Source organism: Musa acuminata, chromosome BXJ3-2 (assembly GCF_036884655.1).
Source record: "Musa acuminata AAA Group cultivar baxijiao chromosome BXJ3-2, Cavendish_Baxijiao_AAA, whole genome shotgun sequence".
Lineage (NCBI taxonomy): Eukaryota > Viridiplantae > Streptophyta > Magnoliopsida > Zingiberales > Musaceae > Musa > Musa acuminata.
In genome coordinates, this window is record NC_088350.1 from 31,515,382 (window position 1) to 31,638,546 (window position 123,165).

The 123,165-nt window shown below is 40.0% G+C and overlaps 16 protein-coding genes and 1 long non-coding RNA gene across 23 annotated transcripts; 9 read left to right on the forward strand and 8 right to left on the reverse strand.

Annotated features, from left to right (window-relative positions):
• Positions 1-917: 917 nt before the first annotated feature.
• Positions 918-7,521, reverse strand: LOC103975329 (uncharacterized). 3 transcript variants are annotated; one of them, XR_001976823.2, is made up of 7 exons: positions 7,222-7,521; positions 6,598-6,768; positions 4,916-5,162; positions 2,670-2,819; positions 2,322-2,593; positions 1,861-2,255; positions 918-1,144 (listed from the first exon to the last, which is right to left on the reverse strand). XR_001976823.2 is itself a non-coding variant. In XM_065139218.1 (6 exons), the coding sequence occupies exons 1-6, from the start codon at positions 7,504-7,506 to the stop codon at positions 2,112-2,114; spliced, it is 1,269 nt and encodes a 422-aa protein (XP_064995290.1). In that variant the 5' UTR covers positions 7,507-7,521; the 3' UTR covers positions 1,384-2,111. The 3 variants fall into 3 exon arrangements, 1 of the variants encoding a protein (XP_064995290.1); XR_001976822.2 differs by having other exon boundaries at positions 1,830-2,255; XM_065139218.1 differs by lacking the exon at positions 918-1,144 and having other exon boundaries at positions 1,384-2,255.
• Positions 7,522-7,981: 460 nt separating this feature from the next.
• On the reverse strand, positions 7,982-13,164 carry LOC135631495 (plastidic ATP/ADP-transporter-like). The gene is made up of 5 exons (XM_065139217.1): positions 12,221-13,164; positions 10,916-11,182; positions 10,688-10,831; positions 10,247-10,594; positions 7,982-8,650 (listed from the first exon to the last, which is right to left on the reverse strand). Exons 1-5 carry the CDS (start codon positions 13,034-13,036, stop codon positions 8,228-8,230), a joined length of 1,998 nt encoding a protein of 665 aa, XP_064995289.1. The 5' UTR covers positions 13,037-13,164; the 3' UTR covers positions 7,982-8,227.
• Positions 13,165-14,924: 1,760 nt separating this feature from the next.
• LOC103975326 (uncharacterized) lies at positions 14,925-20,232 on the reverse strand. Its single transcript, XM_009390258.3, has 7 exons — positions 19,812-20,232; positions 17,963-18,098; positions 16,899-16,980; positions 16,043-16,218; positions 15,648-15,785; positions 15,427-15,566; positions 14,925-15,299 (listed from the first exon to the last, which is right to left on the reverse strand). Exons 1-7 carry the CDS (start codon positions 19,927-19,929, stop codon positions 15,061-15,063), a joined length of 1,029 nt encoding a protein of 342 aa, XP_009388533.2. The 5' UTR covers positions 19,930-20,232; the 3' UTR covers positions 14,925-15,060.
• Positions 20,233-20,719: 487 nt separating this feature from the next.
• Positions 20,720-22,411, reverse strand: LOC103975325 (EG45-like domain containing protein). The gene is made up of 4 exons (XM_018822645.2): positions 22,296-22,411; positions 21,294-21,450; positions 20,923-21,223; positions 20,720-20,842 (listed from the first exon to the last, which is right to left on the reverse strand). The coding sequence occupies exons 2-4, from the start codon at positions 21,403-21,405 to the stop codon at positions 20,836-20,838; spliced, it is 420 nt and encodes a 139-aa protein (XP_018678190.2). The 5' UTR covers positions 21,406-21,450; positions 22,296-22,411; the 3' UTR covers positions 20,720-20,835.
• Positions 22,412-30,809: 8,398 nt separating this feature from the next.
• Positions 30,810-32,792, forward strand: LOC103975324 (BIIDXI-like protein At5g11420). The gene is made up of 3 exons (XM_018821580.2): positions 30,810-30,984; positions 31,552-32,049; positions 32,135-32,792. The coding sequence occupies exons 1-3, from the start codon at positions 30,915-30,917 to the stop codon at positions 32,668-32,670; spliced, it is 1,104 nt and encodes a 367-aa protein (XP_018677125.2). The 5' UTR covers positions 30,810-30,914; the 3' UTR covers positions 32,671-32,792.
• A 12,121-nt stretch (positions 32,793-44,913) lies between these two features.
• Positions 44,914-48,224, forward strand: LOC103975323 (cytochrome P450 734A6). Of its 2 annotated transcripts, XM_009390256.3 has the most exons (5): positions 44,914-45,465; positions 46,239-46,462; positions 46,558-46,793; positions 46,866-47,286; positions 47,396-48,224. In XM_009390256.3, the coding sequence occupies exons 1-5, from the start codon at positions 45,168-45,170 to the stop codon at positions 47,873-47,875; spliced, it is 1,659 nt and encodes a 552-aa protein (XP_009388531.2). In that variant the 5' UTR covers positions 44,914-45,167; the 3' UTR covers positions 47,876-48,224. The 2 variants fall into 2 exon arrangements, with proteins under 2 accessions (XP_009388531.2, XP_064994721.1); XM_065138649.1 differs by having other exon boundaries at positions 45,022-45,465; positions 46,558-47,286; positions 47,396-48,018.
• A 6,553-nt stretch (positions 48,225-54,777) lies between these two features.
• Positions 54,778-61,554, reverse strand: LOC135631474 (uncharacterized). Its single transcript, XR_010494396.1, has 4 exons — positions 61,419-61,554; positions 60,538-60,610; positions 59,914-60,048; positions 54,778-55,208 (listed from the first exon to the last, which is right to left on the reverse strand). It is a non-coding gene; the product is annotated as an uncharacterized LOC135631474 (long non-coding RNA).
• A 1,300-nt stretch (positions 61,555-62,854) lies between these two features.
• Positions 62,855-64,617, forward strand: LOC135631686 (probable receptor-like protein kinase At5g20050). The gene has a single exon (XM_065139452.1). The coding sequence runs from the start codon at positions 63,064-63,066 to the stop codon at positions 64,435-64,437; it is 1,374 nt and encodes a 457-aa protein (XP_064995524.1). The 5' UTR covers positions 62,855-63,063; the 3' UTR covers positions 64,438-64,617.
• A 1,141-nt stretch (positions 64,618-65,758) lies between these two features.
• On the reverse strand, positions 65,759-75,368 carry LOC135630834 (uncharacterized). 2 transcript variants are annotated; one of them, XM_065138066.1, is made up of 11 exons: positions 75,158-75,287; positions 74,716-74,987; positions 73,806-73,966; positions 72,685-73,717; positions 69,816-70,567; positions 69,650-69,715; positions 69,394-69,577; positions 69,220-69,315; positions 69,060-69,126; positions 66,960-67,110; positions 65,759-66,834 (listed from the first exon to the last, which is right to left on the reverse strand). In XM_065138066.1, the coding sequence occupies exons 4-11, from the start codon at positions 73,636-73,638 to the stop codon at positions 66,144-66,146; spliced, it is 2,961 nt and encodes a 986-aa protein (XP_064994138.1). In that variant the 5' UTR covers positions 73,639-73,717; positions 73,806-73,966; positions 74,716-74,987; positions 75,158-75,287; the 3' UTR covers positions 65,759-66,143. The 2 variants fall into 2 exon arrangements, with proteins under 2 accessions (XP_064994138.1, XP_064994137.1); XM_065138065.1 differs by lacking the exon at positions 74,716-74,987 and having other exon boundaries at positions 75,158-75,368.
• A 1,021-nt stretch (positions 75,369-76,389) lies between these two features.
• Positions 76,390-76,713, forward strand: LOC135631602 (MAPK kinase substrate protein At1g80180-like). The gene has a single exon (XM_065139342.1). It carries the CDS (start codon positions 76,390-76,392, stop codon positions 76,711-76,713), a length of 324 nt encoding a protein of 107 aa, XP_064995414.1.
• A 2,579-nt stretch (positions 76,714-79,292) lies between these two features.
• On the reverse strand, positions 79,293-80,638 carry LOC135630835 (glyoxylase I 4-like). Its single transcript, XM_065138067.1, has 3 exons — positions 80,364-80,638; positions 80,170-80,275; positions 79,293-79,772 (listed from the first exon to the last, which is right to left on the reverse strand). The coding sequence occupies exons 1-3, from the start codon at positions 80,516-80,518 to the stop codon at positions 79,476-79,478; spliced, it is 558 nt and encodes a 185-aa protein (XP_064994139.1). The 5' UTR covers positions 80,519-80,638; the 3' UTR covers positions 79,293-79,475.
• Positions 80,639-84,602: 3,964 nt separating this feature from the next.
• On the forward strand, positions 84,603-86,687 carry LOC135631029 (F-box/kelch-repeat protein At1g55270-like). The gene is made up of 2 exons (XM_065138397.1): positions 84,603-85,056; positions 85,298-86,687. Exons 1-2 carry the CDS (start codon positions 84,997-84,999, stop codon positions 86,549-86,551), a joined length of 1,314 nt encoding a protein of 437 aa, XP_064994469.1. The 5' UTR covers positions 84,603-84,996; the 3' UTR covers positions 86,552-86,687.
• A 560-nt stretch (positions 86,688-87,247) lies between these two features.
• Positions 87,248-91,323, forward strand: LOC135631189 (uncharacterized protein At2g34160-like). The gene is made up of 5 exons (XM_065138656.1): positions 87,248-87,495; positions 87,857-87,905; positions 90,626-90,688; positions 90,812-90,876; positions 90,967-91,323. The coding sequence occupies exons 1-5, from the start codon at positions 87,373-87,375 to the stop codon at positions 91,060-91,062; spliced, it is 396 nt and encodes a 131-aa protein (XP_064994728.1). The 5' UTR covers positions 87,248-87,372; the 3' UTR covers positions 91,063-91,323.
• Positions 91,324-93,113: 1,790 nt separating this feature from the next.
• On the forward strand, positions 93,114-94,185 carry LOC135631061 (EG45-like domain containing protein). The gene is made up of 4 exons (XM_065138450.1): positions 93,114-93,312; positions 93,411-93,513; positions 93,758-93,931; positions 94,009-94,185. Exons 1-4 carry the CDS (start codon positions 93,171-93,173, stop codon positions 94,013-94,015), a joined length of 426 nt encoding a protein of 141 aa, XP_064994522.1. The 5' UTR covers positions 93,114-93,170; the 3' UTR covers positions 94,016-94,185.
• Positions 94,186-96,455: 2,270 nt separating this feature from the next.
• Positions 96,456-98,154, forward strand: LOC103976223 (transcription factor bHLH84-like). Its single transcript, XM_009391435.3, has 5 exons — positions 96,456-97,067; positions 97,138-97,389; positions 97,468-97,533; positions 97,613-97,678; positions 97,751-98,154. The coding sequence occupies exons 1-5, from the start codon at positions 96,534-96,536 to the stop codon at positions 97,841-97,843; spliced, it is 1,011 nt and encodes a 336-aa protein (XP_009389710.2). The 5' UTR covers positions 96,456-96,533; the 3' UTR covers positions 97,844-98,154.
• Positions 98,155-99,250: 1,096 nt separating this feature from the next.
• Positions 99,251-105,019, forward strand: LOC103975313 (cytoplasmic tRNA 2-thiolation protein 2). The gene is made up of 8 exons (XM_009390246.3): positions 99,251-99,635; positions 102,588-102,936; positions 103,018-103,104; positions 103,655-103,776; positions 103,845-103,923; positions 104,070-104,464; positions 104,577-104,657; positions 104,763-105,019. The coding sequence occupies exons 1-7, from the start codon at positions 99,295-99,297 to the stop codon at positions 104,641-104,643; spliced, it is 1,440 nt and encodes a 479-aa protein (XP_009388521.2). The 5' UTR covers positions 99,251-99,294; the 3' UTR covers positions 104,644-104,657; positions 104,763-105,019.
• Positions 105,020-106,635: 1,616 nt separating this feature from the next.
• On the reverse strand, positions 106,636-121,131 carry LOC135630869 (mitogen-activated protein kinase kinase kinase 5-like). 3 transcript variants are annotated; one of them, XM_065138134.1, is made up of 12 exons: positions 120,391-121,131; positions 115,793-116,440; positions 115,629-115,716; positions 115,276-115,338; positions 115,020-115,183; positions 113,460-113,535; positions 112,594-112,653; positions 110,001-110,120; positions 107,526-107,735; positions 107,359-107,435; positions 107,003-107,155; positions 106,636-106,913 (listed from the first exon to the last, which is right to left on the reverse strand). In XM_065138134.1, the coding sequence occupies exons 1-11, from the start codon at positions 120,885-120,887 to the stop codon at positions 107,044-107,046; spliced, it is 2,115 nt and encodes a 704-aa protein (XP_064994206.1). In that variant the 5' UTR covers positions 120,888-121,131; the 3' UTR covers positions 106,636-106,913; positions 107,003-107,043. The 3 variants fall into 3 exon arrangements, with proteins under 3 accessions (XP_064994206.1, XP_064994204.1, XP_064994205.1); XM_065138132.1 differs by having other exon boundaries at positions 107,003-107,277; XM_065138133.1 differs by having other exon boundaries at positions 106,717-106,913; positions 107,003-107,277; positions 115,793-116,437; positions 120,391-121,024.
• Between the last annotated feature and the right edge of the window lie 2,034 nt (positions 121,132-123,165).

Sequence of the window (123,165 nt, forward strand, 5' to 3'; positions counted from 1 at the left end):
TCATGTGCTGATCTAAATGAATGGTTTACTATGATTCCTCGAGAAAACAAGATAGATTTTGGAGCATGTGTGGCACAGAAAAGTGATCGATGCTTGATCATGCGATAAAGATAACGATAACATTAGAATCGTACACGGGAGGGAGACTAAAGCTCGGGGTTACGAATCGATACGAGGAGTCATGCTTGATGACAGGAACGGCATAGAGAGCATACGATTGGATCAAAGTGACATAAAGCTGATTTGGTAAGTATGCAACAGAAGTCATCAAGTAGTCATCACTATGAGATGCCAATGGAAACATGACAGGCGAGGCTGTTCCACATGATCCATTTCTTCTGGCATTTCTGGACAGCAGAGTGGCAGACAGGGGAGAGGCCTCAAAGAGTATTTTACGGTGGAAGACGTACAAAAGAATTTGAGGGTTTAATGGCATCACATGAAGAGAGCACTAGTGATCATATTATGAGATTTCCGGTGCATGAGAAAAGTATCAGCAACTCCAACACCATGAAGGTAGTAGGTGTTGAAGACCGTCTGAGATCCAACACCATGGCTCAAGCATGGACAGGGGGCAGTAGAGACAGGAAATTTCCAGTGGAGCTTCAATAATAAATACAGATAAAAAATAACAACAATGACAGAAGCACGGAGAGACTAAAACTCGGAAAGCAAATAGGATTAAATACCCCGGTAGTCATAGCCATATACGATGGATAATAGCCACCGAGTGTGGTGATCCATGCAGTGCTTTAGCTAAAAAAAAAAAAGTATCAATGAATTTCCATGAAATGATTTCACGGGATTCAGTCACGGTCTCGATCATGAAATATAATTGAGGAATAGAAATTAGTGTTCTCAAAAGATTTTCTATGATCATTCTAAAGGTAAGACAAGACAAATCACAAGAACAATCATACGTAAGCATCCTTTTTCATACAAATCACAAGAACAATCACAAGACAGGGAAGCTTACTTCATGAGATTAAGCTTAATTGGGAAACAAACAGATCTGTATCTCCAATTATCAGCTTCCTTCCTATAATAAAAGTCAACCAGTTACATTTCAACAAACCACTCTCCACATATAACATAGGCCATTTGGTTGTTTGCAGCCCCATTAACTTGAAAGTGCCATATGAACCTGTATTCATTGGCATAATTGACATCAACAACGACAGCTGTAACATCTAATTGAAAAACAATATTTAGAGACTTGGTAAACTGAAACAGCACTATGTATATGTATACACACACGTATACATATACATGTACATACATGCGCGTGCACGCGCACACACACATGCACAACCCATTATGATAAAATTATGATACAAACAAGCAAGCAACTGATCGAGAAAGAGGTGGCTGAGTCTTCCATCATAGAGTTTAATGATGATCAATATAAATACGGTCTTGTCCTCACAACCATACCGTCAAAACAATTGAGCCTGCTTCTTGCAGACCTCATACAACATGGCAGTTTTGTGAATAATCACAATCAGGAAACAACAATAACATTTCCCTGGCATTAGAGTCGAGAAAATTGAAACAAAAAAAGATGATGTTGATAAATTGACAAATGTTTCTCTACTTTGATAAACGGACCAGTTCATTTTCTCAGAAGGTTGACAAACTTACGTACTTACATACATATTGCTAATATCCTTTTTCTCATGGAAGACAAATAATAAGCTTTGACTAATCACAAACATTACTAAGCCAAAACTTTATTATTTGCTTATGTGCATGTCTAGCATTTTCCAGTCAAAATCTATTCAATTTGTTTTAAAGTCTATTTGCTCAAAAACTGGCTGGAGCTAACTAACCTCAAAAACATGTGGTGGTGCAAAGAAATACCTTATTGCCAACTGAAAATTTCAAGACAACCGAAAACTTCCACGTTATCACAATTAGGAAGCAGATGAGGCAGTCACGTCGTCAATTGAGATTTAAGTCACCAAGGAGATGCCGACCTCCTCATAAGATAATGATAAAAATATTCCATGGCTCTTGAGAACTGCTGATGTGTAGTAATCACAGTGGATGTGAAGAAAATTATAAGTGCAAAAACCATCTGTCCCAGCAGAGTAAAATTATAAAATGGGAGGTTAACCAAATCTTCTTTTTCCCCTGCCTCTTCCTCTTCCCCGTCCTCTGAACTCACCTCTACCTTCAGTGTTCCTCTCTTCAGCACCACCAAAGCTAAACATACTCCTCCTAATCTGCTCAGCTTCTGAATGTCCAGTGCTTGCCTGAAAATTTGGAAATTAGTACCTGCCCAGCCTTGTAGAAAAGAAAAAAGAAAATTAAGAACTCACAGTAAAATCCTCTAAATCTAATTGATTTTGTAGCTGTCGAGCAAGCTCCTCATCACAGCTAGTATCTTGCTTTTCACCTGTCACCATGGGCTTCAACTTCATCCCTTTTGTCCTTTCCCATTCATCTAAAGTGAAGACCGCGGCTTCCTCCTGTTTGGCCTTAAATTTGTGTTTGTGAACTCTAGAATGCATTTCTTTGTGAGCAGGTTGACTCATTTTCTGCAGAAGTTTCTGTGCAGCAGCTTGATTTTGAACTGGAACAGCTTCACTCACTGCAGTGACGATATAATTAGAATTTAACGTTGACATATCTCACTGTCAAATCATGACAGAGAAGCCATCATTTACCTTCTTTTGGTCTGGCTTCTGAGCTAGCAGGTTTATCCTCAGCACCATCTGTTTCCGGATTATCTGCAATTTTATTCACTTTTGCATCTCTAGGATCCCTTTTATCAATCAAACGACTTTGATCTCCTTGCGTTTTTCTATCATTAGTTCCTGCAATAGCATCAGAAGAGACTTTAGAGAGCATTAAAATGCATACACTCGGTTTCTGCAGAACTGCTTAGAAGCTGGACTACATTTTAGTCATGGCACTTAATCCAACCGTCCACACGCTAGACATAGGTGGAACATGTAACAGTTTCAGAAGATTAATTCATTCATGAGCATACTATCAGCCTTCATAAAGCAAAAGGGTAATGATGGCATGATATATACCAAATATATAGAGTTTCATTAGAAAATTGGTGGTTGACCAAGGATTTCTATAATCGAGATTGATCACAGTAACCCATGCTTTGCAACCTTCAATAGAGGAGCACAATTTGGACAAACCAAAATGAAAATGACACAATTTATGACTTGTCTGCCCTTGGTTCTTCAGAAAGAGAAATGTGCCTTAGATGTCTTTATATCCTCCTGAACTATTAGGCCAATAAAGTTTGCCAAAGAACTAGGAGAGAAGACAAAGTTACATAACACAGATAAAGATCACAAAAAGAAAATTTGAAAAAGCATGCACTGAATAATATGAGTGATTATGGAACAGTTACCCAAAAAACTGTGTAGTGTAGTAATGTGCAAAAAGAGCTTAGTCAAATATTAGTAGTAATCTGGAATAAATAAATAATAACAATGTAGGAGGACAATAAAAACAAAGGTAGCCCAATGTACAAGGCTCCCACTGGTTTAGGGTCTGCAGAGTATGAAGCTTGTAGATTATTTTTTCCATACACTTATCCATACTTCCTAATTCCACATACGGATGATGATCTCTCAAAGTTAAGAGAATCTGAAACTGTATTACCAAGCCTTCATTTCACTGATAAAGGATTATAGTGATTCATAAAAACCTTAACTAAAGTAATATATTCATGAAAATTTATTGGTGATTTTATTCAATGACATTCTTTCTTGAAGTGGATTATGTTTATCTCCTCCTCTCTTCCCCTTTTATTTTATCTACTACATTATCAATCTCGTGTATCTTATTAGGTCTCAAACATCGGGCTAGATCAATCTTGGGTATCTTTGGACTTTTAAATTCACTAGAAGTTTAAAGGACCATCTGCAATGGTACAAATTGCACGACGACTCTTGGAGACAATTCTCCAAGTAAAAAGAACCTCAAAATTATGCATAATTATTGGGTTTGGGATCTATTTCTAACAAATCTATCTCACCTGATTAGTCAAGGTGTAATTGCAAATTCAACTAACTGGGTGAAAGAAGAGCCTTATTACGATCAAGTTGTCACTGTGAAGAAATTGCAATCAGCCTGAGCTCTTGTAATTTAAATCTAGGTTATTCGAGTATGCAACAAGTTTGTATTTAAATCAAACTCGAATAGGGACCAAAGGAAGAGGGATAGGTTTTGTGTTACGAAGTCTCTCACATTCACGTCCACCTACAGTCTGCAGCAATTGCAACTATCTCCATCCATATGCTTGTTACGTCTCTTGGGCCCCATACTCCAGCTACCTACACACTTGAACCAACCACATCACACATGCCTCCTATCCATGCAACCTATGCAATATCCACGGACTGTGCACCAGAAACTCAAGACAAGTAGTTGTACCACAGAGGGAGTCACTAACACCAGGAGCATACAAAGAAGGGGTCAGTGCCTCGTGTACTTAGCTGGATGGAAGGAAAAGAGGAAGTTATTGCTATAGCACCATTTACTGTAGCATAATGGGACAATAGGAGTCCCTTAGCTGAACAGATATTTGAAAATTACGCCTATGTTGTTGACTTAATGGTATATTAATAGGTTATGACACTAATAGCCTATAGATACAAGGGACTGGAAGCACTAGAAGATATGTTGAATTGTTGCCCTTCTTTATTGCAACAGAATTATCATTAGTAGTTATTTCTTCTCTTTCTCTCTCCCTATCATCTTTAGAAGGCAAATTCTCCTTGGATTATAAAATATTCTGATAGTAGGGTCATATATAGGCATGAACAAATAATCTACAACCACGCAAGACTAATAAGCTGATCACCAAGGAGGTAAACAAAATGTTTTTGCTCAAATGAACACTTGATTTGCTTACAAAAAAGTAAATTCTGAGGGAGAAGATCACCATGAAGTCTGTGTAGTTGTGTACCCTTGTTTGGATATTCCTCAATCTGTAACTTCTCAAAAGGGGGAGGACCAGTGCCATCATCATTTTTGGATAACTTGAGAGATGCTCTGGAAAAGCCTGAAAATTTCTGACTAATTTGCCATTCTTCGTGAAGAGATTGGACTAAACCTCCCAATACAGTTATAACTTTGGGGTTCAAACATAATATACCACTGTGTGCTGGGATTCTGTTCTCCAGACAAACCTAGAGGCAGATTTAATCACGACAAGGTGAGATGGCTGAAGCAAACAAGAGCATCATTTTAGGTGATGGATAAATACTAGTATCATAACTTAGTTTGCTGTCATTTGGTAGGCCACTTAAATATATGCAGTTTGACTTCATAACGCTAAAATCATATCATAAAAACAAAAGGGTAGTCTACATGTTCATATGGTTCATAGACTGCAAAATTTAACATGCATCTCTAAAACAAATACTTGCACACATTTAAACATGTATATTCCATATCTAAACTTTATTTTGGGTAGAAGTTGCATTGTATGCACATGGACATATACATGAAGATAATTTTACAATTCAGTATTAGCTAAAAATAACAAAGCACACTTGACATGAGCATCATATTTAATAATTTGTGGTTATTAGTTGTCCACAATTGGTTATGAGAGCTACTCCATAATAAGACATTGTTTTAAATATCTTGGTCTACTAAACATGTCAATGGCTATTTATGCAAAGAATAACCTTACAATTTGGCTAAATTCTACTTATCCCTCGCCATAATTCCAGAAGTGTAATTTAACCTGTCTGTCATGTGGTTCAACAAACACATAGCCAACCATTACCCACAGACCCCACGATGTTTAAACTTTAAACTATCATGAAGAGGACAGATGCCTTGAGTTTAAATCCTAACTCCAGCATCAAACCCACAATCGAAACAAAGCCCAGATTCTATGAGTTCCTATTCTTATTCCGAAACTCATAATTTTATTCTGGTAGGAACACATTTTCAACTGGCAAATATATCTACAAGTTGCATAATCTAGCATTGAATGCAGCACCACATCAACCAATAACATACTTAAACCAATTAGAGGGATTCAGCAACCATGCCAGAAGGAAACTCAAAGCCTGTAGAGGGAGGAGAGAAAGGAGCGTAGGATCCAGTAAATTAGAGCATAGAAGCCCTACTTCGATAATTAGTTGTTGGCTTCTAATGATAACAAAAAATGTTTGAAGAGCCTTTTTATTGTGCCATCAAATCATTATACAAAGAACAATGATCTTGTACTGTGGAAAATGACAAGATTGTGCACTTGACATACTGAATAATAAGTGGGTTGTCACAGTTTTAACCACAAGCGGACAAAGAATTGGTTTAAACTTCAGGTATGCAAACTATCTCTAAGAGAATAATGGTCAAAGACATGTTGCTCCTTTGCAATATGGGTGTCATGGGATCGAATAACTGTAACAGCACAAAGATTGAAACAGCACCTCCACAAGCAAGGGAAAGATGCGGATCATTCACTAACAAGAAGCCCATGCACTGGATCACCTTTTTGTTAATAAATTAGCTTGTACATACACATAAAGACTGCATCATAATTTGTATACACATAATTCAACTTAGAGCTTTATTAAAAGCCAAAACTACAGTGGTCAGATATACCTTAGTGCCAGGAGATATCTCTTCGGAGATAGTTGAAATTGGAGAATACTCAATTGCAATTACTTCATTGTGCCCATCCGTTAGAGCAAATCTTAGGAGTCGTCGATTACGCTGTGATGTCTTAAATGAACCATCGATGCTGCTTTGATATATATCCCTAACAGAAACCACCTGTAGGGAATTCAATTTAATGTAACAGCATAAGTCTCAACAAAGGATGAAATCACAAAAGGAAAGAACTTCAATAGCCAACAAGAAACAATACGTTTGTTTATGATGATTACCACAGCCAAGAAAAAAGCAATCACAAAATTCAATACAGAATCGCCAAAAAAGAATAGTGAAAGTTAATAAAACAGATACGTGCTACAGAAGCTACAGCTAAACAGGATAGAATCAAATGCAAGAGATAAGCAATCCAGACGTTTCCCCTCCTGTCTGTAGTTACAACATCTAAGAAACTTAAATGCTTCAAATCGGTGATTTTACATGTAAACTAGCAAAAGAAATTCTAGAAACCCTAAAATTCACAGTAAGCAGATCACTAAAACCAACACATGAAAAGAATCGAAGCTAAAGGCAAGGTGAATGCATGAAAGAAGGCATTTTGAGACTTAACTATACCTGCAAGATCTTGGGGCCTTGGAGATGGGCTAATTTCTTGAGGGAGGTGGGATCGGGGAGCGACTTCCCGCCGAAGGACCTCAAATCCATATTCAGTAGCTCCGATGCCACGGCTTCTGCGGTCTCGCGGCTACGAATCAGATCTCGGATCTCCTCGTCGTCCTCCTTGATTCGCCATCCCCTCAAGGTCAGGGCGGCGAGAACCGCCGCCTCCGACGACTCGCCGCTTGCGCTCGGTTGCATCTCCCTGCTCACGCTCGTGTTCGACACGATCGGCGAACCCATTCATTCATTTCCCTTATGTTTTTGGACCCCACCAAGGGAAGACGGGGCCACATAAATGAACGGCTCTGATGAGGGAGTCGGGCGGCTTCGCGTGAGGCCGAATGGGTGATGATATCCGTACCAATCTCGCTATTTAATTGGTTTTATTAGTTCCAATGTTGTATTCCGACAACTTAATTAGGTATTAATTGCATTGTATGTGTCATTTAAAGACAAATATATATTGGCCAATTTATATATCCAATATTAAAGCACACACACCATGGATGGATCATCCCCTGTTCCTGCAGTTTTGCTACTTTTCAATCACAAAGTAAAACCTTGTAATTATATATACGATTGTGCATGTGTGTGGTGCGTTTGAGGCATTAGGAAAATAGAACATGCAAAACTTGGTCTTCCTTGATATAAATGTATGTATGTAAAGAAGTTATGCAAGAGTAAGAACCAAACAAGTACCAGTTCCACACCATGGTACAGCAAAAGAGAGAACAATGCATTTTATCAGAAGACACTACAAAATGACACACAGTTCCTCTTGAGATGACAAGTGCCAACAAATACTCAAATAACAGGAGAACATATTAAAAATTGATCATTGTGTTCTCTACCAAAGCAGATAAACAGTGTTGCCTTCTCACCTGTTCTTCTCATGTTATTCCTAACTGACACAAGGATAAATTACCAACTGTTTTCGCCGTCCGGATTTCCTTTCTGGGAACTACCTGACAGGGGAGCCTTGCTCGCTGCTGCTGGTTTCTGATGAACCCTCAGATTCGGGAGCTAATTCTTGTTTCGAAGGTGATCCATTCGATGAGTAGTCACTTGATACCGATTCATGAACTGACCCATTCCCTTTAGATCCATCAGTGTCCTCCTTTGTTGCTTCCATCAAAGGCTCTTTCACCTTTTCTTTCAGCATTTTCTCCTTCTCAAGCTCCTGCTTAGCCAAAGGAGAGAATTGTGAATCCAAAGATCTTGCAGCACCTAACCATGCAAGAACGATCACCAGGAGTATTCCTCCGAGGTAGGGAGTCGAGTTCGCTAGAGACCCAAATGTCAAAATCATGAACTGCTGGATCAGGGCACCTCCTGATTTTCCCAGGGGGTTGCAGACAACATCGATGGCTGCCTTCCCTTTAACCTATTTGATTAGAGGAACAAAATAAGCACTAAAATAATTGCATTAGTAATCGCGATACAGAAACTTTCCAAATAGGAACAAGAGCTGTTATTTATAGTTGATGGAAGACATAAACAACCCAAGTAACTTACCACAACTAAAGGTTAGGATGGTAAACAAACATTAAAATAAATCATTACAGCATTCTTGAATAGTTTTGTTATCTTCTTCTTAACAATGTCATCTTATTTAATCAATTATCTGTGCAGAAAAGGAAAAGTGGCTTTTTTAGTCTTTTTACAACATAGTAATACAGCAGCAACATGCTCTAAGGACTTGACAAGGAGCTTTTTTATTTTAATTGTGCAGTAGCATCATTAGTATAATAAGTTGCTTAGGTAACAAAAGCATTTAGGTGAAATCTTCACCAATAAATAATAGGTATTATTAAGACACTGCTGTTTTACTTCATAATGGATGTAGGGATTCATATATGGGAGTATTCATGACAAGGAATGAGACAGAGTTGGGGAATAAAATCAAATTCACAAACAAATTACGGAGTCTGAATAAGGCATGTAAATCATGGGCATGGGCACATGTGATGCATGTTCTAAGGTGCTTAAATACATAAGTGAATTAAAATAAGAGCTTAATCGGCTTCAATTTTTAACCTAAGATGATTATTATCAGGGATCACCATTTCACTCGGATTGGTGCGAAACGGGAGGCACGTACCGGTCCAAGCGTAGATTGGTATGCGGACCCATCCCAGTCCGATCCGTCACGTAAGAGAAGTGGGAAACGCAAATTCCCACTTCTCATGCGAGTGCAAGGCTCGGGAGCATCGCCTCCGCCTACGTAGGGCTCATGAGCGTTGCTTCCGATACTACGATCCATGCTTCTCACGCAGGTAGCTACTAGACCAGGGTATGATTGCAGCCTCACTACACACCACCACATCTCAGGTAAGTCTTTTTCCTTTTCCTCTTCCTCCTCCTCCGTCACTTCCTCTTCTTCCCTCTTCCTTTCTCCTTATCTACGGTCCCTTCCTCTTCTCCCTCTTTGAAACACCAGTACTTACCGGTGTACCATGTATCAACACACCAATACAGACCAGCATGTACCAACTCGACAAATCTCTAAGTCAGGTCTAGTACCCAATTTGGCAAACCCTGATTATTATTATGTTACTAGCTTGTTTTTGCAATATGTACACTGTAACTCACATGAAGGACATAGATATCATTGGTAGCTCCACCTTTAACCACCTTTGTTTTCCACAAAAGAGATTCAAACACCAAAAAAATTAAAATCTTTCCACGACAACGAAAAAGAGACTTAGCTATTCAAAATAAGTTGAATGGAGCAAGTCATTTAGATTACAAGACATGTAAGAAAACAGTAGTGAATCTACATATATTAAGTGCAACTCATGCAAACTTTGTTCACAAACGAACATGTGATGACAATGAAGTACGAACATTGATGATTGAACCAACCTTCGCCTACAATTATTGAATGAGAAACCTTGCACTCATTTTAAAGTCCATAAATAGATGTCATGGCATATGCTGAATTATTAATACAGAGATATAATGGAGATAGGAGACTGACCTTCATCTCTTCATCCAAAGGAATATAAGCCATTTCTTTGCAGGGATCAAACAGGCTGTATTTTGCACTCTTGCTGAAAATGTTCTGTAATGCCCCCACGTAGACAGCTGCAAGCAAAGGAGTCATACCGAGACTTCCCAGCAGAGGAGTCAATGGCTCACCAAACAAAATTAGTGAGAAGAATCCAACTCCTGTGAGAAGCAAAACTGTCGGTGTAATCATAGCAGCCACCCCCCAACCAAATTTTCGGAGTATCAATCTGCCTAGCAACATCATTGTGAATGTAGCAACACCAGTAGCAGTGGAGAAATCACCCATAAAAGATGAATATTCGTTTGGACTGGGAAACTGCCAAATAAGTACGCACAAAAATGAATCTCAAGAAATTACATGATCCTATTGTAACAAGGGTGATATGCAACCACTGAGCAAAAAAGTTACCTGTGCCTTGAGCTTTGATTTCCACGTGACTTCTACCAGGTTGATACTTATACCATAAGCAACCACCAAGGTGGCAAGATCCCTCACATATCTAGAGGACAGCAGAACCTTCAGGCTCTCATTCATACCTAGTTTTGGCTTCTCCTGCAAAATGAATACTCTTTATTAGTTTGGACCAAAACAAAATAGACTAAATTAACAAACTAGGTAATTAGTCATGAGGCAAACCTTCTTTTTGCGATCTGATCTCGGAAGAGATGGGTCGTTCACAACAAATTTATTCACCCCCCAATAGATTGCACATATTATCAGGCCAAGAAGCACAACAATACTCATCATTCCTTTCAGTGAAATTGCCCAACCATCAACACCTGGTCCCAAATTCTTCCGCAGGTTAGAGAAGTACTTTACTGTGCGTCCCGAGAAGATGAGGGCAATATTAGCTCCAAGTCCAAACAATGGGTAGAATTCTTTGGCTTCCTCAACTGTAGTAATCTGAAAATGGCATGGACTTAAATTATGTCTAACCATAACTTACGAAGCTAAAATCATCATTTACATCATGAAGAGAGATTAAACATGTATTGATTTGGCATATGTCTATTGACAGTATCAGAATGCCATTGTTAGGAAAGAACTGAACATACGACCATGATGTCAACAATCTAGTACATTCTTAAAGGAAAGTCTAAAGAGTTGAGACAAAAAACCAGTTTAAGACCAGATAACTAAGTCCAGATGTAATCAGCAGAAGAAACATAACAGACAGTCTTGCCGCTTAAAAATTTTAATTAGGTCATACTTATACAGGCAAGCAATGATTGCCATTCTGACTTATGCCAAACATATTGCTTGGTCCATACTGGCCAGCAGCACAAGATCTGTATAGTATCAGCTTTTTTTTTTCTTTCCTACCACCCAAAATATGTGTTTCAGCCGTTCCAATGCACAAAATAACAAGTTCAAATGTTTTATTCCAGTGTCTCAGAGAAAGCTTGATCGAAGTAATCATCATCGAAAAGGAAGTACACATGCTCATGAAACATACATAACTGAAATATCAAACGTAGGCATAAAGCGTAAGAAGTTGCTTTCTTATTTTCAAGATTGTTAACAAATGTGGATGCCAAAATGATCAAAATTACACCTGAAAGCAAAAACAGCATGTTCAAAATATGCAGTGGCCAGCTTTGCTCAAAACACCAAAAAACAAGAATTTGCACCTATAACATGTTGTTCAACACCAGCAACTTTTAGCATCGAGCTTAACTTTGGAGTGAAATAGGTGGAAGAAACAAAATCAACAACAGCATGATTATAGCAGTTTCTAATAGGCGGAAGACTCATGCACTCAAATGTGTGACAAACCACTTTCAGATAGCATATAAAGAAGACATTAATAAGTATTAGCAGATGAAGCAGATTAATTAGCTACTCCTGACAACAGAAGTGTGAGAAGATTGTAAGATCCCTGTAAAGTAGCATGCTCGGTGGTAGTAATAAAACTGGGGAGGAAAAAAAAACATGTATCACCTGATTGGCGAACCCCCAGAACAGGACCGAGATCACCACACTCCCCCACAGCTCCGCCATAACATAGAAGAGACAGAAGCTCCAAATCCTCAAAATCGCGACAGGGCCAAGGAAGCTTGGACCAAGCGCTGCCAAGAGCTTGTCTGCGAGGGCAGTGGGATGGATGGCGTCGCGCAGCGGATACAACACGAACGAAAAGGCCCCGAAGAAGGCTATGAAAGGCAGGATCACGGTGTAGAAAAGAGCCTCCTTTGACAGCACATTGGAAAGTTTGGTGTACAAAAGCATGAATCCCACGGCCATCGGCAGGTTCACCCACGTCTTCAAGAAGGGTATAATCTCGGCGCTGCTCCCCTTGGCCGTCACCACCAGCACATCCTTGGTGTCCCTGAGGATCGTATAATTGAAGAGAATGCAGAAGAACATAACCCCGAGCGGAATTATCTTCTTAAGCGTGGATATCTCGACGCCCAGGAACTTGGGCTTATCCTCCTCCTCCACAAAGCTGGCTCCATCAGCAGGAATCGCCGCGCCAGCCCTGAAAGTGGGAACTTTCCTACGTTCTGCCCAAAGCCCGGGGCAAAGGTGCGACTTTTCGGGCTTCGCAGCAGCAGTAGGCCCGGGAATCGAAGATCTCTCCTTGGAACTGAAGTCATGGAGCGCAGAGGTCGGAACATGAGCGCGAAGGGCCGGCGAGGGAAAACAAGCGGCGGCCGAGGGGAAACGACGGCGGAGGGTGTGGAGGGGGTGAAAGGGGCGAGTTTGAGGCTTGGGAGGGAGGGAAAGGAGGCCCTTTGTTGAGATAACTCTCTCCATATCTCCAAGGCTGTTTCTCCGGAGATAGCTTTCTATCAGAGAGCAGAGGGAAGAAGATACGGAGACGGTCAATCTGAGGGGGTGGGAAAAGAGCAAGACGACTATTTATAGGGGGGCGTTGAGATAGAGGTGGTGCTTCTTTCTACGAATCATCTTCGGTCACCATCCAAGGTGCAGAGAGCTTTTACGGGGGGGTAGGGAATGAGGAGGAGTTGCATGGGCAATGCCCTCTGCAAAATAAGGTCAACAAAGGAGGCTGTGTGTGAGGGTTTAATGGTGGATTTTGAGAGGCCAATAAAAAGAAATATGATCTAGTTTGACATCTCCAAAAGCTAATCACAAGCTCCACGGGAGCTACATCATGAAGGAAGCACATACCAGCTAAGGTTTCCCAATGGATTAACAGCTGGTTTTTTTTCCAGGTTGCTTTCACCCTTTTTGTGGACACTTTTCTTTCTGACCGAAGTCTCGATCTCTGTTCGAGTCCAATTCAACCATTAAATCTATTTCTCTTCTCCTGAATCGAACGAACAAGCGACAGGAATCGACCCATCATTTCCCAGAAGTGGAATTTGGATCTTTTTAGAAATGCTCCGTGGTAAAAAGTAATAAATAAAAATTTTATGTATATATTATGGATTAAATTGATAAAAAAATATATTATATAGGGATATGTGTATCGTTATTCTTAGAATGTTGTGTGTCTCATATAGTTTGTCCCGAAAACCTTCTCCTGTGACGTGGCTCTCTCTCACACAAACCTGGCTTGTGGAGCTCACAGTCCCGTGACGAGGTGGACAGACTCACGTGGCCTAATGTTTTTTCTCCTTTAAAAAACAGTCCCCAACAGTTTCACGCAGTAGTTGGTGGGCCCACCAGGTTGCGGTGGCATGACGTTTCCTTGCCTGTGTGCCTCTCACGTTGTGAGAGAGAGCCAGGTAAAGAAGAGAAGGTTTGGTACGTGGTCCAGGACTCCCCGAGCGTTTATTTTCCAAACACCATGGGCCCCAACGGATCCAAATTAACGGTTGCCAAGTCTACCCGCTTGGACGATCCAAGTCAAGCCACGTGGACGGACCGTGGAACGACGGTCGACTTTAGGACACGTAATGCTATCTTGTCGGCATCTTCCGTCTTCCCCCACGAGACGACAAGATTAGCGGGAGCAGGTGCATCTCCAAAAGATCACCGCCTACGTCATCATCTCCCTGTCCACGCACTCTTCTATCGCAGCTGAGGTGGAACCTCCTATTGGACCGCTTCGTCAAGATTCACGTTCGCATCTGATCCGAACGAAGATCCCTGCACAGCACGAATTACTCCTGCAAGATGCTACAGTAATTGAAATTTGTGTGCCTAAATTCCTGAAACAATTGTTCATTTTCGACCAACTAGCCTATGCATTAAGCATTATGCTTTATAGAATCATCTTGAAGGCACTAAATGGCAGTTCACAAGCTATCCTCATTACCTGAGACTGCGGCGAATCAGTTCTCCAATGGTTAAAGAATATTACAAAAAAGATAATACAATTAATATGAAAATATTGGTGTTAATGTGTGAAATTACTGGGACGAATAGAATAGTAAACAATTACGAACGGCATCGGTACGAAATAACAGAATGTATTATCTAAAATGATATGTCATATGCTTCCTCCACAACACGAGTCATCAGTTTTAGTGGTACAAAAACAAATAAAAAATTGAAAAATACGGTACTAAATACTGAAAGGAATAATTTAAATTCTTAGATGTAACAATGGCGGGAGGTGGTGCTAAAAGCCTGTTGATTATATAAAGAGAAGAACCACCACAGAAAACAGCAAAATCGGAATCAGATGATAATGATTAAAACGGAAAGATTGCAGTTCTTCAACAGGATCATCTGAGACAGCTTAACTGGATATATTTGCTGGATTAAGGTGTCACAGAAGCAACCATCTGCTTACAACCACTGCCACTAAGAATGAGAACCAAATAACAAACCTTTTCTTGTAGATTTATCCATCAGATAACTTCATCCTATTCGCTCGGCCCATCGTCGGTGATGTGGAAACCGTCGATCTTATGAACAACCTCATTGACCCCAACTTTTACCTTCCCGGATGGCCCGCTTGAACCATGAGATTCATGGTCTTCTGACACAGCCGGATTCATTTGCCAGATTCTGATAGTCCCATCCTCAGACCCGGAGGCATACGACTCACCACCGGGGGAGAAGCGAACACAGTGAACTGGCCCATGGTGACCTTTGTTACAAGCTGCATACCAAAAACAAACAGTCCTCTAAATAACATGTATGTATGATCAGGACCACTAACCGAACATATTGATTTTCAAACAGAATGAATTTTGATTGGAATCATTCAGTGACAAAGATGAACTGACCGATTTCTTCACCCGTGTGGAAATCAAAGACGTGAATCCACATGTCTTCTCCTCCAGCAACGAATTTGTTCCCATCCTTGGGTTCGAGTGAAGCTGACTCCACAGTGCAGGACATGTTGTAGCTTTTTATGAGTCCAAAACTGAACAAGTAACAAGATATGGCTTCCATCATAAAATGATTTCTTGAGCATTGCAGATAAGATAGCATGGGATAAGCTTACTGATTTGCATCCCAGAATTTGACAGTTGAGCCATCAGCTGTAGTAATGTAACGACCATCTTGACTAACTTCTGCACTGGTAACAGGTGACTTGGTTTCAAGTGTTTGCACAATTTTTCCACTTTTTACATCCCATAACCTGTGTGATATTTTTGACCAAAAGACACGATCAACAAATTCAAAAGAAATATTATCTACATAAGGTCATAAATGGAAACAACAGTGTGAAATATCTTCATGGAAGTCCAGGATTATAGGTCACGTGAGGAGAAGCAACAAGAAAAAAATGGGGAAAGCATGTTGCAGTGACATGGGCTAAATGTAGGAACCAACAGAAATCAAAATTGACAGGTAAAATGAATATCTAAAATATACAAGGAATAAACAAAAACAAACCTCACACCTCCCATATCAGTGCACGAACTTAATATTGTCTGGTCACTGTGAAGCCAAGCAACAGTTCTAATTGAGCCAGGTGATTTATCAATTTCTCTTGGAGGTGCATCTGGACAGTTCAAATCAAATATACGTAATATTTTCTCAACCCCTCCAGTCAGCAAAAGATGCGTATCCTGCAAGGAACAACAGACAATCCCATAAGACTAAGTAACAGGAACATGTCTTGGTAATATCTAAATGAACCTACTGCCAAATTTGCCAAGAAGCACTATGCACATGCCAAAAATAGAATGACCACCAAGAGAACCTAAAGAAGCACTTGATTCAGTTCAATTCCATTTTATGAACTCAAGCTTGCAATGGCCAATGAGTTTGCATATAAATGCCAAAAAGGGCCAAAGCTTTGCAAATTGAACCCATAAATGGTGGTCACTAAAATAAGATTTGTCTATTAACTGTAAGTTTGCATTATGACAAACAGATGTCTTGTTTTGGTTTAACAATATCCTGATCCACATAATCAGCTACAACAATTACAAGTGACCAAATGTGCTGCATCTTGCAAGTTGCAACATAGATTTATACGCATAAATGTCTTATGATATGGCAAGTGGCAACAATGGAGTTATCGTATCAACACAGGATTGTAGCTGGTGAAAAGAAACATACTGTAACAAACACAGAGAGGGTGACTTTGCTGTCAGAATACTATAACAGTGAAGAAATGACAAGGCAGTTGGCAGATTAAGTGCAGTAAAATGTATGATCAACAACAAACAAAACTAAATGTGAAAAGCAAAAAAGGCATAGGACTTAAAAAGACTTGAGGACAACACGAAAGATCCTCATCTACCTCAGAGAAAGCACATGATCGGACTATGTGCTTATGCTCAAATGAGTGCAATTCATTCCCAGTTATTGCATCCCATACTTTTCTGAAAAAAGATGAAGTATAATCACATATCAACAGATCTAATAAGAATGACAGGAAAATAGACTTACTTGCACATGAAATGACAAAAGTATTTAAAAACCATACTGAAACCATATTCTTAGAGCAAGGAAGAAACTCCCTAATGCTAGTACAATAGAATATTTTTGTTGCTATGTGTTCATATAACTAAAGCAAACAGAACGTGACATAGTCTGGGCTCACCAAGAAGACAATCAGATACCCAAGACTTGCCATGATACAGAGTAGCATTAATTATATTTCTCTAGATGCTGTTTGATGATTCAAATGAATGGTTGGTTGATTCGGAGATGGATGCTAACATGTCCATTGCAAAAGATGATTTAGTTTTTTCTGATCAAAATTTGACATGAGGTGATGTAACAAGAGCAGCTATTGTTGGAGAAACAAGGATATCCACAAGAGGCAAAACTAAAGATAAGCACAAAAGCTTCAAATCATGTGTATATGTCAATGAGTTTTAACATATTACTTTGAAAAACGCTGATGGAAAATTTGGTCAGTAAGTAAGAAGAGCTGCATCAGACGATATGATATCATTTCATATTCCTTAAAAAAGTTATGTTTGTTAATTAGATAATCAATTCTCAGATACATAGGCTTTTTGACATATGAGGTACTTCAAATTAATCAAAGCTAGCATGATTACCATTCAAGAAAGTAAATCATGTCTAAATAACTCGTAACAAATGGAGGTGAAATTGTACGAAGAAAACGTAACACGGGCATATGATACATCAAAAACAAAAACTACTATGACATGCTCTACTAGAAGCATGATATGAAAAAACTTTCTAAAGCAGCAAGCACATGCAAAGTTACAAACACAAGATTATAGGATTCAATAGCTTCAATGTGCACAATTAAAAAATGTTCATTCTAAATTGAAGCTCTCTTTAGTTTTCTCATGAACTGACAGTTTCTAGAGCACAAGGGTGACATACGCTGAAAAATCAGCTGATCCAGTAGCAGCACGTAAAGCATTGGTATCAAGGCAACAGCTCCAAACTGCACCCTTGTGCCCTTCAAAAGTTCCGATCCAGTCTCCTGTCTCACCATTTCTGAGCATTGGATTTGCATCTAAATATTTAAAGGTTAATTAGAAATCTATCTTGCTAAAAAATTTTGGAATTAACAATTAGTATGTAGTTTCTTTCGGAAATTACAAAACAGCTTATATTGCAAAGGAGAGCCAAAAAAAAGGCTTCATTTCAAAATATCTCATGAATAGAAAGGTACGTAAATTGAACAGGCAACAAATATTACAATCTTTTCATCCAAATATATGAATAGCAACTCCATATACACTACTAATAAAAACAATTCATATACCTATGACAAGATCAATACATGTCAAATGCATTTCAAGTCAAACCTATCTAACATGTGCAATCTGCATGTTGTAGAAAGCAATAGAGAGGACTTAAACTGTGAATAAGTCAAAATACAGGCTTATATGTAAATAAACCATCACACACAATCTATAGAGGGAATGAAGAATGCAAATGAGCATAAAAGGCAATTTCTATGAATTACCATCAAGGACTAGTGTTTATGATACTAAAGATGTGATGGCACTAAGGTCCACAACGGACTTCAAACTGAAAATTAGGATCAACTGATAGCACAGCTTTGTTCCAAATAAGAAATTTGTTAGGCTTCATTACAAATTGCAGAAGAGTTAAGTAAGCGAAACATGACCAAGGAACTGTCAGTTTGAGCTTCCAAGTGTTGAGTGTTCAAAATATAACATGGAGTAGTTCCATAGAAAGTCCTTACTGAAACCTTCAAAAGATGAGTCTTTATTTTCAATACTTCAGTAGCACAAAGTCTAAGAACATTAAGGTTATTGTACCAAGAGACATTGTACCTAGGGCATTTCATACTTAAAAAGCAAGAGGTGGATAGTAGATGAAAGAGAATCAACGTTTCAGAATCCAATTGTTGTAATCAAGTTTGAGCCTAATCTAATTTGTATTGCTCTCATATTAGGCTTATTTGTACTTGTTAAAGTCAATTAATTCATGTCATGTAACAGTCTTGCATCATAAAAGAATTCATTAGCTCAAAATCTTTGTTCTCTTATCTTCTCTTAGTTCCTTATTTCGTCTCAGGTTTCATCATTAAACCACCACTCCCTGTCATTTTCTCCATATAGTCCTTGACATTCCTGTCTTATTATTAACACCAAGGTTAAAATGTTTGGATTATTCAAACTGCAGATCATTTAACCCATTTTAATATGACGAGTCACCGTACTGAATGTCAAAGACAAACCAGGGCCTTAGAACACCCATAGGCAACATCAAAAAGGTAGCCACTGGCACTGCAGCAATGAACATATTAAGTATTCAACTTATTATCATGGTATCTTTTCTCTAGATATTGGCAAAGAAAAAAAAACAAATCAAGTTTCTACTACCATCATTTTAGATCTGAAAGATATAATGTTCAAATGTAAGGAGCTGCAAACAATTTATGAAAGATGTCAAGTGAAAGGATTGATGTATTTGTCCAATTTATTCTCCAGAAAAAACAATATGCCTATCGATCCTATAACAATCTTTCTAATGGCAGATCAATATTCCAAAGAAATCATATAATCAACGTTTAGCGCGATCTACAATAAATCATATGATCAACATCTACCGATTAATCACTCCTCATGAATAAGGTTTTTCTCAATGGAAAGCGAAATGCCAGTTAAGTGCAGATCAAAAGATCCAGTATGAAAGATCAATTATCCTCTTATTCCTCATTTCGAGAACGGAGCAAATCAGAAGAATCGCTCACCCTTGCTCGCGCTGATGAGGAAGAACCCATCCGGCGTAACGGGGCTGTAGAACAAGTCCACGACCGGCCGCGAGTGCCCATGGCACACAAGAGGAACCGCCACCTTCTTCTTGTCCATCGATTCGACAACGCCCTCAAGAATTACAACCCGATACTAAACCCTAATCCTAGCCCAAGAAACCCTAATCAGAAATCCACCTCCAAAATTCCAAAAAACAGAAACGAAGATGGAAACGGACAGCGATCCTCTCTGGAGATCGCGAACAACAAAACTTTATCTACAATATAGTTGTCGAAGATTAATCTGAAAAAAGAAGAGAAGCGGAAAACTCTATAAGAACGAGGGCTAGGCAGGCGGACGGCGACCCGAGGGGCTGTGTTCTTATACGAGAAAGGAGGAACAGAACGAAATATCGATCGTCCGATGTCGTTTCAACGGTGATGAAGACTTCATAAGTTTCTCCCTCGACGCCAACCCGATCGAGACATACTGAACTGGAAAATGCTACGGTTCGTTGGCTGAATCACTCCAGTACTGTTCCAGAGCGATGTGGATTGTTACAGGCTTATGTGGTGGTACGGGCTTCACACGTCGACCCTGAAAGACACATCACCTCGAAATTGCCGGAGTGATTCAGACATGCTAAATAGCAGTGTCTTAAAAGAACCATGTGGGTTATATCAATTACTTTTGGGTTGAGTAAACCCATAAGAAGTAGAAAATGGTAATGCGATTATATTTGCAATATCTCAATATGATTAGTTCCACATCAAAATGGCACTGTGATAACCCATGTAATTATTGGATTTTGTCATGAAATTATCTTCTTTGCTGTTTGGAAAAATGGTGAACAATGAAATCATCTTGAACACAAATCTTAAGAACAAATGTCACTTGCAATGATTGATAGATGTGAAGATCGTTCTTGAGATATAGCATGAGAAAGCAATCAGATTGAAAGACACCAACAGGAAGCTCGTAAGACGAACACAAGTTCGCAACCCCTTTCATTCGACACGCAGATCAAACCCTGCACAACAAGTAGCAGCAGCTGAATCTGATGAAAACCAAGGAACAAGGAAAGCTTAGTAATGAATGCGTAGCGCATACTGCGCGAACTCGATGTTGATGATGGAAGCCATCGAGCTCGCAATCATCTGAAACGCTGCGTTTGACAGGACCAACGTCGTGCCGTTGGTGGACGGCATCGAGTTCAGCATGCTGCCCTGATCGACGACCTTGACCTGGACTGTGCTGCCGTTGACGCAGGCCTTCGGAGTGGGCGAGCTGAGGCATCGGACCGTGTACGCCCTCCCGCAAGCTGCGCCGTTGTCCCATACCCCCTCGCCCGCCGCCGCGAAGAGGTTGTTTGGAGGAAACCGGCTCGTGTCTCCGCCAAAGCAGACCGTGGCTGGGAGGAGCGGGCGGCGGTGTCAGATGGAGAAGATTAACACGCTGCGGTCATGAACGAGGACACTCACGAGTGTAAGGCGGGCCGTAGTAGGCGGCAGTGCCCACATCCGCGACGCAGAGGCGGAGGAAGAGGGAGAAGAAGAGAGCGCAACGTGGGAGGATTTTCCAGGGCGTGGACATGGTCGAGGGCTTTGGAAAGAAGAGCCTGGAGGAGCAGTCAATGGCCTGAAGAGGGAGAGCTTGCTGTCATCATCAGATGAGCTATCAGATAAAAGAAAAAATGTCCTCATGACTAGAGATCCAATCTGATTCGCCAGTTTTACACATCTATCGTCATCATTCTCTGCTAATCTTGATGGTTTATGCTTGGAAACGAATGCAAAGGGTTTCTTAATGGTTTGGTTGAGAAGTCAAGAAGAGACGGCGAGGGAAAGGGATCAGGGTTTGACTGGTAGCAGATCTGAAGCTACAAGCAGGTCCATGTGAAGTTAACGCACCAACAAATGGTCGCTCTGAAGTGCACATCAGTCTATCAAAACAAAGAAAGATGATAGGTGGACAGCGTCCTTCTAGCTATGTTACTGAATCCTACTGAAACCTGACGTGAAATGTTTCAGTGATGCTTGTGCTTGTGAGCTTCTGAAACTGATGATATATGATTGAAATGTTAGATTTTGCTGCATCTTAGTTCATTTAGTACAAGGATTTTTATTTTGGCTTCAGTCACTGGAGAGAACATAGGGTGATTGATGTCCTGAACCAAGCAATAACATAGGAAATCAACTGTTTGGAAGATTTCTAAGGTAATACTGCATTCAAAGATGACCTTTTTCTGCATGACCAATGTATATATCATGTGAAGAACCAAGTAAATCACAGTAAAATGATCTCCAGGACATTGCCACTGCTTCTAAAGGATGTGTTTCTCCTTGACTTGGGTTGCAGAGTTCTGACTAGTTTCATACCAGCAGGAGATGGACACAAGGTTAAGAAAAAACAAATGTGCAGAAGCAGCAACATAAACATAGAAATAGAAGACAACACCAAATGAAAAGATCAAGGAGCTTTACCTCTCAGGCTTGGAACCAGGATCATAGGCTCTGGGAATAAACTCCAGGTTTCCTTCGAGGGATTGAACAAAGGATGAAGAAGTAAACTGCTGTTCCCAGGAAACTTCCTACTGACAACTTTGGCAGTACCCCAGGACTGTGATGATGTCACATCAAAATGGTTTAAACATGGTCTGGTCCTGCAGAGCAACTGCAGCCATAGATGTCCAATGGACACTCATTTGTCTGCCATATTATTTATTCTAAGCAATGCTTCAGAACCTACAGAAATAAATGGCTATCAACACTGTGGGTGATGTATCTTTTTAGGCTTGTTCTGAGAAGGGTGTGAATCATCAATCTATTTAAATCCCTCATCTGTATTCCCTCCTCAGTTTCCAAAGCTCACATAGTTTCCAATCTTACATTGTAATGAGTATTATCAGAAGCATTTTGGACATGGCAACAACAATGTTGTCCTAAAAAAAACAGTCTTTGTTTACCATTAATTGATATTTGTCTATCTATCTATACAAATAAAAATTTGATGAAGAAGAAATTGGTATGGAGGTCAACATGTAAAAAAATTTGATACTAATCCAACTCCTAGAAAAAGAAAAAAAGAATGATCAACATTTAGTTAGTATATTATTTTTTATAATAATATAAGATTGGCTGGGTTAGAAATATTAATATGTGAAAGACTAAGAGAGATAAACCAACTCCTAGAAAAAGAAAAAATACTGGTCAACATTTAGTTAGTATTTTTTAATAATAATATGAGATTGTGGATTAATGTGTGTGACACTAAAAGAGATAAACTAAAAGAGAATAGTTTTGAGAATCAAAAGAATCAAAATATATATTAGGTTTTATTTATAATCCAATAAAATTATGCTTTGTTTTTGTTATATATTAGACTTTATATGCTCATCCTATTGCGATATAATTTTTTCAGGATAGCTTGTCGTTTGCTTAAATATTAAAATTGGGTTGAGGCAGTTAAAAACTAGAAGATTTTGGATATATCTTTATTAGTAGATATATTTTTATTATATAAGTATAATTTGTATCTAATAAAATATTGATAGAAAATCTAGACTTATAGGTTTTGTAAAAGTTTAAAAGACCTTTCATGTTTAGGATTTTGTAAAAGTTTAAAGAATCTCTCATATTTACGATTCTTATGGTAAACGTTAATTTTTTTATTACATAAATTCCCACACTTATGAATTTATATTATGATTATTATTTTTAAATCAAAGGAACATATTGCAATAGACTTGGAGGTATTTAGAAAATTTTGCTAGGTAACTATACAAAAATACATTTAAAGTTCATTTCAATGATGATTTACTTGACTTCTATTTTATACATTTATAATTTTTAAATATATTTATTAAATTTTCTTCACATTATTTGTACATCATTAATATATAGCATTTCTAATTAGTAAAAAACAAGATTCACAAGGAAATTATGGTAAAGCAGATAACACTAGGATATAATCATTAATCAATGACCACCAAATTCGTTGTATAAGAACAAAAAAAAAACACACACACACACATTTACAAACAAATAAAAGATAATTGTAATTTTGTTTTATATTATTAGAGAATATAAATGCAAGCAAGAGTTCAAAAAGGCCATTTCCAAAAATACGTAGGGATTGCACATAACATCTCCCGGTAGTGCAGACTCTTCTTGATTCTTGAAGGAGGGAGCTCTCCTTGTACCGCCATCTTCTTGGTTCTGAGAGAGAGAGAGAGAGAGAGAGAGAGAGAGAGAGAGAGATCATGGCGGCAAACATGACGGAGGACGAGGCGTGGTTGAATTTCATGGAACAGACGATCAGGGCGGACGTGGAGTTTCTGGAGGAGGTCAGGGCGGAGGTGAGGGAGCTGAGGCGGGCGTACGCGAGGCGGTGGCCGCGCATGAGCAGAGAGCTCACCATCGACACCGTGACCCGGTACTACGTCCGCGCGATCTCGATATTGGAGAACGACCTGATCCAGGACAGAAGGTTGGTCGCGGAATTCCTGCAGCAGCAGCGGCGGCAGCGGCAGGTGGTGGAGGGAGCGCGCCGGAATCTGATGACGCCCATCTTTGGATTTCTTGCCTCCCCACTCGGCAGGTCCCTCCTCTTCTACGTCCTCAGAACGTGTATTAGTTTCTATTTCTCTTGAGCAAACACCTTCCAAAGTTGTGGTTTCCCTGTTGAGTTCTGTGGACTCGTTTTGAAGGAAGAGATGAAGAAGAACTCGAGATTGGGGTTTACTGGTTGCTCGTCTTGGTTGCCTTCTTGTTAATGGGAAAAGCAGTAAGCTCATGTCCAAGATATAGAAGCTTGTGTTCCTTCTTCTTCTTCTTCTTCTTCTTCTTCTTCTTCTTCTTCAAATCTATTATCTTTTATTGATTTTATCTTGCAAGAAGCACAATGGATATCACAAAGGATCATGAATTTTTCTCATCCGGTTTCTTCTTTCCTTTCCCGAGTCTTTCTCGATGGATCCTACACATACATGCAGTCAAATTTGGTTCTGTCCAAAATGTTGAATCTCATTCGACTTGACGTATATCTCTTTTTTTTTCAAGCGAGATGAATCAAAGTTGGGCACGAAATAGTTAAGAAGCCTAATAAAGATGGCTCGACCCGAGGTGGTAATTTGTTCGGAGGTGGCTTGACGTAAGCTGATCTCATCAGAGCTTCGGATGTCATGCAGAACTAATGCCGGGATACGATGAGTTAACAAATCATGCACGAGCCACATTTCTTATGCATGTCGAAAGCGAAGAAGGCGATTTTTTATTCTTGACGTTGAAATGATTGGATAGTTTTTATTGGTCAATGTTAGTGCTAAAATATTTTAGAGAAAATTTCAAACCCTAATTCTTTATTAGTAGGTATGATACATCGTATCAACATTTCAAATATATAAATATGTCAAATAAAATATAATTGAATTTGATACGTCAAATATGTTAGATAAAATTTTAAATCATCTGACTCTTCGGTGTCAAAGTAAAAGGGAGCTTGGAAGCACATGTACCTTATCTCGACAAAGTATTTGATGGAGGAACTAAGATGATTTAACTTATGGAGGCGAAGTTGGTGTCAAAAGGTTTGAACATAGGATAAAAAGATACAAAAGCAAATACTCTTGAAGAATATGTTATAATGCTATCATTCGAGTTGTTGCGAAGGAAGCGATACACAATAGAGATTATGTTGAGAGGTAGAGACACATGATCCAAACAATGGCATACTAATTTCAGTGAAACCAGTGGACTTCGGGAGCTACTAAGCATTAGACTATCCTAGAGCTGTGTTTCGTCCGAGTGTGACCCAAGACCAGGTGGACGAAGGTCAATTGCCAAAGAAGCAAACATAAACATAGATGACAAAGGTCCTACAATGTGTTGACATAGGTCATCATAGAGGTGACATGGTGTAAGGATCATGATAGAATAATTCAAGATAATACGTCATATATAGAAGAGGTCCCGTGAAAGACTTGATCATATGGATGTACGATCATAAGTTATTGAAAGCCCCACTTATGTGAATAATACGATAATAAAAATAATTATGGATTTAAAGAGTGAATATTATGATACCACAAAGATATGTTTTCTATGTATCGAATTTTACATCAAATGAAAGTCTTGATCATTAGCATATGAGTACTACATATCACGATAAGAAAATTTTGAGTGCAAATACTAGTAAGTCTCATGAGATAAGCTTGATCATATAGAGGTATGATTTAAATGACTGGAGTGTTGGATCATTAAAGTCTTGGAAGGATATAGCTAAGGATATATGATATAAATGATCGTAGAAGTTTGACATATGGAATAAGAAAATTAATAAGGTTAATGTTTGTTAATTATATATCAGTTGGTTAATATCTCATATTCAAAATATGTTATGATGGCAAATTTTATTATTGCTTTTTCTCAACTTCTTTTTTCTTGAATTTCAAAACATATCTACAAGAGAGAAAAAGATTGTCAAACCACGATGGAGGAGATTAAGAGTGAGGAAAGCCGTGGGCAGTGCCTTTTCTCTCTCTCTCTCTCTCTCTCTCTCTCTCTCTCTCTCTATGTTTCAGTTTGAGGAGGGAATATTTGAAGGCAAGTCTCCGTCAACATTGGTACGTCGTCAATCTTAATCTCTAAACTATATTCCGTGGTGATTTCTCATCAGGACGTGTGCTTATATAAGTTGACATCTGATTGGAATCCTAAATGAAAGTTTAAGAGACAGTGATGTAAGGAAATGCATTAAAAAATATTTATCTCCAACTTCAAATACTTTTAGCAATATAATATGTTTCATAATAAAGCTAAGGATGCCATAGTACATAACGAGCATCGTTGATCACGATCGAGAGTCGATCCTTGGGACAAAAATTTTGTTGAAAAGATGGATGGGGAATTTAACGATTAAGATATTATAGAAAGATTATGTCGAGAAACACTTTTGGTTTTCCCAATTGATAGGGTGGGTTTAATCGGGTTCAACATGAAGAAACTTGAATATGTCAATGTTATCTATGTAAGCCCAATTTGATTTAGTCTCGTATGATAAAAAAAATATAATATGATCGACAAAAAAGCTCAAATATTTGCTCGGGATCAAGGTGGATTCGAGTACATACTCTATGATTGACCTGCACGAAGATTAAGATAGGGATCTTTAAATCAAATAGGAAAAACAAATCAAACCCACTATGAACCTAAACAGAATCAGTTCCGAATTAATTTGGTCTGAATCATTTCATCAATAATTCAGTTTTGAAGACTATAAATGGTTAGAGGATACTCTTTTTCGATTATGTTAATCGATTCGGATCGAATTGAACTAATTTTAATTTAAAAAATACTAACTCAATCCAAAGGTCTTAGAAACCCTAAAATCCTTCCTAAACTCGATGAGTTCATCGCTCTTCTTTCGTCTCCGTGACTTTTCCTCCTCGTTTCCTTCTTGGCTTTACTCACTCGTTTCAGGTATAAATCTTTTTTTTTTTTGTCATCTTTATTTATTACCAATCTTTTTGTTGATTTGAATGCATTACTGTATATTCTCATCATAAAAAAAGAAGAAGACATATATGAAGTTATTATTCCTGTAAGGCATCTTTCAATAAAAAAAAATCACTTATGCATACATCCAATTGTTTAGAATGTTTAGAATAATATTTATAATATAAATTTTTTTAGAATGTAAGTCCAATTAGATCAAAATTCTAGTTTGATTCAATTAAACTAAATCGATTCACTAACCTGGATTGGTTCATTTGATTTATATATATATATATATATATACTTAGAATTAAAAATTAATTAACTAGTTAACTAAACTGGATTATTTTTTATTTGAGGATGTATTGGACACCTTAAATGCTATCCATATCAAGTGCTTGGATGACTTGCCCACATCAAGCAAGTGGGCTCGATGTTAGAGAGCATGTGAACATGTTGGCGTCAAATTATTTTTTATTTGAGGATGTATTGGACACCTTAAATGCTCTCGTCCACAAAGAATTCACGCATTAGACATTTATGTTTGTGAAAGGCGTGTCACTTATCATGATACTTTTTGTTTGTGAATGATGAATTGACTGTTAATGATGCTTATGTCCATGAATCCATCAACCATTGGAATAATTTTTGTCCATAGGTACGTGTCAAATACTTCATATACTTTTGTCAATGAAAGCACATCACACATTGGAGACTCTTATATTCAAGAAGGACAAGTCAGATAATGAGATGCTTTGAGCTATTTCAACCATGTTATCCTCAAATGAAATATTTCGAATCATTTTAGTTGTATTATGATTGAAAGGAATGATTTGAATTGTATCATATGAACTAACACTCTAGAGAGCATTTAAGGTTATATCAACTATAATGTCATTGTAGAGAGTGCTTTGGTCTATATTATCGATTGCATTGTTTTCTCATAGAGCACTTTGAGTCGTTAGTCGCATTGTAATCGTAGAAATCACCTCGACCATGTTGTTATCTTAGGGTGCACTTCGAGTCATGATCGATCATGCTTTAAGTTACGTTGACTACGCTATAGATTATGCGTGAAGAACTTATTTCTAAAATATCAGTTGTCAGTTGTATTGTTGATCGAAGGCACAGCACCCTTGCTAGAGCGCCCATTGAGCGAGTTAGTTGAATAATATTTTTAGGATATAGGTAGCGCCAAAATGATAGTATAGATGTTTGTGATATCTGGATCAGTCAAATTCGATTTGAGTCGACGTGTGTAAGAAGTTTGATGCAGCCGAAAGGAAGCTCGAATGCTTATTCAGGGATTGAGAGAGATTTGGTGGTCGACGTATATGAAAATCAAGATAAGATGCGGTTTCTAACATGGTTTCTCTGACCCTCAAATTAGTATATGATAAATATAAAATAATTTTAATGAATAATCATTAAACATGATCATCGTCCCCTAGGTAACTTTTTTATAATGAGTTAACCATGGAAAATATTTCCATAGCATTTATCCATTATCGTTCTCATGTTCATTGGCCTATAATCCGTCAAATATTTTGAATGTTAATATTGTCAACATTCAAAATTTATCAATTGAAAAATACAATTTAAGCTAATTATGCAAATCCATATAAAAAATGAAAAATCAATCCACTGTCATCCTACTTGGAGCAGGCTTGACTAATTTCTATTCAGGTGGACATACTGTTACCTACCAAATCATAAATGGTTAAAATAACAATAATAAACAACCACCTAGTGAACATATCTTTTTATTTGATACATATGTCTGTGGTTGCCTAACAAAATATGAATCCATACTTAGTTTATACCAATTGGCTCAGATTCTGTCTCATATCTAAAGTTTTCCTGCAAAGGCCAAGAGAAGGAACTGCTTCCCTTCTCTTTTCCATGTATCAGTGGAGCTGTGCCCTCTGATCTACCAAGTTCAATTGGATGTATCTATCAAAAGCTGCAAACTCTTCCTGGTTTCCAAAGATAACCTCTCACGCCCTTTACCTAACCATTTATTATTTTGGAGGAGGTGGTTAGCTTGCCTCTTGACGAATGCAACAAATCTTGCATTAGATGATGTGTAGGGAATCTACATGTGATTTCGCATCATAGTTTGTAAATATAATGACATGGTAGATCTGGTCAGCTTGTTTTATTATTATTTTGATAGATTGATGTTTGTGTGTCTAAGTCTCAATAGGGTAATGAATATTATCCATGTAAATAGATTGAGGTTATTGCACATGAAGTGACCTACCGAAAGGAACTACGGAGCGAAAGAAAAGCAATGTGGGCATATGCAATGTAGCAATGGCCCCAAAATATCGGACTATGGAGCCAAAACCTTTCACGAGAGCTCATGTGGAGCCATGTTTACCTTCTTTAGAGGAAGATAAGATGGAAGAAAGGACCGGAAATGGGGGATCAGATGTTGTCACCTGAGACATGGATGGAGAAAGAGAAGTCGACAAGCAGGAAGTTAAGGCCTCCTGAGAGGAGCATTCGCCTTGTTTTACTCCTCAAAAATGGGAGGAAAATATAAGAGACATTAAAAGATTAAACTTCATACTCTTTAGATCTTGATTAGCAGATTAAACATGCATTCAATCTTCTTCTAAGAAAATAAATTCAGAAACAACCTTCTGAAGATGAAAGGGATGAACAGCAGCCTGATGCAGCACACTGCCATTTTAGTATGGTTCGAAGAAAATTAGATGTAGAAATCCTTCACCAAGAGAATTAACTGCTCCAACAATTTGATCTTACAGTCTCTTTAAGATGAAGAACAAGAAAAGACAATGAAGTGAGGCACTGCACTTTTCTTCCCTTCTTCTTCTTCTTCAGTCCACCCACCACAAGTTGTACAGTGAGCACATGCCCAGCTCAGGATTCCCTGATACATTAGCACATGATGTCTCAGTGAACTGCACATGAACCCCCATACATCTTTTGGGACCTCAGCCGACCTTGCAATATGTAAACCGGAGAATTAAGCTTTTACCGGTGTCTGCTTGATGCCATGTTGAAGCCATATGTTCAGTACGGTGTTCCACACGTCCACCAACATTTCCTACTCATCTTGACAGTGGGTAGATCTTGGAATGTCAAGATGAACACAGCTTTGTTTTAGGTCTAACATAACACGACTTGGCTTTTGATACCCCGTGCTAAAGTGCAGGAATCTTCAGTCCTTTGAGCATGAAGAAATTATCTGGAAAAGAAGAGCACCCAAAAACAAGCTCAAAGATGACTTCTTGGAGCAGTCATACATGATGAGCTCTGTTGCTGCTTCTTTTAACTGTGTCACTAGACAGCAATTAACATTAGTATTCTATGATTGCAATGGACGAACATCTTGTGTTGCGATCATGGTTGGCTGTGTCCCGAGTCATGTGGGCGAATTATTGATCACAGATCATTGTTCTTCATCTTTTCATTTTTCTTTTGTGTTTATTTGGGGGATAATGGCATTTGGGATATTGCGATCAAGTTGAAGTCTCTTGTGTTTGATGAACGACCATTTAAGCCGTGCTCCGGTGGCCTGTCGATTTGCTTCACCCCGTCAGCTCTCTTTCCTTCCTTCTCCTTCCTGAGATTGCCAAAATGCTGCGTTTGCTTGCTTCTTCCTTGTTTCTGTGCGTTGCATCTCAACTGGCCGCAGCTTTCACAGATGGTGAGCTACTCTCACACTGTGTCTTGTGTAGCATAATAGTCATCTCCTTCTGCTTTTCTTCTTTGCTTCCCATGTCATGATCAGTTCAGAAAAGCACCGTTTCACCTATTGCCAGATCTACTGCCGGTGATTGGTGAGAATCCAAGTGAGTTCAGTTTAGGGTAGAAGAATGGTGTGGATGGTTGGGATGAACTCACAGTCCTTGCACTTACAGGCATTTACATCCCAAGAACTGCAGAGGGACACTAACGGATGCAGGGCAGGCTTCTTCCATCTGTATCGCCGTCACTTGGTTGGTGAGGATAGACACAGCAGGGGCAGAACAATAATTCCTTGTCCTCTTGCAGCTCAGAGGTGTCAGAAGCTGTGTTAATTAGATCTGAGCCAATTTGGTAGCTCAGAAAATCTACGTGATCGGGATTAGATGAATCATGCGGGGACTAATCCTTCGTCTTCTTCTAGCTTGATGACACACATGAACATTTACCCTGTTGCATTCCATGGAGTACAGTGCCTCGATGGACATGGCATTCACTGAACCTTGTGTGTGATGTGAAACCGGTGCAGGCTTGCTTCCCAATGGCAACTTCGAGCTGGGGCCGAAGCCGAAGGAGATGAAGGGCACGCAGGTGATCGGCCGCAACGCCATTCCCCAATGGCAGATCACGGGCTTCGTGGAGTACATCCAATGGGGGCAGAAGCAAGGGGACATGCTGCTGGTGGTGCCCGAGGGCTCCTACGCCGTCCGCCTGGGCAACGACGCCTCCATCAAGCAGAAGGTGAAGCTCTCCAAGGGGATGCGCCACTCGCTCACATTCAGCGCCGCCCGGACGTGCGCGCAGGAGGAGCGGCTCAACGTGTCGGCCTCCCCCGAGTCCGGTGTCCTCCCTATGCAGACCATGTACAGCAGCAACGGCTGGGACTCCTACGCCTGGGCGTGGCTGGCCAAGTCCGACGAGGTGGAGGTGGTGATCCACAACCCCAGCGTCTCCGAGGACCCCGCCTGCGGCCCCCTCATCGACTCCGTCGCCATCAAGCAGCTCATCCCGCCCCGGAGGACGAACAGTAATCTCCCTCGCGCTCTCATGGCACATCATGCATGCATGTGCTCTGCCTTGGATCTGATCTCATGCTTGATTCACTGCCACAGCGAACGTTCTGAAGAATGGGGGCTTCGAGGAAGGGCCGTACATCCTTCCCAACACCACATGGGGCGTCGTCATCCCTCCCCACATCGAGGACGACCACTCCCCGCTCCCGGGGTGGATGGTGGAGTCGCTCAAGGCGGTCAGGTACCTGGACGCCGACGACTTCTCCGTCCCGCGCGGCCGCCGTGCATTGGAGCTCCTGGCGGGCAAGGAGTCGGCCATCGCGCAGGTCGTCCGCACCGTCCCCGGCCGCCGCTACGCCCTCGCCTTCGCCGTGGGCGACGCCGGCAACGCCTGCGAGGGGTCGCTGCAGGTGGAGGCCTTCGCGGGGGAGCACACCATGAAGGTGCCGTACGAGTCCAAGGGCAAGGGCGGGTGGAAGCGCGCGGTGCTCCGGTTCACGGCCACCGCGGCCCGCACACGCGTCGTCTTCTGGAGCTCCAACTACAACACCAGGAGCGACGACCTCAGCTCCCTCTGCGGGCCCGTCCTCGACGACGTGTCGCTGGTCAGCGTCCGCTACAGGAAGCTCGCGTGAGGGCGTCGCATGGATGCCGAAGCCGCCGCCGCCACCACGAGCATGCAATTTGCCATCAATTCATTATTTTGTGTGCTTTGCTCATCGCATAAACATATATATTGATTGCATGTGCTTTATGATGTTATATTATTTGGGATGAGCCACATAAATTAAAGCACCATTTAAGGAGACTAACCAATATCTATCTTATCATGTCTTGCCTCCTTGAGGACAATAGAATTATATTCATTACCCAAAAAAAAAGCTTCTTAATTCTCTTTCAATATTCATTTCATCCATAAATATTTTACTGCGTTGTCTCATGCATAGAAAAAAGGGGTTCTTTCCAATTCTTGCTACTTGCTTCATATGGGCTGGCTTAATTTGTCCGTAGAAACATGACATGAATTGGGCTTTGGATGAGTCTACATCATCAGAGCTTTTACACTATGTTTCGACAAAAATGATTTGTAAGATTAATGATTGATATAGGAAACATATACCAAAACTTCAATTAATAGATACATCACGTCGATAGAATGTTCTTGAATAATTTTCTAATTACGAGTGGAATGATCAACTAAAAAAGTTAAACATACGCATTTCGTAATCTGATGTTTTATGTATTTCATAAATATATTTTGAAAGTCTAACTTAAGCTTCGAAGAGATTGAGTTCGAAGTTCCCTCTCAAAATTGATAGCCATCGAGAGACGATGACTTAGACTCTCTATCATATTTAGTGTTTGAGGCACCTCAAGCGAAATCGAAGTCCTCAACTTTATCGGGCTGTCAACCCATCATACGAAGGGAATCATCGACTTCAAGCAACAACATCGATACATGATTGCAAGGGCTCATATGGATATGGCTATGGCCTCTCCCTTGCTTTGTTCTTCTTCTCATCGTGTCTCCCAAACCATCTTCCTCCTCTGCTGCTACAGTGATTTTGAAGGTGTTAGCAATTCCTCTTCGGCTAGCTAAGCCCATCTTCCACAAAAAAAAAAAATCATGTTTTGTTGTTGTCGCAGCACATCCACAGGGTATCTTTAATGTTGTCTGCTAAACAAAACCTGTGCATGCTTGAGCCCATCAGTTCTGACCCACTGTTTCAAACATTGAAGGCTTCAAGGCCCAATACATACATAAGCTTCTTGATGGAAGATACATTAACCATTTCCAAGGCCTACCTCATTAAAACCTACCATGGCCTTCTTTTTTGCCACTATAACAAGAACACAAATTAGGGCCACAAAGGTAGCCATCAAGTTGTGTAGGTAGAGCATTTCTGCCTGTTGAAAGCAGATGGGACAGCATCATTGTTGGAATTCCTAGAATGAAACAGGTCACATGCCCTACAAGCCATACTTGGAACACAATAGGAACTATAAGCAGCAAAATTCTCTGTAGGATATGGTAGAGATGAAGTCTCCGAGTCTCAGCAGATCTGTGTGTGTGTGTGTGTGTGTGTCTTTGTCTTGACCGGTTTGAGGTGCTTCAGGACCATGGCAGGACCATTCTGAAACCAACTGAACCTATCTGAACATATCAGGACAAAGACCCACACAAACAGCACAGTCGACTGACCCCATCCCAACCTCCCTCTTGAGCTCAGCTGGGCGTGCCCTCATGCCCTCATGATGACGAGGAGTGGTCAGGTCGGGTGAACTGACACGACGGAGCTCATGGTGGGGGTCAGCAACAGCAGCCCGTCGACGTCGACACTCCCTCCGCCACTCCGCGTTCGGCAGCCGCGCGTTCGGTGTACCCCTTCTTGCCGCCACGCTACAAGAGGCAACAGCAGCACATGCCCCGCCCCTCCTCGTCGCGACCTTTCATCGAACAATTGGCGATGCTCGTCCGTCATGAGAAGGTGTGCAGATTGTCGTCGTAACTCCACGGCATCAACTGTACTTGACCAGCTATGGCTCTACAAGGTGCGAATTTATGTTGATTCCACGTCGCCGCAGATGGGAACAGTGGATTCAAATGTGGGATATATGTTGGCTTTTGCCGCCAACAATGACGCGGACATGCGGAGGAAGGGCTTCCCCACTGGGTGTTGGTGCAGGCGGCAGCATTTAAGGGAGGCGACAGCGAAGACTTCAAGGATGGGGACTGAAGATAGTGGTGGGGGATATCGGAGGTGTTGGATGTGGGCGTGGCCTGGCTGGAGGCTGTCGGCGAGTGGTCGGAGGCGATCCCGACCGCGACCGCTCCTCCTCCTCCGGTCGCCACTGCAGAGTGTTCCATCGCTAAAGCTCCGGAAATGGCATTCCTTGTGCACATCTCCATCACAGTAAAAAACAAGCTAACATGACTCGGTGAATCTGCGTGATGGAGCCATGCAGTCTTGTTTCTCTCCCATCACATGTGATCTAGGAACAGATCTGCTGTGACGATCTCTTACCATGTCCGAATCATGCAAAGGCTTGATCCCATAGATCATTCTTTTGTTTACTGGTCTGACAGTGAGAAGGTAGATAGACATGGCATCCACCAGCATAATTATCGTCCTCTCTTCGTTGCTTGCATCAACTCCTTTGGAGGTTCTAACACAAACGCAGAGACAGTCCAAGAATCAGCAGTGGCTTCAACTTCATGTTTTGTCCTGGCTCGAGGACTTGAAGTGACTGCCATTTGCGTGTCTGGAGGAAGCGTTCGGCATTCATGGCCCAGCAGCTTGCATGTTAGTTGATGTCATTGCAAGCATATGATTGTAACAAGATCTTCCGCATCGGCAAAGCTGGAAGAACCGATAGGTGCAAGATGACATGGCATCATCACGTCGCAACACGAGGTGATCGTCGAAAGCCAATCATACATAATCGAGAAATGGCTTTCAGATCGAAAAACACGTAAGCACCATGTGGCAATACATGGATGACTAATCGATCGTTTGAACCTCATGATTGGTGTGACTTAGACTAATCCAATCGATGTGATCAACAGTGTGACGGAAGCCATGCCACGGTTCGGCTCAAGACATTGCATATTTCCCTCTAATCGTCAGTGATCCCTGATGTAATTGTCTTCCAAGTGACTTACAAAAAAATGACTCAGTTTTTGTATATTTAAAACTTTACGAATCATAATTTGAACTGAGATTGACTTGCAATAGATCTCGATCATATCTGAATCATCATACCAACTCGAACAATCAAAATTTGTACTAACAAAAACCATTATAGAGCTTATGAGAGCTGATCAAGATGTTTGAACTTGTAGTTCTTAACACGAGCGACAGATTTACTTATCCAGCACAATACTTGCCGCAATGGCATTCAATTGAGCACTTCAACTCTCTCTCTCTCTCTCTCTCTCTCTATGGGGGAAGGACCAAACAACGAGAACTGAGTCCGTTGATCATGATCTACTAAATTCTTGAAATTAAACGATAGATTAAGCATAGTCACACACACACACACACGCAGACACACTCTCTCTATCTCCCTTGTCATCGCATTGATCAATGATTCTACGGATAGCTCGAGAATGAATGGAGATGAATCTTCCTTGATGATGATTTCAGCACTTATGATTTCCTCGCGGGTGAGCACGCCAAAATCCATAGTCTACCCCGGCATCAAGTACCACCGAGAAAGCAATCTAACAGCATCATGGACCTTAGGGTTTCACGGATATGCTACGAATGAATAAGGATTAATCATAGTGGTCAACCCTGCATTGCTCCAAGATTATCTACCAAAAACACAAATCAGAATCAATGCCTGCTTTGACTCGAGTTCTCGTGGTGGTGACCAAATCTTTGATACGGTAAAGCATAATCTGGTCACCCAATTCTTTAAATACGAAAGAGACCGATGTAGATCTCCAAGATCTTGGCCGATGAGGGACGTGCATTTTAGTGGTGAAACTCGTTGGAGATGCTGCGAAAGCGGATGTGAAGGCAGACTTTTTATCTTTCACTTTAGTTAGTACATCCTACACCACAAAGGTAATTAGGTGAGGGGAATTGCGATCCTGGTGAGCCAAGTAAGTTCTTACAGCAAAGCACAGAAAATGACAGCAAGCATGCAGTGATTGTCCAATGATCTCTTCCAGGATTGTGTGATGACCACAACCAACCGAGGCCCAGAGATCACTAGAGTTGGTCGGCATGCACCGGAGTTGCCAACCGGCTACTCCCTCGAAGGTTTAGGGTAGGCAATGGGCAGATAGAGTGCATGCTACGTTGGAATTGGATGACATGGATATCTATCTCGCTCACCTTGTCGAGAACAAATGACATGACGGCACCAACCAAAGCTCGCCGTCGGTGATGAATAGTGTGCCGAGCCGACAATGACAGCACGAATCCTAAAGCTCGATCGATCACGGTCTTGCACCGTACGGAACCACAGCACGCGCGTCTCACGAGGAGGCCCTGCTGCGAAAAGACGGAGCACATGCGAGGCGCGAGGAAGACAGCGGCAGTAGCACAGAGACGACAGGCGGACACGGCTGGGGCAGCCTGCTCCGACGACGACAGCATCGCCATGAGATGTGTTCCCCCCCACCCGTCACCTCCATCTTCTCACCAATTATTGCCGCCATTATTATTCCTCCCACCTCTCTCTCTCTCTTGTTGCTGTCATCATGCTCGTAGCTGTTTCTAATCCGTCCACCAAGATGTTGTCTCTCCGACGCTCTACTTGAAGAACAAACACATGCGAATATTTGGATTTCCCCCAGCATTGTTATCAAGAGCGATATCTCCCCCCGCTCTCCTCTGTTCTATACCAATTTCTAAGGAAAGAACAAGGAAACCTTACAGTGAGAATTATTACTAAACTTGTATGTCTATTTAACATTTACAAATCATAACATCTCAGTTACTTGGAATCCCATTGCAAGAATCTTTTGTCAACTTTATATAAAAGTAATAATATATTATAATTAAATTAAATGAATTTAAATCTTCAAGTAAAATCTTCCTAGTTATCCATCTACCTCCTTTAGATCACTAATGATAATTATCTCATATCTTCTAACACTACTATTCTTAAGTCTTCTGAAGATATATTTATTCAATATCCTGAAAGATTCTCTTTCATTTTTATTATTATACCTAATTATTTATATATATAATTTTATTTCTTCATCTTTTATAGTAACTTTGTGTATCTACCACACTATTCTCATCTGAACAATATAAATATTTTTTTTATTTTAAATTTAAAAAAAATCAAATTTGAATTTAGCACATGCTTTCATATAAAACTCGTTAACTTACATACATATCATTGTAATTCATCTTCATTGGTTGTTATTATTTTATTTTTTTATTTTAATATTTTTTTTTATTTTAAATTTGAATTTAGCACATGCTTTCATATAAAACTCGTAAACTTACATACATATCATTGTAATTCATCTTTATTGGTTGTTATTATAATAACGTTGAAACTCTAATTGACATCAAGACACTTCAAAATATCACTTGCTTTATACATTTTTATTTTTCATAATTTTACCCTTTTTTAATTTTCATAAAAAAAATTTAAGTGATTTTAATTACCAAAATTTAAAATATTAAAGTCTTTATTGAGACATTCATGTTGATTAGTGCATTTGTTACACAAGTAATGTGTATTACGTTTGAGTCACATATGTACATCCTTTAATACAATAAAAATATTTTTTAATTTTTTTAAAAAATACTATTAATAGTAGTTAAGTTTGTAGTTATTGGGTAAATATTAACAGAAGTGACATATATAAAAGATTTTAATTTTAAAAGATAATATAATACATTCACATATTTATCATTTTTAAAATTTAGAAATAACGTATTAGTTGTTAGAAATTTGATATTGATATCCCTCTAAATATTAGAATTCTTCGTATGTGTCCCTTTCGTTAATATTCATCCAAAATACAAAGATCATGATCAACACTGGTTAGCTAATTTGAGTTGAAAAATCGATATAAAAAATAAAAAAAACCTGAAATATCCTTAATATTTCGGCTAATCACAGCTACCCAGAGTCAGCTAGTTTACATTAAAAAGATTTATAAAACATTAAAATATTAAAACACTTCTAATCTTTATATCGACTATCTGTGATTAATTAGTTTAAGTTAAAAGATCCATAAATATATAAACTATCTAAAATATATCTTGAATACTCTTATAATCAAAATGAGTTTAAAGAATAATTTGTAGTTTCAACTATGAGTTCAATTTAAATTTAACACATTTAGAGAAAGATGAAGTTAAAAGGGGAGAGTACCCGAGACAACTGTGTGATGGTACAACTATAGCTTTTTGGAACAGTTTGCTTGTCATCTTTGTACCCATTTGAATTCCAGAGAATGCCCCCTGCTTGCCTGCCTGCCTACCTACCTACCTACCTACCATCCATTCACTAGCTTTGTTTCTCCTGTTGGATCTGCAGTGCTCCCAGATCAAAACCTACAAGTTTTGGTACTCGAGGAAAATGAATGGGAGCATGAATTCAATACTTAAACTTATCCCCTGTTTCTGATCGTCGAGGGCGCAAGATCAAAATGCATGTGGAAATGCGTGCGCGTTCAAGCAGCTGCGGTGTTAGTGGCAATATATCAAACAGGTGTCATGCAACAAAAGATAGTGGGGGGGGGTAGAATAGAATACGCCGGTGGGATGGACAAGGAATGCGTGGTTCGAAGCGGTGGTGGTGGTTCCTTTGGCGTGTCTCTCAATCAATCTTTTTGTCCTCGGCGCGCCGTGACGATGAGAGCAGTCCAAAGCGGGATGGCAGCTTACGAGGGCCGGCGTCGCTCCTCGATGCGATAGCAACGCTCTCTCCTCCTGTCGGCAGATATCCGTCCCCTGGCGCTTCGCGGCAGCTCTACACGCTTCCAGAGGACATAAATGCCAAAGCAGGCGAAGGCGATGGTCTCTCGTAGACGCCAACCGGCACAAGTGGTTACATAACGAACACCAGGCAGCGTTGGTGGAGCGGGGTAGTTTGGGTAGTTGGGATGCAATCGCTCGATTCGTAGGGGCGGAGGCTAGAAAAGGCTCAGGGAGTGACGTGACGGGACAAGCTAAGCGGGTGGGGGGAAGATATAAAAGCGTAAAGGGCTAATGATTGGGAGCCACGTGGTCGGCAGGGATTGGAGACAGTCCCGGATCACCATGCCGCGGATTGCGTGGACGCATGCCCGCAGGCGCACCGTATCTTAATTATTAATGTAAATAATTAATTAAGATCGAGTTTCGATTCGTACTTATTTGATGATAGAAAGCTAAATTTATTTTTCTAAAAGTCATGTACTTAAAATTTTCTACCTAGCGAGCGTGGTCGGCAAATGGGGACCGTCGGATGGGAGGGTGAAGGTAGGGGCTCACGCGGCTACGGTGGCCCGCGTTCGCTTTCGACTGGAGAATCTTTGGAGTGTGAGGAGGAGGGCGGAAGATAGCGAGGATTCAGAGAATATTCTGTTCTCGGGGTGGCGTTACTGGATGATGCCTCTAAAACCGATACCCGAGTAGAAAACGGAAAAGAAATCACCGTTAGATGTGGCAGAAGAAAAGTGGGAGTAGCAATACTAGCAAGAGTGATTTGTAATGTTGTGTTCTTTTCATTTTTCTGCAATTGTCATTGAAAACATCAATCACGTCGAGGCATCGCATCGACGACAAGATACTCAAAACTGTTCATACTCCTCCATCAATCAAAATGGACTCCAATTTCTGTCTATCTCTGCTTGCACATCATATTATATGTATAGACGCTTGCCATATGATTGATTAATTACATTTGTGAGATGGCAAAAGGCTTAATTTTTTAGATGGATAAAATATGAGAAAATTTGTCTCATATTTGTCTGCCCTAAATCGAAGTGATTTAGGTTGCTAATTCACAAAAATACATGGCCTGCCAAATCAATCCCAAAACCTAAAAGTATCATCATCAAGCATGCATAAAACAGGCAATTGAATCACTTGCATCGTCTCCAATTTGTCTTCTCTTACAGCGCAGGATGATTCCCCAATTAATTATGGGCAGAGAGGTAGGTGGAAGCCACCCAAGAAGGGGCTACCTGCCATTAGTCTGGCCTTAATAGCAGGGCCCTGCCTAAAAATAGAGAACAAGGTAGGCTTAAATCAATCACTTGCATGTTTGGCTTTGGTGGTCAAGTGCAGGACAGGGAGGTCACTCACTCTATCGTGGGTGGCTCTGCAACATCTGACCTAATTCTTGCTAATGGACACTGTGTTCAGGACACTCATGAGAATTCTGATTACGGTTTGACCCCCATGGGATTTGCTTGCCATCTTGATGATACAAAAGGAATTTTGCAGAGCATTTACTTTTTTCTAACCTAAGAACATCAAGTTGGCAAGTGCTCATTCTTCTTAGAGATTTGTGTTTCTTTTAAGAAAGAAGAAATGATGTTTGGAAGAGGCAAAAGAGAAGAAGCAGAGGCCAACATGATGTCAAGTCAAGTACAAACAAAAGGAGAGTGAATGGGACTCATCCAACCAAGATAAGAGGAGTGCAACTGGTAATGGTTCCCCAGACTTCATTAGAAGAAATCCAGGTAAGGGAAAGGAAAAAAGGATTGTGTGTCTTCTACTTGTTAGCAGCAGACACTTTTAGCACAGAGCAGAGACACAAAATGGTCCATCTTCCTGAGGCCCCTTTTGAATTAAATTTACATAGCTGAGACACAGACCATTAAGTATGAATGATCACAATGATGTGGTGGTGGGGGGGGGGACTCGGTCTAATACTCACTGCCATTTACAAATGCTGTAGCTCCAAAAAAGTGGTACAAACATACATATCACAAAAGAAAAGCTCAAGCCTTGAGGAGAAAAAGAAGTCAACATTTGAGGGGTTTCAGGGAGACAATTTCTTTTGATAATGGAGGGGTTTGTCTCCAAGAGTTCTTAAGTGGTCAAATGAGGCAGCCATTGCTACATAGAATAATTGGGCAGTTAATAGTGCTCTGGTGACTTAAAATTATAGTACATCAAGTTGAAGAATGTTAGATGGGGGGGGGCTGCCCTACTCTGTATTGGATGTATATCGACCAAAAATATTTATGGACCACCTAATAGTAGGTGGGTGTGCCAAATACTGTCCTGCATTATCTATGACAAAACATTTTGCACATTGATGTATATGATACCCAACTCTCTCTCTCTCTCTCTCTCTCTCTCTTTCTCTCTCTCTCTCCTTAATGCACTGTGGTGATGGACAGAGACATGTTCATCAATGATTTGCCATCACAGGGTTGCTGGATCATCATGGATGTGAGATGAGTGCTGGTCTACAGATAATACCTACTCTGGATGTGTCTCTTACAAGCTTGTGTGACCTCTCCACAGCAGATTACTTGTTTTAGCTCAATAAAACAAGCAAAAAAAAAAAAAAGGAGAATTCTCCTCCTTATCAGAGGCCCTAAAACCAGTACTGGGGAGTGATCCATATGGCTATATATTTTTTTGAGTTGGCTGTCTTAGCTTGTTGGAATAGGAAACAGATGATGCCAACCCTGTTTGATCAACATCATGCTTGTGCTCAGGGGTTGGAGTACTTTTTCTGTATTATATTTCTCAGTTTCTTGTTGTTGAGTAAGCTTGCTTGCTTGCTTGCTTGACAAAGATATAGATGGCTCATACTTCAGCCTGAAATGATAAAAGAATCTGTCTCTCATTTATGGCAGTAGGTCCCCAGATTAGGACATTAGACCTGATCATTGTCTTACACAGAGAAAAGGTGTTGGTTGGACTTAAAATAACTGGGGACAAAGAAAAATCTGCTGAAAGAAGCTCCATTTACAATCTGATTAATGACTTGCGGCTCATCAAACTCTACTGCAGGAAGCATGCTTTGGAGGACTTTAGACTCGAAAGTTTCTTGCGTGAGCGGCTTTTGCACTCTCAAAGATTCAGCTTGAATACCTTTTCATGAGTTTGAACTATGTATATAGCCGCTTTGCTCTTCCACACCAAAAAGATTTCATGCTTGATGGCCGCCGACCACCACAAGGTGTTGTTCACAAGAAAAAGTAATCAAGACAGAGTTGAATGATTCAAGTTTGGCTAGAAATTGGCCATGGTTAGGTGATTCAAGATGGTGCCAAAAAGCTTCAGGTTCTTGAAGGGTGCATGATTGATTGGCTAATGAGTGTGGGTTTAGCTTTCTCTGTCTTCCAGCCTTGGGTTGGATGCTGCTGCAAATCAATGACCTGAGAGAGAGAGAGAGAGAGAGAGAAATGGAGAACGAACAACTCCTGGGTCTTCCTTGAAGGAAGGGAAGCTGCTTCTTGTCTTGCTCACCGGCCGCCGAGCCCAAGGTGGGCGCATGAGTCCGAACCCCGAGCCCGAGCACTGGGGTTGTGCCCGCCCGACGGAGTGGGGAACAGGAGAGGCCCCATGCTGTCTTGGTTCCATTAGGACACCAGGTCGAAGGGAGAAAGAAGGCAGGGAGTGCAGAGTGGGCAGTCCCCATCTCGCCCCACGCAAGTCGGGGTGGGGGCATGTCCTTGTGGGCGGCACATCGGCCCGGCCGTAGCGGAGGAAGCCCCTCCGAGATGGACATCGTTGCCTCGTCGTCATGTGCTCCAATTTAAGTGCGTCCTTCCAAAACATCACCCTCTTCTGCTCCCTCTCCTTGGCACACTTGGCCAACACTCTTCCAAACACCCAAGTAATGCTCTCAGATCGCATCCGTCTCCTTTGCCTGTCAACCAACCCATATGCTTAGTTAACCTGCTGCACGAGATTAGTTTAAGGTTGCTTCCGAAATCTAATCTCCACTCGATTAAAGAATGATGGCAGTACTACTGCATCAGTACTCGATGACAACTCAAGGATCCCGGGCGTCTCTGTTATTCCAATAATCTTTCTTGTTTCTGGGAAGCTCTGAGGGCACCAGTCATGGAGATGCGTGGAGTGTTCTGAGAAGCTTCCCGTGAAACGCAAGCTTCCATTTATCACCCCCGCCCATGAGAGACTGCAGTGGCATTACTAATCATGTCAGATTTGGATGCGTAAATTATCATCATTTATGTGGATCCAGGTCCTGTTATTGCACACACCCAACTGCAGAGAAGCTCTACAAAGCTGGATAGAATGGCAGCTTTGCGCAGGTCCATTATCCACTTGCAGTCTCGACTCTCCAAAAGCCAACACGGCGTTCCAGGCCTGGATTTTAGATTAATATTGCATAGTGCTTTCTGCATTTGTACTTGCAGAATCACAGTCTCTTCTCGAGATCTTAGCTGCTCCACCAACCAAGATCAAAATCTTCACTGTTGTTGCAACAAGTTCTATGGCACATCACGGGGATTTACTCTGTCTCTATGACAAACGCAATGTGTATGATCCGCATTAATCCCCCATGGCAAAGCAGCTTCTTCCTGTGAGCACACACCACCAACTTAGCGCTCTCTCTCTCTCTCTCTCTCTCTCTTTCTGCATGGATCAAGAAAAGTACAGTTTCGCAGAGTTGAAAGGCAGCAGAGCTGCGGGGGGCCCTTGGGCACATCTGGCTGCTCCCGAGAACAACTACTTGAGAGAAAAGTAGCAGCAAATGCAGCTTCCAGCATTGGCTGGAGCTGAAACTTTGGCCCTTCTTTTCTGCCGGTTTCTAACTTGTATAAAGCCCCTTTAATGCTGCTGCCGCTGCTGCTGCTGCTGCCCTCCATTTTCAGAGCCTCTCTAAGCTTCTCTTTTTTTGCCTTTCTCTGGAGGAGGAGAAATAAATGCCACCATTCTTGCCAGAGAGCGACGCTTCTCATAATGGACCTGCGCGTTCTGAAGGCAATCATCACAAGCGGCAGTCTTCTTCTTCTTCTTCTTCTTCTTCATCTGTTACACTACTACTTATTTCCCCTTTTAAATGCTTTGTCCCTTCTGCTAGTCTCCTCCTCCTCCCTGATGCAAATTCTTCAAAGAAAAAGTTGTCGAAAATATGATCTTTGAATCTCAATCTTTCATCGAATCATCATTCCAAAATAATGTGAATATATATATGCAATTATATGCATGTATATTATATCTTCACGTACCCCATGCTGCTGTTCTTGTAGCTGCTGATTAATATGGGAAACCAACAAAGGGAGCACACCGAGACAACACATAGGTCTGTAGCCATTTCTCAAAGGTCACTTTAGTAATTAGACCAACTCAATTTGCTCCCTCGTTGACCCTTATAACCCCGACGGCGGCCCCAACGGCGCCGGCCCTGCTACGCCTATATAACCCCACACACCTATCCCTCCTTACCCCTCCCCCCCCCTCTCTCTCTCTCTCTCTCTCTCTCTCTCTCTTTCCAAATCAAAACCTATTCCTCTCCTCATCCTCAACTCTTTTTGTACTCAACCCACCCATCTGTGTTGCTATAAAAGAGGACCAGACCGCAGTTGAGAGGCGCGGCTTCTGTTTCTGTTGTTGTCGTTGTTGTTGTCGTGTCAGCTAGCACTGCTGCTGCTGCTGCTGCCAGCCACTGGAGCGCTTCTAGGAAACCGAGGTGGGAGGAGGAGGAGGAGGAACAGGGAAGATAAGAGAGCATGAGCTATACGGTGGTGGGGTGGTCATGGAGGTGGTGCTTGTCCCTGGGCATCATAGGGGCTTGCATGTTCGTGGCGCTCAAGGTGTTGGACTTCCTGTGGTGGCGGCCGAAGAGGCTGGAGGAGCACTTCGCAAGGCAGGGCATAAGAGGCCCCCCCTACCGCTTCTTCGTCGGCTGCGTCAAGGAGATGGTCGGCCTGATGCTGGACGCTTCCTCCAAGCCAATGATGCCTCAGACCTCTCACAACATCCTCCCAAGAGTCCTCTCCTTCTATCACCATTGGAAGAAGATCTACGGTACTTGCTCCATCCTTCCCGCTCCTCCTCCTCCTCCTGCCTCGGGGGTCTCTGTTCTTACTCTACTTTGGTGGCGCTTGTGGTTGGTGGTGATCATTGTTCGTTTGCTTCTTGGGTTTGCTTTCCACGCTTCTTCTCTAGTCTATATTTCCCTTCCATGCATTGAGCCCTACGGGACGATTGTGCTTGTTAATTTTGGGCTCCGGCGAGCCTCCTTATTTCTGTGCTCGAGGACGGTGAGCAATTTCCTGTTCTCATCATCCATGTTTAATGTGTCCTCTCCTCCTCCCTCTCGATTGCTGTCAGGATCTTTTGCTCTTGTGGTGGTGGGGCAATTCAAGGCTTGCTAGTTTCTTTGTTCCATCCCATATTGAATCATATGGTTTTGGAGCTTTCTGAGCTTGAATATTGAATTATGGGATCTAGTTTTCTTCCTCTTCCTTTTTTTGTGATGCATAATTTATCTATTAACTGACCATACGAGCTTTACTGCTGTACCAGCTTGAGGTTTTTGCCTTTATCCACTTAGAGAGACTCAATGATGCCCTTTCAGCTCTCAAGTTCTGTAGTTGTTGTTCTCGCTCTTTTTCTCTGTCCCACTTCTGAAATCTTGCTTGGCTGCTCTGCTCTGCTCTTCTCTGCTCTGCTGCCCCCATAACATAATCTTTCACCTTCTCTTTTCCTCCCCTCTCATGTATTTATCTACCTCAATTGACTGTCCTTCTTGGTTCAATCAATCCTTTTCTTGTTGCTGAATCAGACTCCTTTTGCAGGCTCCACATTCCTGCTGTGGTTCGGCCCTACCCCGCGCCTCACTGTCGCAGACCCCGACCTCATCAGGGAGATCTTCTTGTCGCGGTCCGACGTCTTCGAGCGCTACGAGTCCCACCCGCTGGTCCGGCAGCTCGAAGGCGAGGGGCTGGTGAGCCTCCGAGGCGAGAAATGGGCTCATCACAGGAAGGTCCTCACCCCCACCTTCCACATGGGGAACCTCAAGGTAAGCACCTCATTCCTTACCTGTTCGATTGCTAGTGCGACCCTTTCTCCAGCAGCGGTAGACTGGCAACTAATCTCACCGTGGCCCTGGATCAGCTCCTGATACCTTTCATCGGGAAGACGGTTCTGGATATGGTGGAGAAGCTGCCGACCTCCGGCGACGAGGTGGAGATCGACGTGTCGGAGTGGTTCCAGACGGTGACCGAGGACGCCATCACCCGGACAGCATTCGGCCGGAGCTACGACGACGGCAAGGCCGTCTTCCAGCTGCAGGCCCAGCAGATGGTCTTCGCGGCCGAGGCCTTCCGCAAGGTGTTCATCCCCGGCTACAGGTATCAGTCTCTGCTCGTGTCATGCTCTGCTACTGCCCTCCGTGGACGTTTGACTAACGTTGGATCTCATAGGTTCCTGCCGACGAAGAAGAACACGAACTCGTGGAAGTTGGAGAAAGAGATCAAGAGGAGCCTGATCAGGCTCATCGGCCGGCGGAAGGAGCGGCTGGGGGAGGAGGGGAAGCCCGACGGCAGCGTGAAGGACCTGCTGGGCCTGATGATCGACGCGAGCGCGTCGAAGCAGGGCGCGGTGCAGGCGGCGTCGCCGAAGCCTGTTTCGTCACCGCCGTCGACGATCACCGTCCGGGACATCGTGGAGGAGTGCAAGACCTTCTTCTTCGCGGGAAAGCAGACCACCTCCAACCTGTTGACGTGGACGACGGTGCTCCTGGCCATGCACCCGGAGTGGCAGGAGCGCGCGCGGGCGGAGGTCCTCCGCGTGTGCGGTGCACGTGATCTCCCTACCCGCGATCACCTCGCCAAGCTCAAGACGGTACCGCCCCCCCATCTCTCTCCCTCTCTCTCTACCCCGTCAGTAGGGGTAATTCGGTCAATTACTAAATTTACGTGTCGTCTTCGTTTCTTCGGCTTATTTTGGGCAGCTGGCGATGATACTGAACGAGACGCTGCGGCTGTACCCGCCGGCGGTGGCGACGATCCGACGGGCGAAGGCGGAGGTGGAGCTGGGCGGGTACCACATCCCCCGGGGGACGGAGCTGCTGATCCCCATCATGGCCGTCCATCACGACGCACGGCTGTGGGGCCCGGACGTGACCCAGTTCAACCCGGCCCGGTTCGCCGAAGGCGCCAGCCGCGCCGCCCGCCACCCCACCGCATTCATCCCCTTCGGCCTGGGCCCTCGGATGTGCATCGGCCAGAACCTGGCCCTCCTCGAGGCCAAGCTCACCGTCGCCGTCCTCCTCCAGCGCTTCGCCTTCCGCCTCTCCCCTTCCTACGTCCACGCCCCAACCGTCCTCATGCTCCTCTACCCCCAGTACGGCGCCCCCATCCTCTTCCGCCCCCTGCCTCTGCCGTCCGATCCCTCAACGACGGCCACGACTCACACCCAAAGCTTCTCGTGACAGACTGCTTCCTCCCTCCATCATCTTCTTCTATTACTGTCATGACTTTGACCCTCTTGGTATCATCATACACGTTGACCAAACCACCCTGTAAGCTTGTGCCTCGACTATGTGACCAGTGACCACCACCACTACTAACTTGGCCGTCCTCTGCAATGTAAAAGCTCGGGATACCCTTAACACTGCACCTCTTTAGGTGTCAATGAAGCGAAACCAGTCTTCCTCTCTCCTTTTTCTCCTCTTCTTTTTTTTTTTTGGTCTACATCTCCACCATGGCTTTGGTGCATGTACTACTACTGTATTATACCCCTCTTTCCAGCTTTTGCAATACACGATTTGTTTATCCTTGTCTTCTCGCTCTCTTGCACTCTGCTCTAAGGAATAGTGTTTCTTCATCAAGCTTTGTCACTGCAGAAGAATCAACTGTTGTGGATGACCCAGATAAAGGGAAGTGTGGTGGTGGAGTGCAGCTACGACAACAGTGGAAGCACCACCAAAAGGGTGCGCAGAGAAAGAAGATGATTGGGCGCGTTCCGGCCGCGACAATGAATCAACGGGGGATTGAGATGCCGAGAGAGGGGGGGGGGGGGAGGGAGGGAGTGAGGGCGGAGTCGGAAGCTTGTCTGCTTGCTGTGTCTGTGTGTGTGTGTGTGTGTGTGATCAGAGAACAGAGTGTGGGAGTGTTGGAGCAGAACAGGGTGTCCTGTTGGCTAGCTGTCACTCCGTGGTACAGACAAAAACGCAGACAGAGTGCCGGCACTGTTGCAGCGCACATAATCTCTGGCGCGGTGGACCCGACGGAGCAGGAGCAGGAGCAGGAGCAGTAGCAGTAGCAGGAGCAAGAGCAGGTCGGGGCTCGCGGACAGGGTGGTGAGGTGCTTTCGGCACTTTCCCGGTCGTTGCGGACAGAGTCGTTGAATCACTGTTGGATTGCAGCATTGATTGCTTAACCAGTTGCATGAATTGTCCACGTCCCGACTCCAAAGCACCGGCTTCCCTTCTTAGATGCCCTGTTGCCACCCCCCATTTACTCAAAACTCATCGTCCGCCTACCACATGTTCGTCAAAATGCCAGACGCCATGCACTCGGTTTTCGAAACCTTGCATCAAATGCCACCGTCTGTCGTGCTCCAGCGATCACCCCCTTGCTAATCTTGATTAGGTTTGCAGACAAGCATGAGAGGTGATGCCACATTGACCTGCAGCAGAGAGGGGGACACCTTCATTGTGATAAAAAGCAATACAGTAGTACTTCATTCATGACTGGTGGAGTGGCTCACCATTCTCTCTCTCTCTCTCTCTCTCTGCTTTCCTGCCACCACACTTGACAATGCCAGTGGCACAACATACCACTGCATGTGTTGCTGCACACCTCTCTCTCTCTCTCTCTCTTCTTTATGGATGTTTGGGCACTCAAACCTTATTGAGCAGTGAAAGGTAGATTCATATGATGGTAAGCAGCCTTTCGCAAGTATTGAACCCCAAGATATGTGTTTCTCATGTGTCTCTGGTCCCCAGGACAGCATGTGGAAGAGGAGTCATACCTCAATCCTCCTCTTCGCTTCTCCTCCTCCCTTCCTATAAAATATGGGAAGCATCTCAATGTGCATGTGATCCTTCTACATGCCATAATTACCTTTCAGATTTAAATACCACACAATCTAACCCCAGGCACAGACACACTAGTTTTATCTTCTCAGTCTCCTCCTAAACCACCTCTGTATCCCTCTGCCAGGGGATTCATCCATCCACACCAACATGCAGCATGAGCTTTACTTCCACCATTGCCTCACCTTTATCCTTGGATGCTGATCTAAAAAGGAGTGAGAAATCATGGGAAATCTCATCCTGATGTGCTTGTAAACCCTTGGGAAGAAGAAGAAGCCATTCCTCTCCATGCTTTATGGAACAAGGGGTGGATAATGCCTGTCATGCAGTAAACTAATAGCAGCACCCCCCAAGGCTTCCTAATCATAGCAACACTACTTTTGTGTATGCATGCAACCATGCATGTGTCTGTGTTGATGCGAATAACCGGAAGCTTTCATTCCCAATGCAGGGCACTGAGGATTCAAAGTAACCTGATGGCCATGAAGGGCAAGTAGGAAGCAGGAGATGAGTTTGGAGTCCTTCAAGAGGGTACCATGTCCTTTCTCTTTCTTCAAAGAGGCCCTTAGTTTATGACCCAACTTGATTCTCCTGCTTGCGGCAAATCCCTATCTCACTATTACTTAAATGCAACTGTACCCATTTGAGCTTATCTCAAAAGAACACACGAAAGACAGATTCCAATGTTAAGCACACAGGATCTCTGTGCATGTGAAAGAAATGATATAACCCAAGTAATCCATATAAAATTGCCTCAGTAGTCCATGTTTAGCTGGACCAAAACTACTTCTTCTTAGCATCAGCACAATCTGTTTGTATCTTCCTCTAAAACTAATCCCCCCTCCCCCTCCCTTGTGCAGGAATAGTAAGGAAAGAAGGAGAGCCCAGAGAATCCAGTAGCATTTTGGAATCTTTTTACATGCAAGAAGGTGGTCAACTTACATTTTGTTGGCACCTCATGCAATCATGCGAAGACCATGATAACTTAATCCTTCTTCACCTTAATAATGCAGCTAATGATACGGCAAACTATTTAATAGAAGGTGGTAATGTGATGTCAAAGAAGAGGCAAAACCAGGTTACTACAGCAGACTTGCAGCATCAGATAACTATAGAAAGATTGATGTGGAATGGCATTAATTAGAATCTACATCCTGGACTACAGTGCATCATCAGCCTTATAATAACAAGTGGTGTTGGACATCATCGATATGAGTTTATGTGACTTTTAGAGGCTCTGAAATCACAACTGCTGCTCTTCTTTCAGCCTTCAGGAAGCCAGTCGAGCAAACATGCGAGATTTGACGAAGGGAAATCTCATAGGAAGGGAAATATATATATATAGGAATATTTAAATATTTATTTAAATATTTTAGATCACACTCTATCTTTTAGATAATTTTTTTCTTATTTAATTTTATTAAAGTTATCATAATTGCTATAAATAATTTGTTTTTCTATCTTTCTTACAAATCGCATACATTCATCTCAATTAAGTATCCAATTTTCAGAAATTGATTTAGTTGAAGGCTGTTTTGGGGTATACCAATTAACTTCGACTGATGAGGAATGACAACCTCTCAGAAAGTAATACTTTCATGTCCAAAAAGAAAACCCCCTCCTATTCTGCCTGCAGTGTTCAATGCATCAGGCGATTATGAACTCATGAAACATGAGCTAAGATCGATCAAGAATTCCACACATTTAACACATTCCTGCGATCAATCATTCATGCCCGCAAACTGTTTGCACAAATGTTGTCAGTTTCTGCTGGCACATGAATGATCGAATCCAGTAGCAGCCTCCACAACACGCCGTTAGATCAAACTGCGATCTCCCCTTCCATCTCCGGTTGCAGCGGCGCCCCCCAAGGGGCTCTGAGAACAAGAAAGGCTACAAGACCCTCCCCCGCGACAAGAATCAAACCAAAACACATGTCCAACATGGAAGCTGTTGGTCGTTAGGCGTGCCGACAGCCGTCCGACCGAAGCCTCGCAACAGCTGCAGCCCAGGTGCTGCGCTCTTTTCTTTAACCACAGGGCGGGGGTTCTCGCAGTGGCATTCCGTCGAACACATGGCGCGCAGCCTGAGAGACGCTGGCTCGGGTGCTGCGCTGCCATGGATTCCATCTCACATGAGGCCGCAGGGGGCTCACAAAACCAGACCCGGGGGAGGCATGAACAGACGCCTCTCGTATTCTAATGGCCTGCACTCCCCCTAGTAAATTGTTTGAGATCTCGTCTCATCACAGCTCACTTTGTTTGGTGCCCCTCGGCCACTGCTGCCCCCAGCTAAATGCCAAAGGCCGGTCCTTCATCTGCGCCAATCTGTCGGGGGTATGGAAGACAAGGGGAGCATCGCCATCTCCTTCTCCATGATTGGCAAGTCTCCCACTCCTCCAAGGAATACTCTATTTTATGTGTCCTGCACTGCTGCTTCTCCCTGTCTTCTCTCCTCCACAGAGTGGTTGGGTTACAGCTGCGAGTGAGCTAATTGTTGCAGCTCAAATCACGCTTAGCTGTAACAGTGATCCACTCTGTTAATTTATATTTCCTCTTATATTTCTATAGACTTTGATCGCCCAAACAATAATCTCAATCGTTTGGGCGTTCATCGGAGAAGATAGAAGGTGGGTTTGGGGAAGAAGTCTCCAATAGGAGATCTAAAAGCCCATCTCCAATAGTTTGACTTTGATTTGGCATTTAGTGCTTAATTGCATGGTTTATACATCTCTTCATAGACGTCAACACCTTTTTCCTCAGGCAGTCACTGAGGCATATAACTATTGGAGCTTACAAAGTCAACCGTCTTTGCATCTCCACACAAATCATAATTATCTTCTGCCTAAGAAGATAATCTTCAGACATTCAATTTTGCTTATGCATACCGATCATATTAATAATCTTTTGTGGTTTCAGTTTTTCTTAATCTACAAAAAAAAAAATTCAGGTTTACATTCTTAAGTTAGTAATTACTCACTAAGGGGCATGAAATCTTATTTTGCTTAAATTCCAGAATTTGACTTATCATGGTGTTTGGGTCCCAAGTTTTTCGTTCAAGGCTTAATCTATAGTTTGTCCTTCTTGATTGCTTAAATTTGTGGGTTGACTTTTTTGTAGCACCTAATTTATGGTTTGACTGTTTATGGTTGACTAATTGCTTAACTAATACAAAGTCTTTAGTGGCTTAATTATTTTCATCCTAGAGAAATTTCAAAATCCTTTAGGGTAAAAAAATATGCTTTTTGTTACCTCCTATAAAATAAGAAATGCATTTGCCCTTCTCATTTCCTATGGTAAGATCAAGGGATTGCTCAGATGTTCTATGAACAACAAAAAGCTTCTAACTTTGTCATAATAATTATCACCACTTCCAAATCATCTGTAAAGTCAAATTAGTAAATGTGATAGATTGACCAAGTTTAACAACAGGGAATTTAAATTAAATGGAGATGATAACTAGATATAATTTCCTGCTCCAACAACATGTTAACACAAATCAACTTTCACCAAAAAAAATCTGAAGTAAATGTGACAGGATTCAATTATCTTGAAAAATTCTAACAAATATTGTTTCATTTAATGCAAAGATTCATGAGCAGTATCAAGTCAACTCAGACAACTATATAACCTTAAAGCAATATTGCAAACTACAAAGAGTCAACTTCTAGACTCTCTTATCAGCCAACATAAAGAGACAACCCAACATGAACATATGGAGATATCAACATCACAAGCACTGTTTGGTCGGGTAATTAGAGCATAATTAACTGAGAAATGAAACTTACCTTCTTAACTTGTGATACATCAGGTCACATGAGACATATCCACACTCTTCTTCATCTCTCAGTGAATCTCCACCAATCCAACATGAACAGTTGCATGTCCTACTTCAAATAATTAATGCAATGCTGTTGCTTTCCTTCAATGAATAGATGAGCCAAACAGCTAACATCATCAACAGGCAATAATGCACACAAGAAAAGAGAGAGGGAGGTTGGGAACCTACACCATGAGCATATCCACATTAGCCTGGAATCATGTGGGGTTTTCCTTCCTGCACAATGACTTCAGAACGGCAACAGCCAGGCAGAGAAAGAAACCATATGGCCACTGAAACAAATGCCAAAAGGATATTAGTTCGGACCACTGCTTTTTGGTCCACCATTACAGCCTACATAATAACTCAAACTGGACATCAGAAAACAGCAACCTCACTTGGTGACAGTACTGGTATTCGAACTCAGTGATGCCATCTCTGAGGCTTCTTTTGGGGTCTCTGACAAATATGTCCTGCATCATCCTGAGATGCCTCACATCAGGACACTGAAAGCTGCAGGAGAAAAACTTCAGGAACTTGACATGGTTAAAAATTTTACAGTAATTGCTTATGATGATTTTGTCTACCCCTAGCAACTAGTCTAATATGAAAACTTACCCACATTTTGAGTTACTTTCCAAGCAATGCCTCATACATCAGTAAGATAAATCTTATATCCATGAAGGCATGAAAAGTACACCATGGACTCAAGCTAACCACAGAATTCAAGTAGTAAAAAGAGATGGAAAGGTGCACATCTATCTAAACTCTACAGATTTATCTATAGGACATCAATACTATCTTGTTCACACCTAGCCTTTTACAATTAGATCAAGTCAACTTGAACAAAAATCATGGTTGTCTCAAATTAGCAAGTAGAAGAGACTATTAATTGCTGCATCATCACCTAAACCTACTTGCTCCAGCAAACAGTGAAGTTTTCTCAATCTCCCTATTACAACTCTTTCAGGATGACAACACCAGTTGACCTTGTGCTCTCCCCTCATATCTGCAAAATTAGCCAATCAAATTTTAGGTTAGTTCATTATGCTAAAAGAAACTGCAGCTTTATAATCATGCACAAAGTCAATCGAAAATAAAAAACAAGAAGGAAGCATACCAAAATTTATGTGAAATTGCTTCATGATTCATGCATCGAAACAAAGTCTCAGCGTTCTCTGAGAACCTGCAGAGAACCTGCAGAAGATCTTGACTATTAAAAGCGACAAGATGTTAACAGAATAACCATATTGGATCTGCAGACCAGCTATTAACAGAATTCAACGCCAGCACAATTATATCAGGATAAACAGCATTACTGAGTACTATATATAATTTATAATGACAATTGCAGGCCTCAATACAAAAAAGGATTTTCACACCCCAAAGCAGAGGAAATTAGGTAAAAATATCATTATCTGCAACACTCAACACTCAACTGTAATCATAAGCACCTGCAGATGAACTCTTCACTGTTATCAAGGTTTAATTGTATAACCATATCCCGTTTGCAAATTATGTTTACATCAGTGTCTGTAACATTGGAACTGGTTATACCACTCACGTTAAAATAAGATGACCACCTTCCCTTATACAGATGAATCATCTGCATTTCGGCACATCCTATGATACAAGGTTTACAAAGATATTCATAAACCTGGTTCCTAACCTACATGTTTACAATCCATATCTTCAAAAGTTGATCAACGCAGCAGCAAAGGTATCTTTGATGAACTTGGTCCCAAAAGATTGCTGGTCCTTTTCAGACACATATAGAATATGATGATTCCAACAGTTGGATAGAGTTCAGGTACCCCATGATTCCAACAGTTACAACCAAGCTCGAGTTTGTAGATAACCTGCTTGATGGCTTTTTTCCCAACTGAAACATCAAAGACTATGATACCTAGTCAAGAAAATAATTGCGAATATCAGTTATTAGAGATAGGCTAACACAATTATTTTCCAGAACTAAAAATAATATAGCACTTTGACCGCATATCAACCGCTGAAAATAATAATTGCCAGATTCCGTAAATGTCATCTATCACAAAAATTCAAGGGAATTATGTGTCATGTTAACAAATTTTGATAACTTAGAGCTATAGCCACTGCAACTACATCATGTTTCCCAAACCAGAAAATATCAGTTGCCCATAAAAAGTACAATCAAATTTGTAACAGCAGATTTATGCAAATTTATAATAATTCATTATATATAAAAATGAAAAATACACTAATTGTGCTTGGATCCTGGATACACAGACATAAATGAATAAATTTTATTTTTCCATAATGGAGTTCTAGTGTTTTGCAAAGTAGTTTAAGAAACATGACCATTTCATTTACTGTAAACACTACTTAGTCCACTCATCATTACAGAAGCAGCTAATTTGTACAATCACGTATTAGATAATTAAGCGCCAAATGCATTTGAATTTGGCATCTTCTACTGATGTCACCAAATGCAAGAAAGCAACTAAGTTTACATATGTGGTTTCCAATATCGGATTGCTAGCTAGATGAACTGTGTAGCATCAAACTTCGTGAAATTATATAGATTAGTTTCTAAATATGTACAATGCATATAGACTATATATTCAATAAACTGCCTTGATGTGGTGCACCTTATTATCTATCCCCGTTTATAGCAAGCAATAGCCAAGGGCCCCAAACAGATATGGCATAAGCAGTTCTTTCACAAAGCATCAGAGCTTGCAAAGCCCATGTAATACCATGGTAGAGTTAGATTCTGAAAACACCAAAAGATGTGATACTAGGAAGAATCAGCCAAATTAAAGGGAATGGCACATCATCTGCTATCTATCACATCCTCCAACTTCCTTGTTCTGATCAGTTGTCTCATTAATCCAGCAAGCTGAGTGGGTCTCAACCTATACTGTGTTAAATTTAGTAGAGAATTTTTTAGCATAAAATATTTTTTGTTTTCTCAAATATTATTTTTATGTTTTTAGAGTTTTGCTTTTTTACATCATTGTGAATAGTGTTTTGTTTTTTTTTATATAGTTTTACATTTTTCATTCTTGAAATATTTTCTCGACTAAGTCAAGTCTTGCTGATCCCAATTTTCCATTTCCAATGGTATTGTCACTAGCAGATACTAATTCAAATATTGACTTGCAAAATATAACTCAAACTATGCTTGTATTACAGTTAGCCTTCACATGTTTTGCATCATAGCCACTATGTAAATGTGGCAATAGTTTTGTAGCATAGATATATAAATTTTGTTTAAAACACATATATATTTTAAATTTCCTAAAATCCATCTAGCAACAACAAAATGCCCTGATTATTTAGGATTGATCACCTGGATCTCTCCTACAATTAAGCTTTATTTAGGAAATATTACTAGTTAGACCTAAACCTGTATTAAATTGATATTAATACATGCTCATAAAATATGACAAAGTTTTATAATGGTTGTGAGCTACCTAATGTAACTGTTTTTTTGGGTCTCAAAGCAGTGAGAAAGATTTAACAATAAGCATGGACAAGCCAAGTTAATTACCCAAAATATGACCAGAAACAACTTATATTTAATTATATCACACATCAAATTACAACTATAGCCATATGAACAATATGACCGATCATCCTGTTTATATATATATATATATATATATATATATATACACACACACACACACACACACATATATATATATAAGTATATGTGTATATATATATATATGTATATATATATACATATATATATATACATATATATATATGTGTGTGTGTGTGAGTATGTATGTATGTATGTATGTATATATGACCTTTCTATTCCATAGATACTACTAAAATGCATATATTTAGTTAAAAAATTTAGTTAAATAATTCATATACTTAGTATGACCAAATGCATATACACTCTCAAACAATACACACTACACAGAATAATATTTAGTTAAAGAATTTTGATTTTCGATAACTTAGTATTACCCTTAATAACAATTTAGTTAGTTATCTTCTACAGTGTTGTGCCTTTTTTCATGGAATTCTTATGTATATTCAATAATGTCATTCAATATCACTAGTATACCTTCTAATGAAGTATAATATCAATATACACTTGGGATTAGAATGGATTAATATATATTATCTTTGTGTTTGTTATTGACTACAAATTAAATTCTATGAATTTAAGCATGATAAAATGCTAATCTTGTAAAGATAATGTTGAATATGAGAACATGCCAACAATAGCTGATTTAAAGATCATATGAGCATTTATTTTAACTTTGCTGTCTGGATTATCACCTAGAACCCCAACTTTGCTTAGGCTTTCAAGTTATATCCATGGTTGTCATCATAGATTGTCTGAAAATTACAAGCTCTGGCACTTTATACAAGCTTACCTGGCCCGTTATTTTGGGTTCAATTTACTACCAAAAAAGCCTATCTTCGCACTTGACAGCCAAACATAAAACCAGATATGCATAGTGGATTATGCAAAGCGATTTAGATTTTCCAAATGCATATGCAATGTAGCTGCTCAAGTCAATTGATATGTACATCTCTAGAACTTGTGATAAGTTCATTTTTTAACATTGTGTTGCTTTTGATAGACATGTGATTAACATAAGAATTCTTGATAAGTAATGTATATGTATTATGATTATATTAGTTGAATTTTTTATCTTTTAATTTACCCCATGTACCTACCTAATAACCTACCTCAACATGCTAGATAGACTGACAACCTCATTCCGCAATGCTCGAGTCATAAAATTTATTAGGTTCCTCTCCAGTCAATGTAAAAGGAGAGGATTCTGAAAATGTGACACAAAGGTTTGTAATTATAGAAAGAGGACAACAGAGGGAAGGAGCATGAGTTAATAGAAAAAAGAGTTGCTCGAGAAATATTTAAGTAATTAACTCTAGAAGACCAATGAAGGGTGAAGAGAACAGGATACACTGAGGCAACAAACTAAAAAACATACATATTTAGAAGGTTCATCGAGAAAAACAGGACAATGACCAAGATTTTGGAAAGAGGTATGTTGATCGCAAAGAAAAATGCTAGGCCTAACATTAGAAAAAATTCATACATGTACTATATATATGAGTAAAGAAGAATACATAGGATAGATAATTCTGGCACTAGTATTATACTGAAAGATAAGTATAAAATATAGAAGAAAATAACCTACTTACATCGTACGATCCAAACAACTTCTTACACTATCCTTGCTCATTATTGTTAATCATTTGAACTTTGAAAAGCAATAATGCAACTAAACCTTTGCACATAACTAGTCTAGTTCAAGGTCAATCCATTAAAGAATATTGTCGGAAAACAACCTGATACATATACTGGTTTGATAAATTAGATAAACCAAGTTTGGCCCATAACTCCAAATTGTCTTATCCAAAGTACTTAGTAGCAGACTCATCTAGTTTGACAAGTTAATCCAATTCATTATCATCTTTCAATGTTGCATCACTATTGTCACAGTCTCCTCCAATCAAAGCCTTGATGTCCTCGACAGGCCAAATAGAGAACACAAAGCCTAAAATCATTTCCTAATAGGTGATATGTGGAATGCATAGAACCCTAATAGCAGTTTCACGCCACAAGATGCACCTTGCACCACCAGTTTGTAGGAGATTTATATTGGAATAGGGAATCTGTCTAGTGCAAGGATTTAAGATCCCTCCAAACCCTGTTTTTGCAACCTACCAGACCGATACTGACTGATACCACCCAATAAAATAATTAAAAATTAAAAATAATTGATATGTACAGGTATCGAGCTATACATTTTTAACCAGTACATCATTAAGACCTCGCAGCAGTGGTCCTAACTTTGCTATATTAACAATAATCACAATTTGACTCAATCAACCTACTAACCCTGTAATTTAGATAGGGTCACAAAACACTAAAAACCAAACTATGAATACTAGGCACATCTAGTATTATATAAGCCAATCCAATTCATCATCAACTTTCAGTGTGAAACTATTTAAATTAAGTTAAAACAAACATTGCTAGGTGACGCACAAGGACAACAACTGGAACTAAAAGTTAGCCAATGTGCATTTCAATAGAACTCATGCCAAGGGATGTTCATCTCTTAATTGATAATCTAAATATGGAGAAATGACAGCTAGGTGATTTTTAATTATTATATCAATCATTCTGCCTAAGATCTCACCACTCTGGAAACAAACAGCTGAAAGTGACGCATGGGTATGTTAAACAGAATTGTTAACTCATATCAAAATTTGAAATTTCCATGCAAATAAGTTCAGCATGAGAAAAGGTTGTTAGCTTAAATGCACAAATCCTCCAGCATGCTGTACACAGAAAGAGATGTTTCAAAGCTAGATTTGTTTGTGATGCAGCATCAGTAAATATATCACAATTATAAACACATGGTTATGATGCATAAGTACTGAGTCCTAACAACAATTGTACTGCATGTATATCGACAAATACATTAGAGATCAAATATTAAATAGCAAAAAAACAACTGAAAGAAAAAGCTTTCTTAGAATACTTTTGGTGAAGTTTCTTCCATCATGCATGTATCACATGCAGAAAGTAAGCCTGAAATAGAAGGTAAAAGAAATAGAAGTACCAAATGATCAAATATACTGTTGTAGCCATAAGAATAAGATGGAAGTATTGTCACACTGTTTGAAGTGCAAAAGGCATGACAACTCCATCATCACAGACCTGTGGAAGCAGTGTTTAGAAGCCTCCAACTTTGGCCCTGGAAGAGACATATTAAGCATCAAATATGTCCCAAATGGAACAATTCATTGAAGTCAATCTAATGGATCTGTTGCATCAGTAGTGTTCATGCTCATGAGATCTGGAATCAATACAAAACTATGTATAGATGATCGTCATCAATTACGAGGATATTCACATCACTGTGGTGAAGGTCAAAATTGATTATCCACTATATCATACATGACAACAACAAATAAATTAATATTGTTCATGCAAAAACACTTCCATCATATGAATTCAGGAGAACCAAAATTGAAGCAAGTATACGTATATGTTCACCAAGGATCTACAGATAGAAGTCCCCAAGCATAAAACTAATTATTAGAGTATCAGAATCATCCTTTCACAAATTAAACTTGTCAAACATACTGTAATGGCATTTTGGTTTCAACAAAAATCACAAGATACAAGTAAGAAGTTAAGTTCGGTATAAATTTGGTTATGAGAGCAACAAGTGATTGCCCACCTTAACAACACCGATGGGTGGAAGGCATGCAAACACCAACTTGATGCTGGATGACACCCATAACAATTGATATCTGATGTACAAAACAGTTTTCTATTAACAGGGCAATCTCCACCAAAACATATTCATATATCTGTTCCAACATGTATATATACACAGATATGTTGAATAAAGTTGTTATTTCAGGGCAAAAAGAAAGTCAAATAATTAACATCAAGTTCAGAAATGTAAAGAACTTCCCACAGAGAATACATCATATAGCTAAATGTTTATAATACAAAAAGATTTTGTCACAGAAAGTGACTACCCTGACATTTAGAAATGTAATTTCGAATATTAAATACACAGCTACAGCTTCAACTGCCATCTTACATATGAACCTAAGCATCCTGAGGTTATGGTAATTTTGCAAGACCACAAACAGATTATTACAACAATCCTGAGGCCTGTTGGCAACTTTGCAAGACCTAAGCATGTCTTCTAGAAACTGAGGTTTCTGTGATTATTTCAGAATGTATTAAGTTCCTTAGCTCCACTAAGTGTTGATCATTTGATATGTTCAACGCTAGATGGAGGTTTGTCATCAATGCTTCCTGTTCCCAACTGATTGGACCAGAAGCATGTAATGCTATCAAAGTGGATCGATAGGGATTCAACTCTGAAAAATCAAAGCAAAAAAGTTTCTTCTCAACAACATAAAATTCGAGCGAAAAGGGAACAAAATATGTAAAACCGAAAAAGAAATCACCAAGAGAACTGATAATGTTCGATAGGGTCTGGCGAATGCAGGATTTGGAAACGAAAAAGAAGGATAAAAGCAATTGATTCACCGATTACAAACGACAAATCGACGAGTTACGGATGACCGATACATTACCAACCTTCGACGGAAACAACGACGACGAGGACAGATGAGAGAGCCGATCGATCGACACCGCTTGTTCTTCAAAATTACTCTTTTTTGGTTTAATTATCTTTAATTATTGGCGGCCATTTCCTGCCTCCGAAACAGCCCAAAGGAGAAAATTAATGGAATTTATACCCCATACGGTGGGAGAAATATAAAATGGAACCGATAGGACGTATCCAATCCGGTTTTCTGCGTGCCTCACAAGTCCGTGAGCGTGAGGCCTTTGCGATTTGTGAACACTCGGATCTACGGTCCGGATCATCAGAAGGGGTACAACGGACGGCGAATGATCATTTTCCAAGCTTAATTGCAAGTAAGGACAAATAATTACCTTTGGAGTGCGGTGTTCGGTATCTATCAACTGTCATTATTGGCAATTCAAATAGTATATTTTGTTATTTGTGATATTTTATCTTCAGTTACGTAAATTATATGAATTACATTTTTTGGTGTATTACAATGAATATATATATATATATATATATATATATATGAATTACATTTTCTCTTTGTTCCTAATTAAAATTGAATCGAAATCAAAATCAATCAATAACTTTATAATTCTAAATCGAAATGAACTTGCTATCAAAAATAATAATTATGAATCGATCGGAGTTATGGAGGTCTCCAGAATTAAGGTTAGGAGTATCTGTCTCTAGAATGCATGACTTGAAACACTTAATGGAACCAGTAAAAGACACTGCACTGCATGCATATGCATCCACATTCTCGTGAGGCGACTGACCTCCTGTCTTCTCCCTCTCTTCATTTTTGTTGGAACGTTGATCGATTTTGAACCATGAATTTTTCTTAGCTAAACGTACGAAAGCTCATCTTTGTTGACCAAATCCCAGAAGCAATGAGTCACGACGCAGTTTCCCTTCGGTCTTCACCTACCGTCGTTCTATCTATCTATCTATCTATCTATCTATCTTGTTTAACAAGACAAGCGAGATGTGGACATTCTTAGTCTTAGTCTTCTGATCGCAACGAACGTTAGGGGAAGTCCTTCCAACAGCAACATCTAGAAAGAAGAAAGCTTTACTTGCGCAAAATAAGAATCATTTAGCAGGGAAGTCGATGAATGCACATGAATGCACATTGTGAGCTAATTATATATTTTTCTTATAATTAATTATTTTTAATATATCGATCTTTACATTTTGAAAAGTTATATTGAGAAAATGAAATGGTGTGGTCAAACCCAAACCCAGTTGTTGACTTGTGCACCAAACGCTTGAAAGTCCACGCAAGGCAACAGCTTTTTGTTATCATCCATTTAGCTCTTTAGATCCCATTCCGTTGACCTGCAGAATAATATGCTATGCTCAAAACCTGAAAACAGTTGATTAGTACACCAAATATGTGAAGCCCGTGCCAGGGAATAGCTATTTTTTTCATTGTCATGCTTCTTTCCAATGTGGTTTGGGATCATTGAATATTACCGTGTTGAAAGAAAAAGCAAGAGAAGTTGCTGAAAAGAACAACAAGAACTCCAATAGTTTCTCTCTAAGACCTCTTCGCCCCTCCCTCACTTTGGCTTTTGGTATTTACAAGTCAATGCTTGAACAATGGGAAGAAGATGAAGAGGGTTAATACCTTGTGATGAGCCTCCGATGGAGCCCAAGAAGGCGAAACTTGTAGCCTGCGTAGGGATCGGTTGCCTCCTCGTCCTGCTTGTGATTGTCTTCTCGCGCGTGGAGCCGTCCAAGGACTTCCTCACCGTAGCAGCCATAGGCTTAGCAGTCGTCCTGGTTATCACCCTGTGGCTGTTGGTGCACTACATCATCCTGAACCGGAGGCGGACGTCGGCTCTGCATCGACTGTCCAACGAAGGCCAAGAGCTTCGGTTCCAATACAGCTTCTTCCGCAAGGTCGCCGGGCTACCGACCAAGTTCTCGCTCAAGGAACTCGATGCCGCCACCGACAACTTCCAGGCGTTGATCGGACGCGGAGGATCCGGGGCGGTCTTCAAGGGGATCCTCGACAACGGCACGCCAGTCGCCGTGAAGCGGATCGAGGGGGCGGAGTACGGCGAGAAGGAGTTCCGGGCGGAGATCTCGGCCATCGCCAGCGTCCAGCACGTCAACCTGGTGCGCCTCCTCGGCTACTGCCTCGTCCCCGGCGGCGGTCCGTGCTTCCTCGTCTACGAGTTCATCGAGAACGGATCCCTGGACGGCTGGATATTCTCGTCGGCAAGGGAACACCGCGCGCGGAGGGGGCAGTGCCTGCCGTGGCCGTTGCGGTACCAGGTGGCGATCGACGTCGCCCGGGCGCTGGCCTACCTGCACCACGACTGCCGGGCGCGCGTCCTGCACCTCGACATCAAGCCGGAGAACATACTGCTCGACACGGGCTTCCGGGGGGTCGTCGCCGACTTCGGCTTGTCGAAGCTGATGAGCCGGGACCAGAGCCGGATAGTGGCGAGCGTGAGAGGGACCAGGGGCTACCTGGCACCGGAGTGGCTCCTGGGCTCCGGCATCTCCGAGAGGTCCGACATCTACAGCTACGGGATGGTGCTGCTGGAGCTGGTGGGCGGCCGCCGGAACGTCCGCGTGGTCGACCCCACGGCCGACGCGGAACAGCGGAAGTGGTCCTACTTCCCGAAAATCGTGATGGAGAAGGCGAGGGAGGGGAGGGTGATGGAGGTGGTGGACGAGAGGCTAGAGAGGGTGGACGAGAGGCAGGTAACGACGATGGTGAACGTAGCGCTGTGGTGCATCCAGGAACAGCCGGAGCTCCGGCCGAGCATGGCGCGGGTGTTCGACATGCTCGAGGGGAGGTTGGCCGTCGGGGCGCCGCCGGAGACGGAGATGATAGTGGTGGACCTGCTATCCATAATGGACGAGGATCAAACAAGCGCCGCCGCCACCAGCAGCAGCTGCGGCACATTTGGGCCTAGGAATGAGGCGTCGGCTGGAGGCCAGTCAGAAGGACCGCACGCGACGTACTCTAGTTACTCTGCTATGTCGCAGCTGTCGGGACGATGACACTGATACAAATTGGCGTTCTTCTTTCTCGTTTCTTTTGGATGCTGAATGTTGTTTCCCTTGAATCATATTGTCTGGAGATTAAATTGTGATGACTTTTCTTCTTCCTTTGGCCCACAGTTCTGATGTAACAACATATCCTGCCATCGAAAAGAAAAGAAAGAACAAGGATTAGTTCTAGAGTTGCAATTTTGACTCCTCGGTTGTTCTGGAGTTGGTGAGAATGAATGACATATCTTAAGCAGGTGATGAAGCCTCACAAGGAAAGGGTTCCATGTTTGTGCCCTGCGTCATGAACAGATTTCTCGTATGATTCTCTAGGAGTCAAGAATTATACTTGTTTGCGGAGGATTCTGGCAATAAAGATTAAAGAGGAGATGGCTGCTTGAGAACCACCTGGTAAAAAAATTATTCGGAAGGCACTTATTCTAGTCAAGGAAATATTGTGGGGGCCATTGTTATGGCTAAAGATTATACAGCAAACTATCACAATCTTTTTGGGCTGCTGTAGTAACTCGAAGGCTGTCGTTGATAAAGATCTGCCACCCTCTGTTGAGCTGCATTTGTGGCATTTACAATGACATTTTCTTAGTTGATAAGAACTGAACTGAATTTATAAGCACATCAACAACGCTGGGAGCATGCAAATTCAGCACACAACGTTTTCCTTCTTTTGTTGACCAACTTAAAATTTTAGTTCCCGATGAATTAATCCATTCGTAGTTTAGCCTTAGTCTATCATTCAATGTAATGTTATCATAAGAACCCTGGGGTTGTCTTCCAGTATGATAATTAAGTCCATAAACTTGATTTAGCTAAGCCCCTCAGAACTGTTCAATAAAGAAATTCCACAAAAAATATTCGCTACGGATTTATTAAATCAATTTGTCCGGGGATGCCAGATGTAATATCTCGAAAAATATCATTAAAAACAAACATTTACCTTGTGGAATAGATTATATGGGTGTGACATGCAGTCATCAAATACCTCAAGAAGCTGAATTTTCATAATCCCGCTCTGCTGCAAGATCAAACTCAAAATAGAGTGTTTTCAAAGATCAGCTGGTTTTGTACCTATTTCACATAACATACTAGCAGCATGTAAGATAATAAAGAGAGTAATAATCCCTCAACTAATCAAAATAGAAATGCATACCAGTAAATGAAAATTTAATAAACTCATCCATGTATTTTATATCAAAATTATTCTCAAGTCCAGATCAGAAAATTTACTAAAAAGAGACTGGTGACTATTTAAAATATGTATGACAATTTTTTTCTCAAGTCCAGATCATTTTAAATACAAAGAACTCAACCTATATATGTATGGCAATTTTTTCATCACTGGTGACTAAGAGAAAGGATAAGTAAACATCCTAACATCAAAAATAGCCCCAGGGGGGGGTGTGTGGTCAAAGAAACGACAGTATAGTTGATTGCATGGTGTACATGCCAATTATTGTGTACTTCCTGAACATCTATTGTCCAATGAAGCCGCATGTGAAAAACTTCAGATATAACAATATGAGAGAGCAGGCAGCAGAACATATACCACGAATAGCCAAATTGAAAATACACATTGGCAAAGATACCTTTGACTTAAAGACTCTAAGGTGCGTTACTATCATATCCACAACTGAGAAGTGTAGATCAATGATAATTACCATTAAAGCACCTAAGTGTTATTTATCTCACTGAGTTGAATTTCATGTACCACTTCCTCGACTGTTCTTACTGTATGGAGTAAGAGGAGGAAATGAAGGCACAGACTGCAATATGAATTTGCGACCACTCCTGAGACCGGATGAAGAGCTCGACCTAGTCTCCTGAAAGAGCCTTTTAGGTGGAGAAACTCGTTTCTGTTTGGGTGAACTTGCCGTAACAGCCTTAATTGGTGAGCAGGGATCCTCCAAAACCTCGGGAGCATCATCCCCTACACTTTTATTTGGTCCATTGTCAGAGTCTGGCTCCAATAGTATCTTGCTTTTACCAAACTGAGGAAGAGGAGTGACTGGTGAACTACGCCAGCGAAGAGGAGTGCCTACTAAGGAACTTCCCTGAAATAATCTTGTCTGTAAAATCTTTGGTTCTTTGGTCTTAAATGAAACAGAGGCACCATCATTACTTGGTGGGGGATTTGGTATGGGACTAAAATTGCATATGTCTGGAAAACCATCCCAACCAGGAGAAAATGTGTCCACTTTGATATCAAAATCTATTTCCTGGTCATCTGGGACCAGCAACATATTATCTTCTCTTGCCATTTCAAATGTACTTTTGCTGATCATATTCATGGGAGAACCTGGTGATCCTTCATAACATTGTATAGCAGAAGCACTTGTTTCTGGTGAAGCATAATAGGTAATAGGAAGCAATGACTTCGGCACATCGACTCCACTGCCACAGATGATGACAAAGAGGGCAAACGAGAAAATAAAGCAGCTGGTCAGGAACACGCAAGAAGCAAATCAACAATCAAAAGATATCATTATTAATTACAAAGGCAAAATGATGAAAATTACTTTGAGCTTTGTATTGATGGTGTCAGCGGGGATAGGTGTGAGTTCACTTCCCTTGTAACCAATTTCTCCTTTGAGTTTTCAGCAGATGGATCTCTCACTAACTTTTGTTCCTTAGATTTCATATGTTCGATTTCGATGATGTCAGCACATCCTGCACAAGGAGGCATACTTGTTGGTAGTCAGGAAAATAAGATATTAAATGAAAATATCAACATAATATCTGGAGAAATTTATATGTTATCATGCCATGTACTATTCATAACAGCTTATGACTGTTACAGCAGATAGCTTTCTAGCAAATTTATATGTTTTAACATTCTCCAACTTATACATATTCTCCACAAACCAATGCCCAGAACTTGCCAAATTATCAGGATTAAAGATATTGCCTAAACTTCCCACAAACACAAACTAGCTCATTTAATAGCATGCACAAATGGATGTGATTTTTTCAATCAATTTTGAAGGGCAACAAAGAAGAATTTTCATCCAGCTAACAGTGTCACTGCCAATCTAGCATGATATTAGACTAGGATAAAGCCTATTTCCAAAAAAATGATGAATATAATGTAATAAAAATTAATAATTTAATACAACATATCAGTTAAAAGTTTATTAGAAAACAAAGGTAAGAAGTTTCTTCTCTTGTTTTTATCAAAAATAAATAAGAACAGCATTTAAGGTGGTTTTATGTTGGCAACAAAACATAAAACATGAAGGACAAATAATTATTTGATGGCTCTTATTTTGACTAGTGATTTTGTGATCATAAAAGAGGGCAGGCCTCGATGTCCCAGTAATGTTAACCATTTACGGTTAAAGTGACTAGGTACACTTAATAATAGGTGGTTCTTCATATGACTGTAAGGTCGTTTCATTATGATTTAAATGACTAGGGTTTGATTCACTTGCAAGGCTAATGTTTTGATCAGTGACACTTCCCAGACTCCAAATTAGTTGGAGCCTTATGCGAGGCCATCCTTTACATTTTAACCTTAATAAAGTTCAATGGTGAATGAAAAATCCATGTAGCCGACCGTAAGAAATGGTATATATATGTTTTCATTATATTAGCAAAAGTTTTCCTTGGATGAGCATCACACTATACAAAATAAGTACAGAATCAAAGAAAGAATAAAACCCAAGCAATTGGATAATAAATATCCAAATCATTTCTCGTTTGGGGTGTTTAGACTGGATATGAACTACAATCAAGCAATGAACTACAATTCTCGTCTGGTTGTCAATTCAAGCATCCTCAACCTCCTCTCTCCCCAGCCTAAACACTCCCAGCAAAACCTCCAAAAAGAAAAAAGGGAGAACTTAAAACCAGGTAAAGAAAACTGGCCCATGACCACTCCTAGTGGATCTCAAAAATACACCAGCTTGAAAAGTTTCATGCAGTGTGTTTAAAACTTTCCAAGACTTGCATTAGATGCATACAATTTGCTGTACATAATTGCTATGGCATAAACGGTTATATGAGGTGTATATATATGGAACAAAGGTTTGTAAGGACACTGTAAATGTCAAAATCCTGTCCATGTTAAATAATTAAAAAACAAATGCGTGAGATAGCTTCTGACTATTTTGACTATTAATGGACAAGAACCTAGAGATCAGATAAAAATGCTCAGGAGCAAATATACAATTGGATATGATGAAAAGGTCCAATCCAGCCTTCGCAAAGGGAACTTTTAATGAACAGCAGTGAAACTCCTAATGCTGCATGGATAAGTATGTCATGTTAAAAGGACAAAATAGATAACATGTGCCCAACAAAGATAAGAAACTAAAATTGGTGCTACTCAAAACCATAATTACATGGGAAATCATTCAGTCAAAGGAAACATAAAATTTAAGCACCATGCCAATTGAGAATGAAATGCTAAAGAACAGTTACAAGGATGAAACATAGACATTCAAATTTGAGGAACACAGCTTATAATGACAAGTTTAGCTCCATAGGCATGTTGAAGTAAGATGAATAAACTGGTCTATTTTTTCATTTAGTTATGGAAATGTAGGTTTGTTCAATGACCACAATTTTTTGTAGTCCAAAGTAATTACAGCACAGCAAATTTCATTTCATACTCTTACCATCTTTTCTGCCAAAAGTATTTTTACAACCTTCACATCGGCATCCAAAAGAACATCCAACACCAGCCTTGGCAAAAAAAAGATGGCAAAGAAAAACCATTAAATCAAGATAGAGTTAAGAAGCAAAAAGTGTAGCAAAATCATATTACTGTTAAGCAACCTGATAACATTCACAGTATTTCTTGAGGCAAAGTGACTTTTTGCAATTGCACCCTCTTTTGTGTCTGGCAGAGGATGGGGTTGTCCCTGTACTCTCCTGCAGAATGTAAAACTCAATCAGTACCCAGGAAAGAATTTATTAATGAGACGAACTAATATGTTATAAAATTCTTACTTCACTGTCTTTTGGAGGATTACTGACATAAAGAACAACCTTAGGAGCAAATGCAAGTGGATTTCGAGACTCTATCTGCTGCCTGGCTTCATGGATAGTATCCTCATTTTCTGGTCTGTTAACGCACTGTTGGCATCCACAAACTTCAGAACAAAATGTTCCAGCAGCAAAGCAGTCACAGTAGCTGTAAGGATAGAAAGGAGAAACATGAATGTGTTACCATGAAGAATAGCCTTAACATTAAATCATCACTTACAGTTTCAAACATTTCGACCTCTTGCAACTGCATCGTTTCTGACCCTCATTGTCAGATGCCTTCTTCCTGACAAATTCAGATTCCAAATGACAAAAAAGTCAGCGAAAAAAGAATAAAAGACAGAAAATAGAAATCTGAACTGATGTGCACCAAGATGCAAACTTACCTCTTCTTTCTAGGACTAGATTGACTTGACAGATTTAATTTACTGTCATCTACTGAAAGTGGCCTTTTCAAACTACATGGTGTCACATACTGATCGGTAAGCCTGGGCTGCATGGAGCACTCAATAGGTTTTGTACTCAGTGGGGTTTGATGACTAATAGAAGATATTGTAAGTTCCATCATATCATTTTGGAGATGTTTGTCTCCAGTATCGTCACAGGTATTATCAGGCATGGGTTTCTCAGAATTTGCAGTTAATGTAAATGAAAATTTTCCTGTTAATCCTGGTGAAACCAACTCACTGTTTGAACCTTGTGATATCTGCTCACTGTTCCCAAGAAATGACTCCTCCTCCATGCATGAATCTTTTCCTAGTGCTTGCACCATCATACTACAGTTATTATGTCCAACACTTCCAACGGTGTTCAAGTGCAAGCCAATGCCTGATGGCCTGGGATCTGTAACAGAGGAATCTCCTTTCTTTTGGCCAGACACATCGACCCTGTCAACAGATTTGCACAAATGACCTTGAGAGATTAGTTGAGACCCTTGCTTCATCCCAGAGGCCTCAATTGGTTTCACATGAGAAGGATCTGAAGTATTCATGTGCAAGGAAATTTCTAGTGGTTCTTCACTGGTGATATCACAGATGAAATTCTTAATGAGTTTTTTGCATTCACCATCTGTCTTATGATTCTCAATAGCCTCAAATTGAAGACGTTTTCGCATCCCACGCTGAAGCTGAGCAGTATCCTACATTAACTACTATAATCATCATACTGAATAATACCTATAAAACGTGGCGACAGGAAAAGACCCAACTGAACTTTACAGATATTATTATAGAAGTTTGGAGACTAAATATTTCAATGGAAATCATGAAAGAAAACTTCCCAGGAATTGATTCTCTAAATGAAGAAGCCAGTCACTATAAACTTTAAACAGATAAAAAAACAACATGAGTGACATGCAAGGAATTAATAAAACAGCCTGTTGATTAAACCAGGTGCACACACAAAGACAAAGAAAATAAAAGAACAAGAAAAGAGAAACAAACAGTAAGAATGAAGCAAGTAAAGGACAATAGGACAACCAATTCCTTATAATGTTTATTGCCACAATCTTGCTGACTATAAGCAATCAGAAGTTAAATTCTTCAAAAATATAGCCAGAGTAGATGATTATGAACCAAGACACCAAGTCAAAATCTACCTAGTCAGAAACCCATTATCCTCATCAGTGCACAACATGAATGTTCCCTTGTGGACTAATGAGGCACGCCAACTTTCAGCATACATTGGCTCATGCCTCATAGACGGCACTCAAAATCACTCTGAGACCATTAATCACAACTCAATGTACTTACTATAACTAAGAAAGAATAGACCTTGTAAAATAACCAAAATGCTTAACCCTAAGTTAGTACAAGTAGGCATAAAAAAATAGAAATATTATATATGTATATAGATAACACATGTAAACGTATACATCCTTTCATTATTTCATGTAAGTATATAGATTATACATGTAAACATTTAAGTATATAGATTACACATGTAGACACACATAATTTGGATGAAATAGAGAATATCTTACAATCCACCTTCGTAAGTTTTATTTACTAGTTGACAACATTTTCAGGAAAATTTTATTAAAGGAACATAAAAACAACCGCCTTCAAAAACCTTGAATAGAATTAAAAAGTAAAAAAGATAGAAGAAAAAACAGGCCTTAGTTGACTGAATTATAGTGAACTGCAAGTGTTCCTACATATATCAAGTTTTCTATGTATATAAAAGGAAAGGAAAATCTAACAAGGAATATGAAAGGGATTATGTTACACTAGATTTGCTACAAAAGTTTACTTCTTCGTAGTTCATGCTAATCTAAACCAAGATTCTAAATACCAGTCCAATATCAATTTCAACAACCTATCAAACTGATATGGCACTTACATATTCATTGGCATACAAACAAAGACCCGCTCAGTATAACTTGGAAAAAATTTTAAAAAGTGGTATGCCAAGCAATAACGGAGATATATGATATATTTTTAGTGCTAGGTCAAACTGTAACTATATTTTAAAACCATGGTCCAAACTTAAATTATTTTTATATTGGGTCTAAAGTGATTATGGCCCAATAATGGACAGGTGTAGTCACACTTGATTAACCCCCCACGGCCCCCCCCCCCCCCTCCCCCCACCCCAAGAAAAGGAGTCACAAATAATATCTAATATAAGTACATAAAATAGGTAACTCAAATTGTTATTCTGTATATGATGCACACATATGAGATGCATTTTAACATATTCAGGTCAGGCATCAATTGCTAATGCAAGTTTCCTAGGCACATCAATTGCAAGTTCACTGATGCTTAGCTATGGGTTGGGTTAGATCAGGCTGAAATGGTGGGTAAGGCAACATAAGTCTACTACAAATGTGACTTGCCACTGGATCAATATTTCTTGACCCAGACTTGACCTGAACAGTAACTGATGAATCAAGATCATATCAACTTGGGTTAAAAGTCAAAATGGCTGAAGTCAAATCAGTTTAGAAGGACTATATATGCTCTGTAACATTTTCTAATGAAGGTTTACTTGGATCAGGTTGAGCAGTATCATCAAGGAAGTGTATTCTCAACCTGAACCGAAACCTGAAACAGTTACTGACGAATCAAGATATCTTGACCTGAACCTGACTCGTGAACCTGTTTCCAACAGCTTTGGTCAAGATTCCCATCCCTACATTTGCCCAAGCAAAAAGGCATTGATGTGAATGAATCTCAGTAAGCAAAGTCATTTTACAACTTTATTACCCTGATCCTGACCTGAAGTTACGTAAGGAATGCCAAAGTTAATTAGTACCTCATCATATGGAGTCTGGTTATCAGCTGACAGAATGAACTCTCCTGATACATCAGGATCATGGCTAACTACCTGAACGTCCTGAAGTAATTCTGGTAGAGATTGAGGGGAAGAGTGCAATACACCCTGTTCTCCAGCAGCACAAATTTGCAATATGCCTTGTGAGTTGCAACAAAAATCTGATGTGTTGTTTGGCTTCTCATCAGATACATTTTTACCCTTATCATCCAACTTCAAAGAAACATCATCTGTTTTATTTTGATTTACTTGTGGTGCCATCAACAAGTCAGTATCCATACAGTTATCAGTGGTGATTGGTACTAGTGGCTCATCAAGTGCTATCTTATGAGATTCTTTGCCTTCATCAGCCATTTTTGGCTTGTCATCTTGCAGAGAAAGATTCACAAGAAATGATGCTTCATCTCTCTTTAGATCCTTCTCAGCATTTGATGATGAGTTTAACCATTCAGTAGCTTCAGAAGCAAAACTGTTCTTCATAGGGGATACATGAATCTCAGAATTCATTTCTTCAGTACTGATACAGACACTACATAAACGTTGAGGAAGAACCACAGCTTGTTGTGATTGCAGATCAGGTGAATCAGAATGCTCACTTGGATCAGCTATAAATCGATCTACAAAAGCTGAAGCCAAAGGAGAAACAGACTGCAAGTGATCAGAACGATTCTTATTAGATTCTATAATATTCTCGTTGGTGCTAGTACAGCTTCCATGTACATTTTGAGGCAACTCTGCAGATTGCTTCGAGCATTCTGGTGAAACGGAATCATCATCACAAATTTCCAACGTATCAGCCAGAAAAGCATCAACACAAGTTGAAGAGCCACCACAAGTTTCATGTTCAGGAGAAGGATTGCCTTCACCTTCAGATTCATGACCGCTAGGAGTCAACTTTACTGTTGATACTGAACCATGAGATTTACACCTAAGCATGTCCCCTGAGAGTGTTGTGGCATCAGCAGACTGCCAAAGAGAAAACTTAGCTACAGCATCCAAGGCTAGAGATTGGGAACTGGAGAAAAACAACATGAATCATAAATAAAATCAACCCATCAGAAATTATCTTTTTATGGTATCTAAGTATGCCAAAGCAGCAGTACCTTTTTAAAATGTCTGATTTCCTGGGCTGAACAAAATGTGGCGATTTAAAGACAGGTTCAGGGGACGGGAAATTAAGATCTCCATATGTTGGTAAACCATGACTGGCATTAGCTTGATGAATAGGCGACAAATTGCTAACATAGCTAGAAAAAGGAGAATCCTACAAAGGAAGACAGACCACAATCCCAATGTCAAATGCTGTAGAACGGGAGAGAAAAGAGACTGCATAAACTACAGAATACACCAACAACAATTGAGAACATATTTTCAGGTAGGCCATGAAGATGAGATGAATCCACATTGTCATCGATGACTAAAACTATGATTGAGACAATTTCAACTGCATTATTTCCATGAACAGGAAGTCAAAATTTATGCAAGTAGAAGCATCCTAACAAATTCTTGTTGTAATGCACTGAACTCAAAAGAGCTACTTTGACAAAAAAAAACAGTGAATACAGACACTGAAATGATCAAGAGAGAAGCAAGATAAGAAGATAAGTGGCAGATAGAAAGGTGGAATCTTATGGAAATCCACTATCACTGTCCAGTGCATGCCGTTTGACAGAATACCAAGACCGAAAAACAAGCCAAGATCTACGATGCTAAGCCCTAAGAAAGCACAGAGTCAAAAAGAAAGCAAATGAGAGCTTTCTTAAAGCGACACATATTGGTTTTTACAAAGTAGGGGAAACGGTCAATGATGTGAAATGATCAAACGAACAAAATTCTCTCCAACAAAATCATCATGGCAATTCCAAATATTCTAAATCGTCCAACTCCAAGAATCATTTGATATAAGAAATATGTATCTGTTACAACAGCAAAGCGTCAACAGCAAATTCTTACTACATGCCTGAAAGAAAATGTTTTGCTTCAAAAATTGTAAGCAGATAGATTACCGACAACCTGAAGTGGTCATGCCCATGTTCCTTTTACATGTTGAGAATCCAAGTAAAACATTTTAGCGCTCAACAAATCTACGTGGGAGGTTTGAGCAGGTCTGGCGAAAAAAGGTCCCTACAAAACCCTACCGCCCACCTCAAAAACAAACGAAATGCCCAACCCTTCTTGAAGCGAGTTCACAAAGGGGCCTAATCCAGTGTATTACTGGGGTTACTGAGCACAGACAGTCAACGGCCAACACTCCCGTCCAACAAACGAAGGATGGGTAGATAAATCTGGAAAGAAATACTCAAAACGAGAAATACATCAGCGGTTACAGTCAGATGATTCCAGGAACACTATGAACCAGATCGAGCCAAGTACAAACAAAAAGGAAGAAGGAATCGATGCAACGGGGCACGAGGAAGATGGAGATGGAGATGGATAGGAAGGAAAGAGGGAGAACCTTGATCGGTGGAGAGGAGGCGGTGGCGGAGGCGGTGGAGGCGGAATTCTTGCTGGCATCTGGGGAATCCATGGCGGCCCCAAACCCTAATTGCTCCCAACCTCGGGCTAAAATGATCGAACCTCGTGAGGCTATGAGCGCGCGAGTTTCTTTTCTTTTCTTTTTCCTTTTTTCCTTCTCTTTTGTTTAGGTTATTAAATTGGATTTTTGGTTCGCTGCGCTGCGGTCGTGAGTGGGGAAATGGTGGGAGGAGGGGGGATTAAATGAGCGAGGGCGGGAACGTTGAAATTACCGAAAAGGACACGGAGGCTGTCGAATTGACGGATCAACACGTGGTCGTCCATGGGATGAGGGTTTCGTCACCCTCTCGAACGAGACAGCCTACATGTGTTTTTGTTTTTTGTTTTTTGTTTTTTGTTTTTTGTGTGTAATTTTTTTGGCCATATTGCATATATATGGCCAAAAAAATCTTAAATTTTAAATCTTGATCCACCTATGAAGTCCTAACTTCCATGTCCTTGGTTCAAGTATTCGATAAAAACTATTTAATGATCATGTTTAGTCTCATCGATTGTTTTGAATAAATAATAATTGACTTTTGTGATAAGAGATTGAAGAAAGTAATTTTTGAACATTCAACTTAAATTTATATTATTATTAATTTGTTATTCTTTGACCGGTACGACAGGTCAAACCACATAGATTGTTAGATGATCTGTTGCATTTCCAACTTGTATACTGCATTTACTATGATTCCCATCTTAACTTGACATTTCCAAGCATTCGTTGTTGTGAAGGAACCGATAAATTAGTCGACTACTGAAACTTCAATTTCATGTACGAATACTCTGAATCGATTGGCCTTTTTCTTCCTTCAAGAATGCTGTCGATGAGTCAGTCGACCTCCTGCAACAAGGTGTTTGTTTCGATGTCCAATGGCGAAGAACAGTAGCAGCGAGGAAGGTTTATGCGAACACTTGATTCGTCACTCGAATCCTACTCGACCAGTTGGAAAGGGAGGTCCTTCTTTTACGTTTCTACCTGGTCTAAACGTTTGACCGTTCTATCTTGGCATGCTGATGTTGCTTGCGGCTTGGCGGCTCCCATGGCGGTCAGCACAAGGAACCTCGCACCGACACGTCAAGAGATGGAAGAAGATTACTTCCCCTTCGTCATTTACTCCCTCCTATTATTTATTGGCAGAAGGGTGTAGAACACCTCGGCCTAGAGCTATGGCTGGGCTGCAAAGGTCGGTGACGACGTTCCGGAGATCAGGATCGTCGGGGGTGGTGTGGGACGAGAGGTTCTTCTCGGGGGACCTGAGTCGGATGAGGAAGGAGGAAGCCGCCGCGGAGTTCAGCGAGCTGAGGCACTCGAAAAGCATGGCATCATCGATCAGAAGGACGACGGCGCGCAGCGGCAGCACCGGTGGCCGGCACGCCTTCCATGCAAGCTTCGTCTCGCCGGGCATCGACCCGCCATCGCCTCGCTTCATTTGCTGCGGGTTCCTCGGGACGAGCAGGTCGGCCCAGCCGCCGAAGCCGAGAAGGCGCTGAGCCCGGAGGCCGCACGATGGATCTTCCTCCCCTCCTGCATGCTTTCATGCAGCGTGTCGAATCTGCAACTTAGTTAAGATCGATGTCTCTCGTTTTGTTTTGGTCGATGCAGCTTGTTGGTACACAGTTTCGATTGATGGAGTGCCGAGGCCGATGATTCCTGAAACCGAGTGTTGGAGATCATCTGAAGCCATAGAAAACAATTGTCTGGTGCTTGTTTTGGACTTCTTTCTGTACATGTATATATATTATAAATTTTCTTCTGTTATATAAATATCTCCTATGCATCTCTAAGATTTAGGAATGAACAAAACATGTTCAGAATTCTCTTTGTGCACAAACAAAATGTGGAGGCTAACTTCATCTCCAAAAAGAAATAGAAAGGCTACCAACAAAACCTTTAACCTTTTCTATCCCCATCACTGTAGGGAATAACTTTGTTCCATCAATCTTGGCCTACTCCAAGAGATCTGCAGAATAATATTACATTTATCAGGAACAAAAGCTTCACAAGAAGACTAATCTTTCTAACTGGTAATGAATTCAACAGATCAGTAGCAGTAAACAGTGTTGCAAGGAAGTTTCCCATTGTCTTAGTATGTGGTATTTTCAGTGGCTATTAACTTTGTTTGACCATTAATTTGGACTACATTAGAAGATTCAAGGAAGCTGCTGCATGCACTGTCAACCACATATTATATGCAGGTATATTTATTGATTGCATCGACGTCATTGAATAGTTTTGACGTTATAAGGTTACGTTATAAGGTTATTTAGTTTCACATTGATTGAGGAGTATGGGAATTAAGGGTTCATAAGTCAGTTGGATCTTTTTTAGAGCTCACAAGTAAAATTGTGTGGGTATGCCCATAATTCAAAATTTATAATTTCTTATAAGTCTACATGTCACACTAATAGTTGATCGACCAAATGATCCCTCTCTTATCAGAACGGATAAACATAATAAAATTTTGAAAGTTCTAAATCTTCAAAAAAAAAAAAAATTCATCTTCCATTTGACAATGAATATAAACACATGAGTTCTTGGAAAAAACTAACGAGTAGTTTTGATTGCATATAATTTTCTTGTTCAATGAATGAAAAGTTTTCTTGAGCTTCCGTCTTTTTTTTTTGGTTTATTTTAGACAGAAAAAGTTGCAAATCCCACCTTGTTGTCATTTATGAAAATTGAAAAAAGGAAAACGTGACAGAAAAGTCACAAAAAAATTGCATTATTATAAATGATAAAAACCCAAAATTCAAGAATTATCAGAAAGAACCTAAATCTACAAGTCTCTAAATTATTTCTCCTTATAAGAACAGTGTGGGAATTTACCAGTAAAAAATAAAATAGTGAACTTTAAATTATGTGAAGTCTCTTCATGCTCTGTTTTTTAACATCTCTATTGGTTATCTATCATTGAGATTCATCTAAGTAGTTATGCTGAGAGAAGAATTATTCCTGAAACTAAATACTGGCATTCCATCCTTTAATGTAGTTGGCAAAGAATATTGTGGACATGATATGTATTAAGAATAATTTGTGTTTCATGGATGCTTCTTGTGCATCTTTACAGGGAATTCCAGAGGACTGTGCTTGATATTGTTATGCTTCTTACATTTGGTTCCGTCACTTGTAATTTAGCGATTCACACATCTTCTTTCCATTTAACTAAACTCTCGTTGTTAGATTGCATAACCACAGATTGATTTATCACTTCAACATTCTGCAGAAATCACTGTGTGTTGGTGCTCTGTTATTAGTGTCAAACAGGCAACCATTCCATATTGATCCCTGCAACTCTTCTCCACGGAAAGTTGCAGTATTTTTTGTCGAACACGACATGTGATTGGATGTTTCCGCATTTATTCTTGGCATCATTGTTGTGTTGCTGAAGCTTTGGGCAGAAACTTTGGATCCATCTCCCCCCCTGTTCTTCTTTACCAATGACAAGCTCGCTGACAAGGACTTTGATGTAAGTTGATCGGAAACATGTGTTTCTGGCGATAATTGTCCTGAGATGACAGCAAGCAACAATGGCAGCATTATGAACTGGTAGAAACTGGCTCACGGATCTTGGTGAGTGCCATAAATTGATGGCTTAAGGAAGAACCGGGTGAGTGCCATCAGTATCAGGATGGTAGAAGTATACGAACATCCACTGGGAAAGTTGGAGCAGTAATGCTCGTGCAGAGGTGGAAACAAACACTTGCAATCGACAGACGTGTCTCTTCTCGGCACAACATCGATTGAGACTGGGAAGTGTGACTGTAGGGTTTCGTTCTCGACAAGGAGTTCTTGGCAGAAGAATAAAGTGAAGTGAGCAACTTGACGTTCAGAACAATCTCTCTTCTCTTGCATGCACTATGAGATCTGACTCATAGTTCCTTAAATTATACGCAATAAACTTAGAGATTTATAGGTTTGGAAGATTCAGATGCCAACAAGTGATCAAAGTGGAGAGATATTTCATATACCACTGTTGTTGTAGACAAGATCGAGAACTAATATAGAGACTGGTTTCATAGTTTGATAACACGATCGCTGCGGAAAGGACGAGAAGTGGGGAGAGTACAGATACTACAACATCATACTACATACGCGATTCTCAATGACAGAGGGAAGCGTTTGTATCAGACTTGCATATGCTGCATATTACTACATAGACAACAGCAAGGACATGGGAAGCCTAGCGATCGCTGCACAACACTAAACTAAATCGATCGAACCGAAGGAGATGGAGGAGATCTGTCATCCATCTTCATGCACACGACTCCTCCTTGACGTGAATGGCTTGTGGGAGATACTGCGCCATCTGCTGCTGCTGCTGCTGCTGCTGTTGCTGGTGAATGGGGCTCACTCTTTTGCAGGCCATGATGAGCTCGCCGGAGAGGGAGATCACCGGGAGGTTCTCGCAGTTGCAGATCTCGATCATGAAGCCGTCGGGATCATGGAAAAACATCTGGTCCACGTAGATCCCGCCTTCCTCCACTCGACTCTGGATGTAAGGTATGCCCATCTCCCTCAGCTTCTTCTCCACCAAGGCCAAGCTCTCGCACTGCATCAACAAGTGTAGCTTCGGTCATCTCACGATTTTACAGCTCTCTCTGAGTTCTTGGTAATCGGGTACGAGCCATGGAGGATGAATCATGCGTTAGGTAATGTAAGACAAAAGAAGCGTCATCGTCATGAGCTGTGTGTGTCACGGCAGCCTGCACGCTGGAGTCATGTTCACAAACATGAAAAGTATGCTGCTTGTGATGCAATCTGAGCTCAAACTTCCTGAAATTGGCACTCGTTGTTGACTTGAGAAACTTTGATACAATGTTCAAAAGATTATTAGCTGGGTGTAGAATATGAGCTGAGGATTCTTTCTCTTGTGGTTAGGAAACAGAGCATGCCTGATCTCCTAAAACATGCAAGTAAAAGAAACACAGAGAAGGTGAATGGATTACCTGGAAGGAGATATGGTTGTCCTTGGGGTTAATTTCCCTCTTCGTAGGCATGTTCTCCGGGTCTTCAGATTGCAGCAGGTGGATGCCAATTCCGTAGTTAAACAACCTAGACGTCACAAGAAGAAGATATGGTTGCTGCACATTCTTGTGGCTGTGTTCTTTCAGTGCTCATCAGATCAAGAAGAGTAACTTACCAAGCACCGTCAAAGTCGAAGGATACGGGCCTCCGGACGGGGAGGAAGCCGAGCACGTTGTGGTAGAAATCCAGCGACCGCTCCACCGATCTGCAGACGATGGAGATGTGGTTCAAGGAAGCCAGCGGCAGCGCTCCACCGCTTCGCCCCAACATCTTCTGCAGTCTCCTCCTCCTCCTCCTCCTCCTTGCTTGCTTGCTTCCGAGAGGGGGGAAGAGTGAGGAGTGGGCAGAAGCTGCAGGGATGTGATATGGACGCGACGAGAGGGTGGGCTTCCTGGGTGAGCGCGGCGGTGTACATATATGCACGGCTTCGGGTGGGGTCCACACCACCCTCCAATACAAGACAAAACAGGTGGCCCACCTGACGTGGAAGATTTACAAGATTCCGACACGTGGATCCGACCCGGTGCGTTCGCCTACCCTCTGACCTGGTGATATATATATATATATATATATATTCTAAATCTTTAGGTTCTCATCAAAAGAAATATCATTATGGATATAATACAGGCGAGTGTCAAACTATATAAATATTTTATTGGTTTTTTATTTTTTTAATTACTGGTGTCTAGAATTTTTCTATCAGTGTTGATGTCCTCTCTCCCCTAATAACCATATTTTCCTTATATTTCTTGGAACAACTTATTTGATCAGAAAGAAATATATAATTATAATGCATAAAAGTCGCTTTAAGTGTAAACAGCTATTACATATATTGAAGATTATTTCTTAGGTATTCATGCAAAGTTTGTGTCCTAAATGTTGCCCACACATATGTAAACATTCTTAAAAGGCGAAAAATTTCAAGATTGGTGTGAATTTTTGTTGTAACTATTATGCTACTTCAGATTGTTAGTGACCAAATACAAAGTAATACTTTATTATCATATACTTCCTGGAAGCTAATCTGAACCTGAGATTGGATTCCAATACACACAGTATGCTATGTTGTTAACCAGTCTTCTGTGAACTCAATAGTGGAGGCATTGAGCAAGAAGAAGATGTGAGATTAGCTTCTAGTAGTTGTACACACATCACTTGTGATTTGTAGCCAAGAAGTCCTTCCTGGTTGGCATACCTCATTTCTAATAATGCAGCTACAAGAAGAGTGACACAAAAGACCTGACAGTCTCTTTGGCCTCTTGTGTGCTGGAACTGCAAAGTTTCAGAACCAAGCTGGATGATCAAATTGTTGGAAGGACTTGCAGCATCAAACAACTTGAGATTTGGATGCCAAGGAGGCCCTCCCTGCAGATGGCATCTCCCATGTGTAAACCATTGATCAGCAGCTATAAAAGTGAAAGCAGAGTCCTCCTCATCTCTGTCGTCCTGTGTGCGCTTGAACTGCTTAGTCCTCAGTATGCACTCCCAGTACCAAAAACAAGGAGTTGAATGAGCTGGATAGCATCAACCAGAGGACAGCAGAAGGTTTAATTTGGAGTGTCATCAGAAGCTTGGATCTTCTGCACTTAATACCTCAATGATCTGTAGTTTTCGAGTTGTCAACTTGGATCACTATGACATGTGAAAGAATCTATCATTGCAGTTTCATTAGGTTTATCACAAAATGGTGCAAGTGGATTGGCTTGAGACATTGTCAACAAGTGTAGATGGTCTGGAAACCTCAATAACTTGACCTGTAATAGCCAATGAATCTTTGAGCAGTTGAATTGTACCTGAGGGGAGGTTGACCATTTAAATGTGTATTCTTTTAGGTCATGATGCATCATGGCCATTGTGGAAGTCTAAAGCTTAGTTCACATTTGTTCTTTTAAGAGGAAAAGTCTTGAGTGAGAATAGTAGTGCAATGCCACATCAAGCAAAAGAGAAGAGATAGCCTTGTCATGAAATCTATAAATCCAATTGATATCAATAAAAGAGGTAGCCTACTTCACCTTCTCATAGCTTATCATGCGAGGATATGAACTGACAACTGTAGAAACATGTCTTGCCAACAAGAATGATTATGTGACATCTACAGTGAACATTCATGTCATGAGCAGAAGCACTCAAATGCAACCCCTCAACCTTAGGAAGTTGCAATAAGTGAAGACACTGACACAGACTCCTAAACCACTCCTTTCACTTCTACATCTTAGAAAAGTTGTGGATCAGAGAGAGAAGCTTCTGGTAAGGCACATCAAGAGAAAGAAGACAAGCTTATAAAAGAAGAAAAGATCGGCTTCCACAGATGCTTCAACATCAACTTAGTTGGAACAGGTTTCGAAAACTATTGTCAACTGGCTGAGAGATGGAGATGGAGTTGTTTATTCATTCTTTTTCTTACAAATGAAGTCATTGCTTCGATTGCATGTATGTAGGACACTAACCACTGACTAAGAAATTTCTGCAAAACAAAGCATTCTGTCGATTCAAATAGAAAAAGAACTGTTTGATGATGCCAATGTAGAGTACAAAATGGAAAAAAATGCTGCTTGTTCTAATTGTAGACTCTACCTAATTCTCTGTTTTATTTAGAACAAGATAGTTGTAATGTTTTCAAATTACAATGATTTTATGGAGTATAAGATGCATGTTTTTTTTTATATATATAATGGAATAGACCTTCTTTTCTTAATCTGTGCATTAGAAATAATTTTTTTTAAATAAAGACTGGTTCTACTTGTGGAGATGAAATAGTCTCTTTTTGAATTATTATTGATGAAACTTGGGATTTAAGGTCATGAATGATGACTTGCAATGCCATTGACAGTGATCTTTCCATAAAACAAGACTCTCCTGTATGTGAATTCTAAACAATTGCTTAGCAATCTACATGCTGATTCTTTCAAATCTATGTCTGACTTGAGCCATTATAATTATTTACAATGAAACAAAATATAGCTAATCTAATAGGTATAAAGAATTATCTGGTTTTGTTGTCTTCTCTGCTCAAAGATTTGCTTTGAGTAAGCAGCAGCAACACAGTTGAATGAAACCCAGAGTTCTTTTCTTGTAATTTGTGGGAACCCCACACCTGCAATTCTTAGATCAACCATCCAGTGTTATCTCCTGGTTGAGGAAAGCTTCTTCCTGAATGCTTCCAAGCTAATTAACATCATCATGTCTTTCCCCTACTTCATTCATGGCTTCATCTTTTGAAACTTGCACTCTATGGGAGACTAATTGAAACTTGCAACTGTGTTTACATCTGTGAGAGATTCCTGTATCTTGATGAATGGATATATAGGCTTCTGAGTCTGCAGGAAGCCTTGTTCAGACCAACACTGGGACAGCAACACTCTCTCGAAGGTCCACCTTGCACGAATATGGCCACAGGATCCCTCTGCATGACAGCAAAGTGAAAGGTACATTCTCTTGTTTGATTGCCTTCATTCTTCCTGGTGACCAATGCCACAATGAGTGACATGTTGGAACAGTTCAAAGCAGAGGAAGAAGAGGAAGAAGAAGAAGAAGAAAAAGAAGAAAAAGAAATCTCCTTCATGTATCTGACTGGTTCCCCACTCACACTGTCCCAATCCTCCACCTGCTTCTCTCTAATATCTTGTTATCCAATTGTTCTCCATTCTCACTATGAGACAACCACGTAAACCTGTCATTGGCCAACTAATTCCAGCAATTCAGCTACCCACAATAATGGCTTGCTAGTTTCGACTTGATGTTGGTGGTGGTGTCAGGTTAAGGGGAACCCTTCAGATTATAACCTAAGAAAGAAAGCTGATCTACCAAATGAATGCTTCATGGCAACCTCCCCTGAGGTGGGACACCGACACAGTTTGGAGCGAGCAAAAGACCGCCACTTTTCCTCCTGTCTGCAACTCTCGATCCAAAGGAAGAAGTCAGGCGACCGAGGGGAAGCAGGAGTGCCCACCCCATCACGACTCATCAGTGGAGTCCTCGGAAGAACTCATGTCTCCTTCTCAAGTCGCCTCCCTTTTGCATCCAGCAACAGCAGCGACAATGAATAGGAACAATATATTTGCATGGATTTTTAGAATCATACTGACGTAGCATCCTTTTATGAGATCAATTTATGGTGACCGACGAGATAGGTCGAGTCTGCCTGAAGTATATCTCGGAAGGCAAATAGGCAGCAGCATTTAATGGTGATCGGACGTTGCTGCAAAGTGTATCATGTAGAGATTTTGGATTCTAGATCGAATTTTTCTGATCATAGAACAGTAGTTCGAATATTATTATGGATTTGTTGATGAGGAAGGATGATGGAGCAATCATATCTGAGATAGTGTACGTGAGGAGAGATTGGAATGCGTTGGAGATGAACGGTGACATAGGAATTCACGTACGGACGATGATGAGGAAGCGGTAGTTCGTATTTGCGTTTTACCCACGGCGGCAGGAATTGAAGCAGGAGAAGACTCGGAGAACGCGTGGTCGATTGCGGGGCCACCGCAGATGGAGATGGGCCATGACGACTTCAATGCTCGGTTTGAAGCAGCAGCTGCAGACCCTCCTCTTCTCGCCTCTCTCCTCCCTTTTGTTATATGCCACCTTCCATGACACTGTCAACGCATCAACGCAGACTCAGAGAGAGGAAGAAAGAGAACACACAACCATACAGAGAGAGAGAGAGAGAGAGAGCGTAAGATATGAGATTTGAGGTGTGAAACGCTTTGGAGATCCTTCGGCTAGCTCACCTCTTCGTGAAGATGGATTCTGATAGAGAAGTTTGGCGAAGGGATGTAGCGAGAAGGAACCACCCTCCTTTGGTCACTTCTCCCTCTTAATCTTCGTTTCTGTTCTTCTATTGCTTTCTCCTTGGGTTCTCAGAAAGTTTTCGCTTATCATGTTCTTTTGGCTGCGATTTTTTGTTGGTGACTCCTGAAATGTTGATCTGATCGCCTGTTCCTCTTCCATGTTAAACTCCTTTCCAATCTATGATTCTATTTGATGCAATTTGGAAATCTGAGGCAGAATTCCTGCTCTGTTTCTTCGTTTTCTTGTACACAGGTTGATAGCAGAGCATGCCTCTGTAGAGTCGATGCTGGCTTGAAGACGGTAACGGGAGCTAAGAAGTACGTCCCGAGCACAAAGCTGTGTGTTCAACCCAGAATTCGAACGTCGATCCATCCCGTTCGACCCAACCCAGCGTTCGATAGGAACCGCATCCAGTCTCCTCTGCTACCTGGCCTCCCCGACGACCTCGCCATTGCCTGCCTGATCCGTGTCCCCCGACCTGAGCACCGGAAGTTAAGGCTCGTCTGCAAGCGGTGGCAACGCCTCTTGGCCGGGAACTACTTCTACTCCCTCCGCAAGAGCCTCGGCGTCGCCGAAGAGTGGATCTACATCATCAGAAGGGACCGCGAGGGTCGGATTTCGTGGGACGCCTTCGATCCCAGATTCCAGCTGTGGCACCCTCTCCCTCCCGTCCCCAAGGAGTACTCCAAAGCCATTGGGTTCGGCTGCGCCGTCCTCCACGGCTGCCATCTCTACCTCTTCGGCGGCAAGGACCCGTGCAAGGGGTCCATGCGGCGGGTCATCTACTACAACGCCCGGACGAACAAGTGGCACCGAGCTCCCGACATGCTGCGGCGGCGGCACTTCTTTGGCGCTTGCGTCATCAACAACTGCTTGTACGTGGCCGGAGGGGAGAGCGAAGGCGTCCACCGCTTCCTGCGGTCGGCGGAGTTCTACGACCCCAGCAAGAACAGGTGGTCGTTCGTATCGGAGATGAGCGCCTCCATGGTCCCCTTCATCGGCGTCGTCTACGAGGGGAAGTGGTTCTTGAAAGGCCTCGGGCCGCAGCAGCAACTCCTCACCGACGTCTACTTCCCGGAAACCGACACCTGGTGCCCTGCGTCGTCGGGTGGCATGGTGGCCGGATGGAGGAACCCATCTGTTTGCTTGAACGGCCGGCTCTTTGCTTTGGATTGCAGGGACGGTTGCAAGCTGAGGGTGTACGATGCAGGCGCGGGTTCATGGAGCAGGCACATCGACAGCAACCTGCACCTCGGGAGTTCCCGAGCTCTGGAAGCAGCCGCTCTCGTTCCTCTCAACGGGAAGCTCTGCATCGTCAGGAACAACATGAGCATCACTCTGGTGGACGTCGAGGCCAGAGATAGCGCAGGGAGCGGGGATCAGAGATGGGAAACCATCGCCGGGAAGGGGCAGCTGAAGACTTTTGTGACGAACCTTCTGTCGAACATAGCAGGCCGTAGAAGCAACAGAAGCTACATCGTCCACTGTCAAGTTCTTCAGGCTTAGAACACAAAGATTACAGAGACTTGCGAGACACACACGAGGCAAGGAGGAGTCTACCTCTCTGTTTTCTTCTTCTTTTTGTCTCTGTAATAGCCGACGACATGGTTTACTGGTACAGCGAAAAATGTTATGCATCATACGAACAGGTTCTTCCAGGCACTGTCATGCTTTGTCACAAAAAATCTATTCTTTTCCTAGTGATTTAAATTGATTTTAGCATGAAATAGAGTCTTCTATAATCGAGTTAAATAACTAATTTAATTATCTGTGATCTTTGGTCATTTGAAAAAAATACTACATGTTATGCAAGGAAAAGTTTGATTTACAATGAAATCAAATGTTCTTATACTTTTCTTTTTATTTTTCTTACTTTAAAAAGACTTAGAACAACTTAATCTCATCTCAGATTTGATACAGTTCATTACAACTCACCAAAACTAAACTGGTAGGTGAAAGTTGTTTCCTACCCCGGTTCAAGGTACCCAACGATCTACCTTTTTGCAATTGTGGAAAGTTGATCATCTTACTTATGTGGGGCCTCTCTGGGCCCCGGTAGTTGTCCAATCACAAGGCAGTATGCGGCGCAAATAAATTAAAGACGGGTAGTGTATTTTTGTACTCGTGGCTTGCGCCTGAAACTGAGTTCGGAAGATGAGTTCGGACGCGACTCGTTTTCCTCTCCCCATATAAGTCTCACTCTTCTGGAGGCGGACCGGTGTTTCCATCTCTCCTTTGGGCGGGGCGAAAGCGGAGGCTTATCCAGGACTAGGGTTAGGGTTTCGTCTCTCTTTTCGGTTCTCGCGCAGAACAAAGACGAGACTCAGATGGAGGAGATCACGGAGGGCGTGAACAACGTCCACATCACCGCCGCTGATGCCCACAAGAGCAACCGCATACAGGTGTCGAACACTAAGAAGCCCCTCTTCTTCTACGTCAACCTCGCCAAGGTACGAAAACCCCATGATCTCGTGGTCCTCTAATATTCCGTGGAACAACCTCTATTTCTTTGTTTGTACTTTATCTGTAGGTTCCATGTTTTTCTCTTTCATCCTTGTTTTCATGTTTTTCACCTTAGCCGCTCTAGTTAGTATGTAGTGTTTCCGGAGGTTTTTTGTGATGTGACGGTGCCCTTTAAAGTTGATTCCTTTTCGCTTTTTGGTTTTGCGATGGAGAGGTTAACCTACAGGAATAGGCCACTCTTGAGATCAGGATGGTCTTTTTTTTGCCCCTGTTTTCTTATCCGTATCTCTTCGTTGCTTTGATTTCAATATATCGACGGTGCTTCAACAATAACACTTTTATGTGCAGAGGTATATGCAGCAACACGATGAAGTTGAACTATCAGCTCTTGGAATGGGTACTTGTTGATCTCCCTTATCCTGTGTATTTAGTTATCTGGCATATAAATACCTTCTATTTGAAGCATAATCAATGCTTATGCTTGTAATTTTGTATTATTGTCTGTCTCTCTTCTGTAAGCGCTAGCATTGGCTAGTTCATTGTTTACACCAACCCGGCAGTTGCACACATCTCAGAAAATTGAAATCCGTTGGAATTTAAAGTTTTGTTTGCAATTGGCAATCATACTGTTAATCGTTCTTGAGACTTTGATTTGGTAGCTTGGCTTATTGGTTCAATTTGAGGGGATTATCATATATGTGAAAACCTTCGGATAACTAGATTTATGTGAATCTAATGCTTTAGTTTCTCATAATTTTGTTTTATTTTGGGAACTATGTTTATTTCATTGCAATCAAATTTTATATGTTAGTTTTTTTCATGTTAGTTATTCACATCCTAGTTATAAGTGGCTTGCTGCAATTTTTTATTTCATGATTATCTGAGGGATGCACATGGATCCTCATGGCTTTTTTATGTGTTGGTTTATATAATTGGAGTCAAAACTTTGTGCAGAATGTGAAAGAGTTTTGTTTATCCTTTGACATGTTATGAGCTAGTGTAATCATAATTATCAAGCGTGCCCTTGAATATCTGTAATATCCTTGTGCTAACAACATATAAAAAGATGAAAATGTAAAAGGGCTTTGAGACCTTGGAATCAGGCCAATGTTTCTACCTTATCCTTGTTGAAGCTAGAACGTTTCATGCATGAATCTCTTCTATGATATTTTGGGATTTTATATATTATATTTTTATTAAACATATGGTCTGATTGATTGGTCCAATGATCTGACCAGTGACCTTGAGGCTTGTCTGGGTTTTTACCAGTCCAATTTTGATAACTATTGTTGTTTGGGGAAGCAGTAAAAAACGTTAATCGTCATCCTTGCCTTTAAGGGTCTTACTGTCTTGGCAGTTTTATCTTAGCCCCTAAATTCGCTTGCTATTCTCACACTTGTATGCATATGAGGCCAACCTGCTCTTGGAACTTTGAACTGATGTGTTCCCATCATAGACTTCTGCCGAGTAACTCTTTATATAATTAAGAAACTGTATACCAGTTTCTTTTCTTGAGTATCCCCAGAACTTGTAGTAAGCAATATAGTGTCTAGAAACTGGACTGCTGGTAATGCAATGCCACTCTGCCTACATTGAAGGAAATGCCACTTTGCCCTCTGCTCATGCGAAGGAACACTGCTCTAGGGTTGAAGATCCAGATTTATACAGTACTGAAGATACTTCGATTATAAGTGATATATGTTTCCTTGCGACGGTCGCCAGGGTTCATTCCTTGTGATGTCGACGATTCATCTTCACATAGAATCCAAAGCAGATGACCCTCACGTGAGGACCGTGTAAGCACAGCGTCGCATGCGAGGGCAACATGATGAAGCACATGGGAGTTGTGCTGTGTCCCACAAATATAAATGAATATAAATAAAAAAGATATGGCTGGACACATGTCTGATAGTGTTGACGAAATATGGTACATGTCGGACACAGATACGCCCACCAAACGCGGTTGTCAATGCTTCAAAGGTGGCACAAGAAATTTTATGTGAAATAGTCGTGAGCTTTAGCATGCGCTCATGGTTACAATTTGACTCACAACACACGCTCATGGTTACTATTTGCATTTTTGGTGCACCAAGTTTGTTAGATCAATAAATGCCATCTAGTGTGATTCTTCCCTCTAAATTTTAGGTTTTTTTCATCAATTTTTCGTATTACTTCTTTGCTGTGTCATTGTATCACCAACACTTTGGTTTGGTTTCTGAATTCTCATTGCTATATTAATCCTCGACTAACATAATTAACAATAACCAAGATGGAAGGAAAAAGGGCAATAAGGATGGGAAGTAAAGTAGATAGAGGAGAGAGTAGTTCGTAAGGTATTCTTTGTATTTTCAATGATTTCATCAAGACATTTCTAAGCTTTATGGATGAAAACTTTTGAGGTTGTTCATACTACAACATTGTTTTATACCATTATTTACGTTATGAACAACTTTGAAACATAATGTTGTTATGTTATCAGAAGCTAGAGTAGCTGATCCTGTTTTTGTTATTCATGTTTCTGCATACAGGGCAATTTTGGATTAGCATAGAGCATGTGATATGTTAAACCAATAAATACCATCTTCATTATCCATAAACCAGAACGAAATGTAGTCCAAAGGTTCCTTCTTCATATTAGATTTGGAAGCAGTAGAATTAGATAGTCTTCAACAAAATATACCATTTTTTCTTCAGTTAAAACGAAGTGCCTGCATAATGTACCTAGAAAGATGCATCTATATTCTATTCTGATGAAAATGATTCATGAACTCGAATTTCCAGCCTCGCAACTATAGAGGGAATCAATGGCAAGCCAATAAATGAAAGATTACAATAACTGGCAATTCTATGAACTTTGACAATTGGCACTTAGCGTGCCTTGCCTTCACTAGGATCTATGGTGACATGGACCTTCTATATTTTTTTGCTGCTTTCAGTTTCTCAGGTGTGGCTTCAGTGTTACTTGCATAATTAAATAATATCTTCCATATAGTAATAGTAATTTCTCAAGCCTAATTTTCACCTTGCTACATTACATGTTCATTAAGACACGTGTGATTTATTGCCATAGTATTAATTATATCTCCTTATGTTTCTTTTGTTCATTATATTTTTCAGCAATTGCAACTGTCGTCACCATTGCGGAAATTCTGAAAAACAATGGTCTTGCCATCGAGAAAAGTAAGATTCTAGATTCTTGTATGTTTTCTGTTCTTCCTGGGTTGATGCTGTTTTTCATATGTTCTTTTCCTGTTTCAAGTTCAGAATTGGACATTAATCTTTTTGTTGAAAAATTTTATGCAGAGATTACCACATCAACTGTTGACGTGAAGGATGAGTCTAGGGGTCGACCCATCCAAAAAGCAAAGGTAAGAGTCGTAAGACATGATTACATTTTTTATATTCATGCAAGTATGGGTCTACGGCTTCCTGTTTATTGTTTTGAGCCTGATTTCCAGATTGAGATATTGTTGGGGAAGACAGAAAAGTTTGAGGAATTGATGGCTGCTGCAGCCGAGGAAAGGGACGTTGGAAATGGCGAGGAGCAAAACTGAAAAGCATAGCGGTGTTGTCGGTTATCAGTCCTTTTTATATTATTAGAATTTGAATCATCAGAAGCCATGCTTTCTCTTCGGTTTGTGATTTTGGTGATTGAAATTTAAGTCGAGTTCTTTTGTTTCTTGAGGTTGACATCATAAATCTTTAAGTTGCTGGATTAACCTAGGAGGCTTCATTGCACACATATTTGTGCTTCATGTTAGAATTCATTTATTTTAATATTGCATGTGATGAAGCTAATGGGGTTAAAGGTTTCATCTCTTGCAGAGCTCTCGTGCCTCCATATGTGACGGTAAAAATAATAATAATATGACAGCTCAATTTTCGTGGAGAGAAAACGAAGCATTCCGGACGCCATTCTTCAGGCCTGTTTGTATAAGTGGGTTATGTGCTCAGGTATTCGTCACCAAGCGGTACTCCGAGCCTTCTACCAGCAATGGAGCTTTTTAGTATTTGGATCTTTATATTTTAAAAAAGTATATAAATTTATATTGATATTATTATAGGTATAAAAGTAAAATATCTATATTTATTTATCATAATATTATTGATTTTATCAATAAAAATAAAAAAAATAAAAAAAAATAATTAAACGTTTGAGTTGGTGGTGGATGATAGTGTAGTTGAGGGTTATTGTGGATGAAGAGAGCATTGAGGGTTGTTCTGTATTTACGTCGATATTAATGTGGTTGTCGAGTGATTTTTTTGTCGTTCTGCATCTACATTAGCGTTGATATAGTTGTTGAGGCGTAAAAGCATCATATAGTATTTGTGTCGTTAGTTCTTTTGTCACTCAACAATTGTGTCGGTGGTTCTTTCATCGTTTGATAATTACGTCGACGTAAATGTAGAGCAGCTTATACCTCTCGCCAACTCTTTCTTCATCTAAAACAATCATTCGTGACATCTAGTAGTGTTGTCGTTCGTCACCATGGACGTCATCCATTATCATAATTTTAATATTAAAATTATTTTTTTTTTTTATAAAATCAATGACATTAGGATAAATAGATTCAGATATTTTATTTTCATAATTATAGGAATATAAATATAATTTTATAAAAAATAAAAAAAAATCAGAATATTAAAAATGACTAACTAGCCCTCTCTTACACCAACGGGCAACAGAAGGCACCTTAGACGGCAGGCAACAACGGCCATAAATGGCCATCGAAGCGGCAATATTTATTTTAGACTTTTAACAGCTGTTTTTAACAACGTAGTTATAGACATATCAATGGTCAGAAATCATAGGGAAATATATATATATACGCGGGAACTTTTTGCCTTAGATGCGTCATATCCTCCTTTCTTTCGTTTTACAATCCCGAAGCTTCTCCGCTGTGTGGAGGAGGGCTCGTTGGTCGACTCGACAGCTTCTTCTTTGTCTTTCTTGTGTGAGGTTCGTAATAGATTTGGTTATTTCAATAAACTATCGTATACTTTTCTTATAATTCTTATTTATCTGATTTGCATAATTAAGTTGATAGATTTAGTTTGTTGAGGACGTGTGCTGATATGTTTTTAGGTAATCTAACGTCTCTGAATCTTTGATTTTTTATGACTTTGTGCCACACAATTGTCATTCAGTATGCACTTATGAGCACTACACATTTAATTTGATAAAAAAATAATATTTAATCAGAAAAAAAAATATATATATCAGTCGATTGTTAATGACTGTTGATTGGTTACGGTTAATTAGGGATTATTATGATAAGGTCAAGTTTCCTCTTTTATTAAATACATGAATGTGCCGATCAGGGATGCATTAATAATAATAATAATAATAAATAAATAAATAAATAAATAAAAATAGATGGACTTCGCTTGTGCCGTTTTCCACGCACTCGCTCGTGTTATACTCATCGTTTGCGTAGCGATGAGGCAAAAGCCGGCTTCTCGGTGGCAAGGCTTTCACGCGTTCGCTGAAGCATCCGTTCGAATCATCCGTTCCGTGTAAGAATGATCTTAATCTGCTGCCGTTGCTTGATGGCTGAAGCCACACCAAATCCAGTTTACTTCTCTCTCTTCTTCCCATCTGACACATAATAACAAGCGCTGCACCATTGCAGGCCACTCCAACCCGAGGGGATCACTTCGGATGCTTCTCTTGCTCTTCTTAAACATGAGGCCTTCTGTTACGTTGTTCCTGTTGCTGAGCATGGTCATGCTCATGCTCGGAGAACTGACTCCGGTCCGCGGCGACGTCGGCACCGCCGCGTCCTACGGACCCCCTTACCTCCGTGAGTGCTCCAAATACTCTGAGAGATGATGTATCATTCAAAAAGGATTTTATATTGCTGTGTCTCAGTGTGCTGCTCTCTCTCTCTCTCTCTTCCAGCTACCAAGTGCAATGGCTACGACCAGGACCAGTTCCCGCCGAGCAACATGTTCGCGGCGGTCTCCGACGCCCTCTGGGACAACGGCGCCGCCTGTGGCAGGAGGTACTGAAACTATTCATTACCACACAAACTCGACCAAAAAATAGTTACTCTCCTAAACTAACAATTCAATTCGATTCAATTAAAACGAGTCTTATCTAACAATTTGATTCGACATGCCACGATGTTGATCTCAAGTCGGGATAAAAAGGATAAAAGATTTATATTAAATCATTGATAATCAACCTAAAATTATGTTTGATCTCATAAGTAACTTTAATATTATCTAAGATATAATTTCCAACAGGTACATGCTGAGGTGCCTAAGCGGACCCAACAGGCCATGTAAAGACAGCATCATCAGGGTGGAGGTCGTCGACCAGTGCACCGATCCTTGCCCTGCCAACTTCCTCTTGTCCACCGCAGCGTTCACCGCCGTTTCACGCTTGAATGACGCAAAGATCAACGTCGAGTTCGCGCAGTACGTCGTCGCGGACTCATCTTTCCTTATCTTCCTCGTCTCTCCCATTCATTAATCTCCGGGCCATTTCTATGCAGGATCTGAACACGTCTTGCTTCGCGCTTAAGGAGGAGAGCCAAAGAAGTCATAATGATGAAAAAGGAGAGGGAAAAGCAATAAAATAAAATGATGAATCTTATTATACTGTCATGTAATATGGTTTAATGAAAAGGTTGTGCATAGATATCAATAAAGCATATGTTTTTGCTGGATAAGCACAAGAATTCTTGTGAAAGGAATTCTACATTAATATATTATATTTCTATTTATATACTTGCAAAATATTAGTATTTATCATGTAATTTGCTTATTTTTATTAAAAATATTTTCAACCATTATATATATATATATATATATATATATATATATATATATCCAATAATTAAGAAAGAATACATATGCATTCCACTTCACCCACCCATTAATATATTCTTGACATTTATTTTAGTGTCATTCAAGCATGAATCAACACGCTCCATGTAAAATATTTAGATTGTGAGCCCAACGTGGGTATGCCTTTATTTTCAAGTTAAGCTTTCGATCTATTTATACATCATTGCCAGCGTTATTTCCCTAAGTTGTAATATATTTTGTCCTTGAGAAAAATATAGACCGTATGAGGACATTGGTATTAATTATAAAGATGTAATCTACTATGGTAGATTTGTGTTAATAGTTTGTACTCATTTCATCCGCATGAAATGAAAGGGTGTAATGCAAGTAAGAATCACATAATGTCTCAGTTCATGGTCCATATTGGAGCTAATTCACAACCAACAGGCTTAATTCCCTCATTCTTGTTATCATTTCAGGTTCTTGATGCATCCTAGATGATTGTGGATGAACTAATAATTAATATGTCAAGCCAAAATATAGAATAATTGAAACTCATGTTGTTAATTTGATGCCTTTGTGTTATGTTACAATAAGCAAATCTCTGTATCTGTGAGGCATCTAAATGTTGTCTGAGCCATTGATTAGAGAAGTCTCTGCAGTTGTGCAGGCCAAACAAGAGAATAGAACAAAGGAATTATTGGCTCTAATCAAAGTAGTTTATTGATATGTTCCCTGTGTTTCCAGTGCTGTTGTTATTCTAATCTTTCAAGAAAGCATAGGTAATAAAATGATTATTTTTCTTATGCCAACACTGCACCAGAAAAAGAAAGAAAAAAAAAACTGAGGAAAAATTACTTCTGATCTTATCAGATCCATTCTACAAACTTCTATCTCTTTTTGTTTCCTGTAATTTAATCCTGTGCCACAAGGACCAGTAGGAGATGACAAGGATTTGAAGTCTCAACAGATGATATGCTTTATATATGATGATCAAATTCAATAAAGAAGGAAGATTTCTCTTCATTAATTTGGGAACTTGAAGTAAGAATTCAACTGCCACAAGACCTAAAATATTGACCTGCTCTTCCACCATCCTGAAAGAATAAAACTACAGTAGGATTTGTATCAATGAGCCACTCCCTTCAACCTTATGCATTTTGTGTTCTTAAGTGAACAGTAACATGCCAACCACCCAGGAATGAACTTATTTTTAGGGGAAGGATGATAATATATAACCTTGTGCCATTAATTTTCTGTCAAGAGAATCTGATCTGTGGTTGTGTTCAACTTACTGATCTTTAGATGAAGTTAACATTGATGGATTAAATGGCTTACAGCTTTAGCCAGTTGTGATCTCAAGGAGCATACTGTCACCAGATGTTCAGTGTTGAGGAAGAATTGGTTGTAATTATAGCAACAAGTTTTAGCTTTATAAAATGTGGATCTGTCATTTTGCTCATTCAGGAGAATTCCTATTTCATGCTAAGTTTCCTTGTGTCCTTCAGCAGTAATCATCACATTAGTGGTGCTGCATGCATGAAGTCTTAGTTCTTTGCTCAAAATAATTCTTCCAATCTTAGTTTCAGTGTTTCACAATGAATACAATCTAAGAATTGGAAGAGCCAGAGCAGTCACTGAATCCATCATCATAAGCTTTAAGGTCCCAAAGTCTCCAGTTCTGAACCCTGGGAAGAACGGTGTGGAAGCAAATGGAAGAGTGTATGGGCCATCAGCACCACTGGAGACGTATATGATGCGTGTGCAAATAGCTTTAGACTACTATCCAATGGCAGAACTCTTCTGCACGATCATGGCGTCCTCACTCTGTTCTTTCTTTTCTCCTCACCCATAAATGCTCTTCATTGAACACCACGTTCTCTGGTTGCCAGATCATGCACTTCCTCTCTCCATATTCCTCCTCCCATAGTTTTTGTTGGGTCAAGCTGATCACGACGAGTCTTTTATCTTCCAATCATTTGAACACATTGATGTCCTGATGAACTGGGATCTTCCAATTTTTCTATGTCCCCTTCTGAGCTGTATCAGCTATGATCTGCTCCACCATTGACGCACAAGTTGTCAGCAATCCTTCATTAAGAATCTGCCGGTTTCGTTGAGAGAAACGTAGCCATTCCCGACGCCACAACATTCTTCAGGCCTGTTTGTATAAGTAGTTTCTGAGCTCTGGCATTCATCGCCAAGCAGTACTCCGAAACTGCTACAAGGAATGGAGCCCGGAGTAGCAGCTCAGGAGGCGCGATGGAGCTCGTTTGGCGCCGAGGACTCTGAGATCATGGCGCAGTTGCTTGGCCCCTTCTCTTGCACCAACGAGCAAGCAGAGAAGGATCTCAGCTTTGGCCTGTCTTCAATGTCTTGGTCTTCAGACCACGCTACTGATTCCTATGATTCCTCGTCCGAGAACGTTACCAGCTTTTTCGGTCACTGTTCGGGCTACGAGAGCTACTACCTGAGTGAACCAAATGCTGCTCCTGCAATCAACACGAGCTCTGCCTCCGCCTTCACCGCCTATTGCACGGTGGGAGACCAACTCATCACCCCTTCCCTCCGGCTCATCCCCAACCCTTCGTTCGGTGATCCGGCCAACGCGAACGAGGAGACGAGCAGCGACGACGCCGGTGACTCGAGCTTCATCCTCTCGGAACCTGTTCCTCGGATGACACTGCCCAAAAGGAAGCTCAATACCTCCGAGGATGACAGTCCTGATGATGTCTCCAAGAAGAAGGCCAAGGCTGGAGCAAATGTGAGTGTTGCCCTCTTCAAATCGGTTCAACCTCTTGTTCACCTGTTTCTGATCACCACGAATCATTCAGGCCCCCAAGAATGGAAAGAAGGCACAGTCCAAGAGACCACAGAAGACAACCAAGAGCAGCGATGATGAAGACAAGACGGACAACACTGCCGCAAATGGCCGGAGTTCATGCAGCTGCTTGTCGGAGGATGACTCACTCGCTGATCTCAACGGAGGAGGCACTACGACCTCCGGCTCTCCTGCTCTCATTCTGGCTGGAAAAGCAAGAGCAGGTCGGGGTTCAGCCACCGATCCACAAAGCCTATACGCAAGGGTAATATACTTCGGTCTGAAACTTGGAACAAGCTTCATAGTTGGAGCAGAAGCTAATGCTGATGTCTCTTTAGCGCAGAAAAGGAGAGAGAGGATCAATGAGAAGCTGAAGATATTACAGAATCTGGTGCCTAATGGAACCAAAGTAAGCGTAATCAAAGATGATGTTTCTGCCTTCTATGGTACATCTAGAGCTCAGTAATGTTGTTCATGATATCTTGCAGGTTGACATCAGCACAATGCTGGAAGAAGCTGTTCAATATGTGAAGTTCTTGCAGCTCCAAATTAAGGTAAGAAAGAAGACAATGATGATAAGAAAGATCAATGTCAAATACTGACGCTTAACTATTAAATCTATGCAGCTGTTGAGCTCAGATGAGTTGTGGATGTATGCTCCTATTGCTTACAATGGGATGAACATTGGACTCGATCTAAAGATCTCTCCACCACAGTAATCAGTGAGTGTGACAAAGATCAGATCTGCTGACACCATGAAGAGTTCATATTATATTTTCTTGTAATACAGGAATCATCATTACAATCATGTGATGACCTTATTATCCTAATATTCTTAAGAGCTATCGAGAAGTAATCATGTTCTTCCAAACTCTTGTCCATCTTTTCTGGACGATGAAGGAATTGGCCAAATTCCAGATCACTGTATACGACATGGGATGAACTCATTAAGGTCCTCTCAGAAAGTTGCTTTGGAATTCCCGTCAGAATAGATCAAATATACTGTTCTTCTCATAGTGTCATTTCATATATGGTGGTATTTGACAAATGATGTTATGATTGGTTCTGATTAAGCAATTAGGTGACAAATAAAATTTGTGGCCACAAAAGAAAGATATCACTGCATTTTAGATTGACCGATAGGGCCATTTACTACAGTTCAAGATGTTTGCTAACTGAGTTAATCAATAAATTTTGAGAAAAGTAATGGAAAATTTTTTCAAAAAATCTCATGTTTTTAATTTTTTATCATAGTATTTTTTTTATTTTATTCGCACGTAATATATCTTATTTTCTAAAAGATGAGAATATTCCTTATCTTTATCTCGTCGATCACTCGATATTATCTAAATGATAGACGAGGTTGAGAGCAAGGAGACGAAGGGGAAGGAGGTAGTGAGTTTTCCCTTTGTCCTCTCTTGCATGGCCCATTGTGTCTCTTTCTCGAGTTGCTTTGTTTCTTTGATTAAACGATTAAAATGTGCAGAATCCAAGAGACGAAAGAAAGGACTAAAGACACTTTTTTTTAAGATGACACAATCTGAGATGGAGAAAAGGAGGGAAACGATAATACGGATGTTAGTTGTAATAGAGACGAAAGGTAAGGGCCTTGTAATAAGGTTTTAGCAATGTCTTAATAATGGTGAACTAGGTAAAATGCAAGGGTGAAGATATCAAATGAGTCGCTAAGGTGATGACTAACGAAGCGAAAGCCAGGGATAATTAATAAATAATAATTAAAGATTTTTCATCCAAAGTAAGTACAACTTGATAATTATTATTATATATGTGGGAATGTAATTTTTATTATTAATTTATAAGCTTATTTATGTTGGAACGACACGATCCGATCCGATCCGATCCTTAAAACATCGAACCGAAGAAATCTTAATTAGCACCAAAACGACCCGACCCGATCTGCTCATCTAGAACCTTAAAAGCTCGATCCGTAGAATTCTCATACCAAAACAACTCGAGTCGACCCGACTCGAACCGAACCAGGGCACACATCTCGACCCTTGGAACATCGAACCGCAGAATTCTCAAAACGAAACGACACGGCCCGACCCAATCCACTCATGTCGGCCCTTAAAACATTGAACGGTTTTCTACCACCGCAAGCCAACCGAGGCGGCGGGGTAAAAGCAATTGGAGAGAGACGAATCAGGCGATGGCGTCGTGCGGCGGCGGAGGCGGCGAGTGCCACCAGTCCCACTGCCAGCGCTCGGAAGAAGACGGCGGCGCGGAGGAGGAGACGCGGGAGAGAGTCGCAAGCCTCTCCGTCGCTGGCGACTCGCCCACGTCTTCGGCGACCGGAGACGGGGCTCTGGAGCGGTGCACCAAGTGCGGAGAGACAGTGGCGGCGGCTGCGCCAAGGGCGGTCAACGGACTGTGCGCGGCCTGCTTCCGTGCCTACCTTTTCGGCAAGTTCAAACTCGCCGTCACCACCAACGCCATGATCTCGCCCACCGATAATGTCCTAGTTGCCTTCTCCGGTGGCCCCGCCTCCAGGTCCTCTTCGCCTCTTCCCCTTCCCTAAATTAAGATAATTTTCCTGCCGAGGGTTTTTGTGCGATAGAAGAAATGGCGGAGGATGAAATTGAATTCAAAGGTTTTTGATGATTTGTAGAAATTAGGCATGAAAGAATATAATGAGAAATCCTAGAAATATTCGCTTATACTATTTGTTATTGGAACTACTACTAAAACATATGAGAGGATCTTCTTGGGATTATTCATAGAACAAATAGACAAATAGAAAATGGCTTTCACGTGAAGAAACGAACTATACTTGATATCCTTTCTAAGGAAAACAGTTACAGTTATGTAAAACCTTTGATACACTTTTTGAACATAAACCTGCTAGAGCTTGAAAATCCATTTCCTGAGTTTTCCTTTCACATTGACGGAAAGGGAGAGGGGACATGAAGACAGAAAGAGTTCACAAGAAAAGAGGAACAAGGGAAAGAGAAGTGTATGGTCGAAATGTGAATCATCCTTATCTCCAAAAGCAACTTACCAAAGTATTTTCTTTCAAAACTGAAAGTGAACAGGTTTTTAGATTAGAGAGATTTGTCTTTAATTATATCTATTTTGATGGTAACCAGTTCATTCTTATATGCCCGATAGCTCAGACATCTCCCACAATTGGTCTCTATAGGCAAAACAAGTGTGTTCCAGTCCATCATGGAACACAATCTAAACTATTTGATGAGCACATTATATTATTGTTCCATTTATACCTTTTCGTTGCACTTAAGAATCATCAACCAGCAGATTACAATTTAGCCATGCTCACTATGTATAAAATTATACATGCATACATGCATACATACATATTGTTAGGAGAAATCGTCATCGACGTTTGAGTCAACCCGACGTAGTTCAAACCCGAGATGGTAGGAGTGTCCGAGGTGGTGGCTGAGGTAGCTTCGAGGTGTAGGTGTCAAGCTCTTGAGGCGTCATATGCATTAAGACCGATGTCGGGGGGAATTTTCTATCCCGATCCCTTCGACGCTCAAGTTAGTGATTGAGGTCTCTTAGTGGGTGTGAGTTTTTCCTTGGAAAAAGAGCCCCCTGGTGTAGCTTCGGGGATTAGCTTTTATACTCGGCCTTGGAGGAGACAACCTGTAATTGCCCCGTCTCCCTCTTAGCCACAGGTTATAGGTTGTCTCCTTCAAGGCTAGGTATAAAAGCTAATCTCCAACGCTATGGTAGGGGGCTCTTTTTCCATGGAAAAATCCACACCCATTAAGAGATCTCGGTCACTAACTTAATCATCAAAGGGATCGGGTTGAGAAATTTACCCCGACATTGATCTTAGTGCAAGTGAGCTTCGAGAGCTCCACACCTACACCTCGGAGCTACCTCAGCCACCACCTCGGGTTGACTTATAGATGTCATCAACGATTTCCCCTAATATATATATATATATATATATATATATATATACATGTATACATATATATATACATGTATACATATATATATACATGGATTAGAGGGTTTTATTCTTAGTTTGTTTCTGTTTAGAACCTTTTTTGTTGTAGTCCCAAACAAAACATGCAAATTAGAGTCCAAAAGGATATGGACTAGAATTACAGACTTCCATCAATAATGCCTACAATCATTTGCTGATGTATACTTATGGCATGCCAACTATTTATATTAAAGCAAATGTATCTACTGAATCAGTTGGACAAGACACCTAATATGTACTATATATAAGCACAGATTATGTACTTCATCAGACGATAGTTGGGGAATTTTGTGTATTCTTAATAAATCAGTCCATTTGCTTTATGTTCTGTAAACAGTTTTCCCAAATATAACGATAATGTCCAGGACTCATCACATATCTTGAAACATATTACTTGAGTAAGCAGCATATGGAATGTGATGCCCAGTCGTAATTGCATAAATTAATATACCAAAACCCTATACCGATGACCCACTAGCTAGATTTTTTTAGCCGAACAATATTTTGACTTCATTGTCACACCAAATGATGCTAAGGTCTTGAAGATGCTGCATCAAGTGCTACAAGCGGTACTGTATGCATGTAGGCAAGCCTTCTCAAAAGAAGTTCAAATTGGCATTGATGACACAACTTGGAACATCTTAAATGATTGATTACAACAATGAGATTCATTAATTATTTCAGGCAGGAACAATTTTGCAGAACTGCAGAAAATAAATAACATATTACTGGTGCTCTCTGAAAGAAAATAAACAAAAAAATTTATTTGTGACCTAAAAGAGAGCATCCCAACAGAAGTTTTAGCCTCAGAATCCATTGTATTGTTTGAGACTTTTGATGAAGCCTGAGTAGCCAGATGAACATCTAGCTCATTGGGTACCTATATTTTACCATAATACAAGGTAATTTTTTCAAAATGGCCAATTAGTTCATTTATTTCTACTGCATCACAAGCAAAGCTAATGAAAAATTCTGATGGATGTCGAGTTAGTTGAGCCTTGAAGGAAATACCTCTTTTCCATTGTAATGAAAAGTGGACAATTGGCATAGGTGCAAGATAATCAATGTCATGATCTTTGTTGAATAAGAAGATAAGGAACATGAGATATTTGAGTTGACAACAACACCACCATGAAATTAAAATGTCTTTTTTCATGCTTTGACAAGGCAAGGGCATTTCTATGTGTGTGTGCAGTCTATTTATTGTTTCATGTTGGCTTAATTGATCCTCTATGAGATTGGCTTATTAAGATTGTGTATGCCTCTGATTTTGAAGCAAGGGTCTGCATGTTTCAATATTTTATTTGAAGATAGTAATTTGCTAGATTGTGACTATGGATGTTATTGGATTTCTGACTGCAAGTTGGTAGTCTGGAGTGTTTTGGAGACATTTCTTCTGCTTCTCCTTTGTTCATGTACTGTTTATTTTACTAGTTATCGTGTTGTGTTTAATTTATTTAGCTCACTATACTTGTTTGTGGCAGAATAGCTCTACAATTTGTTCATGAGATGCAATGCATATCACTGAAGAACTGGGATGCGAGTAAATCTCAAGCTTTACCAGTTTTTGGTGTTGGGGTTGCTTTTATTGATGAAAGCGCCATCTCTATTGGCCCATTACATGAGATGAATAAGGTCATTGCACAGATCAGATCGATTGTATCAACATTATCTCCTGCTCATAAGGAGTTGCATATTGCACCCATTGAGAACATCTGTTCTACGAGTTCTAATGATGGAAGAATTAGACTGAATGAGTTACTGGATTCAGTTACTGATGCCACTGGAAAAGAAGATTTTATGAAGTATTTGCGCATGCTTACTTTACAAAAGGTTTATTTCCATTGATGATTGTCTGCATCAATTTTGTGGATACAAAAGAAAACCAATGACATGATAAATATTCTTTTGCAGATTGCTCTGGATAATGGATATAGCAAGCTTTTGTTGGGATCATGCACATCAATGATAGCATGCCATGTAATATCTGCAACTGTGAAGGTCTGTAAATTCTTTCAGCTCCATGCTTTCATGTACACATAAGATAATGAACTATGAATGCTTCTGGTGTTCATGTGTTAATGTTGGTCTTGACACTTGTTGGGTAATTCTTGACATATACTGGGTACTTCAACATATATTAGGATTGACATACAATTTACACTTTATCATCCACATAGAACTTTTACACGTGACATCCTTAGAATGTATATGTGATATTTTGATTTACTCCTTAATGTAAATGTTTCATATTAGTGTTTGTTAATTTTTTTTAAAGTGCGCTACTTTCTCGAATGGTTGGTATCCTTATATATGTTGTTCATGATCGAAGGTTTCTACATAGTAAAAGTATAAAATTGTGATAAATAAAAAAATAATATACAAGTATGAATTGCCATGTCCATTCTGGGACATGGTCACTCCACAAGATTTGCGGTGTCAGGATATTTAACTCTTGTCATGTCTATTCTGTATCGATGCATGCTTTGTCGCTACATGTTATATGAAATAAGATATGGTACATGAAGTTCTGACAAGATTTTATTTGCAGGGTCAAGGTTATTCATTACCTGGAGATGTGCAATATGTTGATGCAAGGTGGGAAGTGCCAGTAGTCCTTCCTCTTCGTGACTGTACAGCAGAGGAGCTAAACAAGCTCTGTCATCTTGATGGGTAAAACATGTTTATTGACAGTTTGTTAATATTTCCTTTTGGTTGGATCGTTCTAACTGTGTGGATAGTTTGGAGTTGTTGCAGCTGATCAAGAGGCCTTCTAATAGCATCAACAGTTTGGTCTCATCATTTGTTGCACGCTTGAGGGTAAAATGTTTCTGCTAGAATTCATTTCATATGTTAATACCCAGGCTTCTTGATTTGACTTGTAAATGAAAGCATAGATGGTAGCTTGAACTAGTTTTTCACTCTTCCATCTTATAAACATCAACAAAAGGTTGTTGCATTTGCAGGATGAAAACCCTTCTCGAGAGCGCACTATTGTAAGAACAGCAGAAAAGCTTAGGCCATTTTGTTTCAATAAGTTTGTTGAAAATACTTACCACGAATTCGTGCCTTCCCGATTGCGTTGCAAGTTCCAGAATATAAATAATAGTGAAACTGCTCTCTCCGAGGTTCTTTGCCCATTATGTGGGAGTCCACTCAGCGAGCCAGAAGTCCAGAGTCTGAGAAACATTCAGGAAAAAACCCAAACACCGGTTGAAAATTTTGCTGCACATTGTTGCCAGAGTTGTTCATTTCAGATCTTACCAAAGGGAGCAGAATCTCTTCAACAGTTCTATACTGTCCTTCCCCAATCAGTGACAGTAAGAGTGACTGGTGGCACATCAGATCATAGTCAATTAGGGTAAGGGCTGCATGGATTATTGGTCTATTCTACTATTATCTGTTTGTTTGAACCCTTAAAGATACACCATGGAACGAAAATATTTTCTCAAGCTATTCATTTTTCGTTTTAGGGAACTGATTGATGATTACCTGCTTGTTGTTGATGATGATGATGATGATGATGATGATGGAACCTGAACTTCATTTGCATGGTAAGCAGAGTAAATGATAAATGACTAAGTTTCTTCAATGCTTGCACTGGATCAGGATTATGAGTGTAGCAGTGGTGATTACTCCTGTTTTTTTCTGTTTTGTAGCTGAATCAAGCTTTGGTGATGGCTGAATTCAACCCATACGACTTTTCTGCCTATATGGATAATTAGCTCCTAATAGTGAGCTCTGGAGCATGATTGCATTAATGTAACCTCAACTGCAGGTTTCTGTTGTTTCTAATTTTATTATTTAATTGAAAATCCTCTGTATCCAACCTCTCTTCCCAAATATGATTGTTGACGTGCTTTCTTATCTTATTGTCAGTTCCTATGTCTAGTCATGTGAGTTGAATTTACTTTAATTTGGCATTCATGATGGATGTCGTTGCATAAACATGCTATTATACATATGACCAGGTCGGATTAGGGCATCCACTAATTGGGTTTTGTTTGGAGTACTCCATGTTCTGTTTGGGAGTCTGACAATTCTGGTTTTGAGATATTTGGAATCGGAACTGAATAGATATAGGCAGTTTTTGTTTTGGTTTTGGATTTTGTTTCGTTTCTTGAAGTAGCAGTTTTGTATCCCAAATTGGTGTTGTTTTTTAATTATTGAGAATTCAAATTATTTTTAATTTTAAATTTTACTAAAATACATCTTTAATGATGTGATTATTGAGGGATACTTAGTTAGTTATCTTTAGCATTCTGATTTTTATATTTTAAAAGATTATATTATGATTCATATACTTATGAAAATAAAATATTTAATCTTGTTTCGTATGTCATCGATTTACTATAAAAAATAATAGTAAAAAAGAGATAAAAAATAATTTTATAATCGTTATTTTCATCGTTCGTTTTTTTCGGTTTCGTTTTCTTTCTCTTTTCTCTCGTTCGTTTTCTCGGCCTTCTCTAATGTCGAGACTACCTCCTTTTCAATTTTGTTATCTTGCTTTATTTCTCTATTCTTTCGTCTTTTTTCTTGGACTTCTCTAATGTTGAGACTATCTTCATTGCACACCGTCAGTTCCAGGCCCTTTTGGAGAAGGGAGACCTCTTTAACGACTTTGAGTTCGATGTTGAGATCGACATTATTATTTAACGACTTTGAGTTCGATGTTGAGATCGACATTATTATTATCAATCCTTGCCTTCGTCACGAAACAAGGTCAGCCTAAACGTGTGTCGCTATCATGACATCTTTTTCACTATGATGCCTGATGACCCCTCGGTCAATATCGTCAACCTTAACAGCATTGATATCACTAAGTACTTTCTTGACCAATGCTCTCCTCCTCTACATCAACTCCAATCGCTTTTGCGACATCATCCCCTAGAATTTTGTTATTTAAATTGTTAGCTATGTTTAAAATATAACTATATATTTTAAACATAGCTAAAGATAGCTATCTATAATTAGTCTGATTATTAAAATATAGCAAGGGGTAATTTTGTTATTTAAAGGGACATTTGAGTGTTTGGATTTTTTTTTTCTTTTATCGATTTGGAACCAAATCGTAATTGAATCAGCAAAAAGCCTGCAAATCATTGACTCGGTTGGATCAAGTCTAGCTCAGAAGACAAATGTCAAAGGAAATAGAGTTGGTGTCCGTCGTCGTCGTTTCAAATCTCTCTCAAAGATGATCATACCTTTCCTAAAAGCCAAACCCCATCGTCGTCGTTTCAAAAACCTTTACTATGAAATTGTTTTCAAGAAAATTGAAGGAAATGCTGAACTGCAAAAATGACCGCAAACAAAACGGGTAAATAATAAATACATAAAAACCATCGTGATGCTAAAAATAACTAACTACAACAATATATAATTAGCCTTGAAAAGACACACGAGTTGAAATGCGTTATTTCGAGCTTATAGACTGAGGACAATGCAAATGCTTATCCTGAGATGTATAACCAGGCAAAACAAAGAAGAAAGGAGAGGATTGTCATTTGCTGTTACATTGGAGATCAGGTGTAACTATAACCCTTCAATCTCTTACTTTCAATTGCTGTATAGAGAGGTACAGACTAGCTATCAAACAATCACATTGGGAACTTTGTCCACCTGAATTTTGCTTCACTATTGAACACAACACAAGTAGCATACAACAGGCAGCTCTCCATCCAGACTGCAAAAGATGCATACATCGACCAAGCTAATTTGGAGGATCCACAGGCCACCATTTACAAAGCCCCCGCACCATCGTGGTTAAAAGCAAATACCTTCTCAGTCTCAGATTGAAAAAACAGGAGCTACATGAAGGAGTATTGATGGTAAGTTGTAAACAACCAATTTATCTCGAATGATCTCATCTTTCTATGCAGGTTGTCATATTCATTACCTGTGATTTCAGAACAAGTTGGGCCTGACCCTGCACAGCAGTCATATCAAGAGAGATCCACAGCTTCTTTCGCGTGAGGCCTGGGTAACACGTAGGGCTGGAGAATTCCAGCAGCCGAATGCACGCCATTCAGAACATTCACAGAAGAGCCAGCTGAACTCAGTATAGTATAATTTGTGTAAGCAGATGAACTAGAAGCAATTTCAGGTGCAGAACGAAGTGAAGTGCGACAGGTTGCTGCCTCAGAAGTTTCAGGATGAGAGCGACCATATTCCCTAAAGAGAAATCAACATTTTGTAGCTCTAATGAAACATAAGTTAAACAAGTTACTGTAACTTCACAGGCAACAAGCTTACCCATTAGTTGGGTGTTTTCCTTTCACACAAGATTCGCTTCTTGATTTACTTTTGTCTCGTGGACTGATACTATTATCCTATTATGACCAAAACAGTTATTCCAGTCCATTTAATACATAATAAGGTTAAGATTTACTTGCAGAAGTAATGGAAGGACTTAGACTTACTATAATTTTAATCCCTGCAAATGCCTGTAGAGAACCATGAACATTGTAGTGGTGGGAGTGCTTTACGAATTGATGTTCAAGCAACATGTTGGCTGTTGGCCTGTCTGCAGGATTCCTCCGAAAGCAACACCGCAGAAAGTCCTTGCCCTCATTGGACAATGAATCAGGTATTGGTGGGTCTCTATGCAAGACTTTGAACATAGCTGCAGCCTGTGATCAACATAAACAGATAGCAATAAAATGCAGACCCCGATGAAGTGAAGAAAAAGAAAAAGTGCATCATAAATCAGTCATCTAAAATTGCATGGTTTAATATGTATTATTATATTAAAAACCCTTTATAACAAGAAATTAGGCTTCTTTATAGTTAATAATATATGCAAAATTATTCTAGTCCACTTAAAAACAATCAATGCTTCTTGTTGATGTTGACGGCAGAAATAAGGTTTTTTTGGCTACCTGAGTCTACCTGGTCCGCTTAAACCAGTCTTGAATCTCGAATACCCATGAATCACATATGGGAGTAGGCATTTGAGTCAGGTTCAAGTCCTGATACCTAGATGGTAGGGTTCGGGATATGGTAGGATGAGATTCTCAAATATCCTATCCACTGTCATTCCTGATATTAACTAGAGAAGGAAGGATACCCAGATCTACCAACTCACTTCAACTGATTTGGGTAATAAGCAGGACCCTAGATACATTTTAAATTCAAGTACCTTTTTAGTTGGTCGGATTTTATACCTGATCCACTGTACTCATTTTTTGTTAGCACCACTTCAACCAAGAGACAAATGATTGTTTGAAGGTGGAATTTCTAGGCAATTAATTGAATAGACAGGTGTCCCTTATAACATTTTCTATTCATCCTGCCATATTTTATCATCAAATGCCAATGACTGCAACCCAAATTGACTCATCGCTATCCATAGCAACCATAAAGAAACTCAAAATATCTATGATTTCAATTGCTGAACAACACGATCTCAAGAAATTTGTTTGTGGCAGTTATTTGCAATCTGATATCAACTTGCAAGACAGTCTCAAAAGACTACAGCAAATAACAGTCTGTGTAAAATAATCCTGGGTCATTGCTATAATAATACATACTAAATCAAAAGTATGAGGGTCTTGCCAAGGCTCTTGCCAGTGAGAGTCTAGGGAGAATCAATCTATAGAGCTTTACCCTGCACACACACAGACTGTTTCCATGACTCAAATCCTAGCTGCCCAAGTTGTAAACAAACAACAGTTACCATAACACCAAGGCCCTCTATAAAATAATAATTTGAAAAGAATTTCAGAGCACCTATGTTGGAAGCAAACTGAGTCTAAAAATTTCATTGTGCAATCATATGACCAGGTGATAATATCTTATTTTGAGTGCTGGAGGAACATCAATGCATTTTTCATGTAATACTATTGAGTAAAATTTATGGATGGAAGGCTTAGGGACACTAAATTCATGGTCAGAAACAGAAAAAAAGTGTGAGTTCTGATTTCCAAGTCTAGTGAGATAAGCCCTACCATATGAGAAGTTATTTACAGAACATCAGATAGGGGCATCAGGGATATTGTCATTTAGCAAAACTCCATGAGCATCTAAAACGTCGCTTTAATTTTGGAGAAGCTTGATATTAATAAGTCAACAGGCTTAGCTCAAGTATTTTGGACCGCTTGACAAACATCCCCATCAGGAATTACTAATTTAGCAGACAACCTAAAATTGAATATTGACCTCATTTTTGAATAAAAGTGTGCACATCTTATGTCAGGGATCTCTAAAAAAGGATACAACAACTTTCTTTTGTCAAGTAACCTGGATATTTTTCCCATTAACTGTTTATCTAATTGTACTGATTAAAATATTTGGCAAAATATTATGATACTTATGATTTCTTATTTTCTATCTTTATATATGATAATTACTAATCTCTGTGCACCAAAGAAAGTCTGGAATAAGACACGCTCAAGCCAGCAATAATCCATTTGCAAACACAAATAACACTCAAAGCCCAGATTTGCTAAAAGCCAATCAACCCCAGTTAAGAAAACAAGTCAGCATCACCAATATGATTTCCTATGGTAAGATTAAACTGTTGTATACATTGGCCCTCTTAGACCCCATGTTGACTATCCTTTTTTTGTGTTTTAATGTATGATCAGTAAAACTTCATGGGTCTTTTTATACAGTAGGTTTCTACTCATCCATCGTCCGAACTTAGCTAAACAAGAAAATGACAGCAATTCATTCTTTAACCAGTATTATCTGTTGTAAACCATTAAAAAACATGTTTCTGTACATATAGGCTGTATATTCTAATTAGTCTGAATAAGTTAGTGAAGCTATTAAATCTATAGAAATAAGTCAATAACAAGCTTAAATTGGAGCATCTGTTACTTGCAAATGACAGCACAAGACATCCTAACTACATATAGCAATTCATAAACAACTTCACTAAAAAAAACACTAACGCCTTCTAAACCACTCCAAGGATGTTTTCCTGTGAGCATCTCAATGATGGTACAACCCAAGCTCCAAATGTCAACAGCAAAATCATAACCAATATCCTTGTTCATTGTAGCCTGCACTACCTGTAAGAGGATGTTCAAAAATTGCAAAGTTAAAATTGATTAAGCATGCAACAGTAGGGTCAGAACTCCAAAATTAAATGCATCGATTATGCTCCAGTTGAAAGATGTGTCTAAAGACTTGATTTTGTCTCTAATGAAGCTTTATGCATAATGCATGCATCAATTTTTTTGAAGAAGAGATTCATGATGCTTCTGAACTACACTCTTTGGAAGAAAGAGTTAGTATATCCTCTTGATTAAATACTTTTACCTACTCAGAAGAGGAAGAAGTATTTATAAAAAAAGATGTTTCAAGTACAAGAGACTGCAATCTCACATGCCAATGCAACATGGTAAAGCAGGTTCCTGAAATGGGACTAGAAGGAAATAGAAAAGGGAATTGGTGCACTTTCTTGCGGGAGGTGGTCTCATGGGAAAATAAGGCATTGGAGAAAACAACAAACGGCTGCAATAATTAGCACACATGCGAGTACATCAGGAAACCATTCTTCCAGGAAAATTTCATGAACTATTAAGAAATTGAGAGAATATTGTGAATACCAGTCAAAAATACATATAAAATGGTCACTTCCACCAGGATTTCTTCACTGATGGAATACTAACTATAAAAACACATGACAACATAGGCACTACAGACATCAAGCCATGTAATTAGTTACAAAAGGGTGCATAAGAAAAACAGGGCAACCACTAACAAGAAACCTATGAAGTGGTAAGCTTGACCATAGAAGAAATATCAAGGTCACATAAAACTGCAAGTGAGAGGTGATAACCATGGTTAACTTAATCAAATAATATACTCTTTAAAACCAGTAAACCCATAATATGGCCGTATCCATATAGTAAACATAGGCAAGGCAAGGCTTTGCAGGCTTTCATGTTAGTTCTGTATTGCATGTTTCCATAGAAAACCTTCTCATCTAACATGTAGTTTCTTTAAAAACTCAATTTCATAGAAACATTCCAACTAGAAGATAATCAGATGAGATCCCATATACATAGTCACAGAAATTTCTTCATGGGCTTGACTTCCTATATCCTCTACAGGAAGTGCAAACATGAACTCAATCATCCATATTTCCAACTGAATTTTCTTAGACACATCAATACTCCTCATTGATCCACATATCTAATGCCAATACAACATAAATACTCCCACTTGTTTTATTCATAGCTATAACTGTCATCAGTTTAATTCAGAAAAGGATTTAACCATAAGAACCCAACCATACTCATATTTCCTCCTGATTTTTTTTATACACATCTATATTCTTCATTGATCCACATTTTACATACCAGCATCACATATATACTCATATTTGTTTAGTTCATGATTATAACTATTATCATCCAATTTTCCTCCTTTTGTTTCTTTCTGAACATATTTGATCTCTGCATTGGAACATCCAGTAGGGGAGTGTGATTCAGATCTCTGAGGATTGTGATCAAGACTGGTGCTTGATGGAGACTTCATGACCAATATACCCACATTTGTTTAATTCATGATGATAACTATTATCATCCAATTTTCCTCCTTTTGTTCTTTCTAAATATATCTGATCTCTGCATTGGGACATCACCAATAGTTCAATTAAAAATTTTTGACATTTTAGCTACAAACTTTTCAATTGGAAGTAGCCGCAAACTTATGCTAGAAGAAAACAAAGTAGGAAAATTTTAATCAAATTGGCTGTAATGAGCCAATAGTTATATGTCTTGGTTAACTCCATGAAAAGAAAGCTTGATGTGAATAAAAGGTACCGAGGCTATAGCAACGGCAAACCTCTAGAAAGATTTTTTTTTTTATAACTTCATAATTTTCTATTGGACTCCATTGTGATTAGACATAACAAATGGAACTATGATCCCAGAGCATTATTCACTATAGTAATTCAAGACAAACCTAGCAAAAATTAAATTTGGCTAATTTCAAGTGAAATGGACTTGTACATCACTTATTTTTATTAGTCAGCACATAGGCTTTCTAACAAAATTCCATGTCTTCCTTGTCTTGACTATGAAAACTGCACTACAATGGTTAGAGTTAAGACCACTAGATTACTTTAGGATGTGCTTCCTTGAAGTATACCAGATGGTAATTGTGCAAAATCCCTTCTCCCGTTATTTTGCCTGGCTTTGGTCAAGTCACATAACTCACAAACTCAAATGTCCAGCTCAGCTAAATCATGATTACTATTACTACATGTTTGCATCGATTTAACAAAAAAAAAACATTGCATAGTGAGGCAAAGTTGAAAACCTGTGTTGCATAGCTAAAGCAAATTTGTGAAATTCAAGGATCTTTTATAAACCATTGTTTAGAACTTTAGATAATGGTGAAACCGAACTCATATAAACTGCACTTCCATATCAGTGTGTTCTTATCAGAAAAAGATAAAAGACAAGAAACAAGATATTTAACCAAATACAGTAATCACTACAGCAAGAAATAAGCAATGCATAAACGAATTACCTCTGGAGCCATCCAATATGGTGATCCCTTTAATGAAAGAGCCCCAGCTGCCCCATTTAACTGATCCATTTTTTAAAAAGTGAAATAAGCTAATAGTCACATTTATAGAGAAGGTTCAAAACACTTGCAGATACAGATATATTTGTGAACTCAGGGATGGCATGTATGAATGTCTGCATGAATTTATATACAAATAACATGTATGTATGTACATGTGCATCCATGCTAAAATATCAGCAAATGATCAAAGTACAAATGTAGCATCAAGGGATTTGTTCAAAACAAGGCTTACAGCCCAATAAGCCCTACAAACCAAGCTTACCACCCAGTAAGTTCAGTTTAAGATTTGTATTAGCATTTTCTTCTAGGGCTACCCCTCACCATCTCCCACCGCACTACACCCTTCTCTTTCCCCATGTCACACTGGCCTCCCTACTCCTCCTCACACTGGCCTCCCTAATCCTCCTCTCTTCTGGTACCATGGTGCATACCATGCCAGTGTGTGCCGAACCCATACGAGTCCGGTCAGCAATCAGTGACTAGCACGGATCCAATTTCCAAAATTGCAATCTTTGCAATCATGCATCATCAAGAATTATGAGAACAGCCACCTGTTCTATCATCGCAATTGTGACAAACAACTCAATGACAAACCATAGTTAAATAGTATATAGTAAACCATAGTTAAATAGTATACAATGAAAAATCAAGAATATGATCAGTAATTGGATTTTAATTCATAATCTATGGAGCAAGACACATCCAAGAAGATGCCCACAGTAGAGAAGCAACAAAGATAAGGAAAATATTATATCATGACATGTAGGTAAATTTGGAGCCAGTTTCAACCAAAAGGCCACACTTACATGTTTTGCCATACCAAAGTCAGCAAGCTTGACAACGCCATGCACGTCAACAAGCAAATTTGCTCCCTTTATATCCCTGGATGAACCATTATTTAAGATGCCAACATAAATTCTTATATTAAATTATGAGTCATCACTTGCTGGAAAACACCAATGTATGCTAAGAAAGGTAACTACAGCTTGAGTTTATAGCAGTTATAGGACTATACAGACACAAGATGATAACCAATAAATATAGACATTAAATATTTAATAATTCATTTATAAATAATTAAGGAAAAAATCAACAATAATTATTTCAATAAGATTAATTCGTCATTTTTGAATTCCTACTGATGCCAGGATATTATAAATGGAAAGTAGAACCTCCAAGAATAAACTTGCAAATCTAGGACTCAGCATCCAAACAAAAAACCCAGGCAGGGGCATGCTTAAGCATCCCAGTTGTCACAATGAAACATGGCACTACTTGGTGTCACATGCATTAGTGCATTTGTATGTCATGAGAACATAAAAATTTCAGCATTTGCATTAAGAATAAAATGCAATCACCAAGGAGAAGTCAAACTAAGAATAAAGAATCTTAACAGTTTGTATGACCTTAAAATTCAGTCAAAACCCAAAAGTTTCTAACTACTATCACACTTGAAAGGTACATGTACTGATTTACAAATCATGCAGCTGCAAGTTCTATCTAGTTCTAGTATGCTGTACTACTCAAAGTTTCTAGACCAATTTAAAACCAAATCATGTACTACTTTAGGCATCTTGAAGACAATGCCATTCATAAACAAGCTTCTCCAATCTTGCATCCATGTATTCACCAACTAGATATAAAATCTTACAATTAAAAGAAGAGGAATATACAAATCAAAAAAATCATTCTAAGCAAGAAAAGCAACCTTATAGAGGCACTTCAACAGAAAGTACAACTAAGGCCACACAATAACAATAACTAAATCTAAAAAGTGCCTAAGTTTCAAATGTTCATTTAAACATAACAAGACTCACCAAAATGAGGGAGAAAATTCTTCAAAAAAAAAGATAAAAAAACACATAAAAAAATAGGTACCTAAATACTGCAAAAGGATGCACAACATCTAATACAAATTTATAAGTTGAACAAAGAATAATCAACTCCAACTAGTTTCTATGAACAAATTAACAAGAAACTAGTTAGAATTTTTGCTGAATCAAAAAGGAGAAAAGGAGGGAAAAAAAAAGTAATCACTTGTATCTGAGGCTTAATTCACAAGCAACAACTTCATCAAACAAGACCCGCCTTTGTTCAGCTGAAATATTTTACCAATTCAGATCTAAGTGATAATTATCACAAAAATAGTTCACCGTTATCCTAGTAACACTTGTCTTTTGGATGTAGCAACAGAACACATTCTTGAACAAAAAAAGTTCAAGTCATCTTACACAGTAACCTTGTAGTCTGAGAAAGAAAAAAAATGAAACTTTTAGGAGTAAAGGGATAAGTAGAGATCTAATTACATGCAAACCCACAAAAGTTCAACAATTTGACTACATATTTGCAGCAAAAGAAACACAAACCTGTGCATTATTTTTTTTCCATGCAAGTAGGCCAGCCCTTTAAGAATATGACGAGTGAAATTGCGGACAACTGATTCTGTCATAGCTCCACAATGCTGGCGTACATATTTATTAATTGAACCAGGATGAACATATTCGAGATATATGTAGAGCCGATCATCAATCTGCATGTTAAAATAACAAATAAGAAAAAATCCAGAAAGTTGTAAAAAAATGTGACACAAAAATTCCCAGTATAGACATAAGAAAAGCTCACTGTTTCACTCCCATAATATTGCACGATATTTGGATGCTTAAATTGGCTAAGAAACTTTATTTCCTGCAAAATTAGGGGACAATGGATAATAATTCGGCATATAACCAACTTTAGACATATGAAATTACTTAAACAAAAAAAAAATCCACGGATGATAGCAGCAATACTCTATAAGCATCACAAAATAGCACCCTGTCACTTAGAATCTGCTCAATAGTTTAGTAGTAAAAGTTTTGTGCGTTAGTCATATCAGATATATCTGACAAAGTAATCAATTCTAGATCAGCAAGGAAAGGCTTATGCATGCTTATATTAATTGATAAGAATGATATATGTTGAAATGAACAATTAACCTGTTCCAACTGCTTTATGCATTCAGCTGACTTGGCATCATCAGGAATTATATTAACTTCTTTCATTGCACATAAAGCTCCAGTTTGTCTATCAAAAATTAAACCATATTAGAGCAATAGAAAGAAGTTTAACACCCATCAACAAAACAGGATAACATATTGACCTATTGGTGGCTTCATAAACATTCCCAAATGTGCCACTTCCAATAAGCTTTCCCTTCTGCCACTGATTTGTCATTGGCATTGCATCAGCTTTTGCTGCATTCTGATGAGAAAAACCTGATTGCGAAGGAGATGAAGCTCCTGGAGGCAAAGGAAGTGGATGAACACTAATGTTTCCACTGTTCTCATGCCATGTACCAGAGTTCTCTGGAAACAGCTTTGTGTGCAATGGGGACGATGGTCCACTTGGATTTCTGGATCTTAAGACAGGACTTTTAGTATTTGGACTGTAGAGTGGTGATAGATCAGGACTGCCAACCATTTTTTCAGGTGAGGTCTGTGGAGAAAAAACTGACACCATTTCTGTGGATGGGATCTCTGGAGCTGACCAGACTTGAAGCCCTGGAGTTGCAATAGTAAAAGTGGAAAAGTCTACATTACTCAATCTCCGAGGGCTACATAAAGGACTACGTACAGGACTTGAGAACCCGCTAGTTGGAGCACTTTTGGCAGGTATATTCAGCCTGAAGTTAACAGCTCCAACAGAATTTGGACCTTGAAACATCCTTCTGTTACGTCTAAATGTAGATCCATTCAATGATATATCACTAAGCTCTGGACTTCTGTGTGAATTCTGATAAGGCGACCTACTGCAAGAAATAAGCACAAATAAATACCATAATGTACCATGAAACAAAAGCCAACCTGTTAGATTATCAAAGTAGCTATCAAGCTTTGGAAGAATGCTGAGGATAATGAACCAATCATCTACCTTTGCAGTAAATAAACAAAAAAGATATAATGAAAACATCAATAGCCAATAATATTTGGAAGAATGCTGAGAATAATGAACCAGTCAATACCATGCACAGTTTTTAAAATTTTCAATCCAAGCAAACAACTCTATCCACAAAGTTAATGTTCCAAATGCATCAGGCCATGAAAATATGAAGTAATCCAATCATTGCAAATTCACAATATAACCCATGTTAATGTACTGAAGAAAAGTGTTATGCATGTGAGGTTCGCAAGAAATTTTGCCTCTACTATAAGCCTCTAACTTGTCAGTTCCACAACTTCTCCCATCACATATCTTCTACAATTTTGCAGCCTTCAGCCTCATCCTCAGCCTATCTATCAGCCTCACTTGAACAATCCAGGCAATGTCGGACATCCTGTCAGGCCAAACTGTGGAGTAACTATTATCCTGTCCACAGTGGAGCAACTATACCAAGTAGGGACAACATTATTTACAGATGCTGAGGGGCACAGTAACAGTGACATGAAATATCATGGAAGAATAGTGAAAATGAAAAAATTGGGAGGATAGGAAAGCTATACAGGAACTGAAGTTTTAATATGATAAGGATTATGGTGTTTTTAGTCTATAAAAACCTTGTGAGCATCTTCAAATATCTCTAGTATTACTTTGTCATTTTAGTTACCTGCCCAACAATAAGACTTTTATTTTCAAATATCCTAGAGTTCTGAAGAGGTCTTTCTCATTGTCAAATTGATGAGAGCCCTACTTAGAAAGCTTGATTCTAACAGTTCAGTATCAAAGTTAGGCGTAATTTATATTCTTGCAGAATTCTACAATGGTAGGCATGGCTGCTATTGAGGTAGAGCTTGTGGGATTTACAACCTAAAGAGATGATTAGGAGCTCGACTGTGATAATAAACATCATCATCCAATGATTAGATATGCTAGAAGACCAAGAGATCTGATCTTGACAAATCTCCATAATTCAATTCTATAAAATGAAAGCTTGCAAGGATCCACATGAATTACACAGGATGCACAGATTGAAGAGCTAAAAAGCATCATCATCAACAAAATTGGAGCAGCTAAAGTCACAAACTGTGGATGTGCCTCTCGTTGCAGTTTCTCTTATTGTATGATCACCTCAAGGTGCGACGATGTTACCTGAGCAAGCAATGATCAGATGTATACACATGAAATCCACCAGTGGTATTCTCACCGATAGGTGGAATTGCCAATGACAGCTACTCTAGGACAACACCACAGCCACAGTTCGCACCTAGTGCCTAGTGCCTGGTTACTAAACCAGTAGTGCTGTCTGATAATGCACTACCAGACAACTATACCCTACAACCCACAGCTACAAGGGCATGCTAGGGGATACGCCTATAACCCCTAAGTAGTTACCATAATCAGATATGGTTATTTGGTCTTTGAGTATGCAGTTCTCCGTCTCCACCATTACTGAATAAATTAGAAAATGATAACGCAGACTCAGACTTCATTAGTTCAAAATCATTTTAACTTCCAAAATAAAAGTTTATCATCCCAATTGTTATCTATATTCTGAATTTTGAAGCCAATGAAAATTATACTTAAATCTCAAGATTTAAACACAATATTCTATTTGTTACACCAAAACTCCAAAGCCACAAACAAGGCTGAAAACACACTTTAGCTGTAAACTTCTTTACATGAAACTTTCTGTCACACACAATAATCGTTCAGTAGCCAAACAAAAGAATTCATATAAAAATGAAATATTAAAAAAAATAAAACAGCAAAGAAGAAAAGATGAAACATCAAATTGAAAAAAAAGAAAAGAAAAAGAAAGTACATATAAATTAAAGAAGAGAAGGAGAAGAAACAAGAAAGGGAATGAAAAAGTGAAAAATAATAAAGTACTAATGCCCTCTTGCTTGACTGTGGTCCCTATTACTTGGTTCACCTTGTGCTCTTTTATTTCCTTTTCTCTCTTTTTGACCCTGTCCAATAGCTGAGAGTAATGGCAGAACAGAGATGGAAAGAAGGAATGCCAAAATTGAGCTTCTCCTAGTGTTGTTTCTTTGTGTTTTCCCCCTCCCATCTTCTGTAGTTCTTGTCCCTAGCAACTATATGCTAGTGTGGCTAACATGTTGCTCGATTTTCTGGTTTTGACCAGGCAACTTAAAGAAAATCACAAATATACCAGTACTATTGCATCAGCGACTTCCAATGAATTCAGATGGACATTGCCAGGTCAATAAGCCACAAAAAATGTTTTCCAGGACAGGTATTAGACCCGAAGTCTAAAGCCTTCTGTTCTAAGACTTGGCTGGCACTTGAAACTTATGACTTGGCCGTGTCATGAGTCAACTTCACCATTATTTACTTATTTTTAAAATCAATTTAAATCTTCTGGGGTGAATTATAATTCATACAATACAGTCTAGTCTATCTTCCATTTTCTGGAAATATAAGCACAAATGCAGATGCACTCTTAGAAACTTTGAGGAGTTACTAAATTGTTTCACTTACAAGCTATCTCTAGGTTGTTAAAATGTATGTGGCTAATATCCAGAAAACAAACGTAGGTGAAAAGTCAAACACCTTTAAAGTCATATTTATCGTTATGTAAGTTGGTTTTGAAAGTGCATCTGGGGAGCTTGAATAAAATTGCTAAAACATGTAAGTGCTGAATATGGTGCTTATTAAACTTCAATTTCACAATACAGAAACGTTAGTGGTCATTTCTGCTCAACTAGCTCTCCAGGAACTGGCAAGATCCTTCCTGACAACCATAATCAAGAAATAGACTGTTTCACAAGGAGATCATGGATGACAAACATTATCAGCAAGCTTATGAAATTAGATTAAACTTTAACTAATGAAATCCACACATCAAAATGCACATGATGTGTAACCTAAAAGGCAAAGTCGTCAACTCACAAGTACTAGAACAGTTGAGGAACTTGTATAATATCCAAATGATTTTTTCTATCAACAATTATTTGAAACATCAGCTACTCAGGGATAATGATAGAAATATAGTTTCAAAAGCTATTATGGACAGCCATGGAACTATTTGCCAAAGCTAACATCTTGACTTTGCTTGTCATTCTAACAGGTTCTCTGGCAGGCCTTTGCCCAAATATTTTCACTCATTTAATCTAAAATAGAATGCTCTATTAGTTTCTTAAACAATTGTTGATAAACCATCATACACTTCTTCCTAGGCAATGTAATTTGTCATCCCTATTTTTCATTGTACTTTCTTTGTTTAGATTCTAAACAATAAAAAAACACACATGGATTCAAGTACTAGTGCCAATAGGAACTGTAGAGAACACAAACTTAGCCCATAAAGATGAAAGATGACAAACTCAATAATGTAAATACCAAACAAGCAAACAGAAAGAATATCAAATAAAGCTGGACCATATTGTTGAAACATGGGTAATTGGGTATAAGTGATGCAATACTGAAATATTAGCAACAACATGACAATCCAAAACCCTTGGAAGCTTTAATTTTACTCAACTTGTTAAACAGTGAATATGCTTCTGAGGTTGTGGAACATGAAGGAAAACGAACAATAACTTATAGCAAAAGCCACAAAACTAAAACAAAATGTGGCTCCAGTTACCACTTGGTTATATCCTACCCGTTCGAACACTAAAAAACAAAACAATATACACCTTTTGCAGTGTTGCAAACATTCACATTAGGCAAAGTCACTTGTTATCATGTAAACAAACACTCGAGTATCCAACTTTTCACTCAATTACTAAAATATATAAGGACCGAAGTATGCCAGGAAAAATACGCCCTTCGAAAGGGAATTAAAAAGTCTCTGACCTTCCTGCTACACCAGCTGAAGCAACCCTGTCATTGATCGGCTCCACGACGGAGGAAGACTCCGTAGCTGAATGATTAGCTTCGTCCTCCCATCTACTTGAAGCATCTCTGGGAGAAGGCAGCGGGCAGCACACAGAGTTGGTGGGCGAGAGCGCCGTACCCAACGACGGTGCCGACGTGGACTCCGGACGAGGGGATGTGGCTGCCGCCGCTGCGGCCACCAACTCCGGCAAGGGAAGAGGTTGCGGCAGAAGCACCGGCGACGACGACGATCGGATCGGATTGCAGTCAAGATTGCTGGGCGAGCGCGACACCGGCGTCGAGCCCGCGGAGACGGGGCCGGCGGCAGAAACGGCAACGCGGCGGCTCCACGGGAGGTAGAGGTCCCTCGCACGGCTACGGCCAATTGCGCCGCCGCCGGGGGAGGAGGCGGCGGACGAGGGGGACGAAGAGGAAGAGGAGGGCGAGACGGCGCTCTTCCGGTTCCACCAAGGCATCGCGAGGGCAAGGGTCGAACATGGTATGGTGGGGGAGACGCCCTCAGCGCAGGGATCGGAGCCCAACCCCAAATCCTACGCCTCGATCCACGAGGCCGTCGTCGCCCATGGAGAACCCTAGAATTGGGTGGAAAGGGGGCGACATTCCTCGCTCTCTCACCCGATAATTCTTTTGGCGTCGCCCCCACGCGGCTTTGGAACGTACGGAAAACCGGACGCATTTACCAAAAGGTCAACCGTTTCCCCCTCTCCCCTCTTCTTTTTTGCCCTTTTTCTTTTTCCCCCTCCTCTTTTAATTTCTGTACTAATGTCATGCAGGTGATGGTTGACAATATCTAATTTTGACTTTAAAGAAATATCAACTCTCTCTTATATATATATATATGTAAATATATATAAGAACAGTAAGATGAATCAATGTCAATGTGTTTAGTCTTGATATAATATATCAATGTCTTTTACTATTTCTTAAATAATGAGTTGTTTTCCCATCCATGAGAATTTATAGATGAGTCCAAGAAAGGACATCACCTATAATTGCTGGTGCAGTCTTAAAATAGGAGCAGCAGGTCAGGTTTGACTCTCATGCACTAATCCACACTATGCAACGCAAAAGCTATCATATTTTTGCCTTTCAAGTTTGACTTTGGTAGAAGCAGAGGTTATATAAATCATGCATGATAGTCGCAATTCTTCATGGCCAGTCGACGTGGTTCTATTTATATTGTGAAATTTGGCGCATTCTCATACAAGTCAATCACGTAGACGATGAATCAGGTCTCACAATTCTGTATGTATCACGTAGACGACCAATCTCACTCTCTTTTTAATTCTAGAAAGATAAAAAAGACCTGTTAAACCAACATAATTTTAGCTCTTGATGACATTTTTTATGTTATATTTGGATTTCTTAGTATTCTGTTCTTCCTGAGTTCTTGGTTTATTCACATTGATGGTTATCTTTATCCTAAAAAGAAAAAAATTCTTTCATGTTTCTTTCAAAAAAAAATGTGGAACATTAACAACTGCATGATAATTCATTCGCCTTCAATTCTCCATAAAAAAGGGTCTCTTCTTTCTCACATATCTACATGGCAAATCGTCATAACTCATAGAGAGTATGGTTAGATTTGATCCAAATTTACATTAATATTCACCAGCTACTAACCCTCAGCTGTTTTGAGTCGATCTTCCCAAAGTCTTTGGGCAAAACCCATTTGCTAGATTGACCTCTCTTTATTACTTGTGCACTCCTTCCAACCTCCTCCCAAAGCAGCATTCTGCAACCCTCCCCCCACTTCACATGCACCGTAGCCTCGGTTACCTTTGCATGGATTAAAAAGTGGGCGATCCACATGAGCTGAACCCTTTTATTAGCTTAAACAAACAAAGAAAAGCTCACCATGTTGAGTCGCCAGCAGATCGGCATTAAAAGCTCCCTTCCAAGTTCACATGCAAGTGCAGTGCATACGTTGGGAGCATGTCCACGATCAGTAACTTTCAGTATCGAGGCTACGTAGCTAACTCAGTTCAGTCGATGGCTTAGCATAGATTTCCATGGCGAAAAAGTCAATGCAATAGGAGGAGAGAGCTTTCGGGGGAGGTACTGCCGCCTGTCACTGTTTTGTAGTATCTTTGTTTGCTGCAAGTGAGAGGACGGTTGCAAGTTTTTACCTAAATCCATGGGGAGGAAAAGGAAGGATTAGGTTTGGCTTTTATGAGGAACGCAAACCACAAGCCAAACGTGATCCCAAATTATTACATGATTCCAACTTCCAAAGCCCTTCACTTTCATGCATTAAGCATCATTATAAGGGTAAATTTTTGGTCAGAAGACCGATGAATTATAGACACTTATTAACCTTTCTCTACGTACAGTACTGATTACTCCCACAGGCACTCAGAACGCAAGCCAAGAAAAGGAAATCAAAAAGGGTAAAAAACCAAGGTGGGGGTGAAGGAAGATGAGGGCAGGAAGGTGGTCAGAAGGTTGCAGCGAAAGATGAGGTGATTTGATGGTCAGAAAAATAGATAATAGATGATAGAGGGTTGGTTCTGAATTTATATCTGCTACACCTACCGCTGCTTATGACTGCTACATCTGCACAACAATCTCTGCATCATTCCTTTTGCTTCTTCTCTTTTCTTGGTAGACTTTGCATGCTATATCTGAGGCTATGTCTCTCTCCTATTCTTGAGCACCCCGTAGAGGTCAGCAAACCAGATCGACCTGTGAGAGAATTGAAGTGTCATCTCATGTAATGCTATGTCTCTCTCC

Bases quoted from the DNA above. Each gene is read 5' to 3' on its own strand.
- LOC103975329 (XM_065139218.1), bottom strand. From the start codon at position 7,506: ATGGGTTCGCCGATCGTGTCGAACACGAGCGTGAGCAGGGAGATGCAA. The intron at 6,769-7,221 runs GTATAGTTAAGT...AATTCCCTACAG, and splicing joins AAGGCCCCAAGATCTTGCAG to GTGGTTTCTGTTAGGGATAT. The intron at 2,594-2,669 runs GTAAATGATGGC...TCGTCACTGCAG, and splicing joins AGAAGCCAGACCAAAAGAAG to TGAGTGAAGCTGTTCCAGTT.
- LOC135631495 (XM_065139217.1), bottom strand. From the start codon at position 13,036: ATGGAGAGAGTTATCTCAACAAAGGGCCTCCTTTCCCTCCCTCCCAAG. The intron at 11,183-12,220 runs GTGATACATGTT...TGCCATTTTCAG, and splicing joins TCTGGGGGTTCGCCAATCAG to ATTACTACAGTTGAGGAAGC. The intron at 10,832-10,915 runs GTTTGCCTCATG...TTCATTTTGCAG, and splicing joins GATCAGATCGCAAAAAGAAG to GAGAAGCCAAAACTAGGTAT.
- LOC103975326 (XM_009390258.3), bottom strand. From the start codon at position 19,929: ATGGACAAGAAGAAGGTGGCGGTTCCTCTTGTGTGCCATGGGCACTCG. The intron at 16,219-16,898 runs GTAGATGAGGAT...TGTTCCTTGCAG, and splicing joins GATCATGTGCTTTCTCTGAG to GATACGCATCTTTTGCTGAC. The intron at 15,786-16,042 runs GTTTGTTTTTGT...AATATCACACAG, and splicing joins ACTGATATGGGAGGTGTGAG to GTTATGGGATGTAAAAAGTG.
- LOC103975325 (XM_018822645.2), bottom strand. From the start codon at position 21,405: ATGTCCACGCCCTGGAAAATCCTCCCACGTTGCGCTCTCTTCTTCTCC. The intron at 21,224-21,293 runs GTGAGTGTCCTC...CGCTCCTCCCAG, and splicing joins CTACGGCCCGCCTTACACTC to CCACGGTCTGCTTTGGCGGA.
- LOC103975324 (XM_018821580.2), top strand. From the start codon at position 30,915: ATGCTGCGTTTGCTTGCTTCTTCCTTGTTTCTGTGCGTTGCATCTCAA. The intron at 30,985-31,551 runs GTGAGCTACTCT...AAACCGGTGCAG, and splicing joins GGCCGCAGCTTTCACAGATG to GCTTGCTTCCCAATGGCAAC. The intron at 32,050-32,134 runs GTAATCTCCCTC...TCACTGCCACAG, and splicing joins CCCGCCCCGGAGGACGAACA to CGAACGTTCTGAAGAATGGG.
- LOC103975323 (XM_065138649.1), top strand. From the start codon at position 45,168: ATGAGCTATACGGTGGTGGGGTGGTCATGGAGGTGGTGCTTGTCCCTG. The intron at 45,466-46,238 runs GTACTTGCTCCA...CTCCTTTTGCAG, and splicing joins CCATTGGAAGAAGATCTACG to GCTCCACATTCCTGCTGTGG. The intron at 47,287-47,395 runs GTACCGCCCCCC...TATTTTGGGCAG, and splicing joins ACCTCGCCAAGCTCAAGACG to CTGGCGATGATACTGAACGA.
- LOC135631686 (XM_065139452.1), top strand. From the start codon at position 63,064: ATGGAGCCCAAGAAGGCGAAACTTGTAGCCTGCGTAGGGATCGGTTGC.
- LOC135630834 (XM_065138065.1), bottom strand. From the start codon at position 75,229: ATGGATTCCCCAGATGCCAGCAAGAATTCCGCCTCCACCGCCTCCGCC. The intron at 69,716-69,815 runs GTAAGTTTGCAT...TGAATTTGTCAG, and splicing joins TCTAGTCCTAGAAAGAAGAG to GAAGAAGGCATCTGACAATG. The intron at 69,316-69,393 runs GTAAGAATTTTA...TACATTCTGCAG, and splicing joins ATCCTCCAAAAGACAGTGAA to GAGAGTACAGGGACAACCCC.
- LOC135631602 (XM_065139342.1), top strand. From the start codon at position 76,390: ATGGCTGGGCTGCAAAGGTCGGTGACGACGTTCCGGAGATCAGGATCG.
- LOC135630835 (XM_065138067.1), bottom strand. From the start codon at position 80,518: ATGTTGGGGCGAAGCGGTGGAGCGCTGCCGCTGGCTTCCTTGAACCAC. The intron at 80,276-80,363 runs GTAAGTTACTCT...TGTGACGTCTAG, and splicing joins TTCGACTTTGACGGTGCTTG to GTTGTTTAACTACGGAATTG. The intron at 79,773-80,169 runs GTAATCCATTCA...TTGTTGATGCAG, and splicing joins ACAACCATATCTCCTTCCAG to TGCGAGAGCTTGGCCTTGGT.
- LOC135631029 (XM_065138397.1), top strand. From the start codon at position 84,997: ATGGATTCTGATAGAGAAGTTTGGCGAAGGGATGTAGCGAGAAGGAAC. The intron at 85,057-85,297 runs GTCACTTCTCCC...TCTTGTACACAG, and splicing joins GAAGGAACCACCCTCCTTTG to GTTGATAGCAGAGCATGCCT.
- LOC135631189 (XM_065138656.1), top strand. From the start codon at position 87,373: ATGGAGGAGATCACGGAGGGCGTGAACAACGTCCACATCACCGCCGCT. The intron at 87,906-90,625 runs GTACTTGTTGAT...TATATTTTTCAG, and splicing joins ACTATCAGCTCTTGGAATGG to CAATTGCAACTGTCGTCACC. The intron at 90,689-90,811 runs GTAAGATTCTAG...AATTTTATGCAG, and splicing joins TGGTCTTGCCATCGAGAAAA to AGATTACCACATCAACTGTT.
- LOC135631061 (XM_065138450.1), top strand. From the start codon at position 93,171: ATGCTTCTCTTGCTCTTCTTAAACATGAGGCCTTCTGTTACGTTGTTC. The intron at 93,313-93,410 runs GTGAGTGCTCCA...TCTCTCTTCCAG, and splicing joins CTACGGACCCCCTTACCTCC to CTACCAAGTGCAATGGCTAC. The intron at 93,514-93,757 runs GTACTGAAACTA...AATTTCCAACAG, and splicing joins GGCGCCGCCTGTGGCAGGAG to GTACATGCTGAGGTGCCTAA.
- LOC103976223 (XM_009391435.3), top strand. From the start codon at position 96,534: ATGGAGCCCGGAGTAGCAGCTCAGGAGGCGCGATGGAGCTCGTTTGGC. The intron at 97,390-97,467 runs GTAATATACTTC...TCTTTAGCGCAG, and splicing joins CACAAAGCCTATACGCAAGG to AAAAGGAGAGAGAGGATCAA. The intron at 97,679-97,750 runs GTAAGAAAGAAG...AAATCTATGCAG, and splicing joins TCTTGCAGCTCCAAATTAAG to CTGTTGAGCTCAGATGAGTT.
- LOC103975313 (XM_009390246.3), top strand. From the start codon at position 99,295: ATGGCGTCGTGCGGCGGCGGAGGCGGCGAGTGCCACCAGTCCCACTGC. The intron at 103,105-103,654 runs GTCTGTAAATTC...TTTTATTTGCAG, and splicing joins TAATATCTGCAACTGTGAAG to GGTCAAGGTTATTCATTACC. The intron at 103,777-103,844 runs GTAAAACATGTT...CTGTGTGGATAG, and splicing joins AAGCTCTGTCATCTTGATGG to TTTGGAGTTGTTGCAGCTGA.
- LOC135630869 (XM_065138132.1), bottom strand. From the start codon at position 120,887: ATGCCTTGGTGGAACCGGAAGAGCGCCGTCTCGCCCTCCTCTTCCTCT. The intron at 116,441-120,390 runs GTCAGAGACTTT...TATTTCTTGCAG, and splicing joins TCAGCTGGTGTAGCAGGAAG to TAGGTCGCCTTATCAGAATT. The intron at 107,736-110,000 runs GTTAGTGTTTTT...TGTTGATCACAG, and splicing joins CTTGGAGTGGTTTAGAAGGC to GCTGCAGCTATGTTCAAAGT.